The sequence below is a fragment of the Bombina bombina genome, chromosome 5 (genome assembly GCF_027579735.1).
Source record: "Bombina bombina isolate aBomBom1 chromosome 5, aBomBom1.pri, whole genome shotgun sequence".
Classification (NCBI taxonomy): Eukaryota; Metazoa; Chordata; class Amphibia; order Anura; family Bombinatoridae; genus Bombina; species Bombina bombina.
Window position 1 is genome coordinate 15503134 of NC_069503.1, and position 144179 is coordinate 15647312.

At 41.2% G+C, this 144179-nt stretch overlaps 1 pseudogene; it reads left to right on the forward strand.

Moving 5' to 3' along the window:
- Positions 1-46192: 46192 nt before the first annotated feature.
- On the forward strand, positions 46193-106332 carry LOC128661235 (uncharacterized; annotated as a pseudogene).
- The last annotated feature ends 37847 nt before the right edge of the window (positions 106333-144179 follow it).

A 144179-nucleotide genomic window follows, 5' to 3' on the forward strand; every position in this document is an offset into this window, starting at 1 on the left:
CTCAAAGAGAAGCCCCAGACAATGTAAGAAAGATCATAGACTTGATAAATTTTGCAACAAATAAAGGAATGCCTTCTCTGCTCCTTACTCTGGATGCGGAGAAGGCATTTGACAGGATCAATTGGGATTACATGCTAGCAGTCCTAAATAAGGTAGGAATCAAGGGTCCATTTTATATGGGGTTAAAAAAGTTGTACTCTACGCCGGATGCGTTTATCAGACTCTCGGGATATCAATCAAAGCAAATCAAGATCAGGAATGGGACCAGACAGGGCTGCCCACTATCACCGTTGTTGTTTGCATTATGTATTGAACCACTAGCACAGAAAATTAGAGACAACCCCAATATAACAGGAATCAAAGTAGGTGAAAATGAATACAAAATATCACTGTTTGCGGATGATGTCATCCTCGCAGTCACTAAGCCCCTACTTTCCCTACCAGTAATATACTCAGAGATAGGTAAGTTTGGTTCATTATCAGGATACAAGGTGAATGAAGGTAAATGTGAGGCCTTAGATATTCATTTACCTAATCACACGAAAAAATTACTGGAGATTAATTTTACCTTCTCTTGGGCAAAGACATCCATCAAGTATCTGGGTATTTTCCTTTCACGAAATGTGCATAATCTATACAAAGAAAATTACACAGGTATATTTAAACAGGTTAAAGCTTTGTTGACCAACTGGGCCAAATACAAACTCTCATTATATGGAAGGATTATGTCCATCAAAATGACGATACTGCCCAAGATCCTCTATCTATTTCGCTCTCTCCCAATAAATGTACCGATTTCAGAACTACAAAAAATGCAAAAGGAAATTCTTAAATTTATATGGCAAGGGAAAAGGGCAAGAATTAATAAGGACACGTTGACCAGACATAAATCAGGGGGGGGGGTGGGACTTCCAGACTTAATATCTTATTATTATGCAGCTAGAATGGCCCAAACCATCCAATGGCATAGAACGACTAAGACTCCACAATGGGTTCAGTTAGAATCTGATATCATGGAAATAGGCAGATTAGATAGATTACTATGGGCAGACAAACAAGACAGACCTCAAATCCTACGACAGTATGTAGCAATACACCACACCATTATTCTATGGGACAAACTGAACAGAACCTTTTCAATTATCAATAACCGCTCTCAAGCGACACCCTTGATACCCATCAAGTTCATAACAAATTCACAAATGCAGGGAAAATGGGAAAATAAAGGCCTATATCGCATAGCAGATACACTTATCAATGGTAGGATACTGTCTTTTAAACAATATGAAGAACTGGGGGAACCTGATAGAAATCTCTGGTTTCACTACCTACAACTCAAATCCAGGGTACAAGAGATATTAGGAAACACAAAGAAAGAACATAACACTATATACGAGTCACTGTGCTTAACTAAAGAATATAAGAGGGGTATGGTTACCTTACTATATCCACTTTTCAACATCAAAGAGAAGGATAAAAAAAACAATAGCATGATAAAATGGGAACAGGACTTAGGTAGATCTTGGTCAGTTGAAACCTAGGCATAGAATATCCAGAGAGGTCTTAAATTCTCCCCTAATGCTACATTAAAAGAAAATTACCTCAAGGTAATACATAGGTGGTACATTTATCCCAATAGGTGGGCTAAAGCTGAGGACCGTGAACACCGTAAATGCTACAGAGGGTGCGACGAAGCAGGGACATATCTACATATGTGGTGGCATTGTAGTAAGGTTAGGAGAGTATGGGATCGCACCTCACACTATTTAAGCTTAATACTTGAAACTGATATAGCCCTTTCTCCAGAGCAGGCCCTTCTACATTTTCCATTAGAAGGGCATCTAAAGAGGCACTCCAAGTTAGTTAACATGATATGTACTGTTACACGTATGTGCATAGCGAAGCTCTGGAAGATAGATGTTCCTACCTTTGAGTATATTGAAAAGAGAATAGAATACCACTATAATATGTCAAATGCCACGGCAGAACTCCTAAATACTAGGGACCGCTTCATTGAAATGTGGGAACCATATATTATGTATGTGGAAGGGACTAGAAGGGTAAGAAGGATTGACATGTAAAAAATCAACGTTGAAGGTGATAATATATAAGAGTGTTTCTTTCTGTTGTGGATAAGATATTATGTTTATTACGATGACAAAGTTATTCGGAGTAAAATACCGACAAATATATGATGAATGTGACTCTTGAACAGACTGAACCTGTAATGTTACTTGTTTGAAGTTTATTTGTAAAATGATATTTTGATTTGAAAATTAATAAAAATATTTAAACAAAAAAAATTAGCAAAACCCAAAAATCTCTGTAGAGCTTTACGATTAATCGGTGGAGCCCAGTCAGTGATAGCAGATACTTTAGTTTGATCCATTTTGATACCAGATGAAGAAATTACATAGCCAAGGAAGGTGATCTCCTCTTTATGGAATTCACACTTTTCCAGCTTGGCATATAAATTATGTGTCTTTAGATGAGAAAGAACCCATCTTACATGTTTAATATGTTCAGAGTAGGATGTGGAATAAACAAGAATATCATCTAGATAAATGACGACACATTTATCCAAGAGATCTCTAAAAATATAATTTACGAAATGCTGAAACGTAGCTGGAGAATTAGAAAGTCCAAATGGCATTACAAGGTATTCAAATAAACCATATCTCATTCGAAAAGCTGTCTTCCATTCATCTCCTTCTCTTATACGTACAAGATTATAGGCCCCTCTGAGATCTAACTTTGTGAAGTGTTTTGAACCTTTCAATCTTTCAATTAGGTCAGGAATGAGGGGTAAAGGGTAAATATTTTTTACTGTGATCTTAGTAAGACCTCTGTAATCAATAATTGGCCTCAGAGATTGGTCTTTGTTTCTTACAAAAAACATGGCTGCACCAGCAGGTGATGTGGAGTGACGAATGAATCCCTTCTTAAGATTTTCATCCAAATATTCTCTAAGATAAGTGAGCTCAGGTTCTGATAATGGATATATATGACCATGTGGTGTGGATGTGCCTGATATAAGGATCTGTGGGGCAATCATATGGTCTATGAGGTGGAAGATTTCCAGCATCCTTTTTGCTGAGAAATCATGATATTCAGCAGGTAACACTTCATTGAGAACAAAAATGGATGAGTGTGGGTAACAAGTTTTCTGACAATAATTGGATTATAATTTTATTGATAGAGGATCCCAGGAAAAATGAGGTTGGTTTAAAGTCAGCCAAGGAATTCCCAGAATTACTGGGAAAAGGGGAGATGGTAGAATATCAAAAGTTAAATATTCTGTATGCCCCTCAGGAGTAATAGTATGTAAAGGTACAGTGTGATGGGTTATGGGACCAGGGGATACTGGTGACCCATCTATAACTCGCACTGACACAGGATTGTTTTTTTATGATAGGTATTTTATTTTCCACAACAAATTTCTCATCCATAAAAAGTCCACATGCCCCTGTGTCAATTATAGCCTGAGTCTGTACTGTTGTTTGATCCCACTGTAAAAAGAGTGTTAGAATAAAGTAAGAATGCCTTTTATTGTTTAAAGATAACATCTCTTTTTGAATAGAGAGCTTACCCAATTTATTTCTGGGTAGTTTGGGACAGGAGCTGAGGTTGTGTTCATTTGCTGCACAATACATACACAGGTGAAAAGATCTTCTTCTGTTCTTTTCCTCAGGGGTTAAAGGACCTCTAAATACCCCAATATCTAAAGGTTCTGGGTTAGAGATAGGTTTGGGGGTAGTCTGAGAAGGCTGTTTTTTATAATCTTCAAGCTGAGATTTTTCAGCCCTTCGTTCACGTAACCTCCTGTCAATGTTTATACTTAATTTTATTAAATCTTCTAACGTGCTTGGAGAAGTTGTTCTAGACAATTTGTCCTTCACATGGTCTGAGAGACCTAATCTAAACTGATTTTTTAAGCTAACATCATTCCATCCAGAGTCAGTAACCCACCTTTTAAATTTAGCCACATAATCCCCCACTGGTCTACTACCTTGCTTTAGGGAGTGAATGGCAGACTCGGCTGTACTCTGCTTGTCATGATCATCATATAAAAGGGACATGGCATTGAAGAATGAGTCCAACGAATCTAGTATGTTGTCATCTGTCTCTACATATGTATTCGCCCATGCTCTTGGTTCATCTCTCAAAAAGGAAATGGTAGATAGAACTTTTAATTTATCATTGACATAAGTTTTTGGTTTAAGTTTAAAAAATAGTTTGCAGGAATTCATAAACTCCCTAAATTGGCTCCTATCACCTGAGAATTTTTCAGGAGGACTCACATAAGGCTCTGTAAATTCAGTAAACACAGTGGGAGCTGTAATTGGAGTAATGCTGTAATTCTTTAAGTCCCTGGGTCAGAAAATCCACCCTTTGAATAAATGATATAAGGTGATTTGCCATTTCACTTGGGTCCATGTTAGTGGCTTGATCAATCCGTAACATTCAGTCTTTTATGGATACTCAGCCACTGAAATGGTTAATTTAATAATGCTATGCACTGACACTCCCTAGGTATGTCCCTTTAAGAATAAGTGTGTAGCATGTTATTACTCCCAGTGCTTATAAAGCATGATAAGCAGGAGTTCACTTCACATGCATTTAATAGGGGAGTCTGGGCAGGAATAAAGATTACAGTTTGCTTAGAAAATAAATACAGATTGTAAGTAGAAAAAGCTCTTACTGGCCGTGATCTGATATGCAGCGTCGCCCGCAAAAGCCGGTGTCGCCAAATATTGCGCGGGTTTGGTATCCTATATATGGCGTAACCTAGAAGTTACGCTCGTATATTTCTGCCTTCCGCCGTGGTTTTTTGGCCCATAGACAGGTATACCAAACCCGCGCAGTTTGGTATCCAATATACAGGGTAAGGACTTACGTGGCGAAAATGGAGAAATCTTACTCCATTTTCACCTCGCCACAAATTGCAGCCGTAGTAAGCCTTACGCTAAGTATTGGAGCCCCGTAACTCCCTAAACTACCTGCAAAATAAAACCTAACACCTAACGCATGCGCAATGTCTATCTACCTGTCAACCGCAATCTCCCGCTGCAATCCCTAATAAAGTGTTTAACCCCTAAACCGCCGCTCCCGGACCCCACAGCCAGCTACATTAATAAATGTCTAACCCCCTAATCTGACCCCCCTACACCGCCGCCACCTACATTAAAATTATTAACCCTTAATCTAATCCCCCTACACCGCCGCCACCTACATTAAAATTATTAACCCCTAATCTAATCCCCCTACACTGCCGCCACCTACATTAAAATTATTAACCCCTAATCTGATCCCCCTACACCGCCGCCACCTATATTAAATTTATTACCCCCTAAAATATTAAAATTTCCCTACCCTAAACTAAATTACAAATAGCCCTTAAAAGGGCCTTTTGCGGGGCATTGCCCCAAAGTAATCAGCTCTTTTACCTGTAATCTGACCCCCCTACACCGCCGCCACCTATATTAAAATTATTAACCCCTAATCTAATCCCCCTACACCGCCGCCACCTACATTAAAATTATTAACCCCTAATCTAATCCCCCTACACTGCCGCCACCTACATTAAAATTATTAACCCCTAATCTGTTCCCCTACACCACCGCCACCTATATTAAATTTATTACCCCCTAAAATATTAAAATTTCCCTACCCTAAACTAAATTACAAATAGCCCTTAAAAGGGCCTTTTGCTGGGCATTGCCCCAAAGTAATCAGCTCTTTTACCTGTAATCTGACCCCCCTACACCGCCGCCACCTATATTAAATATATTAACCCCTAATCTAATCCCCCTACACCGCCGCCACCTATATTAAATATATTAACCCCTAATCTGACACCCCTACACCGCGGCCACCTATATTAACTATATTAACCCCTAATCTAATTCCCCTACACCGCCGCCATCTATATTAAACCCCCAAGTGCTCCTTACCTGTCCTGAAGACCAGCGGAGAAGGTCCTGTTCCAGGCGGAGAAGTCTTCTTCCAGGCGGCGACCTCTTCTTCTTCCAGGATCCAGCCGGCGCGGAGCGGAGGAGTTGAAAAACGATGACCGCGGAGCTGAAGACCGTCCATCTGGAACTGAAGACCGGCGATGCTGGAACTGAAGATCGGCGACGCTGGAACTGAAGACCGGAGCCGGAGCGTGGAGGATCCTCTTCATATGATCGCCGCCATACACTGAATAGGAATTCAAGGTACGCGATTAAAAATGGCGTCCCTTGAATTCCTATTGGCTGATTTGAGCCTTCAAATTCTAATCAGCCAATAGAATTACAGTAGCTCTTATTCTATTGGCTATTCAAATCAGCCAATAGAATTAAAGTAGCTTGCATCCGATTGGCTGATTTGAATTTGAAGGCTCAAATCAGCCAATAGGAATTCAAGGGACGCCATTTTTAATCGCATACCTTGAATTCCTATTCAGTGTACGGCGGCGATCGTATGAAGAGGATCCTTCACACTCCGGCTCTGAACTTCAGTTCTAGCGTTGTCGATCTTCAGTTCCAGTATCGCCGGTCTTCAGTTCCAGATGGACGGTCTTCAGCTCCGTGGTCATCGGTCTTCAACTCCTCTGCTCCACGCCAGCTGGATCCTGGAAGAAGAAGAGGTCGCCGCCTGGAAGAAGACTTCTCCGCCTGGAACAGGACCTTCTCCGCCGGTCTTCAGGACAGGTAAGGAGCACTTGGGGGTTAGACTTAGGTTTTTTTAAGGGGGGATTGGGTGGGTTAGAGTAGGGGTATGTGGGTGGTGGGTTGTAATGGGGGGATTGTTCTTTTTTTTACAGGTAAAAGAGCTGATTACTTTGGGGCAATGCCCCACAAAAGGCCCTTTTAAGGGCTGGTAACAGAGTTGATTACTTTCGTAATTTAGATTAGGGTAGGGAAATTTTATTATTTTGGGGGGCTTTGTTATTTTATTAGGGGGCTTAGATTAGGTGTAATTAGCTTAAAATTCTTGTAATCTTTTTTTATTTTTTGTATTTTAGTGTTTTGTTTTTTTTGTAATTTAGTTTAGTGTATTTAATTGTATTTTAGTTTAGATATTTGTAGTTTATTTAATTAATTTATTGATAGTGTAGGTGTATTTGTAACTTAGGTTAGGATTTATTTTACAGGTAATTTGGTAATTATTTTAACTAGGTAGCTATTAAATAGTTATTAACTATTTAATAGCTATTGCACCTATTTAAAATAAATACCAAGTTACCTGTAAAATAAATATAAACCCTAAAATAGCTACAATGTAATTATTAATTATATTGTAGCTATTTTAGGGTTTATTTTGTAGGTAAGTATTTAGATTTAAATAGGAATAATTTAGTTAATAATAATAATATTATTTAGATTTATTTTAATAATAATTAAGTAAGGGGGTGTTAGGGTTAGACTTAGGTTTAGTGGTTAATATATTTAATATAGATGGCGGCGGTGTAGGGGGATTAGATTAGGAGTTAATATAGGTGGCGGCGGTGTAGGGGGATTAGATTAGGGGTTAATAATTTTAATATAGGTACGGCGGTGTAAGGGGGTCAGATTAGAGGATAGTGCATGTAATATAGGTGGCGGCGGGGTAGGGGGCTCACATTAGGGGGTAATCATTTTAATGTAGCTGGCGGCAGTGTAGGGGGCTCAGATTAGGGGGTAATACAGTTAATATAGGTGGCGGCAGGGTCCGGCGGTTTAGGGGTTACTAATTAGGCTTATTGCGTTGTGGGGGGTTGTCGGTCTAGGAGTTAATACATTTATTGTTAGGAGTGAGAGGGGGGATTGCGGATAGAGGGGTATACGTGTTGGGCTATTTTTGGGAGGCGTGTTAGACAGTTACGGGGATTTTATATTTTAGTCAGTTTTTGTAGGCGCTGGCAGTTTCTAAAGAGCCGTAAGTCACTGGCGACTCCAGAAATTTGTAGTTACGCTTATTTCTGGACATCGCTAGTTTATCCGACTTACGGCACTTTAGCAACTGCCTGTGGGGTATATTGGATAGGTAGATTTGCGAGGTGAAACTACGGGCGGCGCGGGTTCCCTCGCTTGCGCCGCAAACTATGCCGTATATTGGATCGCGGCCACTGTGTTTAATATGTTATTTCTTTCTGTTGAATTCCTGTGCTGTGGAAAAGGCTGAGGCTGCAGTGATTCCTGTGTAGAGGGATCTGTTAGATGAGGTCAGCTGATACTTGACTACAACAGGTGTCACTGAATATGCAAAAGGTAAGCTCCTGGTTGCAAAGGATGATTGACAGCAAACAGTTGTCCAATGATAATGTGTAGAAAACAGGATAAAGAAAGTTGGTTGTTAGCAATGAATAAAAGTTTTTGTAGCAGTTTAATTCCTGGTTTGGATTTTTGTAATTATATTCTTGCAGATAGAAACAATTAAATTGTCTGCAGGTTAATAACAAAGGTATTTTGAAAATATAGCTCAAAATTATAGTGAGAGCTATTCTGACACAACCAGCTTGATTGACCAAGCAAAGTAGTGAAATGAGAGCAGGTTTAAGTAAGATGATGATGTCACTTAGGAGGTGGATCTGTATTAGTTAAGGTGGAATAATGTAGTTTGGAAACAGCATATGTTACAGTCTGCAAACTTTCTCAAAGCTACGCAGGAATATATCCACATCTTCATCTTTCTCCAGAGTGGGAAAATTCTCTGCACGCACTCTGGGAACAGGTGGGTCTCTAAGTTCACTAGCAACAGGTGAGACCATCCCTCTCTCCAACCGTACAAGCTGTAGCTGATACTTTCTCTCAGCCTGTCATTCAGCAGCCTGTCTTTCAGCTGCCAGAGACTCTCTCTCAGATTCCCTAGCCGCCTGTCTCTCAACTACAGCAGCCTGTCTCTCAGCTACAGCAGCCTGTTGTTCGTGAAATTTTGCAATCAGCTCCATGCGCAAACTTGCATCCGCTGAGCCCATATGTTTCAGAACAGTTTGTAAATAACAGTCCAATGGATCCCCAGATCCTGATGAATCACTGCCCACAGCTGCAGACACCTCTCCTGAGACTTCCGCTGGGGTGGCTTGGCTGTTATGATATTCAATAAGGAGTTGTATTAGTCCATCTTTGTTCTTTCCACGGTATGCGATATCTCGCTCCTGGCATAACAGTGCCAACATTTCCTTCGTTTGTTGCTGATATAACTCCATTATAAAAATAAAATAGAAAAGAAAAACAAAGAATAGGGAAGGGTACTGTTTGCAATGTGTGACTATATAATGCACTGAGTTTTAGCCTTTGGAAATTGTGAGTTACAATTTCTTTTTAGTACTGGGATTTTCACACTAGCAAATCCACAAGCACTAAAATCTAATAACAAAAATTATCTACACTGCTGCCCACCAATTTGTGACAACCAGGGTTATCCAACCCTGCGCCAGTCACTTATTTGGCACAGAAAGGGTTATCAGACCCCTTCTACTCTCACTAATATATCCCAATCTAGCCACACCAGGTCAGCTTGTGATTTAGTACAGTGGGTGCAAGGGTTAACAACACTTAATAAAGGAATTATTTATTATGCCAAAAATATTATGCACAATGCATTATTAATAAAAAGTTGTTACAAATACAATTACACACAGCAAACAGTTTTTTTTAAATAAAAAAGGAGAAAAACAGATTGAATACTTTACTAGTCTCAAGATCTGCGCCTGGGGACTGGCATGAAGCAATGGTCCTTACTCTGTAGAACAGCTCCCCTTGTAAGAAAGACAATTTAATTGTAAAAACACAAGACCCTTATACATTTTTTCCAATAGATCAGGTAGCCTGACCTCACCCACTCAGCAGGGGCTGGCCTGGGAAACCCCCTATATTTTACAACAGTCAATAAACTTTAAGTACCTTTGGCTGACTTTAGAGAACACAATATAATTTCTGCTAGATACATCCATTTTAATATAGACTGACAGGCACTCTCTTCCTTACATTGTGAGAAACGGTTTGATATCAAATATGACAGGGTTGTCATACTTCCCTTCATTAAATGTCATAACAGTTTTAAACACATATATACATTATACCCATGTCCCTTTATTGATCTTATCAGTTTCTGTGACTGAGGCCCTGTTTTGCATCATGCCCGCTGCTGACAGTCTGAGCCATAAAGGTCCCCCCTGTGTGAGCATTTATGAGGCTTCTGGCACTTCAAAGAAAACACAAACAGACAGTTCTTCTTGAAAAACAATTTTTTTTAGCTCACAGGCTGAACAGAATGAACCCCTTAGCAGCTAAATCCTGAGGTATTCGTGACACCTTGATACCTGTGTATGCTCACCTTGCTCCTTAGACCAAGCATACTTACCTTAATACCTGCGTATGCTCACCTGGCTCCTGAGACCAAGCATACTTACCTTGCTCTGGATGCTGAAAGTCAAGCAGAATAACTTGATACTAGTGTATGCTCACCCTGTTCCTGAAGCTGTACCTATCTGGTAATAGTATCCCGTGACAGTCTCACAAACAGTAGTCACTGGTTATCCTGTGCCTGCTGAGAGACCTGTGCCTTCTATACCAGTAACAGCCTTGTTCAGATCAGCTGTGTCTGATTTACCTAATAGTTATTCTGTGTTCAATTAACTTTTACTACTCTAATCAAGTCAAGTCAAGAATACTTTATTAGCATGACATTATTACATGTGTTGCCAAAGTAATATGTTGCAATAAAACAGATCAATAACAATTTATAAAGTAGGAGTATAGTGGGTAAATATGGTAACAGTTCATTTAATCTGATTGGGGGTTCTGGTCATGTGACAGTCTGCTACATATTTTGCTACTATCCTTGTAGCTTTGTTTTTTTCTCCTAAGAGTACACATAGGGGCATATGTATCAAGGTCTGGCGGACCTGATCCGACACATACGCTCGCCGTATTCAGCATTGCACCAGCAGCCCACAAGAGCTGCTGGTGCAACGCCGCCCCCTACAGACTCGCGGCCAATCGCCCGCCAGAAGGGGTGTCAATCAACCTGATCTTACTCGATCGGGTTGTATTGTGGCGAAGTCTGTCTGCCTGCTCAGAGCAGGCGGACAGGTTATGGAGCAGCGGTCTTTGTGACCGCTGCTTCATAACTGCTGTTTCTAGCGAGCCTGCAGGCTCACCAGAAACACGAGGCATCAAGCTCCATTCGGAGCTTGATACATATGCCCCATAGTCTTTCTTGTTCCGACATCTTTGGGAAGTCTGTTATATCTTTAGTTATTTCTGGGAAGTATTCATCCCTTAAGGGTTTGTATCTTGTACAGTACAAGAGAAAGTGCGCTTCAGTCTCTATTTCCCCAATGTCACACTGTGCACATTGTCTGGCTGCCCTGGGTCTCCATTTTGTCTGGTATCTGCCAGTCTCTATTTCCAGCTGGTGGTCATAAATTCTGTATTTAGTGAGTATTTGTCTGTGTTTTGGGTTGGTGACACTTGTGAGATACTCAGTCTATACTCTCTGTAGAGACCTGTAACACTCCCTCTTGTTCTGTTACCAAGTCTGTACCTCCCAGTGCCCAGTGTACCTCTCCTTCAGAGCTGTGTGTAAGGTGTTTAGTGACACACGTGAGATACTCAGCTAGTCTGTACTCTCTCTGTAGTGACCTGTAACACTCCATCTTGTTATGTTGCCCTATCTGTTCCTCCCAGTGCCCAGTGTACCTCTCCTTCAGAGCTGTGAGTAAGGTGTTTGGTGACACATGTGAGATACTCAGCTAGTCTGTACTCTCTCTGTAGTGACCTGTAACACTCCCTCTTGTTCTGTTACCCCGTCTGTACCTCCCAGTACCCAGTGTACCTTCCTTCAGAGCTGTGAGTAAGGTGTTTGGTGACACATGTGAGATACTCAGCTAGTCTGTACTCTCTCTGTAGTGACCTGTAACACTCCCTCTTGTTCTGTTACCCCGTCTGTACCTCCCAGTGCCCAGTGTACCTCTCCTTCAGAGCTGTGTGTAAGGTGTTTAGTAACACATGTGAGATACTCAGCTAGTCTGTACTCTGTAGTGACCTGTAACACTCCCTCTTGTTCTGTTACCCAGTCTGTACCTCCCAGTGCCCAGTGTACCTCTCCTTCAGAGCTGTGAGTAAGGTGTTTGGTGACACATGTGAGATACTCAGCTAGTCTGTACTCTCTCTGTAGTGACCTGTAACACTCCCTCTTGTTCTGTTACCCCGTCTGTACCTCCCAGTGCCCAGCGTACCTCTCCTTCAGAGCTGTGTGTAAGGTGTTTAGTGACACATGTGAGATACTCAGCTAGTCTGTACTCTCTCTGTAGTGACCTGTAACACTCCCTCTTGTTCTGTTACCAAGTCTGTACCTCCCAGTGCCCAGTGTACCTCTCCTTCAGAGCTGTTTGTAAGGTGTTTAGTGACACCTGTGAGATACTCAGCTAGTCTGTACTCTCTCTGTAGTGACCTGTAACACTCCCTCTTGTTCTGTTACCCAGTCTGTACCTCCCAGTGCCCAGTGTACCTCTCCTTCAGAGCTGTGTGTAAGGTGTTTAGTGACACATGTGAGATACTCAGCTAGTCTGTACTCTCTCTGTAGTGACCTGTAACACTCCCTCTTGTTCTGTTACCCTATCTGTACCTCCCAGTGCCCAGTGTACCTCTCCTTCAGAGCTGTGTGTAAGGTGTTTAGTGACACATGTGAGATACTCAGCTAGTCTGTACTCTCTCTGTAGTGACCTGTAACACTCCCTCTTGTTCTGTTACCCAGTCTGTACCTCCCAGTGCCCAGTGTACCTCTCCTTCAGAGCTGTGTGTAAGGTGTTTGGTGACACATGTGAGATACTCAGCTAGTCTGTACTCTCTCTGTAGTGACCTGTAACACTCCCTCTTGTTCTGTTACCCAGTCTGTACCTCCCAGTGCCCAGTGTACCTCTCCTTCAGAGCTGTGTGTAAGGTGTTTAGTGACACATGTGACATACTCAGCTAGTCTGTACTCTCTCTGTAGTGACCTGTAACACTCCAGCTTGTTATGTTGTCCCATCTGTTCCTCCCAGTACCCAGTGTACCTTCCTTCAGAGCTGTGTGTAAGGTGTTTGGTGACACATGTGAGATACTCAGCTAGTCTGTACTCTCTCTGTAGTGACCTGTAACACTCCCTCTTGTTCTGTTACCCAGTCTGTACCTCCCAGTGCCCAGTGTACCTCTCCTTCAGAGCTGTGTGTAAGGTGTTTAGTGACACATGTGACATACTCAGCTAGTCTGTACTCTCTCTGTAGTGACCTGTAACACTCCAGCTTGTTATGTTGTCCCATCTGTTCCTCCCAGTACCCAGTGTACCTTCCTTCAGAGCTGTGTGTAAGGTGTTTGGTGACACATGTGAGATACTCAGCTAGTCTGTACTCTCTCTGTAGTGACCTGTAACACTCCCTCTTGTTCTGTTACCCAGTCTGTACCTCCCAGTGCCCAGTGTACCTCTCCTTCAGAGCTGTTTGTTAGGTGTTTAGTGACACATGTGACATACTCAGCTAGTCTGTACTCTCTCTGTAGTGACCTGTAACACTCCCTCTTGTTCTGTTACCCAGTCTGTACATCCCAGTGCCCAGTGTACCTCTCCTTCAGAGCTGTGTGTAAGGTGTTTAGTGATACATGTGAGATACTCAGCTAGTCTGTACTCTCTCTGTAGTGACATGTAACACTCCCTCTTGTTCTGTTACCCAGTCTGTACCTCCCAGTGCCCAGTGTACCTCTCCTTCAGAGCTGTGTGTAAGGTGTTTAGTGACACATGTGAGATACTCAGCTAGTCTGTACTCTCTCTGTAGTGACCTGTAACACTCCCTCTTGTTCTGTTACCCAGTCTGTACCTCCCAGTGCCCAGTGTACCTCTCCTTCAGAGCTGTGTGTAAGGTGTTTAGTGACACACGTGAGATACTCAGCTAGTCTGTACTCTCTCTGTAGTGACCTGTAACACTCCCTCTTGTTCTGTTACCCAGTCTGTACCCCCCAGTGCCCAGTGTACCTCTCCTTCAGAGCTGTGTGTAAGGTGTTTGGTGACACACGTGAGATACTCAGCTAGTCTGTACTCTCTGTAGTGACCTGTAACACTTCCTCTTGTTCTGTTACCCTATCTGTACCTCCCAGTACCCAGTGTACCTCTCCTTCAGAGCTGTGTGTAAGGTGTTTAGTGACACATGTGAGATACTCAGCTAGTCTGTACTCTCTCTGTAGTGACCTGTAACACTTCCTCTTGTTCTGTTACCCAGTCTGTACCTCCCAGTGTACCTCTCCTTCAGAGCTGTGTGTAAAGTGTTTAGTGACACACGTGAGATACTCAGCTAGTCTGTGCTCTCCCTGTAGTGACCTGTAACACTCCCTCTTGTTCTGTTACCCAGTCTGTACCTCCCAGTGCCCAGTGTACCTCTCCTTCAGAGCTGTGTGTAAGGTGTTTGGTGACACATGTGAGATACTCAGCTAGTCTGTACTCTCTCTGTAGTGACCTGTAACACTCCCTCTTGTTCTGTTACCCAGTCTGTACCTCCCAGTGCCCAGTGTACCTCTCCTTCAGAGCTGTTTGTAAGGTGTTTGGTGACACTCTCTCATGGGCTGTGCTTTTGCTGATGTGGTTTTGCAGGTCTGATGTATATTCTCTAAATGCTTTTGATGCTGGGTCACAGAGTGCTTGGTGGTAAAGTGTGCTTGTGTCACTATTTGTGAGGTGACACCAGAATTTGTACACCCGTTTTTGCATTGGTAGCAACAATGGGAATCTTCCCAGCTCTGCTCTGCACCCATTGCTAGGGGCGCTTCTGTGTACCCGCAGTGCATATTTACAGAATTGGAGATGTGCAATTTCTGTGAGAGTTTTGTCCCATTCTCGGTAGTTCTGGGTCAGTGTTGGGCCCCAGACCTCACAGCCATACAGCAGGATTGGTACAATGGTGCTTTCAAATACCTTAAGTAACAGTTCTGTAGGAGGGTTTAGACTGTCCCTTTAAGTACTAGGTTCTGTAGGAGGGTTTACACTGACTAGCGGCTTCTTGAATGCATGGAAGGCTCTAAGGGCTTTTTCTTGCAGTGTTTTGATGCCCAGTTTAAAGCTTCCTGATGCACTCAGTGTAAGCCCAAGATAGGTATAATTTAATAAGTGCTCTACCTCTTTAGAGAACAATAGGAATTTTAGTTTTTGCTGGAGATTCTGGGTCTTTTTCTGGAAAATCATGACTTTAGTTTTTTCCATATTCACTTCCATTGCCCATGACATGCAGTATGTCTAGTTTTTCTTGCAAACCCACTGCTGACACCTCTCTTTTGTTCAAAGCTCTTTGTTTGTAGTTTGTTTATTTTTGCTTTACATTTGAGGGATGAATACATGGTCTTTATTATGTCATATATCTTCCCACCAATTCCACTTTGCAGCAGTTTCATATATAGTCCTGGTGCCAGATTGAGTCAAATCCTTTTTTGAAGTCCACAAAACATGCAAACACCTTCCCTGATGGTGAGCTTTTCACATACTTGTTAGTGATAGCTTGTAATGTGAAGATGTGGTCTGTGGTTCTTTGTTTAGGGAGGAAACCTATCTGACTCATGTGCAGGGTTCTGCTGTCTATTAGAAATTTTAATATTCTCTGGTTCAGGATTGTGCAGAAGAGTTTGCTCACATTGCTGTTTACACAGACTCCCCTGTAGTTATTTGGGTCAGTTAGATCCCCATGTTTGTGGATTGGGGTAACCAGACCTTCTGTCCATGTTTCTGGGAAGTGCCCTGATTGTAAGATGATATTAAACAGTTTTTTGAGAGCCTCTTGGAGCTGTGGGCTGCTGTGAATCAGCATCTCATTTAGTATTTGGTCAGATCCACAAGCTTTTCTTGGTTTTAATGCCCTTATGCCTTCTGCAACTTCCTGTAGTGTAAAGGGGAAGTCTAGAGGAGTTTACTAGTTCTTTATTACATCTTCTAAATTTAACAGTTTTTCACGAGTTTCTTTTTGTGACGTACTGAGCTTATTAGGTTTTAGATCTTTGTATAATGTTTGAAAATAATCTGTCCATAAGTCACCATCTTGGATTGGAATATGCCCAGTGGCTTTTGAGGTGAATTTTTTCCACAAACTCCAAAAGGAATTATTATCTGTTGATTCTTGAAGTTAGGAAAGTGTTTTTTTAGGTGGTTTATTTTCTTGCTTTTTAGGGTAGTTTTGTAGTCTTTTAGTTTACGGTTATATGTGCACCTCAGATCCTCTCGCAGTGGTTCTCTGTGTTTAAGGTTTGATAATGTTCTCACCTCAAGTCTTAAGGCTGCACATTCTTTATCAAACCAATCACTTTTATTGTTATTTTTCCTTTGTCTTTTGTCTGACAGTTTAAGGGATTTGTTTGCTGCTCTATGGAGAATAGTTGTTAAATCATTCGTTGCTTTATTTGTGTCATATGGAGTATAACTGTAGCTTCTATTAATGAAAGCATTAATTTGATTAGTTATCTCCTCAGTTCCCAAGCTGTACATAAAGATTTCCTTACTTTGTTGGGACCACAGGTAATTAGGGGGCATTCTGTACAGATATTTCCTGGCTTTCCACGTTGGGATTTTCTTTGAACTATTAATGTGTAGGACAATTTGGTTATGGTCTGATAGGTAGGACTGGGGTCTTACTATCAGGGAATTTATCTTTCTGATGTCCAGGTCTGTGATCACATAGTCAATGCCACTTTTACCTCTTGAAGAGTTAAATGTAAAACTTCCCAGCCTGTCTCCTGTTACCCTTCCATTTACAATGTACAGACCTAATCTTTTACAAACATCAAGGAGTTTTTTCCCATGTGTGTTTATTATTTTATCATAGCTGTTATAGTCCTTTGCATTGCTTGTGCGAGCATTCATGTCTCCGATTAGCATAATTTGTCCTTTTGTTTGAAAGTTTGAGATCTCCCCCTGCAGTGTATTGATGTATTCTGGGTCATAATATGGTGATTCCCGTGGTGAGATGTTCTTTGATATTTGTATCCACAGATGTGTTGCACCTCTCTTCACTGGGGTGATAAATGGTTTGAGACTCTCTTTGTACCACACTAATAACCCACCCGAGAGTCTCCCTCCTCTTTTATGTTTTGTTGTTGCAGGAATTATTAACTCTTTATAGTCCATAGGGCAAGATGATGCTGTGCTTTTATCTTGCCATGTCTCCTGTAACAAGATAATATCATGGTTTCTTATGTTTTGTTAAAAATCAGGATCTCTGATTTTGTCTCCAAAGGTGAAGGAAGTGAGTCCTCTGATTTTGTCTCCAAAGGTGAAGGAAGTGAGTCCTCTGATTTTGTCTCCAAAGGTGAAGGAAGTGAGTCCTTGTATATTCCAGATGATGATTGTGAGACTGTTCATCTTGTGTTCAGTATATAGTGTGCTAATTAAGCATTCAGGCTGTGAGAATTAAGGTGTTTTTTCTTTTTTTCTCTTACAGTTCATTTGTGATATTCTGGTTTGTTTCTAAAGCTTTTCATATAGTGCATGGAGTAGTTCTCGAATTTCCCTAAGTTCTGAGTCTGCCTGCGTATTTTGCCTTCTATTTCTCTGGAAGTCTCTGTAGTGGGCACTGTATTGGCTGTTGTTAGGGGCCTGTAGGTTCTCTCTGTACCGTCCATTGGAAGGTATCAAGGATATTTTACTTTTATTCCATGTATGTGAGTACCCACTCCAGTGTGTAGTTGTTCTATCCCTGTTATTATCCGGGGGGGGGGGGGGGGGGGGGGGTCTCTCTAAATGTGAAGTAAGTATGTTGCGCTCCAGTGTTGTATCTTTTAGATTTTTGGCAAACATACAGTACGTACCCCCCGTGTGATCAGATGTACTCGATCATATAAGTGTGTACAGTTAATGTTATGGTGTTGGGCCACCATTATCTTTGGGGTTTAAACAAAAGCATTTAGTTGCATATTGGCATTTTGGACACTATCACTATGTCACTCCTTGGTAATAGACTAAAAAGGATGATTTTTGTTAGTGGGAATTTATTTCTTGTGATAGTTATTAGGTCTTCCATTGCATTCATATATTTCCCTGGATCTTGCAGTTCATTTGAGCCAGTGTGGATGATTATATATTTTGGGTTATTAAAGCTTGAGTTTAGAATTCTCTCTTTTGTTTTTTCTGTGTTTACACATTTCTACTGGAGAACTCTCTTACCAGGGAAGAGGCACTTTCCATCTAGGTATTTGCCATTTTAATCCATTAAGATGAGAACATCTGTTTCAGGGGTTTGCCTTGTGTGCTCTTCTGGTTTATTTTTTGTAAGATTCTGTAGTGGTTTCTCAGGGATTTCCTTAGTGGCCCCCAGTACACTGGCCAGCTGCTTTGCTTGGTTTTCTGCTCTGCCCTGGGTTGTAGTCTGTTGTTGCTTGGCAGGGGGCTGTGTCTGGTCTTTGGGTGTTTTCGCTTGAGCAGACAGGGTCCCTGCTTGTGGTTCTTTCTGCCAACCAGGTCGAGTACGATTGGGTTGATTGACACCCCCCTGCTGGCGGCCAATTGGCCGCGAGTCTGCAGGGGGCGGCGTTGCACCAGCAGCTCTTGTGAGCTGCTGGTGTAATGCTGAATACGGAGAGCGTATTGCTCTCCCCATTCAGCAAGGTCTGGCGGACCTGATCCGCACTGTCGGATCAGGTCCGCCAGACTTTGTTAAATTTAGGCCAATATCTGATGAGGTTTTATTTAGTTCTTCTTCCCTATTAGCGAGTTCTCTATTCACCAAGCTTTTCTGTTTCAGTGTTTTGAACTGTGTTTCAAATAAATCCAGGCAGGATGCGCTTCCTTGTATCATTACTGTGCCGTTATTATATATATTTATTGTATAAAGCGTATTTTCACAGTCTTCTCCATCGTGTACAATGATCTGTCTTGCGTTCCCATTTCCCTTTTTTTGAATGTTAATAGTTTTCCCGTAAGGTTTGGTGCCAGGCATCTTTTTGCTCTGTATGAAATAATAAGTTGGTTTTGTGCTTTTTTTGGTCTCTATAAGAATAATCAGCGATAAGTAGTTCAGGGTTGTTGATAAGGATGTTTTCTTTAAATCCTTTTTGGGCTTCTCCAGTTTTGAGGTCCTCTGGGTATATAATTTCATAGCATTCCTGGTCACTTGGTAAAAGGTAATCCAGGGTCTTGCTGTTCCCAGGGAACATTTTCTGTGCAGCATTATTGTTTAGATATTCAAAATATATGTTTGTTTAATCCAAAGTAAAAGTGATATAAACCAGCTATGATATCCAAAAATATTGTATTCCGGTAATCTTTAGATCTTGTTAATATTTAATTTGGATTCTAAGTTGTAGAAGACTCGTTTCCATGCATTAAAAGGATGTGATATTTCTCTTGTCCCAGGGTATAGAGGTGGTAATAGTATTTAGTTGAGACTTTTACTCTCTATATGAGTAGATTCTAGGTTTTCCAAGTAGAAGTAGAATTGTATTGTATTATATCCAGTAAAAATTCAGAAAGTTACCTTAATTCTCAGCCTGTAGCTTAGAAGTTCAGCAGCATCTTGTTTTCATCGTCAAATTTATAATCCTGTATTATCTCCAAAAAGATTGTATTCCAGTAACCTTTAGATCAGCTCCCTCACACAGACTCACTGCCCTGATTAGGTTCATCAGGAAACACTCACTCCACTCGTAAGCTTACTGTCTATAGAGCACACTACAGACAGAAATACTGAGAGAGAGAGAGAGAGAGAGAGAGAGAGAGAGAGATGTCTGTGTCAGTTACACAGAGAGAGAGAGAGAGGTGTCTGTTTCAGTTACACAGAGAGAGAGAGAGAGAGAGAGAGAGAGAGAGAGGTGTGTCTGTGTCAGTTACACAGAGAGAGAGAGAGAGAGAGAGAGAGAGAGGTGTGTCTGTGTCAGTTACACAGAGAGAGAGAGAGAGAGAGAGAGAGAGAGAGAGAGGTGTCTGTGTCAGTTACACAGAGAGAGAGAGAGAGAGAGAGGGGTGTCTGTGTCAGTTACACAGAGAGAGAGAGAGAGAGAGAGAGAGAGAGAGAGGGGTGTCTGTGTCAGTTACACAGAGAGAGAGAGAGAGAGAGAGAGAGGTGTCTGTGTCAGTTACACAGAGAGAGAGAGAGAGAGAGAGAGAGAGAGAGGGGTGTCTGTGTCAGTTACACACAGAGAGAGAGAGAGAGAGAGAGAGAGGGGTGTCTGTGTCAGTTACACAGAGAGAGAGAGAGAGAGAGAGAGGTGTCTGTGTCAGTTACACACACACAGAGAGAGAGAGAGAGAGAGGTGTCTGTGTCAGTTACACAGAGAGAGAGAGAGAGAGAGGGGTGTCTGTGTCAGTTACAGAGAGAGAGAGAGAGAGAGAGAGAGAGAGGGGTGTCTGTGTCAGTTACACAGAGAGAGAGAGAGAGAGAGAGAGAGAGAGAGGGGTGTCTGTGTCAGTTACACAGAGAGAGAGAGAGAGAGAGAGAGAGAGAGAGAGAGGGGTGTCCGTGCCAGTTACACAGAGAGAGAGAGAGGGGTGTCCGTGTCAGTTACACAGAGAGAGAGAGAGGGGTGTCTGTGTCAGTTACACAGAGAGAGAGAGAGAGAGAGAGAGAGAGAGAGGGGTGTCTGTGTCAGTTACACAGAGAGAGAGAGAGAGAGAGAGAGAGGGGTGTCCATGTCAGTTACACAAAGAGAGAGAGAGGGGTGTCCATGTCAGTTACACAGAGAGAGAGAGAGAGAGAGAGAGAGAGGGGTGTCCGTGTCAGTTACACAGAGAGAGAGAGAGAGAGAGAGGGGTGTCTGTGTCAGTTACACAGAGAGAGAGAGAGAGAGAGAGAGAGAGGGGTGTCTGTGTCAGTTACACAGAGAGAGAGAGAGAGAGAGAGAGAGAGAGAGAGAGAGAGAGAGAGAGAGAGAGAGAGAGAGGGGTGTCTGTGTCAGTTACACAGAGAGAGAGAGAGAGAGAGGTGTCCGTGTCAGTTACACAGAGAGAGAGAGAGAGAGAGAGAGAGGGGTGTCTGTGTCAGTTACACAGAGAGAGAGAGAGAGAGAGAGAGAGAGAGAGGTGTCTGTGTCAGTTACAGTACCAGTGACTTTGTTTCTGCTACTCAGTAAATCTTTCATAAAAAGAGTTTAATTTGTTCTGTGTATCTGTTCCTGCATTCTAAATTCCACACATACCCTCAACCCTCACAATTACATTTTCCTTCTCTGATTAAAGGACTCCTTTCTTTAACTTATGTTTTAAATATGTGATTGCCTGGTAAGTTATGAGTTAGAAAAAGGCTTTTATGCCGGCAATGATACTTATTTTGCTCTTACACACCCATATATGGTTGTAACTAAAGGTTGCAATTCTAATTGAATCCTTAAAGGGACATTAAACACTTTGAGATGGTAATATAAAATGATAAACTGTATATAATAAAACAACTGTGCAATATACTTTCATTATTTATTTTGTCCTCTTTGCCTGTAATTCCATTCTGAAATTGTGAGCTTTTCAGTTCCTGTTAGAAATGGAAGTGCAGAACACTGTTAAATCCAGCACAACCATTGGCTGCACACTCTAGTGACCTATTTATAACTGATCCTAATTGGCCACAGCAGAGAAGGTAACACAAGTTACAACATGGCAGCTCCCAGTGTTTTATAGGCACTAAAACTTTACACTTATTTTGTCACTTTTTAAACAACTAATTAAACTTTAAAAAATGCATCTACATGTTAGTCATGGACTAATCTTTTCTTTGAATGCATCATTCTATCTAGCATGTATTTAGTGTTTAATGTCCCTTTAAATCTTAACAATTGTTTAAAAAGATATCTGTTGATTACCATATATGGTTTTAATCAATGGTTAATACAGTATTTGAATAATTAAGTCTTAACAATTGTTTAATACTGTTGGGCCTATCTATCGGCCCGTGTTTCTGGCGAGTCTGAAGTAGTTATGAAGCAGCGGTCACAAAGACCGCTATTCCATAACCCTCCCTGTCCGTCTGCTCTGATGAGGCGGACAGGAATCGAAAACAATTCAACCTGATCGAGTCCGATCGGGTTGATTGACACCCCCTGCTGGCGGCCAATTGGCCGTAAGTCTGCAGGGGGCGACGTTGCAGTGAACAATTATTGAGATGTAATGATTCAATAATTGAATTCCCCATTATTTATCACCATATATGGTTTAAAAACTATTGCTATTATATGTAATTGAACACTCATTAAGAGCATACAAGGCTCATTACTTGTATACAAGCTTATTTTAACCCCTTAAGGACAAGGCCATTTTTCAATTTCCTTCCCTTAAGGACAAGGGCTATTTTTAAATTTCTGCGGTGTTTGTGTTTAGCTGTAATTTTCCTCTTACTCATTTACTGTACCCACACATATTATATACCGTTTATATATTCATTTACTGTACCCGCACATATTATATACCGTTTATATACTCATTACTGTACTCACACATATTATATACCGTTTATATACTCATTTACTGTACCCACACATATTATATACCGTTTATATACTCATTACTGTACACACACATATTATATACTGTTTATATACTCATTTACTGTACCCACACATATTATATACCATTTATATACTCATTCACTGTACCCACACATATTATATACCGTCTATATACTCATTTACTGTACCCACACATATTATATACCGTTTATATACTCATTTACTGTACCCACACATATTATATACCGTTTATATACTCATTACTGTACACACACATATTATATACCGTTTATATACTCATTTACTGTACCCACACATATTATATACCGTTTATATACTCATTACTGTACCCACACATATTATATACCGTTTATATACTCATTTACTGTACCCACACATATTATATACCGTTTATATACTCATTACTGTACTCACACACATATTATATACCGTTTATATACTCATTACTGTACACACACATATTATATACCGTATATATACTCATTTACTGTACCCACACATATTATATACCGTTTATATACTCATTTACTGTACCTACACATATTATATACCGTTTATATACTAAATTACTGTACCCACACATATTATATACCGTTTATATACTCATTACTGTACTCACACATATTATATACCGTTTATATACTCATTTACTGTACCCACACATATTATATACCGTTTATATACTCATTTACTGTACCTACACATATTATATACTGCATACAAAGAGAGAAGCGCTCTACCAGGAACGAACAACAGCTCAGTGGCTTGTTCTATGGCGATTTACCACCCGGAAGCAGCCTCTTTTAGACCAGTGTGCTTTTCACAGAAGAAAACTTTCCTGAACTATATCAGTCTGATCCCGCCAAGTAAGGTCAGTCCAGCCCCGAAATACCAGGCAATTCTCCTCTGAACAAGGAACATGACAACCCCAGACGATCGTTTCGGCCTCCTATGGGCCTCGTCAGTGAGGTGCAGCCACATTCCTCTAAGCACACTGAGCAAGGAGTCCACGTCTGGTTTCCCCCATCACCCATAGGGAGACTTCCCCAGGGTCATAATAATTTGCATACAAAGAGAGAAGCGCTCTACCAGGAACGAACAACAGCTCAGTGGCTTGTTCTATGGCGATTTACCACCCGGAAGCAGCCTCTTTTAGACCAGTGTGCTTTTCACAGAAGAAAACTTTCCTGAAGTATATCAGTCTGATCCCGCCAAGTAAGGTCAGTCCAGCCCCGAAATACCAGGCAATTCTCCTCTGAACAAGGAACATGACAACCCCAGACGATCGTTTCGGCCTCCTATGGGCCTGGTCAGTGAGGTGCAGCCACATTCCTCTAAGCACACTGAGCAAGGAGTCCACGTCTGGTTTCCCCATCACCCATAGGGAGACTTCCCCAGGGTCATAATAATTTGCATACAAAGAGAGAAGCGCTCTACCAGGAACGAACAACAGCTCAGTGGCTTGTTCTATGGCGATTTACCACCCGGAAGCAGCCTCTTTTAGACCAGTGTGCTTTTCACAGAAGAAAACTTTCCTGAAGTATATCAGTCTGATCCCGCCAAGTAAGGTCAGTCCAGCCCCGAAATACCAGGCAATTCTCCTCTGAACAAGGAACATGACAACCCCAGACGATCGTTTCGGCCTCCTATGGGCCTCGTCAGTGAGGTGCAGCCACATTCCTCTAAGCACACTGAGCAAGGAGTCCACGTCTGGTTTCCCCCATCACCCATAGGGAGACTTCCCCAGGGTCATAATAATTTGCATACAAAGAGAGAAGCGCTCTACCAGGAACGAACAACAGCTCAGTGGCTTGTTCTATGGCGATTTACCACCCGGAAGCAGCCTCTTTTAGACCAGTGTGCTTTTCACAGAAGAAAACATTCCTGAAGTATATCAGTCTGATCCCGCCAAGTAAGGTCAGTCCAGCCCCGAAATACCAGGCAATTCTCCTCTGAACAAGGAACATGACAACCCCAGACGATCGTTTCGGCCTCCTATGGGCCTCGTCAGTGAGGTGCAGCCACATTCCTCTAAGCACACTGAGCAAGGAGTCCACGTCTGGTTTCCCCCATCACCCATAGGGAGACTTCCCCAGGGTCATAATAATTTGCATACAAAGAGAGAAGCGCTCTACCAGGAACGAACAACAGCTCAGTGGCTTGTTCTATGGCAATTTACCACCCGGAAGCAGCCTCTTTTAGACCAGTGTGCTTTTCACAGAAGAAAACTTTCCTGAAGTATATCAGTCTGATCCCGCCAAGTAAGGTCAGTCCAGCCCCGAAATACCAGGCAATTCTCCTCTGAACAAGGAACATGACAACCCCAGACGATCGTTTCGGCCTCCTATGGGCCTCGTCAGTGAGGTGCAGCCACATTCCTCTAAGCACACTGAGCAAGGAGTCCACGTCTGGTTTCCCCCATCACCCATAGGGAGACTTCCCCAGGGTCATAATAATTTGCATACAAAGAGAGAAGCGCTCTACCAGGAACGAACAACAGCTCAGTGGCTTGTTCTATGGCGATTTACCACCCGGAAGCAGCCTCTTTTAGACCAGTGTGCTTTTCACAGAAGAAAACTTTCCTGAAGTATATCAGTCTGATCCCGCCAAGTAAGGTCAGTCCAGCCCCGAAATACCAGGCAATTCTCCTCTGAACAAGGAACATGACAACCCCAGACGATCGTTTCGGCCTCCTATGGGCCTCGTCAGTGAGGTGCAGCCACATTCCTCTAAGCACACTGAGCAAGGAGTCCACGTTTGGTTTCCCCCATCACCCATAGGGAGACTTCCCCAGGGTCATAATAATTTGCATACAAAGAGAGAAGCGCTCTACCAGGAACGAACAACAGCTCAGTGGCTTGTTCTATGGCGATTTACCACCCGGAAGCAGCCTCTTTTAGACCAGTGTGCTTTTCACAGAAGAAAACTTTCCTGAAGTATATCAGTCTGATCCCGCCAAGTAAGGTCAGTCCAGCCCCGAAATACCAGGCAATTCTCCTCTGAACAAGGAACATGACAACCCCAGATGATCGTTTCGGCCTCCTATGGGCCTCGTCAGTGAGGTGCAGCCACATTCCTCTAAGCACACTGAGCAAGGAGTCCACGTCTGGTTTCCCCCATCACCCATAGGGAGACTTCCCCAGGGTCATAATAATTTGCATACAAAGAGAGAAGCGCTCTACCAGGAACGAACAACAGCTCAGTGGCTTGTTCTATGGCGATTTACCACCCGGAAGCAGCCTCTTTTAGACCAGTGTGCTTTTCACAGAAGAAAACTTTCCTGAAGTATATCAGTCTGATCCCGCCAAGTAAGGTCAGTCCAGCCCCGAAATACCAGGCAATTCTCCTCTGAACAAGGAACATGACAACCCCAGACAATCGTTTCGGCCTCCTATGGGCCTCGTCAGTGAGGTGCAGCCACATTCCTCTAAGCACACTGAGCAAGGAGTCCACGTCTGGTTTCCCCCATCACCCATAGGGAGACTTCCCCAGGGTCATAATAATTTGCATACAAAGAGAGAAGCGCTCTACCAGGAACGAACAACAGCTCAGTGGCTTGTTCTATGGCGATTTACCACCCGGAAGCAGCCTCTTTTAGACCAGTGTGCTTTTCACAGAAGAAAACTTTCCTGAAGTATATCAGTCTGATCCCGCCAAGTAAGGTCAGTCCAGCCCCGAAATACCAGGCAATTCTCCTCTGAACAAGGAACATGACAACCCCAGACGATCGTTTCGGCCTCCTATGGGCCTCGTCAGTGAGGTGCAGCCACATTCCTCTAAGCACACTGAGCAAGGAGTCCACGTCTGGTTTCCCCCATCACCCATAGGGAGACTTCCCCAGGGTCATAATAATTTGCATACAAAGAGAGAAGCGCTCTACCAGGAACGAACAACAGCTCAGTGGCTTGTTCTATGGCGATTTACCACCCGGAAGCAGCCTCTTTTAGACCAGTGTGCTTTTCACAGAAGAAAACTTTCCTGAAGTATATCAGTCTGATCCCGCCAAGTAAGGTCAGTCCAGCCCCGAAATACCAGGCAATTCTCCTCTGAACAAGGAACATGACAACCCCAGACGATCGTTTCGGCCTCCTATGGGCCTCGTCAGTGAGGTGCAGCCACATTCCTCTAAGCACACTGAGCAAGGAGTCCACGTCTGGTTTCCCCCATCACCCATAGGGAGACTTCCCCAGGGTCATAATAATTTGCATACAAAGAGAGAAGCGCTCTACCAGGAACGAACAACAGCTCAGTGGCTTGTTCTATGGCGATTTACCACCCGGAAGCAGCCTCTTTTAGACCAGTGTGCTTTTCACAGAAGAAAACTTTCCTGAAGTATATCAGTCTGATCCCGCCAAGTAAGGTCAGTCCAGCCCCGAAATACCAGGCAATTCTCCTCTGAACAAGGAACATGACAACCCCAGATGATCGTTTCGGCCTCCTATGGGCCTCGTCAGTGAGGTGCAGCCACATTCCTCTAAGCACACTGAGCAAGGAGTCCACGTCTGGTTTCCCCCATCACCCATAGGGAGACTTCCCCAGGGTCATAATAATTTGCATACAAAGAGAGAAGCGCTCTACCAGGAACGAACAACAGCTCAGTGGCTTGTTCTATGGCGATTTACCACCCGGAAGCAGCCTCTTTTAGACCAGTGTGCTTTTCACAGAAGAAAACTTTCCTGAAGTATATCAGTCTGATCCCGCCAAGTAAGGTCAGTCCAGCCCCGAAATACCAGGCAATTCTCCTCTGAACAAGGAACATGACAACCCCAGACAATCGTTTCGGCCTCCTATGGGCCTCGTCAGTGAGGTGCAGCCACATTCCTCTAAGCACACTGAGCAAGGAGTCCACGTCTGGTTTCCCCCATCACCCATAGGGAGACTTCCCCAGGGTCATAATAATTTGCATACAAAGAGAGAAGCGCTCTACCAGGAACGAACAACAGCTCAGTGGCTTGTTCTATGGCGATTTACCACCCGGAAGCAGCCTCTTTTAGACCAGTGTGCTTTTCACAGAAGAAAACTTTCCTGAAGTATATCAGTCTGATCCCGCCAAGTAAGGTCAGTCCAGCCCCGAAATACCAGGCAATTCTCCTCTGAACAAGGAACATGACAACCCCAGACGATCGTTTCGGCCTCCTATGGGCCTCGTCAGTGAGGTGCAGCCACATTCCTCTAAGCACACTGAGCAAGGAGTCCACGTCTGGTTTCCCCCATCACCCATAGGGAGACTTCCCCAGGGTCATAATAATTTGCATACAAAGAGAGAAGCGCTCTACCAGGAACGAACAACAGCTCAGTGGCTTGTTCTATGGCGATTTACCACCCGGAAGCAGCCTCTTTTAGACCAGTGTGCTTTTCACAGAAGAAAACTTTCCTGAACTATATCAGTCTGATCCCGCCAAGTAAGGTCAGTCCAGCCCCGAAATACCAGGCAATTCTCCTCTGAACAAGGAACATGACAACCCCAGACGATCGTTTCGGCCTCCTATGGGCCTCGTCAGTGAGGTGCAGCCACATTCCTCTAAGCACACTGAGCAAGGAGTCCACGTCTGGTTTCCCCCATCACCCATAGGGAGACTTCCCCAGGGTCATAATAATTTGCATACAAAGAGAGAAGCGCTCTACCAGGAACGAACAACAGCTCAGTGGCTTGTTCTATGGCGATTTACCACCCGGAAGCAGCCTCTTTTAGACCAGTGTGCTTTTCACAGAAGAAAACTTTCCTGAAGTATATCAGTCTGATCCCGCCAAGTAAGGTCAGTCCAGCCCCGAAATACCAGGCAATTCTCCTCTGAACAAGGAACATGACAACCCCAGATGATCGTTTCGGCCTCCTATGGGCCTCGTCAGTGAGGTGCAGCCACATTCCTCTAAGCACACTGAGCAAGGAGTCCACGTCTGGTTTCCCCCATCACCCATAGGGAGACTTCCCCAGGGTCATAATAATTTGCATACAAAGAGAGAAGCGCTCTACCAGGAACGAACAACAGCTCAGTGTTTTATATACTCATTTACTATTATATACCGTTTATATACTCATTTACTGTACCCACACATATTATATACTGTTTATATACTCATTTACTGTACCCACACATATTATATACAGTTTATATACTCATTACTGTACCCACACATATTATATACCGTTTATATACTCATTTACTGTACCCACGCATATTATATACCGTTTATATACTCATTTACTGTACCCACACATATTATATACCATTTATATACTCATTACTGTACCCACACATATTATATACCGTTTATATACTCATTTACTGTACCCACACATATTATATACTGTTTATATACTCATTACTGTACCCACACACATTATATACCGTTTATATACTCATTTACTGTACCCACACATATTATATACTGTTTATATACTCATTACTGTACCCACACATATTATATACCGTTTATATACTCATTTACTGTACCCACACATATTATATACAGTTTATATACTCATTTACTGTACCCACACATATTATATACCGTTTATATACTTATTTACTGTACCCACACATATTATATACCGTTTATATACTCATTTACTGTACCCACACATATTATATACCGTTTATATACTCATTACTGTACACACACATATTATATACCGTTTATATACTCATTTACTGTACACACACATATTATATACAGTTTATATACTCATTTACTGTACCCACACATATTATATACAGTTTATATACTCATTTACTGTATGCAAACATATTATATACCGTTTATATACTCATTACTGTACCCACACATATTATATACTGTTTATATACTCATTTACTGTACCCACACATATTATATACCGTTTATATACTCATTACTGTACCCACACATATTATATACCGTTTATATACTCATTTACTGTACCCACACATATTATATACCGTTTATATACTCATTTACTGTACTCACACATATTATATACTGTTTATATACTCATTACTGTACTCACACATATTATATACCGTTTATATACTCATTACTGTACTCACACATATTATATACCGTTTATATACTCATTACTGTACACACACATATTATATACTGTTTATATACTTATTTACTGTACCCACACATATTATATACCGTTTATATAATCATTACTGTACTCACACATATTATATACCGTTTATATACTCATTTACTGTACCCACACATATTATATACAGTTTATATACTCATTACTGTACCCACACATATTATATACCGTTTATATACTCATTACTGTACCCACACATATTATATACCGTTTATATACTCATTTACTGTACCCACACATTATATACCGTTTATATACTCATTACTGTACACACACATATTATATACTGTTTATATACTCATTTACTGTACCCACACATATTATATACCGTTTATATACTCATTACTGTACCCACACATATTATATACCGTTTATATACTCATTTACTGTACCGACACATATTATATACCGTTAATATACTCATTTACTGTACCCACACATATTATATACCGTTTATATACTCATTTACTGTACACACACATATTATATACCGTTTATATACTCATTACTGTACCCACACATATTATATACCGTTTATATACTCATTTACTGTACCCACAAATATTATATACAGTTTATATACTCATTACTGTACCCACACATATTATATACCGTTTATATACTCATTTACTGTACTCACACATATTATATACCATTTATATACTCATTTACTGTACACACGCATATTATATGCCGTTTATATACTCATTACTGTACCCACACATATTATATACCGTTTATATACTCATTACTGTACCCACACATATTATATACCGTTTATATACTCATTACTGTACACACACATATTATATACCGTTTATATACTCATTTACTGTACCCACACATATTATATACCGTTTATATACTCATTACTGTACCCACACATATTATATACCGTTTATTTACTCATTACTGTACCCACACATATTATATACAGTTTATTTACTCATTTACTGTACCCACACATATTATATACCGTTTATATACTCATTTACTGTACCCACACATATTATATACCGTTTATATACTTATTTACTGTACCCACACATATTATATACCGTTTATTTACTCATTACTGTACCCACACATATTATATACAGTTTATTTACTCATTTACTGTACCCACACATATTATATACCGTTTATATACTCATTTACTGTACCCACACATATTATATACCGTTTATATACTCATGTACTGTACACACACATATTATATACTCATTACTGTACCCACACATATTATATACCGTTTATATACTCATTACTGTACCCACACATATTATATACCGTTTATTTACTCATTTACTGTACCCACACATATTATATACCGTTTATTTACTCATTTACTGTACACACACATATTATATACCGTTTATATACTCATTTACTGTACCTACACATATTATATACCGTTTATATACTAAATTACTGTACCCACACATATTATATACTGTTTATATACTCATTACTGTACCCACACATATTATATACCGTTTATATACTCATTACTGTACCCACACATATTATATACCGTTTATATACTCATTACTGTACCCACACATATTATATACCGTTTATTTACTCATTTACTGTACCCACACATATTATATACCGTTTATTTACTCATTTACTGTACCCACACATATTATATACCGTTTATATACTCATTTACTGTACCTACACATATTATATACCGTTTATATACTAAATTACTGTACCCACACATATTATATACTGTTTATATACTCATTACTGTACCCACACATATTATATACCGTTTATATACTCATTACTGTACCCACACATATTATATACCGTTTATTTACTCATTTACTGTACCCACACATATTATATACCGTTTATTTACTCATTTACTGTACCCACACATATTATATACCGTTTATATACTCATTTACTGTACCTACACATATTATATACCGTTTATATACTAAATTACTGTACCCACACATATTATATACTGTTTATATACTCATTACTGTACTCACACATATTATATACTCATTACTGTACCCACACATATTATATACTCATTACTGTACCCACACATATTATATACCGTTTATATACTCATTTACTGTACCCACACATATTATATACCGTTTATATACTCATGTACTGTACACACACATATTATATACTCATTACTGTACCCACACATATTATATACCGTTTATATACTCATTACTGTACCCACACATATTATATACCGTTTATTTACTCATTTACTGTACCCACACATATTATATACTGTTTATATACTCATTTACTGTACCCACACATATTATATACCGTTTATATACTTATTTACTGTACCCACACATATTATATACCGTTTATTTACTCATTACTGTACCCACACATATTATATACAGTTTATTTACTCATTTACTGTACCCACACATATTATATACCGTTTATATACTCATTTACTGTACCCACACATATTATATAACGTTTATATACTCGTTTACTGTACCCACACATATTATATACTCATTACTGTACCCACACATATTATATACTCATTACTGTACCCACACATATTATATACCGTTTATATACTCATTACAGTACCCACACATATTATATACCGTTTATATACTCATTTACTGTACCCACACATATTGTATACCGTTTATATACTCATTACTGTACCCACACATATTATATACCATTTATATACTCATTTACTGTACCCCACACATATTATATACCGTTTATATACTCATTACTGTACTCACACATATTATATACTGTTTATATACTCATTTACTGTGCCCACACATATTATATACCGTTTATATACTCATTGCTGTACCCACACATATTATATACCGTTTATATACTCATTTACTGTACCCACACATATTATATACCGTTTATATACTCATTTACTGTACCCACACATATTATATACCGTTTATATACTCATTACTGTACCCACACATATTATATACTGTTTATATACTTATTTACTGTACCCACACATATTATATACCGTTTATATACTCATTATTGTACACACACATATTATATACAGTTTATATACTCATTACTGTACCCACACATATTATATACTGTTTATATACTCATTACTGTACCCACACATATTATATACCGTTTATATACTCATTTACTGTACCCGCACATATTATATACCGTTTATATACTCATTTACTGTACACACACATATTATATACCGTTTATATACTCATTTACTGTACCCACACATATTATATACCGTTTATATACTCATTTACTGTACCCACACATATTATATACCGTTTATATACTCATTACTGTACCCACACATATTATATACCGTTTATATACTCATTACTGTACCCACACATATTATATACTGTTTATATACTCATTACTGTACCCACACATATTATATACCGTTTGTATACTCATTACTGTACACACATATTATATATAGTTTTTCTTGCCGTTAAATGGACTTTCTAAAGATACCATCATTTCATCATCCTATAATATAAAAGGCCAAGTGTGTTTGTCCAAAGCTGTCATGCTGGCCTTTGAGTCCCTAGCAGCAGCTGATCTGCGGCAGAAGTGGGCGTGACCGGGCGTGAGCGGTAGGGCGTGACCCACGTGAAGGGGGGGGTGGTCGGACGTGAATGGCCATGAAGGGGCGTGGGAGAGAGAGCGCAAAAGAGAGGGGGGAGAGAGAGCGCAAAAGAGAGGGGGGAGAGAGAGCACAAAAGAGAGGGGGGGATAGAAAGCGCAAAAGAGAGGGGGAGAGAGAGCGCAAAAGAGAGGGGGGAGAGAGAGCGCAAAAGAGAGGGGGGAGAGTGCAAAAGAGAGTGGGGGAGAGAGCGCAAAAGAGAGGGGAGAGAGAGAGAGCGCAAAAGAGAGAGGGAGAGAGAGAATGCAAAAGAGAGGGGAGAAATGGGGGAGAGAGCGCAAAAGAGAGGGGAGAGAGAGAGCACAAAAGAGATGGGGGAGAGAGAGCGCAAAAGATATGGAGGAGAGAGGGAGCGCAAAAGAGAGGGGGTGAGAGAGAGAGAGTGCAAAAGAGGGGGGGAGAGAGAGCGCAAAAGAGGGGGAGAGAGAGCACAAAAGAGAGAGAGAGGGAGGAGAGAGCACAAAAGAGATGGGGGGGAGAGAGCGCAAAAGAGATGGGGGAGAGAGAGAGTGCAAAAGAGAGGAGGAAGAGAGAGAGCGCAAAAGAGGGGGGGGGGAGAGAGAGCACAAAAGAGGGGGGAGAGAGAGAGCACAAAAGAGATGGGGGAGAGAGAGCGCAAAAGATATGGAGGAGAGAGGGAGCGCAAAAGAGAGGGGGAGAGAGAGCGCAAAAGAGGGGGAGAGAGAGCACAAAAGAGAGAGAGAGGGAGGAGAGAGCACAAAAGAGATGGGGGGGAGAGAGCGCAAAAGAGATGGGGGAGAGAGAGAGCGCAAAAGAGAGGAGGAAGAGAGAGAGCGCAAAAGAGGGGGGGGGAGAGAGAGCACAAAAGAGGGGGGAGAGAGAGAGCGCAAAAGAGAGGGGGAAGAGGGCAAAAGAGAGGGGGAGAGAGCACAAAAGAGAGGGGGAGAGAGCACAAAAGAGAGGGGGGAGAGAGAGTGCAAAAGAGAGGGGGGGAGAGAGCGCAAAAGAGATGGGGGAGAGAGCGCAAAAGAGATGCGGGGAGAGAGCACAAAAGAGAGGGGGGAGAGAGAGCGCAAAAGAGAGGGGAGAGAGCGCAAAAGAGAGGGGGAGAGAGAGAGCACAAAAGAGAGGGGAGAGAGAGAGCACAAAAGAGAGGGGAGAGAGAGAGGGGGAGAGAGCACAAAAGAGATGGGGAAGAGAGAGCGCAAAAGAGATGGAGGAGAGAGAGAGCGCAAAAGAGAGGGGGAGAGAGAGAGCGCAAAAGAGAGGGGGAGAGAGAGAGCGCAAAAGAGAGGGGGGAGAGAGAGAGCTCAAAAGAGAGGGGGGAGAGAGCTCAAAAGAGAGGGGGGGAGAGAGAGAGAGCAAAAGAGAGGGGGGAGAGATAGAGAGCAAAAGAGAGGGGGAGGGAGAGAGCAAGGGGTGGGAACACTGTACTGCAAAAAATGGCCCGTGTGAACGGGCTTTAGGACTAGTATCTTATAATTTACTATTAAAAAAAATATAAAATATGATAAAAAATTTAAAAAAAAACACACTTTTTCTAAATTTGACCCCCAAAATCTGTTACACATCTACAACCAGCAAAAAACATCCATGCTAAATAGTTTAAACATTTTGTCCTGAGTTTAGAAATACCCAATGTTTACACGTTCTTTGCTTTTTTGAAAGTTATAGGACAATAAATACAAGTAGCACTTTGCTATTTCCAAACCATTTTTTTTCCTCAAAATTAGCGCTAGTTACATTGGGACACTGATATCTTTCAGGAATCCTTGAATATCCCTTGATATGTATATATATTTTTAATAGACAACCCAAAGTATTGATCTAGGCCCATTATGGTATATTTCATGCCACCATTTCACTGCCAAATGAGATCATTCAAATAAAAAAATAGTTAATTTTTTCACAAACTTTAGGTTTCTCCCTGAAAATATTTACAGACAGCTTGTGCAATTATGGCACAAATGGTTGTAAATGCTTCTTTGGGATCTCCCTTGTTCAGAAATAGCAGACATATATGGATTTGGCTTTGCTTCTTGGTAATTAGAATACCGCTAAATGCAGCTGCGCACCACACGTGCATTATGCCCAGCAGTGAAGGGGTTAATGAGGGAGCTTGTAGGGTTAATTTTAGCTTTAGTGTAGTAGACAACCCAAAGTATTGATCTAGGCCCATTTTGGTATATTTCATGCCACCATTTCACTGCCAAATGCGATCAAATAAAAAAAGTTGTTAACTTTTTCACAAACTTTAGGTTTCTCACTAAAATTATTACCAAACAGCTTGTGCAATCATGGCACAAATGGTTGTAAATGCTTCTCTGGGATCCCCTTTGTTCAGAAATAGCAGACATATATGGCTTTGGCATTGCTTTTTGGTAATTAGAAGGCTGCTAAATGCCACTGTGCACCACACGTGCAATATGCCCAGCAGTAAAGGGGTTAAGTAGGGAGCTTGTAGAGAGCTTGTGGGGTTAATTTTAGCTTTAGTGTAGAGATCAGCCTCCCACCTGACACATCACACCCCCTGATCCCTCCCAAACAGCTCTCTTCCCTCCTCCCACCCCACAATTGTCCCGCCATCTTAAAGGGACAGTCAACACTCGAGATAACATTATCCGATATTTAAAAATAAAAAATGAAGATCCGCCTGCACCATACCCCTTTTGTCTTGCATACTTGCTTCTCCTAGTAATCATCGTCAATAACTTCTATAATATGATGTAAATATGGCAGCCTAACTCCCCCCACTGTTACGTAGCTACCTTCTTCTTCAAATGATCAGCCAATCAGAATCCAATCCAAGGTCAGAAATTGCAAGCGCTGGCCGATGCAGAGAGGGCCAAAAAGTGGCACATCTATTTCTAGATTGCGGCAGAGAGAAGCCCAGGACTGCAGCGACGTACAGGGTACATCGCTGGTCCTTAAGGGCATAACGACTAATGTCATACAGGGTACGACGTTGGTCATTAAGGGGTTAAAGTGATACCTCACTAAACAATTATAATAGCACGTGTTAAATGTATTTATGAACAGAAAACATTTTTTCACACTCATGAGTGTTGCATTTTTTTAATATCATTACATATACTGTTTATTTTATATAATACACATTTACCAGTAGGTATATTTTACAGACTGTATTAAAAACAGATGATTTAGTAAATAATTTATTATTATGGAATGTGCACATTTGCTTTTCACATTTTAATCATTTTATTTTTTAATATTCATTAATTTTCCAAATATGGCTTAAATTCCATTGAGGTGGTAAAGTTTGTAAACTGTCGGTAACATAAAAAATCCCCATAGACTTTAGTGGAGATAGATAATTTTATCACCAGTTCCACATTTTCCCACATCAATGGAAACTAGGCCTAGGTTTGCAGGAAAATGTATTACTGTTTAGCAACATACACAGATATGCTGGTGTGTACAACTATAACCACACCCCACACATTGCTAGACAGCTTCTATTGGCTTCTGTAATGAAAACAGAATAACACTATTACATCTCTAAGGAGTTGTGTTTGAAATCAGAGGGTGTGCACAGAATACTTGTGTATGCCTCTGATACAGCTTTTATTACAGTCATTGCTAACAATACAAACTTTGACACTTGCACACATTTAATATTTAGAAACATGTTTAATTTTAATTATGTTTTAAAGAGGACTACAAAAAAGAATGCATTGCAAACCCAAATATCAAACAATCCTCATTTTGTCAAAATTGTGAGTGAACAAAAATGATCAGTAGGATAAACAGATAACACAAAGCAAGAAGACTGTATACACTGTACATAAGTATGTTAATCCTTCTAAAGCCCTTATGGGGCCTACCATGGACCTCTCCATAAATAAATTATAACTCAAATTGTACTGGTAAACCAAGCCACATTTGTTACATGAAAGGCATTAATGTCCCTAGGATCCAAGTCCAAACTATTTTGGGCTAGATTAAAGGGGCAAATGTGTCCATTTAAGGGCGCACGTTAAATCACCAGCCATTACAAGTGACTGCTTAATGCTACCGCAAGCTCGCTGTAGCACTTTGTACTCAAATTTATTAACCAGAGGTCAGACCACTGGTTAATAAAATAAATGTCCCCCAATTTCATCAAAATAAAGCGTTGTGTTCCCCTTTTTAAAATGAAAAATTATGACCATCTTTATTTATTTTTAAATAACTGCACAAAGCAGTTATAAGAGGTTAAAGTGAGCAGGTGTGGGTGTTACCAAAAAACAGCGCTGAAAAGTACTTTACATAGCAGTCTATAGGGACCGTGTTTAAACTGTAAATATATATGTATATGCTTATATATATATGTGTGTGTGTGTGTTACTGTGTGTATATACATATATATATATTTATGTGTTAGTATGTGTATATACATATATATTTATTTATGTGTTACTATGTGTATATACATATATATTTATGTGTTATTATGTGTATATACAGATATATTTATGTGTTACTATGTGTATATACATATATATTTATGTGTTACTGTGTGTATATACATATATATTTATGTGTTACTGTGTGTATATACATATATATTTATGTGTTACTGTGTGTATATACATATATATTTATGTGTTACTATGTGTATATACATATATATTTATGTGTTATTATGTGTATATACATATATATTTATGTGTTACTATGTGTATATACATATATATTTATGTGTTATTATGTGTATATACATATATATTTATTTGTTACTATGTGTATATACATATATATTTATGTGTTATTATGTGTATATACATATATATTTATGTGTTACTGTGTGTATATACATATATATTTATGTGTTACTGTGTGTATATACATATATATTTATGTGTTACTGTGTGTATATACATATATATTTATGTGTTACTGTGTGTATATACATATATATTTATGTGTTACTATGTGTATATACATATATATTTATGTGTTATTATGTGTATATACATATATATTTATGTGTTACTATGTGTATATACATATATATTTATGTGTTACTATGTGTATATACATATATATTTATGTGTTATTATGTGTATATACATATATATTTATGTGTTAGTATGTGTATATACATATATATTTATGTGTTAGTATGTGTATATACATATATATTTATGTGTTAGTATGTGTATATACATATATATTTATGTGTTACTATGTGTATATACATATATATTTATGTGTTAGTATGTGTATATACATATATATTTATGTGTTACTATGTGTATATACATATATATTTATGTGTTAGTATGTGTATATACATATATATTTATGTGTTAGTATGTGTATATACATATATATTTATGTGTTAGTATGTGTATATACATATATATTTATGTGTTAGTATGTGTATATACATATATATTTATGTGTTACTATGTGTATATACATATATATTTATGTGTTAGTATGTGTATATACAGATATATTTATGTGTTACTATGTGTATATACATATATATTTATGTGTTACTATGTGTATATACATATATATTTATGTGTTACTATGTGTATATACAGATATATTTATGTGTTACTATGTGTATATACAGATATATTTATGTGTTATTATGTGTATATACAGATATATTTATGTGTTATTATGTGTATATACAGTAGTGACGTGCACTCATAGGAGTCAGGTGAGGCACTGCCGCACCTGCCATTTGGGGCAAATGAAAAAAATATATATAGTTTTATTAAAAAAAAAAAAGTTAAATGTTTTTTTTTTTTTACATTTCTAACTCTATAATATTGCGCAATAGAGAGGCACTGGGTTCTGTTTTTTCTCTATTCTGCAATATTTTACATGTATTTTTATAACTAGCCGCTCTGCAGCACCAAGTGGTGACTTGCAGCTGCAGCGCGGCTGAAAAAAGTGTTAAAGAGGCATCTATAATGAGGCCTCGTATTTTCCCTGGGAGACTGGCTCAGCCAATCAACACCGGTCTTGACTCCCTGGCCCTGCTGTACTGTGCACTGCACATGCGCAACAAAGGAGAAGTCTGGCGGCACGGGAACAACAGTCAGTGCCACTCACTCCTGCCTGTTTGGGACTGACTGTTACGTCACTGAGCCAAGTAGCGAGTGTAGCCTGCCTGGCCCTGAGCTAATCGTGTGATGATTTATTGTGAGCAGTAAATATTATAAGGCAGAGATGAGTAGTGGCCGCCCCCCCCTCTGCTCTGATGTTAAACTTTAAGTGTCTGTGTGTGAGTGAGTGACCGTCAATGTTGCGACTCTGACATCATCTTCTCTGCTTAATAAATTTATTTTAGAGAATGAGCAGCCGGCATCTTGTGATTTTGTGCACACTGCAGTGCACAGTAATATATTATAAGGCAGAGTAGTGGCCGCCCCCTCTGATGTTAAACTTTGTGTCTGACCCGGTCAGTGTTGTAACTTGCTATGCTATCTTCTCTGCTTACTAAATACATTTTACAGAATGAGCAGCCATCTTGTGATTTTGTGCACAGTAATATATTACAGGCAGAGTAGTGGCCGCCTCCTCTGATGTTAAACTTTGTGTCTGACCCGGTCAGTGTTGTAACTTGCTATGCTATCTTCTCTGCTTACTAAATACATTTTACAGAATGAGCAGCCATCTTGTGATTTTGTGCACAGTAATATATTATAGGCAGAGTAGTGGCCGCCCCCTCTGATGTTAAACTTTAAGTGTCAGACGGTCAGACACTTAAAGCTTAACATCAGAGGGGGCGGCCAGTACTCTGATTTATAATATATTTACTGTGCACAAAATCACAAGATGGCTGCTCATTCTGTAAAATTTATTTAGTAAGCAGAGAAGATGTCAGTAGCAAGTTACAACACTGACCGACACTGACCGGGTCAGACACAAAGTTTAACATCAGAGGGGGCGGCCACTACTCTGCCTTATAATATATAAAACATTTACTGTGCACAAAATCACAAGATGGCTGCTCATTCTGTAAAATTAATTTAGTAAGCAGAGAAGATTTCAGTAGCAAAATTGAATTTGCAAGCAAATAAATAAATAATTAACGTGAAACGCGTTGCTGTTGTTTTTAACTTTTGTATTAAATTTTTATACTCTCATTTTGCTGCCTTTCCATTTTTTTTGGATATTTTCATCATTTTATTTACTTTTTGGATCTCTGGACTCTCCTGGGTGAGATGAGGATTCCATTGGCTGACCACTCTAACACAGAGCTGAACGGACCTGCATCTTACCTTGGCATCTATGGACTCTCCCTGGTGAGACGAGGATTCCATTGGTCGAATTTATGTTGTGTCTACCGGATGACTGGTTGGTTCCAGACCACTTATATTGCACATCAGTGCTTTATACCTTTTGAGTAAGATTCTTAATATCTGCTGTTATCTTCTGTGGAGTCAATTGATCTGCATTATGTGGCGCCCTCTATCTCCTTTGTTATAAATTTTGATAATAGAAGTAAACAGGAAAGTAGCTTAAAATTGTATGTTCTACTGAAATCCTGAAGGAGAAGTTTTATTTTTCATGTCCCTTTAAGGTAAAACTCAATCATTTGTGTTAGGTATTTTTGTAATGAACAGCTTCTGTTTGGACGTTATTTGCTGTTATGGATATTATTTGGTTGTGTTTGTTTGTGCTAGCTTGTTTTTGGACTACATCACTAGAATAAAGGACAAAATATGTAATATTCCTATTTATTAAAATTTTAATTAACTAGATTTTCTATAGGGCTAGGTAAATTATTTGTTTTGAATAATATATGTTTCATGGTCTAACAACAAGATGTGCTGTGTTGGTCATTCTGACAGTGTTTGCTGGTTGATGTTAGGAATTATATTTGAGGTACCACAGCATTCTTTTTGCAATTATTAAGTCATGTTTTTGTCTATTGAATTCAAATATGGATTAGGCAATGACCTGGGTGATAATAAAGCTGTGTGTTCTTAGAAGCTCCATAAATGAACAAGCTGTGTTCCAACTTCCATAGTATCCATACTGTCCCTTTAAACATGTTATTGTAGAATTGTTTAATGTCCATAAAAAAAGGAAGATGTGAATACAAAACAGTACACTGACTATTACAGCATGCAACATAAATATTATAGCCATTGTTTTGGATCCATAACATGCAACATAAAAATAGGCAGTGTTTTATGATATAGTAAAAGCCTTAGGCCTCTAGTTATCAAGCCGTCAACCGCAAATACGCTGGAATTCCGCAGTGTATTTGTGGCGAGGCTGATTCGCTGTAGTTATCAAGCCCTACACACCAGCAAAAGTAGAATCTAGTGACGTAAGCTACGATCCGCCGGACTCAGTCCGACACAGATCGATTCTTACGTCACTCCAGATGTGCCGAACGCAAGTTCTGCACAATCTGACTACTTTTGTAAGTTATCAAAGAACAACCAGGTACGCTCGGCACTTTTACGGCCCAGCGTACCTGGTTTTCTATCCGCCGCCCTGGAGGTGGCAGATCCCATAGGAATCAATGGGAGTCTGACCATAGCGAAAGCTCATGTTCGCTGCTGCCCGATATCCCATTGATTCCTATGGGAGATGTCTGCACCTAACACCCTAACATTTACCCCGAGTCTAAACACCCCTAATCTGCCCCCCCTACACCTTTGCCACCAATATAATACTTATTAACCCCTAAACCACTGCTCCCGGACCCCGCTGCAACAAAAAAAAGGTATTAACCCCTAAACTGCCGCTCCCGGACCCCGCCGCAACTAAATAAAGGTATTAACCCCTAAACCACCGCTCCCGGAACCCGCCGCAACTAAATAAAGGTATTAACCCCTAAACCGCCGATCCTGGACCCCGCCACAACTATAATAAATATATTAACCCCTAAACCGCCGCTCCCGGACCCCACCACCACCTACATAATACCTATTAACCCCTAATCTGCCCCCCCATACCGCCGCCACCTATATTAAATTTATTAACCCCTATCCTGCCCCCCCATACCGCCACCACCTATATTAAATTTATTAACCCCTATCCTGCCCTCCCTACACCGCCGCCACCTATATTAAACTTATTAACCCCTAAACCTAAGTTTAACCCCAACACCCCCCTAACTTAAATATTATTTAAATAAATCTAAATAAAAATTACTTTTATTAACTAAATTATTCCTATTTAAAACTAAATACTTACCTATAAAATAAACCCTAAGATAGCTACAATATAACTAATAGTTACATTGTAGCTAGCTTAGGGTTTATTTTTATTTCACAGGCAAGCTTGTATTTATTTTAACTAGGTACAATAGTTATTAAAGAGTTATTAACTATTTAATAACTACCTAGCTAAAATACTTACAAAATTACCTGTAAAATAAATCCTAACCTAAGTTACAATTAAACCTAACACTACACTATCATTAAATAAATTAAATAAATTACCTACAATTGCTTAAAATTAATTACAATTAAATAAACTAAACTATAGTATAAAAAACCCTCACTAAATTACAGAAAATAAAAAAAGAATTACAAGAAGTTTAAACTAATTACACCTAATCTAAGCCCCCTAATACAATAATAAAGCCCCCCAAAATAATAAAATTCCCTACCCTATCCTAAATTACAAAGTAATCAGCTCTTTTACCAGCCCTTAAAAGGGCTTTTTGCGGGGCATTGCCCCAAAGTAATCAGCTCTTTTACCTGTAAAACAAAATACAACCCCCCCAACATTAAAACCCACCACCCACATACCCCTACTCTAACCCACCCAAACCCCCCTTAAAAAACCTAACACTAACCCCCTGAAGATCACCCTACCTTGAGTCGTCTTCACCCAACCGGTCCGAAATCTTCATCCAAGCGGGGCAGAAGAGGTCCTCCATCCGATAGAAGTCTTCATCCAAGTGGCGCAGAAGAGGTCCTCCATCCGATAGAAGTCTTCATCCAAGTGGCGCAGAAGAGGTCCTTCATCCGGTAGAAGTCTTCATCCAAGCGGCGTCTTCAATCTTCATCTGGAGCAGAGAGGAGCCATCTTCCAAGGAGCCGACGCGGAGCCATCCTCTTCAACCGATGGACTAACCACGAATGACGGTTCCTTTAAATGACGTCATCCAAGATGGCGTCCCTCGAATTCCGATTGGCTGATAGGATTCTATCAGCCAATCGGAAATAAGGTAGGAAAAATCTGATTGGTTGATTCAATCAGCCAATCAGATTGAAGTTCAATCCGATTGGCTGATCCAATCAGCCAATCGGATTGAGCTCGCATTCTATTGGCTGATCAGAACAAATCGGAATTTGAGGGACGCCATCTTGGATGACGTCATTTAAAGGAACCGTCATTCGTCGTTAGTCCATCGGTTGAAGAGGATGGCTCCGCATCGGCTTCTTGGAAGATGGCTCCGCTCCGCTCCGGATGGATGAAGATTGAAGACGCCGCTTGGATGAAGACTTCTACTGGATGAAGGACCTCTTCTGCGCCACTTGGATGAAGACTTCTATCGGATGGAGGACCTCTTCTGCCCTGCTTGGATGAAGATTTCGACCCGGTTAGGTGAAGATGACTCAAGGTAGGGTGATCTTCAGGGGGTTAGTGTTAGGTTTTTTTAAGGTGGGTTTGGGTGGGTTAGAGTAGGGGTATGTGGGTGGTGGGTTTTAATGCTGGGGGGGTTGTATTTTTTTTTTACAGGTAAAAGAGCTGATTACTTTGGGGCAATGCCCCACAAAAAGCCCTTTTAAGGGCTGGTAAAAGAGCTGATTACTTTGTAATTTACGATAGGATAGGGAATTTTATTATTTGGGGGGGCTTTATTATTTTATTAGGGGGCTTAGATTAGGTGTAATTAGTTTAAACTTCTTGCAATACTTTTTTATTTTCTGTAATTTAGTGTTTGTTTGTTTTTGTACTATAGTTTAGTTTGTTTAATTGTAATTAATTTTAGGTAATTGTTGGTAATTTATTTAATTTATTTAATGATAGTGTAGTGTTAGGTTTAATTGTAACTTAGGTTAGGATTTATTTTACAGGTAATTTTGTAAGTATTTTAGCTAGGTAGTTATTAAATAGTTAATAACTCTTTAATAACTATTGTACCTAGTTAAAAAAATACAAAGTTGCCTGTAAAATAAAAATAAATCCTAAAATAGCTACAATGTCATTATTAATTATATTGTAGCTATATTAGGGTTTATTTTACAGGTAAGTATTTAGTTTTAAATAGGAATAATTTAGTTAATAATAGTAATTTTTATTTAGATTTATTTAAATAATATTTAAGTTAGGGGGGTGTTAGGGTTAGGGTTAGACTTAGGTTTAGTGGTTAATATGTTTAATATAGTGGCGGAGGTGTAGGGGGGGCAGGATAGGTGTTAATACATTTAATATAGGTGGCGGCGGTGTAGGGGGGGGCAGGATAGGGGTTAATAAATTTAATATAGGTGGCGGTATAGGGGGGGCAGGATAGGGGTTAATTAGTTTAATATAGATGGCGGCGGTATAGGGGGGGCAGGATAGGGGTTAATAAGTTTAATGTAGGTGGTGGCAGGCTCCGGGAGCGGCGGTTTAGGGGTTAAATAATTTAATTAGTTGTGGCGGGGTCTGGGAGCGGCGGTTTAGCGGTTAAACAATTTATTTAGTTGCGGCGGGGTCCGGGAGCGGCAGGATAGGGGTTAATAAGTTTATGTAGGTGGCGGCGGTATAGGGGGCAGCAGATTAGGGGTTAATAGGTATAATGTAGGTGGCGGCGGGGTCCGGGAGCGGCGGTTTAGGGGGTAATAACTTTATTATAGTTGCGGCGGGGTCCGGGAGCGGCGGTTTAGGGGGTAATAACTTTATTATAGTCGCAGCGAGGTCCGGGTGCGGCGGTTTAGGGGGTAATAACTTTATTATAGTTGCGGGGGGCTCCGGGAGTGGCGGTTTAGGGGGTATAACAGTATAGTATAGTGTGAGTGCTTAGTGACAGCGAGATCGATGACTGTTAGTTAACAACAGTCCGCTGCTCATCGCTCTGTACTTGGTGCGCGGCTTTTTGACAGCTTTATTGATAAATTTGGAGAGCATATTCAGGTCTGCGGCAGCGAGGTTAGGCGAACTTAGCCGGGCATATTGGGGCCAGCGAATGCAGGTAAGTACGGAGCTTAATAACTAGAGCCTGGTAACGATGAAGGTGCAAGCTCTTGGAATCGTGGCAACTATGTGGAGGTAGTATATTTTATAGCAGAGATCCATGACAAGTTAGCTATGCATTTGGAAACAGCCACAGTTTTTATTGCATTATCTAACAGAATGCAAAATGATTTAATAGAATCAGTTGCTGATGTCATTAGAGATGACATAAAAAAGGAGATTGATGCAGCCCCATTTGTTGCTATTGAAGTAGATGAAACAACTGATGTCACTAACAAATCCCAGATATCTGTAGTTTTCCGTTATGTGACGAACAATGAGTTGTTTTGTGAGGTTAAGGAGGCGTTCTTAGGATTTGATGAAGTGATTGACAGACGAGCAACAGCTATTGCTAATTATTTATTTGGAGTGTTGGAGATATACAATTGTTTGGAAAAGCTGGTAAGTCAGACTTTTGATGGAGCAGCTGTGATGGCATCAGATCTTAATGGGGTTCAGGCCAAGATTAAAGAAAAAGGTCGAGAAGCAACATTTTTCCATTGTTATGCCCACAAATTGAACCTGGTGCTTTTGCATTCAGCAAAATGTATGCCTGAGTGTAAACTATTTTTTTCAAAACTGGAGCATCTTGTCTCTTTTTTCAATCACTCAACCAAGCGCACCCACCTACTGGACGATGTTGTAAAGAAACGTTTACCAAGAGCGGCACCCACCAGATGGAGTACAAACTCCAGACTAGTGCAGACAGTCAACATGTACCTACCTGATCTGCGTGCTATGTTCGGGATTATAGTTGATGATGAAGAGAAATGGGAGGGTGACACCGCGTTGCTTGCTTCTGGATTTCTACAATGGCTGAATAAAGCATCAACCTGCTTCTTACTTATGACATAAGAGGACATTTTCTTAAAAACTGACGGACTCTTTCTTATACTACAGAATAGAGTCATGGATGTTGCATTCTGCTGTGCGTCAATTCGTGAAGTAATGGCATTTCTGGAACACTAGAGACAAGACTTTGACGCATTCTATAAGCGATTTGAGGACAGATGTGTCAGATTTGAGCTCACAGAGAATGATAGAGGCAATCATCCTATAAGAGATGTAAGGAGAAGGATGTTTTATAATATTCTGGACAATGTGAAAACCTCTGTACTATACATCAATTTACCCTCTTACACACCTCATGTCACCTCTGTACTATACATCACTTTACCCTCTTACACACCCTATGTAACCTTTGTCCTATGCTTATATAACCTCCCTACGGATTATGGATTCAGGCATTATGTTAAGTCACCCTGTGCCCATTATAGGTACAGGGTGCAAATCCAACAGTACTGGAGGGGTTAACTTCAGTTTTGAGTAACTGTTGTTGGAGGGGTTAACTTCAGTTATTATTATTATTATTATCGGTTATTTGTAGAGCGCCAACAGATTCCGCAGCGAGTAACTGTTTTGTCTAAGACAGTTGGAGTTGTTTTTAAACCAGAAGTAAGCAGGAGAAGGACTATAAACAAGTATCTGAGCAAAAGGACCTGATTTTAAACAAAACACAGAGCTCTGAGAGTTGAAGGAGAGTGTCAACCAGGTGGGAGACCTGCATAAATACCGGGCATATAGCCCTCAATAAAGTAGTTTCTGTTTTACCCTCAAGACGGAGCTTGGTCTCATGTTTGTGGGGAAATTAACTGGATTTGTGTGTTGCTGATCCCGTATTCAGGGCATCTCATCTGATATTAACCCTCGATAACAGGGTTATACCATAACAATTGGTGGCAAGCGACGGGGTGGTCCTCATCGCCCAGAAGAGCAACGACACATCCGGACCTAATGGAATACCGTATGAAAGGCTGAAAAGAGCCACCCTTAAAGACCTGCTAGAACAATGAGGCCGACAGTCCAGTAACCTCAGGAAGAGGGAGATTATTACAATACTGTCCGAGATGGACGGAGTACCAGGGCCCGAAGGAACCAATGAGCCCAGCATATCAGACAGAACCCCCGAAGAAGCAAGCTTTGACTGGGCGGTTAAAATAAGACTGGCACATTATGGCCCCAACCCGTCTGCCGAAATTATCGGTCATAGCAGCCGTAGAGGCCAACCTACTTCGCCAAAGAGGCGCTGCAGCAGCCCAAGTCACAGCAACCCCAGTGGGAAACAGAAAAATAAATTTTGCAGCTTTTAAAAACTTCATTGAAACAGAAGGAGAGATTGATGGGTACCTTGCGGATTTTGAGAGGCAATGTGCACTACACAAGGTACCCACAGAGGACTGGGTTACGATATTATCCGGAACATTATCCGGCCGGGCTAGCGAGGCTTTTCGGGCCATTCCAGATGAGGAAGTCAGGGATTATAATGCTGTAAAAGAGGCTCTGCTCTCCAGGTATGCGATTACACCGGAGGCATACAGGAGACGGTTCAGAGACACTGTTAAACTAGCTGGAGATTCCTACGTTGAGTGGGCATGTAAGGTGCACCGCAGAGCAGGTCACTGGATGGTGGGGTGCCAAGCCGTATCTGGGGAAGAGGTGCTGCAGCTATTCCTGTTGGTAGATTACTTCGACAAGTTATCCGCAGGAGTTAGAGAGTGGGTTCGGGACCGTAAACCCTCCACCCTGCATGAAGCTGCTCACCTGGCAGATGAGTATACGGATGCCCGCAAACTGGACACTGCTACCAGTAAGAGCCCTGCCAGAGTGGAGTACAGACCCCCAGTCACCCCAGCAGCTACCAGTTACCAACCCCCGGCGTACCGCTCTACCACATGGCCTCCAGCCACAAACTATCCTCAGACAGCCCAGTTCAACTCACGGGACTACTCACAGCCTATTCTGTGCTTTGGATGTAAGCAACTAGGGCACAAAAGACCAGAGTGTCCCCTAAACACAGCAAACTAAGCACAGTCCTGGAGAAGACCCGCTGGTGGAAACCCATGTAACCCTTAGCCTGCTGCCCACTGCGTAGAGGAGGAAGAATGCTGGGGCATCCTACATGAAGCAGACCCCGTGCAAGCTGCCCACCGGGATAAAAGGCAACAGCACCGGCAACTGGTTAAAGTGAATGGGAAGGAGGTCAGTGGTCTATGGGATACTGGTGCTACCATGACCAAGCTCCAAAAGAACTTGGTGTCTGAGAACCAGCACACCAGAGACACTGTGGCTGTGAGGGTAGCAGGGGGCGCTGTGTTCCGCCTACCTGTTGCCCGGTTACATTTGGATTGGGGAGTGGGCTCTAGACATGTGAATGTGGGTGTCATGAAGGACTTACCAGCTGATGTTCTCCTTGGAAATGACTTGGCCCCCCTTGTTTCTGCCTACGCTCCCATGGGTCCCGCCGATGTTAACTCTGTGACTACCCGTGCCCAGATCCGTGCCGCAGAGACTGACCCACCTGCTGCTGAGCCCCAGGACGCTGAGCTCAGTAAATCTATGTCCGCTATTGATATGTGGAAGTCCCGTTACAATGCACTGATGAAGGAGAAAAGTCAAGTAGAGGATGAAATGGTCACGTTAAACAATCACGCAACAGTGCTAGCGGGAGAAAAGAGGAGCGCAGAGGAAAAAGCGCGTTTAGAACGGGAATCTCTGCTAGACAAGCTTCACCGACAGACCGCAGAAAACACCAGCTTCAGAATGGAACATGAAACATTAAAGACAAACTTAGCGACACTGGAGGAGAAGCTGATGCTGGCTCATAGTGAGGTGCAGCAACTCAAGGGCACCCTACGTCAGTATGAAGGACTTGTGGATACCTATAAAGAGCAGGTACAAAAAACTTGTAAAGAAGCCGATGAGATTTGTCTCCAACTGGAAAGAAGCGTCTCTGAAAACAAAAACTTGAAGGAATGTTTAGCCCTGGTCTGGGCACTGAAGAAGTTGAACCCTTATTTATACGGACAGGAATTCTCTCTCATAACAGGAATGCAGATGGATTGTCCCGGCAAACTGACATTCCTACCACCTCCTAGTCCGGTCATCCCTAAGTTGACCCGCCAAAGGGTCAAGCCGGGTCTGCCGGAGTGTCCCACCAGGAGGGGGCCATGTGACAGACCTCTCTGTCAACCTCCCTATGGATTATGGATTCAGGCATTATGTTAAGTCATCCTGTGCCCATTATAGGTACAGGGTGCAAATCCATCAGTACTGGAGGGGTTAACTTCAGTTTTGAGTAACTGTTGTTGGAGGGGTTAACTTCAGTTTTGAGTAACTGTTGTTGGAGGGGTTAACTTCAGTTTTGAGTAACTGTTTTGTCTGAGACAGTTGGAGTTGTTTTTAAAACAGAAGTAAGCAGGAGAAGGACTATAAACAAGTATCTGAGCAAAAGGACCTGATTTTAAACAAAACACAGAGCTCTGAGAGTTGAAGGAGAGTGTCAACCAGGTGGGAGACCTGCATAAATACCGGGCATATAGCCCTCAATAAAGTAGATTCTGTTTTACCCTCAAGACGGAGCTTGGTCTCGTGTTTGTGGGGAAATTAACTGGATTCGTGTGTTGCTGATCCCGTATTCAGGGCATCTTTCATCTGATATTAACCCTCGATAACAGGGTTATACCATAACACCCTCTTACACACCTCATGTAAGCTCTGTACTATACATCACTTTACTCTCTTACACACCTCATGTAAGCTCTGTACTATACATCACTTTACCCTCTTACACACCCTATGTAACCTTTGTCCTATGCTTATATATGAAGCAAGGTTTATAAATATAAGAATACGGTTACAGTTTTCAGTCGCTGAGTTCCTGTATTCCTCTGCTGTTTATTGCCATTCGGTGTCCCTGAAATCAAAGAACACGTATGTTTTACTTGCAGAGAATGTCTCAGCTTGTCTTTGTATGTTTATTTTAACTTATATCTAAATCCTTTTTCTTTTTGTCTTTATTTTATTACATCAGAAAAAACAACAGCGAGGTAAGTAAAAATATGCTAAATGTTTCTAAAATCAAAGAATTTGGTAAACGCATGAGAAATTGATTGATTTAGAAACGTGATACATAGATGAGATGCATAGATATACAAAAAATAGATAGATGGATAGGTAGGTAGTAATGTATTGATAACAAGTAGTAACAATTTGTAACCACTCGACAAGGCAATATATGCTAAGGAATAGTTAATGCATTTACAAAATGGTAATAAAACAATTCAATGTGATTATCTATGTCTATCTATCTCTCTATCTATTTATCTATCTATCTATCTATCTATATCTATCTATCTATCTATTCAGTGGCGGCTGGTGAATTTTTAAGATGCTGGTGCACAAGACCCTGCCAATTTAAGTAAACCCCACCACTTAAAAGGCCCCACCCATTTCAACCAAATTTCTAAACTCTATAATCTGATATATATACACACACACACTAAACAAAAATGCACAAAAAACATAGCAATAGTTCCCTTTTCAGACTCAATTAAAGGGATGGTCTAGTCAAACAAACTTTCATGATTCAGGGGTTTTGTCATCATATTTGCTTTCTGATTACAGTTTGTAATTAATACAAAAATAACCCAATAAAAGCAAATCTAATAAGAGATATATCCCTTATCTCTTAATAATATAGTGCATAAACAGCCCAGATCTAAATATTCTAAAGAAAAAATATTAACCACAGTACTAGTTACATCAAAGTATCTCTATGCAATTCATATAAATAATAAAATCAATTGATAAAATATATAGTTTAATAATAGTATGTAATGGTAGTCATAAACTTAAAATGTTTAAAGTAAAATTATTTTACGCTAAAATCCTCAAAAAGAACTAAATTCTATATTTATCACTTCATAGCATTAACCCCTTAATGACCACAGCACTTTTCCATTTTCTGTCCGTTTGGGACCAAGGCTATTTTTACATTTCTGTAGTGTTTGTGTTTAGCTGTAATTTTCCTCTTGCTGATTTACTGTACCCACACATATTATATACCGTTTTTCTCGCCATTAAATGGACTTTCTAAAGATACCATTATTTTCATCATATCTTATAATTTACTATAAAAAAAATTATAAAATATGAGAAAAAATGGAAAAAAAAAACACTTTTTCTAACTTTGACCCCCAAAATCTGTTACACATCCCCAAAAACACCCATGCTAAATATTTTCTAAATTTTGTCCTGAGTTTAGAAATACCCAATGTTTACATGTTCTTTGCTTTTTTTGCAAGTTATAGGGCCATAAATACAAGTAGCACTTTGCTATTTCCAAACCATTTTTTTCAAGATTAGCGCTAGTTTCATTGGGACACTGATATCTGTCAGGAATCCCTGAATATCCCTTGACATGTATAAAAAATTTTTTTGTAGACAACCCAAAGTATTGATCTAGGCCCATTTTGGTATATTTCATGCCACCATTTCACCGCCAAATGCAATCAAATAAAAAAAATCGTTCACTTTTTCACAAATTTTTTCACAAACTTTCGGTTTCTCACTGAAATTATTTACAAACAGCTTGTGCAATTATGGCATAAATGGTTGTAAATGCTTCTCTGGGATCCCCTTTGTTCAGAAATAGCAGACATATATGGCTTTGGCATTGCTTTTTGGTAATTAGAAGGCCGCTAAATGCCGCTGCGCACCACACGTGTATTATGCCCAGCAGTGCAGGGGTTAATTAGGGAGCTTGTAGGGAGCTTGTAGGGTTAATTTTAGCTTTAGTGTAGTGTAGCAGACAACCCAAAGTATTGATCTAGGCCCATTTTGGTATATTTCATGCCACCATTTCACCGCCAAATGCGATCAAATAAAAAAAAAACGTTCCCTTTTTCACAAACTTTTTGTTTCTCACTGAAATTATTTACAAACAGCTTGTGCAATTATGGCATAAATGGTTGTAAATTTTTCTCTGGGATCCCCTTTGTTCAGAAATAGCAGACTTATATTGCTTTGGCGTTGCTTTTTGGTACTTAGAAGGCCGCTAAATGCGCATCACACGTATTATGGCTAGCAGTGAAGGGGTTAATTAGGTAGCTTGTAGGGAGCTTGCAGGGTTAATTTTAGTTTTAGTGTAGAGATCAGCCTCCCACCTGACACATCAGACCCCCTGATCCCTCCCAAACAGCTCTCTTCCCTCCCCCACCCCACAATTGTCCCCGCCATCTTAAGTACTGGCAGACTTTCTGCCAGTACTAAAATAAAAGCTATATTTGGGCTTTTTTTTAAAAGAAAAGGCATATTTACATATGCTGCTCTGTAGGACCCCCCTTAGCCCCCAACCGGACTGATCCCCCACCAAACAGCTCTCTAACTCTCCCCCTCTGCCTTAATGGCCGCCATCTTGGGTACTGGCAGCTGTCTGCCAGTACGCAGTTTAGAATAAAATTGCTGATATTTTTTAATTTTTTCCCCTTTTCTGTAGTGTAGCTCCCTGCCCCACCAAAGACCAACCCCCCACCCCCTCCTAGATACCTTTGATTAATATATTTTTTTAATTAAAATACCCCTTTCTCAAACTTTTCAAAGTTATATTTTCTGTAGTGTAGCGGTTCCCACCCGCTCCCGCCCCATGCACGCACCCGCCTGCCGCCCCCCGTGCACGCGCGCCCGTGCGCTCCCCCATCGGCCCTGCCCCGATCCCGCCCCCCTCTACATTACCCGGCCCATCGATGGCCGCCCACCCGCCTCCCAAGTCGGCTCCCACCCACCAACGATACCGGCTATCGATGTTCGGTGCAGAGAGGGCCACAGAGTGGCTCTCTCTGCATCGGATGGCCATCTAGAGTTATTGCAGGATGCCTCCATATCAAGGCATCACTGCAATAACCCGAAAGCAGCTGGAAGCGAGCAGGATCGCTTCCAGCTGCTTTCCACACCGAGGACGTGCAGGGTACGTCCTCAGGCGTTAACTGCCTTTTTTTTGAGGACGTACCCTGCACGTCCTCGGTCGTTAAGGGGTTAAACATAAGGGATTTGCACTTTGGGAAGTAGAAAAAAGTATATTTCAAAAGTCATTGACTGCCCCTTTAAGTGCAATTTTTAACTTTCGGGTAGATTACGAGTTTTGTCGGTAAGGCTGCACTTTATTCTCACCGCTCACCTACAGACAGCGCTGGTATTATGGGTTTTTACAAACCCGGCGTTAGCCGCAGAAAAGTGAGCAGAGAGCAAGATTTTGCTCCACATCTCACCCCAATACCAGCGCTGCTTACGGTAGCGGTGAGCTGGCTGAACGTGCTCGTGCACGATTTTCCCATAGGAATCAATGGGGGAGAGCCGGCTGAAAAAAAACCTAACACCTGAAAAAAAGGAGCGTAAAGCTCCTAACGCAGCCCCATTGATTCCTATGGGGAAATAAATTTTATGTCTACACCTAACACCCTAACATGAACCCCGAGTCTAAACACCCCTAATCTTACATTTATTAACCCCTAATCTGTCGCCCCCGACATCGGCGACACCAGCATTATATTATTAACCCCTAATCTTACATTTATTAATCCCTAATCTGCCTGGACCGACATCGCCGACACCAGCATTATATTATTAACCCCTAATCTGCCACTCCGGACACCGCCGCCACCTACATTATACTTATGAACTCCTAATCTGCTGACCCCAACATCGCCGACACCTACATTATATTTATTAACCCCTAATCTGCCGCCCCCAATGTCGCCACAACCTACCTACAATTATTAACCCCTAATCTGCCGCCCCCAACGTCGCCGCCACTATATTAAAGTTATTAACCCTTAAATCTAAGTCTAACCCTAACCATACCCCCCCAACTTAAATATAATTTAAATAAATCTAAATAAAATAACTACAATTATTATCTAAATTATTCCTATTTAAAACTAAATACTTACCTATAAAATAAACCCTAAGATAGCTACAATATAACTAATAGTTACATTGTATCTATCTTAGGGTTTATTTTTATTTTACAGGCAACTTTGTATTTATTTTAAGTAGGTACAATAGTTATTAAATAGTTATTAACTATTTAATAGCTACCTAGTTAAAATAAAGACATTATTTTATTTTAACTAGGTAGCTATTAAATAGTTAATAACTATTTAATAACTATTGTACTTAGTTAAAATAAATACAAAGTTGCCTGTAAAATAAAAATAAACCCTGAGATAGCTACAATGTAACTATTAGTTATATTGTAGCAAGCTAAGGGTTTATTTTATAGGTAAGTATTTAGTTTTAAATATAAATAATTTAGTTAATTGTATTAATTTTATTTAGATGTATTTAAATTATAGTTAAGTTAGGGGGGGTTAGGTTTAGGGGTTAGACTTAGATTTAGGGGTTAATAACTTTAATATAGTGGCGGCAACGTTGTGGGCGGCAGATTAGGGGTTAATAAATGTAGGTAGGTGTCAGCGATGTTAGGGACGGCAGATTAGGGGTTAATAAAATGTAACTAGTGTTTGCGAGGCGGGAGTGCGGCGGTTTAGGGGTTAATATATGTATTATAGTGGTGGCGATGTCCGGTTCGGCAGATTAGGGGTTAAAAATTTTATTTAAGTGTTTGCGATGTGGGGGGGCCTGGGTTTAGGGGTTAATAGGTAGTTTATGGGTGTTAGTGTACTTTTTAGCACTTTAGTTAAGAGTTTTATACTACGGCGTTAGCCCATAAAACCCTTAACTACTGACTTTCAAATGCGGTACCAGGCTTGACAGGAGAGGGTGTGCCGCTCACTTTTAGGAAGACTCGTAATACCGGCGTTAGGCAAATCCAATTGAAAATATAGGATACGCAATTGACATAAGTGGATTTGCGGCATTTTCAAATCTGGACGAAAAAGTGAGCGGTGCACCTGTACCTGCAAGACTCGTAATACCAGCGGGCGTTAAAAAGCAGTGTTGGGACCTCTCAACGCTGCTTTTTAACCCTAACGCAAGACTCGTAATCTAGCCGTTTGTTAGCTAGCTCAGCCTTTGTATGAGCAGATATATGTGTAATAATCTATGTAACATAGGCAAAGTCCATCTCACAGTTTGCTGTTTTTGGTTTTTTATTCCTTCATATAGATTTGCAAAGTTTTAAAAAAGTGCTAAGATCTAACATAGCCACTATATGCAGCAGCGTTAAGTGAAAGCAGTTTGTCTCCTCACACAGTGCAATAGTTCAAATTCCTGCTTCTCTCTCAAGAATGCAGACTTTGGGCTATTAATAGTTATGTCTATGACTCACCAGAATCTGAAGCCTCTATTTCAGGTTTCTCTGTCAAGTCTTTGGAGCAGTCTGTTTAGCTGTCCGTGAACTTCAGCGTGCATCCAAAGCACTCTGCCCTTCAGTGCTAGGCATGTGACTTGATCCTCCAATTAGAATTGCAGATTCCTGGTGTTTTAGAACTGTAAATCATCTGTGTACTGGTACGCTGTGTATTCCAAACTAGTGCCTGTTTAGCCTTTAGCAGATTCAGTCTTTTTCACACTCAATCACCCAGAGTGCTCATGGGAGTAAATATAGGAAAATACTGTTTATCTTTTTTGAAAAAAGTGCACAATTAAAAGTTATTTTTATTGATTCATTGACTTGTTCTTATATTCTGAATATAAGTCAATGAATCAATCAAAATAACTTTTAATTGTGCACTTTTTTCAAAAAGATAAACAGTATTTTCCTATATTTACTCCCATGAGCGATCTGTGAGATTCATAAGACACAAACACTGCACAGGTCGAATCACATCAACGCATTCAGCTAGTAATCTGCCTGCTCTGTCATATGCACTGCCGGGGCTTTTAGATCCAGCCTATACCGTAATATATGTCACAGCATGCAGCAAGCTCTCCTACGCAAACTTACATGAAAACCTCTCACACAATAGCAGCATGTAAAAAATAAATCATTTTGCTGTAGGGACTGGAAAACAAGCCTGGCATTCTAGAATGAGAAAACAAAAAAGTGTGATCCACAAAGAGCTGTGTTAGTGTTTCGTCAACTTCTGTTTTAAAATGCCCACGCCACCAACTTCCACCTGGTCAGGTCACTGTCACTGACTAACTACCAAATGAGCTCCTCTCCGCTCAACGGCTATCTCCACAATGAGATTTTCATGCCGACCACCGTTGAGGGGAAGGAGCCATAACGTATGAGGCGGTGTGGTCTGGTACAGCGTATCAGACAGAGGCAGAGCACAGGCTGAAGTCCCACTCGCACAGTTCAGCCTGTGCGATTAAAGCCTCTATAGGAAAGAGCTGGGAGCGACTAGTGCAGTGCTGCACAATAGATCACTGACTGACAGGCATAGGGCTCTCTACCGCACATGCGGATGAGAAAAAAAAACACAATAATTGTTTTTTCTTTTATCTTTTTTTAAAAAAAGCCTGGATATCAATTTTTGGGGGTAAAAATAAAATATAACTTTTTAAATAGGGGGCTATTTGAAAAATTATATTTAATTCAGCAAAAAGTTTTTTTCCTTTTCTGCCTGCTTGGGGGTTCACATGAGGGAGTGCACAAATGGAGGAGCCTCCACTGTATCTATTTATCTATCCTCTATCTATATGTATGTGTCTGTCTATCTATCTATCTATCTATCTATCTATAGACTATCCATATCTATCTATCAATCCATTTATCTATTTATCTATATGTCTATCAATATTTATCTATTCATCCATCTATCCATTTATCTATCTATATCTGTCTGTCTGACTTTCTCTATCTTTCTGTCTATTATGCACAAGAAAATTTAATTTATAATATTTAACCTCTCTTACACACCCAATGTCACCTCTGTACTATACATCACTTTACCCTCTTACACACCTCATGTCACCTCTGTCCTATACATCACTTTACCCTCTTACACACCCCATGTCACCTCTGTCCTATACTTCACTTTACCCTCTTACACACCCCATGTAACCTCTGTTACCCTCTTACACTGAGGGCACCACAGCCTGCAGAACCTTTCTCCCAAAAGCTGCTTCTGCCGAAGTAAAAATGTAAAATTTGTAAAATTTTGCAAAAGTATGTAAGGAGGAACAGGTGGCCACCTTACAAATCTGCTCCATAGAAGCCTCATTCTTAAAGGCCCAACAAGAGGCCACAGCTCTAGTCGAGTGAGCCGTAATCCTCTGAGGAGGCTTGTGTCCCGCTGTCTCATAAGCCAGACGGATCATACTCCTCAACCAAAAAGATAGAGAAGTTGCAGAGACCCTCTGTCCCCTGTGCCTTCCAGAGTACACAACGAATAAAGACGACATCTGTCTGAACTCCTTCGTGGCTTGAAGATAAAACTTCAAGGCCCAAACCACATCGAGATTATGAAGAAACCTCTCCTTCGAAGAGGAAGGGTTAGAACACAAAGAAGGAACCACTATTTCCTGGTTAATGTTACAACTCGACACTACCTTGGGAAGGAATCCCAAAACAGTTCACAGAACGGCTTTGTCAGCATGAAAAACTACGTAAGGAGGCTCAAATTTTAAGGCCACCAACTCAGAGACTCTGCGTGCCTATGAAATAGCCAATACCAACAGGACCTTCCATGAGAGAATCTTAATGTCCAGGGCATGCATAGGTTCAAACAGAGCCCTCTACAAAACCTTAAGAACCAAGTTTAAGCTCCAGGGAGGAGCCAGATTCCTGAAGACCAGTCTAATCCTAACCAGAGCCTGAACAAAGGACTGAAAGTCAGGAAGCTCCACAAGCTTCTTATGCAACAGTACCGATAAAGTCAAGATCTGTCCCCTTAGGGAATTGGGGTCAAGACCCGTATCCAGACCATCCTGGAGAAAGGCCAAAATCATGGATACCTTGTGCCATGGGTATCCTTATTCCTCACACTAGGACAAGTAGGTCCTCCACACCTTGTGGTAGATACGTCTAGTGACCGGCTTCCTGGCCTGGATGAGAGTGTCGATCACTCTCTCCGAAAAACCTCTTTTGGCTAAGACTAGGCATTCAATCTCCACACAGTCATCCTCAGAGAATCGAGATTTTGATGTAGAAAAGGACCTTGAACTACCAGATCCTTGCGAAAGGTAACTTCCACGGCGGATATGATGACATTGCCACTAGATCTGCAAACCACATCCTCAGCAGCCATGACAGAGCAATCAGAATAGCTAAAGCTTGCTCCTGCTTGATGTGGGCCACTACTCAAGGTAGAAGAGGCAATGGTGAAAATATGTAGATTAGGTTAAAGTCCCAGGGTACCACCAAGGTGTCTATCAGTTCCACCTGGGGATCCCTTGATCTCAACCTTTATCTGGGTAGCTTGCAATTGAGTCTGGACGCCATGAGATCTATTTCCGGCATCCTCCATCTGCTGCAGATCTCCGCAAATGTCTTGGGCTGGAGAGACCATTCCCCTGAATGAAACATCTGTCTGCTCAGAAAATCCGCTTCCCAGTTGTCCACACCCTAGTTGTGGATCGCTGAGAGTGAACAATTATGAGTCTCTGCCCATTCCAAAATCCGAGATACTTCCCTCATTGCTAGGGAGCTTCTCGTCCCCCCCTGGTGGTTTATGTAAGCCACCGAGGTAATGTTGTCCGATTGGAATCTGATGAATTGGGATTACCCTAGAGGGGGCCAAGCCTTCAGAACATTGAATATTGCTTGAAGTTCCAGAATATTTATAGGTAGACTTGATTCCTCTCGAGTCCATCTGCCTTGTGACTTTCTGGCACCCCAAACAGCTCCCCATCCTGATAGACTCGCATCCGTGGTTACAATATCCCAGGAGGGTCTCAGGAAGGAAGTCCCCTGAGACAACTGGCCCCATCGGGTCCACCAAGACAGGGCCTCCCTCATTGGTCTGTCCAGAGATATCTGTTGGGACAAATCAGAATGACTAGACAGTTGGACACAAACTTGCACAGTCTCTGGTCTGTCAGAAATATCTTCATTGCAGAAGAATCTTGTATCGTACCCAGGAACTCCACCCTGTTTCTAGGGACCAATGAACTCTTTTCTTCATTCGTCTTCCACCCGTGGGACCGAAGTAGAAGGAGGATAGCTCTTGAATGATCCTCCGCCAGACTGTAGGATGGAGCCTGGACCAGGAAATCATCCAGATACGGAGCCACTGCAATCCCTCTGGCTCGTGCTACTCCGAGAAGAGCTCCCAGAATGTAAAGACTCTTGGAGCCATCGCCAGACCAAATGGATGGGCCACAAACTGGAAGTGCTGGTCCAGGAAGGTGAACCTTAGAAACTTGAAGTACTCCTTGTGGATTGGAACATGAAGGTCCAAGGACGGGTTGGGGGCCGTCTCTTCATGCCGACTTTGACTCAGCAGGCCTCTTCTTCTGCTTGTACTTATTCCAAGAGTTTACTTGCTTCTAAGATCCCTTGGACTGCTCGGATTTTGAGGAAGGCTGTTGGCGCTGAGACTTGTCCGCACAAAAGGGACGAAAAGTAGATCCCTTAGGTTTGGCTTTCTTATCCTGAGGTAAGAAGGCACCCTTTCCACCCGTGACTGAAGATATAATAGAATCCAGGCCCGAGCCAAACAAAACCTTCCCCTTGAATGGTAGGGAAAGCAAGTGAGACTTAGATGTCATGTCAGCAGACCACAATTTTAGCCACAGAGCCCTGCGAGTTAAAATAGAAAACCCTGACGTCTTGGCATTCAGGCAAATAATCTGCATTTTAGCATCACAAATGTACGAATGTGCTGGTTGGGAAACGAACCCTGTCAGTTGGAACATCTTCCGCAAAATTGACTTTTTATCTATTGGTTCCTTAATAGAGGAGCTATCCTCAAGCGGAATGGTCGTTCTCTTAGCTAGTGTGGAGATAGCACCATCCACCTTAGGGACAGTTCAAGCTGCGTGTCCGGAATGGGGAAAAGCTTCTTAATAGAAGATGAGGGAGAAAAGGGTGAACCCAGTTTCTCCCATTCATTCTTAGTAATGTTCGCCATTTTGATAGGAACTGGGAAGGCCTGGGGCACTACCCTGTCCTTGTAAACCCTATCCAGTTTAGGGATTGAAGGTTCCTTTGGGAGTTTCGGAGCAAGCAGTTCCTTCAGCAGGAAATGAAAATGCTCCATCTTAAATTTTAAATCTGGTTCCTCCGCGGACGGAGGCCTAGAAGTAGCTGATTCCGACCCAGAAGCGACATCCTCCTATAAGTCAGAGTTGTCCTCCTCAGGGGATAATCTGTCTGAGATATCCAGCGAAGTCAAAGACCCATGAGACAGATAGTAGTGCCGTACCTTTCCCTTGCGCTTAGTAGGACAAGGCATCACAATTATGGCCGCAGAAACCGCCATCTGCAACTGATCGGAGAAGTCTGGAGACCAAAGGGCCCCTCCCACGGGAGGATTAGTAGTGTCCTGGGGAACTGCTTGTGTAAGCAGAGATGCTTGTAGGGAATGCACCTCGCAAGGCGGAGAACCCTCAGAGGTGGATGGCTCAGTCGTACTAAATACTTTATTCTTTTTTGAAGTAGTAAAATTGTCATAACATGTGGAACAGAGCTGTAACAGTGGTTCCCCTGGAACCTCCTCACAGTATACACAGTTAGTAGGTTTAGATAAAGAAGGAGTATCCTCCAACATATCAGAGTCCTCCATAGCTTGCGCATTGATTGATTATTGATTAAATGGCACATTTATATCCCAATGGCTGGGGCACTCACCACCTCCTATGACCCAGACTACAAGAAACAGCTTTTGTCTCCTCCGAACCCAAGTCGAGAAAGAGGAAGTTACTAAGGCCACATGAAGTGCCACGCAGGACCACCCCTGCACTGAGCGAGAGACGAGCCAAAAAAGGCCGCCTCAATCTCTCTCTAACTGTTCCACACTGACAGAGCCTCATCTCACACAAGTGCAGCAAAAAACACAATAAACATTATTATGTATATTAAAATCCCCCATGTTCCATAACCCCCTTCTGAGGGTATTACCCTAGATTCTATACAGATAAAAGGAGTCACACTATGACCCTGTCTTCTTGCGTTATTACATATATATATATATATATATATATATATATATATATATATATAATGAAACAATGTTACCAGAATCAACACCGTCGAACAGGAACATGGCCCTTCAAGGGTTAGTAGCGTCGCTCCTGACATGGACTTGAGAGAATAAAAGCAGGCAGTGAAACTCGTCAACGCTGATTGCTTAAGGAGCTGTTAACATGAGTCGTAATGGTTTTGCAGAAGAACTCCCCCTGCATCTCCAGACTCTTTCACCCATGCTATCACTGAGAGGCTGACAGGACTACTTAAAACTCCAGTCCCATTGCAAAGAGTACTACCCTCCATTAGAGAGACTACTCCGAATCTTCCAACCCTTCTCTGCCAACCTCCTGTGACGAAAGGCAAAGAATGACTGGGGGATGAGGGAAGTGGGGGAGGTATTTAAGACTTTGGCTGGGGTGTCTTTGCCTCCTCCTGGTGGCCAGGTTCTTATTTCCCACAAGTGATGAATGAAGCAGTGGACTCTCCTCCCCTTTAGATGGAAACATACATAAATACACACACACATACAAAAATTATTTGCACATATAAACACATACATACATTCACGCACGCACAAACACATATACATACATAAACGCACATATACACACATACACACACACACATACACACATATATACATATATACACACACATAAAACATTCACACATACACACGCACATATACATATGTACACACATACATAAATATACATACATACATAAATACAGAAACACATACACACATAAATACAAACATACATACATACACACACACATACATGCACATATACATAAATACACATACATATACACACACACACACACACACACACAAACATAAATACACATATACATACATAAATACAAAAACACATACACACATACATACAAACATACATGCACAAACATACATACATACTCGTACACACATATACATACAGTGGATATAAAAAGTCTACACACCCCTGTTAAAATGTCATGTTTCTTTGATATAAAAAAATGAGACAAAGATAAATCATTTCAGAACTTTTTCCACCTTTAATTTGACCTATAAACTGTACAACTCAATTGCAAAACAAACTAAAATCTTTTGGGTGGAGGGAAAGTAGAAATAAAAAACTAAAATAATATGGTTGCACAAGTGTGCACACCCTTAAACGAATACTTTGTTGAAGCACCTTTTGATTTTATTACAGCACTCAGTCTTTTTGAGTATGAGTTTCTCAGCATGGCACATCTTGACTTGGCAAGATTTGCCCACTCTTCTTTACAAAAACACTCCAAATCTGTCAGATTGTGAGGGCATCTCTTGTGCACAGTCCACTTAAGATCACCCCACAGATTTTCGATTGGATTCAGGTCTGGGCTCTGATTGGGCCATTCCAAAACTTTAATCTTCTTCTGGTGAAGCCATTCCTTTGTTGATTTGGATGTATGCTTTGGGGCGTTGTCATGCTGAAAGACGAAGTTCCTCTTCATGTTCAGCTTACTAGCAGATGCCTGAAGGTTTTGTGCCAATATTGTCATTTATTTGGAACTGTTCATAATTCCCTCTACCTTGACTAAGGCCCCAGTTCCAGCTGAAGAAAAACAGATCCAAAGCATGATGCTGCCACCAAAATGCTTCACTGTGGGTATGGTGTTCTTTTGGTTATATGCAGTGTTGTTTTTGCGCCGAACATATCTTTTGGAATTATGGCGAATAAGTTTAATCTTGGTTTCATCAAACCAGAACACCTTTTGCAACATGCTTTTTGGAGACTTCAGATGTGTTTTTGCAAAATTTAGCTGGGCTTGGATGTTCTTTTTTCGCAAGCAAAGGCTTCCGTCTTGCCACTCTACCCCATAGCCCAGACATATGAAGAATACAGGCGATTGTTGTCACATGCACCACACAGCCAGTACTTGCCAGATATTCCTGCAGCTCCTTTAATGGTGCTGTAGGCCTCTTGGTATCCTCCCAGACCAGTTTTCTTCTCGTCTTTTCATCAATTTTGGAGGGACGTCCAGTTCTTGGTAATGTCATTGTTGTGCCATACGTTCTCCACTTGATGATAACTGTCTTCACTGTGTTCCATGGTATATCTAATGCCTTGGAAATTCCTTTGTACCCTTCTCCTGACTGATACCTTTTAACAATGAGATCCCTCTGATGCTTTGGAAGCTCTCTGCGAACCATGGCTTTTGCTGTAGTATGCGACTAACAAAATGTCAGGAAAGACTGACTAGAACAGCTTGAACTTTATTTGGGGTTAATCAGAGGCACTTTAAATGATGGCAGGTGTGTGCTGACTCCTATTTAGCATGATTTTGAATGTGATTGCTCAATTCTAAACACAGCTACATCCCCAGTTATCCCCACTTATGCAACCATATTATTTTATTTTATTTTTATTTCCCTTTACCTAGAAGTTTCAGTTTGTTTTTCAATCAAGTTGTACAGTTTATAGATCACATTAAAGGTGGAAAAAGTTCTGAAATTATTTATCCTTTGTCTCATTTTTTTACATCACAGAAACCTGACATTTGGGTGTGTAGACTTTTTATATATACTGTACATAAATACATAAACACACATATACACACACACATACAGTATATATATATATATATATATATATATATACACAGATACACATATTCCCATTCTGTGCACACACACAAAGATACGTACATACACATACATAAATAAATGAGCACACAAACACATGCAAATATGCATGCATATCTACACATGCACAAATGCCAATATAAACACACAAATAACCACAGCCTCTCATTCATATATGTGCCCATTGTTTTTGCTCACTCCTGTAACTCTGGATTGTAAGTTTTTTTTATTTCTGACTATTGTTACAGATCATGGATCTCTCAGCAAGCAAGACAACAATAGAAATGCCGGCACTAGGGCTCCCATTCTCCCTAGGGATGCTGTATGACTGCCGGGATGAAGAACTTATACCAGGTAATAGGTTGATAGGAAATAATAGATTAGTACAATGCAGCACATCAGCCTATAACATCTCTTAATGACAATGATCTATGCACGCACCTCCAGGCTATAACATCTCTTAATGACAATGATCTATGCACGCACCTCCCAGGCTATAACATCTCTTAATGACAATGATCTATGCACGCACCTCCCAGGCCTATAACATCTCTTAATGACAATGATCTATGCACGCACCTCCAGGCCCTATAACATCTCTTAATGACAATGATCTATGCACGCACCTCCCAGGCCTATCTCTCTTAATGACAATGATCTATGCACGCACCTCCCAGGCCTATAACATCTCTTAATGACAATGATCTATGCACGCACCTCCCAGGCCTATAACATCTCTTAATGACAATGATCTATGCACGCACCTCCCAGGCCTATAACATCTCTTAATGACAATGATCTATGCACGCACCTCCCAGGCCTATAACATCTCTTAATGACAATGATCTATGCACGCACCTCCCAGGCCTATAACATCTCTTAATGGACAATGATCTATGCACGCACCTCCCAGGCCTATAACATCTCTTAATGACAATGATCTATGCACGCACCTCCCAGGCCTATAACATCTCTTAATGACAATGATCTATGCACGCACCTCCCAGGCCTATAACATCTCTTAATGACAATGATCTATGTCACGCACCTCCCAGACTATAGCATCTCTTAATGACAATGATCTATGCACGCACCTCCCAGGTCCTAAAACATCTGCTTAATGACAATGATCTATGCACGCACCTCCCAGGCCTATACATCTCTTAATGACAATGATCTATGCACGCACCTCCCAGGTCTATAACATCTCTTAATGACAATGATCTATGCACGCACCTCCCAGGCCTATAACATCTCTTAATGACAATGATCTATGCACGCACCTCCCAGGACTATAACATCTCTTAATGACAATGATCTATGCACGCACCTCCCAGGCCTATAACATCTCTTAATGACAATGATCTATGCACGCACCTCCCAGACCTACAACATCTCTTAATGACAATGATCTATGCACGCATCTCCCAGACCTATAGCATCTCTCTAATGACACTGATCTATGCACGCACCTCCCAGAGCCTATAACATCTCTTAATGACAATGATCTATGCACGCACCTCCCAGAGCCTATAACATCTCTTAATGACAATGATCTATGCACACACCCTCCCAGGCCTATAACATCTCTTAATGACAATGATCTAATGCACGCACTCTCAGACCTAAAACATCTCTTAATGGACAATGATCTATGCACGCATCTCCAGACCTTTAACATCTTCTTAATGACAATGAATCTATGCACGCACCCTCCCAGCCCTATAACATCTCTTAATGACAATGATCTATGCACACACTCCCAGGACCCTATAACATCTCTTAATGACAATGATCTATGCACGCACCTCCCAGGCCTAAAACATCTCTTAAGACAATGATCTATGCACGCACCTCCCAGGCCTATAACATCTCTTAATGACAATGATCTATGCACGCACCTCCCAGACCAAATAGCCTCTCTTAATGACAATGATCTATGCACGCACCTCCCCAGGCCTATAACATCTCTTATTGACAATGATCTATGCACGCACCTCCCAGGCCTATAACATCTCTTAATGACAATGATCTATGCACGCATCCTCCCCAGGCCTATAACATCTCTTAATGACAATGATCTATGCACGCACCTCCCAGGTCTATAACATCTCTTAATGACAATGATCTATGCACCGATCCTCCGAGACCTATAACATCTCTTAATGACAATGATCTAGGCACGCATCTCCCAGGCCCTATAACATCTCATAATGACAATGATCTATGCACGCACCTCCCAGGTCTATAACATCTCTTAATGACACTGATCTATGCACGCACCTCCCATGTCTATAACACTCTGTTAATGACAATGATCTATGCACGCACCTCCCAGGCCTATAACATCTCTTAATGACAATGATCTATGCACGCACCTCTCAGACCTACAACATCTCTTAGATGACAATGATCTATGCACGCATCTCCCAGACCTATAGCATCTCTTAATGACAATGATCTATACACGCACCTCTCAGACCTACAACATCTCTTAATGACAATGATCTATGCATGCACCTCCCAGGCCTATAAAATATCTTAATGACAATGATTTATGCACGCAACTTCTCAGGCCTAAACATCTCTTAATGACAATGATCTATACACGGCACCTCTCAGGCCTATAACATCTCTTAATGACAATGATCTATGCACGCACCTCCCAGGTCTATAACATCTGTTAATGACAATGATCTATGCACGCACCTCCCAGGCCTATAGCATCTCTTAATGACAATGATCTATGCATGCACCTCCCAGTTCTATAGCATCTCTTAATAACAATGATCTATGCATGCACCTCCCAGGCCTATAGCATCTCTTAATGACAATGATCTATGCACGCACCTCCCAGGGCCTAGAACATCTCTTAATGACAATGATCTATGCACGCACCTCCCAGACCTACACATCTCTTAATGACAATGATCTATGCACGCACCTCCCAGGCCTATAACATCTCTTAATGACAATGATCTATGCACGCACCTCCCAGGTCTATAACATCTCTTAATGACAATGATCTATGCACGCACCTCCCAGGTCTATAACATCTCTTAATGACAATGATCTATGCACGCACCTCCCAGGCCTAAAACATCTCTTAATGACAATGATCTATGCACGCACCTCCCAGGCCTATAACATCTCTTAATGACAATGATCTATGCATGCACCTCCCAGGTCTATAACATCTCTTAATGACAATGATCTATGCACCCACCTCCCAGGCCTATAACATCTCTTAATGACAATGATCTATGCACGTACCTCCCAGGCCTATAACATCTCTTAATGACAACGATCTATGCATGCACCTCCCAGGCTTATAACATCTCTTAATGACAATGAACCTATGCACGCACCTCCCAGGCCTATAACATCTCTTAATGACAATGATCTATAGCACGCACCTCCCAGGCTTATAACATCTCTTAATGACAATGATCTATGCACGCACCTCCCAGGCATATAACATCTCTTAATGACAATGATCTATGCACGCATCCTCCCAGGCCTATAACATCTCTTAATGACAATGATCTATGCACGCACCTCCCAGGGCTATAACATCTCTTAATGACAATGATCTATGCACGCACCTCCCAGGCCTATAACATCTCTTAATGACCATGATCTATGCAAGCACCTCCCAGGTCCTTATAACATGCTCTTAATGACAATGATCTAGTGCACGCACCTCCCAGGCCTATAACATCTCTTAATGACAATGATCTATGCACGCACCTCCCAGGCCTATAACATCTCTTAATGACAATGATCTATGGCATGCACCTCCCAGGTCTATAAACATCTCTTAATGACAATGATCTATGCACGCACCTCCCAGGGTCTATAACATCTCTTATTGACAATGATCTATACACGCACCTCCCAGGTCTATAGACATCTCTTAATGACAATGATCTATGCACGCACCTCCCAGACCTATAGCATCTCTTAATGACAATGATCTATGCATTCACCTCCCAGGTCTATAACATCTCTTAATGACAATAATCTATGCACGCACCTCCCAGACCTATAACATCTCTTAATGACAATGAATCTATGCACGCACTCCCAGACCTATAGGCATCTCTTAAGGACAATGAATCTATGCACGCACCTCCCAGGTCTATAACATCAGTTAATGACAATGATCTATGCACGCACCTCCCAGGCCTATAACATCTCTTAATGACAATGATCTATGCATGCACCTCCCAGGTTTATAACATCTCTTAATGACAATGATCTATGCACGCACCTCCCAGGTCTATAGCATCTCTTAATGACAATGATCTATGCACTGCACCTTCCAGGCCTATAACATCTCTTAATGACAATTATCTATGCACGCACCTCCCAGACCTATAGCCTCTCTTAATGACAATGATCTATGCACGCACCTCCCAGGCCTATAACATCTCTTAATGACAATGATCTATGCACGCACCTCCCAGGCCTATAACATCTCTTAATGACAATGATCTATGCACGCACCTCCCAGGTCTATAACATCTCTTAATGACAATGATCTATACACGCACCTCCCAGGTCTATAGCATCTCTTAATGACAATGATCTATGCACGCACCTCCCAGGCCTATAACATCTCTTAATGACAATGATCTATGCACGCACCTCCCAGGCCTATAACATCTCTTAATGACAATGATCTATGCACGCACCTCCCAGGTCTATAACATCTCTTAATGACAATGATCTATGCACGCACCTCCCAGGCCTATAACATCTCTTAATGACAATGATCTATGCACGCACCTCCCAGGCCTATAACATCTCTTAATGACAATGATCTATGCACGCACCTCCCAGGCCTATAACATCTCTTAATGACAATGATTTGTGCACGCACCTCCCAGGTCTATAGCATCTCTTAATGACAATGATCTATGCACGCACCTCCCAGGCCTATAACATATCTTAATGACAATGATCTATGCACGCACCTCCCAGGCCTATAACATCTCTTAATGACAATGATCTATGCACGCACCTCCCAGGTCTATAGCATCTCTTAATGACAATGATCTATGCACGCACCTCCCAGGTCTATAACATCTCTTAATGACAATGATCTATGCACGCATCTCCCAGGTCTATAACATCTCTTAATGACAATGATCTATGCACGCACCTCCCAGACCTATAACATCTCTTAATGACAATAACCTATGCACGCACCTCCGAGACCTATAACATCTATTAACGACAATGATCTATGCACGCACCTCCCAGACCAATAGCATCTCTAAATGACAATGATCTATGCACGCACCTCCCAGTTCTATAACATCTCTTAATGACAATGATCTATGCACACACCTCCCAGGCCTATAATATCTTTTAATGACAATGATCTATGCACGCACCTCCAAGGTCTATAACATCTCTTAATGACAATGATCTATGCACGCACCTCCCAGGCTTATAACATCTCTTAATGACAATGATCTATGCACGCACCTCCCAGGCCTATAGCATCTCTTAATGACAATGATCTATGCATTCACCTCCCAGGCCTATAACATCTCTTAATGAGAATGATCTATGCACACACCTCCCAGGCCTATAACATCTCTTAATGACAATGATCTATGCACGCACCTCCCAGGCCTATAACATCTCTTAATGACAATGATCGATGCACGCACCTCCCAGGCCTATAACATCTCTTAATGACAATGATCTATGCACGCAACTCCCAGGTCTATAACATCTCTTAATGACAATGATCTATGCACACACCTTCCAGGCCTATAACATCTCTTAATGACAATGATCTATGCACGCACCTCCCAGGCCTATAACATCTCTTAATGACAATGATCTATGCACGCACCTCCCAGACCTATAGCATCTCTTAATGGCAATGATCTATGCACGCACCTCCCAGTTCTATAACATCTCTTAATGACAATGATCTATGCACACACCTCCCAGGCCTATAACATCTTTTAATGACAATGATCTATGCACGCACCTCCAAGGTCTATAACATCTCTTAATGACAATGATCTATGCACGCACCTCCCAGGCCTATAACATCTCTTAATGACAATGATCTATGCACGCACCTCCCAGGCCTATAGCATCTCTTAATGACAATGATCTATGCATGCACCTCCCAGGCCTATAACATCTCTTAATGAGAATGATCTATGCATGCACCTCCCAGGCCTATAACATCTCTTAATGACAATGATCTATGCACGCACCTCCCAGGCCTATAACATCTCTTAATGACAATGATCTATGCACGCACCTCCCAGGCCTATAACATCTCTTAATGACAATGATCTATGCACGCACCTCCCAGGTCTATAAAATCTCTTAATGACAATGATCTATGCACACACCTCCCAGGCCTATAACATCTCTTAATGACAATGATCTATGCACGCACCTCCCAGGCCTATAACGTCTCTTAATGACAATGATCTATGCACGCACCTCCCAGGCCTATAACATCTCTTAATGACAATGATCTATGCACGCACCTCCCAGGTCTATAACATCTCTTAATGACAATGATCTATGCACGCACCTCCAGGGTCTATAACATATCTTAATGAGAATGATCTATGCACGCACCTCCCAGGTCTATAACATCTGTTAATGACAATGATCTATGCACACACCTCCAGGCCTATAACATCTCTTAATGACAATGATCTATGCACGCACCTCCCAGACCTATAGCATCTCTTAATGACAATGATCTATGCACGCACCTCCCAGGCCTATAACATCTCTTAATGACAATGATCTATGCACACACCTCCCAGGCATATAACATCTCTTAATGACAATGATCTATGCACGCACCTCCCAGACCTATAGCATCTCTTAATGACAATGATCTATGCACGCACCTCCCAGGCCTATAACATCTCTTAATGACAATGATCTATGCACACACCTCCCAGGCATATAACATCTCTTAATGACAATGATCTATGCACGCACCTCCCAGGTCTATAACATCTCTTAATGACAATGATCTATGCACGCATCTCCCAGGCCTATAACATCTCTTAATTACAATGATCTATGCACACACCTCCCAGGCCTATAACATCTCTTAATGACAATGATCTATGCACGCACCTCCAGGCCTATAACATCTCTTAATGACAATGATCTATGCACGCACCTCCCAGGTCTATAACATCTCTTAATGACAATGATCTAAACACGCACCTCCCAGGCATATAACATCTCTTAATGACAATGATCTATGCACGCACCTCCCAGGCCTATAACATCTCTTAATGACAATGATCTATGCAAGCACCTCCCAGGTCTATAACATGTCTTAATGACAATGATCTGTGCACGCACCTCCCAGGCCTATAACATCTCTTAATGACAATGATCTATGCACGCACCTCCCAGACCTACAACATCTCTTAATGACAATGATCTTTACACGCACCTCCCAGGCCTATAACATCTCTTAATGACAATGATCTATGCACGCACCTCCCAGGCCTATAACATCTCTTAATGACAATGATCTATGCATGCACCTCCCAGGTCTATAACATCTCTTAATGACAATGATCTATGCACGCACCTCCCAGGTCTATAACCATCTCTTAATGACAATGATCTATACACGCACCTCCCAGGTCTATAACATCTCTTAATGACAATGATCTATGCACGCACCTCCCAGACCTATAGCATCTCTTAATGACAATGATCTATGCATTCACCTCCCAGGTCTATAACATCTGTTAATGACAATAATCTATGCACGCACCTCCCAGACCTATAACATCTCTTAATGACAATGATCTATGCACGCACCTCCCAGACCTATAGCATCTCTTAAGGACAATGATCTATGCACGCACCTCCCAGGTCTATAACATCTGTTAATGACAATGATCTATGCACGCACCTCCCAGGCCTATAACATCTCTTAATGACAATGATCTATGCATGCACCTCCCAGGTTTATAACATATCTTAATGACAATGATCTATGCACGCACCTCCCAGGCCTATAACATCTCTTAATGACAATGATCTATGCACGCACCTCCCAGGTCTATAACATCTCTTAATGACAATGATCTATGCACACACCTCCCAGGCCTATAACATCTCTTAATGACAATGATCTATGCACGCACCTCCCAGGCCTATAACATCTCTTAATGACAATGATCTATGCACGCACCTCCCAGACCTATAGCATCTCTTAATGGCAATGATCTATGCACGCACCTCCCAGTTCTATAACATCTCTTAATGACAATGATCTATGCACACACCTCCCAGGCCTATAACATCTTTTAATGACAATGATCTATGCACGCACCTCCAAGGTCTATAACATCTCTTAATGACAATGATCTATGCACGCACCTCCCAGGCCTATAACATCTCTTAATGACAATGATCTATGCACGCACCTCCCAGGCCTATAGCATCTCTTAATGACAATGATCTATGCATGCACCTCCCAGGCCTATAACATCTCTTAATGACAATGATCTATGCACGCACCTCCCAGGCCTATAACATCTCTTAATGACAATGATCTATGCACGCACCTCCCAGACCTATAGCATCTCTTAATGACAATGATCTATGCACGCACCTCCCAGGCCTATAACATCTCTTAATGACAATGATCTATGCACGCACCTCCCAGGTCTATAACATCTCTTAATGACAATGATCTATGCACACACCTCCCAGGCCTATAACATCTCTTAATGACAATGATCTATGCACGCACCTCCCAGGCCTATAACGTCTCTTAATGACAATGATCTATGCACGCACCTCCCAGGCCTATAACATCTCTTAATGACAATGATCTATGCACGCACCTCCCAGGTCTATAACATCTCTTAATGACAATGATCTATGCACGCACCTCCAGGGTCTATAACATATCTTAATGAGAATGATCTATGCACGCACCTCCCAGACCTATAGCATCTCTTAATGACAATGATCTATGCACGCACCTCCCAGGCCTATAACATCTCTTAATGACAATGATCTATGCACACACCTCCCAGGCATATAACATCTCTTAATGACAATGATCTATGCACGCACCTCCCAGGTCTATAACATCTCTTAATGACAATGATCTATGCACGCATCTCCCAGGCCTATAACATCTCTTAATTACAATGATCTATGCACACACCTCCCAGGCCTATAACATCTCTTAATGACAATGATCTATGCACGCACCTCCCAGGCCTATAACATCTCTTAATGACAATGATCTATGCACGCACCTCCCAGGTCTATAACATCTCTTAATGACAATGATCTAAACACGCACCTCCCAGGCATATAACATCTCTTAATGACAATGATCTATGCACGCACCTCCCAGGCCTATAACATCTCTTAATGACAATGATCTATGCAAGCACCTCCCAGGTCTATAAAATGTCTTAATGACAATGATCTGTGCACGCACCTCCCAGGCCTATAACATCTCTTAATGACAATGATCTATGCACGCACCTCCCAGACCTACAACATCTCTTAATGACAATGATCTTTACACGCACCTCCCAGGCCTATAACATCTCTTAATGACAATGATCTATGCACGCACCTCCCAGGCCTATAACATCTCTTAATGACAATGATCTATGCACGCACCTCCCAGGCCTATAACATCTCTTAATGACAATGATCTATGCACGCACCTCCCAGGCCTATAACATCTCTTAATGACAATGATCTATGCACGCACCTCCCAGACCTACAACATCTCTTAATGACAATGATCTTTACACGCACCTCCCAGGTCTATAACATCTCTTAATGACATTGATCTATGCATGCACCTCCCAGGTCTATAACATCTCTTAATGACAATGATCTATGCACGCACCTCCCAGGTCTATAACATCTCTTAATGACAATGATCTATACACGCACCTCCCAGGTCTATAACATCTCTTAATGACAATGATCTATGCACGCACCTCCCAGACCTATAGCATCTCTTAATGACAATGATCTATGCATTCACCTCCCAGGTCTATAACATCTGTTAATGACAATAATCTATGCACGCACCTCCCAGACCTATAACATCTCTTAATGACAATGATCTATGCACGCACCTCCCAGACCTATAGCATCTCTTAAGGACAATGATCTATGCACGCACTTCCCAGGTCTATAACATCTGTTAATGACAATGATCTATGCACGCACCTCCCAGGCCTATAACATCTCTTAATGACAATGATCTATGCATGCACCTCCCAGGTTTATAACATCTCTTAATGACAATGATCTATGCACGCACCTCCCAGGTCTATAGCATCTCTTAATGACAATGATCTATGCACGCACCTTCCAGGCCTATAACATCTCTTAATGACAATGATCTATGCACGCACCTCCCAGACCTATAGCCTCTCTTAATGACAATGATCTATGCACGCACCTCCCAGGCCTATAACATCTCTTAAGGACAATGATCTATGCACGCACCTCCCAGGCCTATAACATCTCTTAATGACAATGATCTATGCACGCACCTCCCAGGTCTATAACATCTCTTAATGACAATGATCTATACACGCACCTCCCAGGTCTATAGCATCTCTTAATGACAATGATCTATGCACGCACCTCCCAGGCCTATAACATCTCTTAATGACAATGATCTATGCACGCACCTCCCAGGCCTATAACATCTCTTAATGACAATGATCTATGCACGCACCTCCCAGGTCTATAACATCTCTTAATGACAATGATCTATGGACGCACCTCCCAGGCCTATAACATCTCTTAATGACAATGATCTATGAACGCACCTCCCAGGCCTATAACATCTCTTAATGACAATGATCTATGCACGCACCTCCCAGGTCTATAACATCTCTTAATGACAATGATCTATACACGCACCTCCCAGGTCTATAACATTTCTTAATGACAATGATCTATGCACGCACCTCCCAGGCCTATAACATCTCTTAATGACAATGATCTATGCACGCACCTCCCAGGCCTATAACATCTCTTAATGACAATGATCTATGCACGCACCTCCCAGGTCTATAACATCTCTTAATGACAATGATCTATGCACGCACCTCCCAGGACTATAACATCTCTTAATGACAATGATCTATGAACGCACCTCCCAGGCCTATAACATCTCTTAATGACAATGATCTATGCACGCACCTCCCAGGTCTATAACATCTCTTAATGACAATGATCTATACACGCACCTCCCAGGTCTATAACATTTCTTAATGACAATGATCTATGCACGCACCTCCCAGGCCTATAACATCTCTTAATGACAATGATCTATGCACGCACCTCCCAGGCCTATAACATCTCTTAATGCCCAATGATCTATAGCTCTCTAGGCTTGTTACAGTCTGTAAGAAATCTTGTTAGTACTATAAAGCCCTTTAATTAAATATAAGCAGTTGTTACCTTGAGAACAGTTTGTGTCGTATAGGGGTGTTCGCTGCGTACCTGAAGGCGATGCATACCTTACAATAAGGTAGAGTAAAAAATGTGTAAAGAGCACCAAAAGATGTGATGTGTTAAAAAAGGGAATTTTATCAAGACTGAAGTATTGGTAATGCCTTGTGGCCTTATATAGTGTCTGTGATGATGTATTGAATCTTTGCTTTCTGTAGTGTTTAGGCGCCAAAATTTACACCTTCCTGTGTAACGTTAATCTAGTCCCCCTCCTATGGGTTTGTGTTGACTACCGGAAGTGACGTCGTATATCGGCATCGCTTCCATGTATACGTGACGAATTAACAAACCGTTTGGTTTATATATAACTAATGAATGTATAGCTGCTGTTAAATATATTAGATGGTCATTCTCAGAGGAGTACTTTATCTTTAATTCCTTTTGTTTATACGGAGTATATGGCCCAAGTCCACGTTAATGTTGGAGCAAACTGGAAGTGATTTTTATCTCAACGTCACTTCCGTGTAGATATATCTAATATCGCTGTGCCATAAATAAATCTGTTTCTGCGCAATATTGGTAAATCCAAAATTCAATAAGGCTTTGTGTGTATTAAATATATTGGAGGGTCATTCTCAGAGAAGTACTTCTTCTTTAATTCTGTTTTGTTTATACGGAGTATATGACCCAAATCCAAGTTAATGTTGGAGCAAACCGGAAGTGATGTTTATCTCAACGTCACTTCCGTGTAGATACATCTAATATCGCTGTGCCATAAATAAATCTGTTTCTGCGCAATATTGGTAAATCCAAAATTCAATAAGGCTTTGTGTATATTAAATATTGTGCTATTTTGTATGTCAGATGGACTTTCCTATTTTGTACATCCATTTCGTTAATTATTATGTTGCCATAGAAACATGACACACAGTTCTTCATTCGGTTTATGTATGTGTTGCCAGTGATTGAATACCACTATTAACATCTTAAACTCATAAAGGATATAAAAAGAACATATGAATATTCAGTGGTACCTGCTATATATATTGTCACATTTGGTGAAATGGACAAATATAAAGGCTAATATTAAACAACATTTTGAGCTTGTTGGTATCGTTTTGTATTATTCCAATTTTTTTAATTTTAGTTTGCCCCGGGGATATTGGATTTCTCTGGCATATATTTCTTTATTTGCGTACATCATCAAGGTTATGTGTGGTACATAGCATTAAGAACATTAATAACCAAGATTACCATATGTAGATAAGTCTACAACTTATAATATTATCCAAGTCAATAAGTAATATAACTTATTTCTATATAGAATGCACCTGATAATACTTATGGAATCTAGTAGAATTAGTGTGAACACACATATAAAACTAGATATATAGATATAATCATATAGAAAGATGGATATATATGTAGATGAATAAAAGTAAAGACATTAAGATCACTTATATGATGTTAGTGATGGTTTATCAATAGTGACACCTTCTATAACGCATATTATTTCCTTGGCATGTGCATATCCGAAATTATATAGATTACCTAACTAAAATTACATAATTCATTCCTAAATGAGTGAAGTTTAGGTTATGAATATGTAGTGGTGGAACCTCAAAGAGTTTTATTATATTTCATATGTATATATTATATATACTTGGTCATACAGCTTCGGAGGACTATTTGATTCGATCGATAACTTCCCACATCTTAGAAAATATGTTGTTAGTCTAACACCTTTATTTGGTCGCTGCATGGATTGTCCAGAATTGACGTGTAAAGAGCAAGAAGAGAGATATAGAGAGATATAGACGTTATGTGGTTCGGTATATGGTCTTAGTGGAAACATACATCAAGCCTCAAACAGTGTTATGTTTGTCACTCACTAGTGAGCAGGCTATATGTAAATATAGTGTTTACACTATTGAGGAGGTACAGTGCAAATAGATCTAAAAATAGATCTACCAAAAAGCATGTCTGTCTATGTGTATAGCATTATATACACTTTTAGAATTATGGTTTGCCGTTAATGGTTTTAGTCAGATGTTGATATTTAGAAGGTGTGCTAGATCTTCCTTATGATTTAGACCTTTAGGATAAAGACAGTCTAGATTAAATATCCATTTTGGTTCAGCAACAAGGAGTCTTTTTTCGTGCTCACCTCATCTCCAGTTATTTTTTATTTTCTGTATTCCTAAAAACTTGAGACTTTTCACATTGCCTTGGTGTTTAAGTGTGAAGTGCTTATAAAGTGGTGTTTTTACATTGTTTTGTCAATTATAAGTAGGTGTTTGCCTCAATGTTTGCCCGATGTATTTGTCAGGGTTTTTTCCCTTTTGTGTTTGCCATGTGCTGCTGGCAGCCATTTTACTCACCTCTCTTCCTGACTATGGTGCATTGTGGGGGATGCTGCTCCATTCCTGCACTTTTATGGCCAGACTGGTGTGCATCATCCATGTGAGACAGGATGCAGTCTCAGAATTGTGATGTCATCACTTATTATTTAAAGGGCCTCTGTTCAGTATGCTTTGCCTTTGCACTGTCTCAGACCTGTTTGTGAGAGCTCCTGTGTATTACCTGGCTGCCTGACATCCTTCCTGGTTCCTGATCACTGGCTTGTTCCTGACTCTGCTGTTTTCCTTGTTCCTGATTCCGGCTCGTCTGACTATTCGCTTTGGCTCCTGATTCGGCTCGTCTGACTACCAGCTCTGGTTTTGACTCCTGGCTTGTTATTTGACTTGTGGACTTTTTATTATTTTTTGCTATTAATAAAGGTGTGATTATTTTTGCACTTCTCGTCCCAGTCTGATTCCTGGCACCCTGACATTACGCAAAGGCCATGAATCCTGATGGTGCTAATAATCCACCTTTACCTGCCATCATTTCCAGGATGGATGAACAGGATCCCCACTTGGATCAATTTGCACTAGCCCTGCAAACCCTGCTGACTCGCACTGCACATTTGGACCAAAGTGTTCCGCAAGTTATGGCTGCTCCTGTTTCCGCTGCTGCACCTATGCCTACCAGGAGCATGTCCGGTTCTGCACCTCTACCTCAGCGATATGGAGGCGATCCTATTCAGTGAAGAGGGTTTTTGAACCAGGTGGGCATTTACTTAGAGATGTTACCTCAGGCGTTTCCCTCTGACAGAGCTAAGGTGGGATTTCTAATCTTGTTACTCTCTGACACAGCTCTTGCCTGGGCTAATCCCTTGTGGGAGACTAATAAACCTGTGATTTCAAATTACCCTGAATTTGTGGCCTCCTTTCGAAGGTTATTTGATGTTCCTGCTCGCTCCTCCTCTGCTGCTAAACGACTCATGTCGTTTCAGCAAGGTACAAGATCTGTTGCTCAGTATGCTATTGAGTTCCGTATGCTTGCCGCAGAGGTAGGTTGGAACAATGAAGCCCTTGTTGCCGCCTTCTTTCATGGGCTCTCTGATGTGATTAAAGACGAAGTTGCTGCCAGAGATTTACCAGAGGATCTTGAGGCATTGGTGTCTTTTTTGATCCTAATTGACATCAGACTCAGAGAGAGGCCTTCTTTCAAGGAGCGCTTGTGTAAGCCTCCTGTTACGTTGTCACGCGTCTCTCCGCGGCGGTGAGGGCCTTTAGGAGGAGTAAGGGGCTCTGCCTCTATTGTGGGTTACAGGGTCACCTTTTGAAGTCTTGTCCTACACGGCCAGGAAACGCTCACACCTAAGGTCCTGTTGGGGGCAGACCTTGGGTGGTTTATCCTCATCCCCGGAACCACTTAAGGAGAAACCTTTGGTCATGGTTGTCCTTTCCTGGGTGGACTCCTCCATAGTTACTCAGGCTCTTGTTGACTCCGGTGCTGCGGGCTATTTCATTGACAGTGCTTTTGTATCAAAGCACTCCATTCCTGTTTTGCCTCGGTCCATACCACTTGCTATTGAGGCCATTGATGGCAGGCCCCTTCAGCCCGCACTCGTTACTCACGAAACTGCTCCATTGTCCATGGCTGTTGGGGCTCTCCATTTTGAATCTCTCCAGTTCCAGGTGATAAACTCTCCACATTTACCAGTTCTTCTGGGTTATCCCTGGCTCCAAAAGCACAATCCCAGTCTCGACTGGCGCAGGTCCGAAATTTTGTCGTGGTCCCCGCAATGTATTTCCACTTGTCTTCGGAAACCAGTTAAAGTCTTGTGCACTTCTTTGGTATCTCAATTGCCAGAGGAGTACCGAGAATTCCTAGACGTGTTTGACAAGGTGTGTGCCAGTACGTTGCCTCCTCACCGGTCTTACGATTGTGCCATAGACCTGCAACCCGGAGCCATTCCTCCTCGGGGCCGGGTGCACCCTCTGTCTGTTGCAGAGAATTGTGCTATGGAGGAGTATGTTGCCGATGCTCTGTCGCGGGGGATCATCCACAAATCCTACTTTCCTGCAGGGGCTGGCTTCTTCTTTGTGAAGAAAAAGGGTGTTAAGACCATGTATCGATTATAGAAGTCTTTATCGTCTTACCATTAAGAATGCTTACCCTATTCCGCTTATTACGGAACTCTTTGACCGCCTCAAGGGAGCTACGGTCTTTACTAAACTTGATTTGAGAGGAGCGTACAATCACGTTAGGATTAAGGAGGGCCATGAATGGAAAACAGCATTTAACACCAGGAGCGGGCATTATGATTATCTTGTAAGGCCCTTTGGCCTATGTAATGCTCCTGCTGTTTTTCCGGAATTTATTAAATGATGTCCTACGCGATATGTTGCAACTGTGTGTTGTGGTGTACTTAGACGACATCCTCATACACTCACCCACACTTGAGGCTCATCGTTATGATGTTACACGGGTTCTTCAGAGACTATGTGAGAATGGTCTGTTTTGTAAACTCGAGAAATGTGAGTTCCACCAGACTCAAGTAACCTTCCTAGGTTATGTTATCTACGTTGCAGGGTTCTCCATGGATCCTCCTGACAAGTTATCTGCAGTTCTGCAGTGGCCTCGCCCAGTTGGTCTTCGGTCTATTCAACGTTTTTTGGGGTTCGCCAATTACTATAGTAAGTTTATTAAAAACTTTTCTTCCTTGGTCAAACCTATTACAGACATGACCCGTAAAGAGAATGATCCACTCCATTGGTCATCTACTGCCATTAAGGCCTTTGATAGTCTTAAGACTGCCTTTGCTGCCGCTCCAGTTCTGGCTCATCCTAACCCTGTCCTGCCTTTTATTCTTGTCTCAACGTCCCACGCCTGACAGTTCCTTGCATCCGTGTGGTTTCCTCTCTAAGAAATTGTCTCCAGCGGAGTGCAATTATGAAATTGGCGACAGGGAATTACTGGCCATAATTTTGGCACTTAAGGAATGGAGGCATCTTCTCGAGGGTACTAGCGTGCCAGTGCTCATTCTTACTGACCACAAGAATTTAACTTATCTATCTGAAGCAAAACGTTTGTCGCCCCGACAGGCCAGATGGGCGCTATATTTGTCTCGCTTTAATTTTGTGGTCTCCTACCTGCCTGGTAGTAAGAATGTTAGGGCTGATGCCCTCTCTCGACAATTTTCGCCTCTGTCCAAGGAGGAGTCTGTACCTACTCCTGTTATACCTCCTGACCATATTTTGACTACCATATGTACTAATTTGACTTCTCCCTTGGGGGAGGAGATCCTGGCTGCACAAACCAATGCACCTCCTGAGAAACCTAGTGGTAAGTGTTTTGTTCCTGAGAATATTCAAACTAAACTTTTGCACACTTACCACTATCCTAAAGCCGCAGGTCACCCAGGCAAGAACCAAATGATTTGGTCTGTCACTCGACAATTCTGGTGGCCAGGTCTTCGTTCTGATGTTGCTGCGTATGTTGCCTCCTGCTCAGTTTGTGCACAGAATAAGACTCCTCGACGTCTTCCTGTGGGTCTTCTTCAACATATTGTGAATGGTGAGCATCTTTGGACACATCTTTCCATGGACTTTATTGTCGAACTCCATGTTTCCAGTGGCAATACTTTTATCCTTATGGTGGTTGACCATTTTTCTAAAATGTCACATTGCATTCCCTTGATGAAGCTGCCTACCGCTCAGGAGCTTGCTTCAATTTTTGCCCAGGAGGTCTTCCGTTTACATAGATTACCCAAGGAGATAGTGTCGGACCGGGGTAGCCAGTTTGTCTCCAGATTTTGGCATTCCTTTTGTGCTCCAATGGGGATCCAGCTTTTCTTCTCCTCGGCATATCACCCTCAATCCAATGGGGCTGCAGAACGGTCTAATCAAGCTCTGGAACAGTTCCTCCATTGCTATGTCTCAGATCACCACAATAATTGGTCTGAACTGTTACCTTGGGCAGAGTTTGCTCGTAATAACATAATTTATGCTTACCTGATAAATTTATTTCTCTTGTAGTGTATTCAGTCCACGGGTCATCCATTACTTATGGGATATTCTCCTTCCCAACAGGAAGTTGCAAGAGGATCACCCAAGCAGAGCTGCTATATAGCTCCTCCCCTCACATGTCATAGCCAGTCATTCGACCGAAACAAGACGAGAAAGGAGAAACCATAGGGTGCAGTGGTGACTGAAGTTTTAATTAAAATTTAGATCTGCCTTAAAAAAGACAGGGCGGGCCGTGGACTGAATACACTACAAGAGAAATAAATTAATCAGGTAAGCATAAATTATGTTTTCTCTTGTTAAGTGTATTCAGTCCACGGGTCATCCATTACTTATGGGATACCAATACCAAAGCTAAGTACACGGATGATGGGAGGGACATGGCAGGAACTTAAACGGAAGGAACCACTGCCTGTAAAACCTTTCTCCCAAAAACAGCCTCCGAAGAAGCAAAAGTGTCGAATTTGTAAAATTTTGAAAAAGTGTGAAGCGAAGACCAAGTCGCAGCCTTGCAAATCTGTTCAACAGAGGCCTCATTCTTAAAGGCCCAGGTGGAAGCCACAGCTCTAGTGGAATGAGCTGTAATTCTTTCAGGGGGCTGCTGTCCAGCAGTCTCATAGGCTAAGCGTATTATGCTACGAAGCCAAAAGGAGAGAGAGGTTGCCGAAGCTTTTTGACCTCTCCTCTGCCCAGAGTAAACGACAAACAGTGAAGAAGTTTGACGAAAATCCTTAGTTGCCTGTAAATAGAATTTCAGGGCACGGACTACGTCCAGATTGTGCAAAAGTCGTTCCTTCTTTGAAGAAGGATTAGGACATAATGACGGAACAACAATCTCCTGATTGATATTCCTGTTAGAGACTACCTTAGGTAAAAACCCAGGTTTTGTACGCAGAACTACCTTGTCTGAATGGAAAATCAGATAAGGAGAATCACAATGTAAGGCGGATAACTCCGAGACTCTTTGAGCCGAGGAAATAGCCATCAAAAACAGAACTTTCCAAGATAAAAGTTTAATATCAACGGAATGAAGGGGTTCAAACGGAACTCCTTGAAGAACTTTAAGAACCAAGTTTAAGCTCCACGGAGGAGCAACAGTTTTAAACACAGGCTTAATCCTAGCTAAGGCTTGACAAAAGGCCTGGACGTCTGGAACTTCTGCTAGACGCTTGTGCAAAAGAATAGACAGAGCAGAAATCTGTCCCTTTAAAGAACTAGCTGATAAGCCTTTTTCCAAACCCTCTTGGAGAAAGGACAATATCCTTGGAATCCTAACCTTACTGCATGAGTAACTCTTGGATTCGCACCAATACAGGTATTTACGCCATATCTTATGGTAGATTTTTCTGGTAACAGGCTTTCGTGCTTGTATCAAGGTATCAATAACTGACTCGGAGAAGCCACGCTTTGATAGGATCAAGCGTTCAATCTCCACGCAGTCAGTCTCAGAGAAATTAGATTTGGATGATTGAAAGGACCTTGTATTAGAAGGTCTTGCCTCAAAGGTAGAGTCCATGGTGGACAGGACGACATGTCCACTAGGTCTGCATACCAGGTCCTGCATGGCCACGCAGGCGCTATCAGAATCACCGATGCTCTCTCCTGTTTGATCTTGGCAATCAGTCGAGGGAGCAGAGGAAACGGTGGAAACACATAAGCCATGTTGAAGAACCAAGGAGCTGCTAGAGCATCTATCAGCGTCGCTCCCGGGTCCCTGGACCTGGATCCGTAATGAGGAAGTTTGGCGTTCTGGCGAGACGCCATGAGGTCCAGTTCTGGTTTGCCCCAACGATGGACCAGTTGAGCAAATACCTCCGGATGGAGTTCCCACTCCCCCGGATGAAAAGTCTGACGACTTAGAAAGTCCGCCTCCCAGTTCTCCACGCCTGGGATGTGGATCGCTGACAAGTGGCAAGAGTGAGACTCTGCCCAGCGAATTATCTTTGAGACTTCTAACATCGCTAGGGAGCTCCTGGTTCCCCCTTGATGGTTGATATAAGCCACAGTCGTGATGTTGTCCGACTGAAATCTGATGAACCTCAGTGTTGCTAACTGAGGCCAAGCTAGAAGAGCATTGAATATTGCTCTTAACTCCAGAATATTTATTGGGAGGAGTTTCTCCTCATGAGTCCATGATCCCTGAGCCTTCAGGGAGTTCCAGACTGCGCCCCAGCCTAGAAGGCTGGCATCTGTTGTTACAATCGTCCAATCTGGCCTGCGAAAGGTCATACCCTTGGACAGATGGACCCGAGATAGCCACCAGAGAAGAGAATCTCTGGTCTCTTGATCCAGATTTAGTAGAGGGGACAAATCTGAGTAATCCCCATTCCACTGACCTAGCATGCACAATTGCAGCGGTCTGAGATGCAGGCGCGCAAATGGCACTATGTCCATTGCCGCTACCATTAAGCCGATTACTTCCATGCACTGAGCCACTGACGGGCATGGAATGGAATGAAGGACACGGCAAGCATTTAAAAGTTTTGATAACCTGGACTCCGTCAGGTAAATTTTCATTTCTACAGAATCTATCAGAGTTCCTAGGAAGGAGACTCTTGTGAGTGGCAATAGAGAACTCTTTTCCACGTTCACTTTCCACCCATGCGACCTCAGAAATGCCAGAACTATCTCTGTATGAGACTTGGCAATTTGAAAGCTTGACGCCTGTATCAGGATGTCGTCTAGATACGGAGCCACCGCTATCCCTCGCGGTCTTAGAACCGCCAGAAGTGAGCCCAGAACCTTTGTAAAGATTCTCGGGGCCGTAGCCAACCCGAAGGGGAGAGCTACAAATTGGTAATGCCTGTCTAGAAAGGCAAATCTTAGGAACCGATGATGATCTTTGTGATTCGGTATGTGAAGGTAGGCATCCTTTAAGTCCACTGTGGTCATGTACTGACCCTCTTGGATCATGGGTAGGATGGTCCGAATAGTTTCCATTTTGAATGATGGAACTCTTAGGAATTTGTTTAAGATCTTTAGGTCCAAAATTGGTCTGAAGGTACCCTCTTTCTTGGGAACCACGAACAGATTTGAATAAAACCCCTGTCCTTGTTCCGTCCACGGAACTGGGTGGGTCACCCCCATTACTAGGAGGTCTTGTACGCAACGTAGGAATGCCTCTTTCTTTATCTGGTTTTCTGATAACCTTGAAAGATGAAATCTCCCTTGAGGGGGAGAAGCCTTGAAGTCCAGAAGATATCCCTGAGATATGATCTCCAACGCCCAGGGATCCTGGACATCTCTTGCCCACGCCTGGGCGAAGAGAGAAAGTCTGCCCCCCACTAGATCCGTTTCCGGATAGGGGGCCATCCCTTCATGCTGTCTTAGGGGCAGTAGCAGGTTTTCTGGCCTGCTTGCCCTTGTTCCAGGACTGGTTAGTTTTCCAGGCCTGTCTGTAACGAGCAATGGCTCCTTCCTGTTTTGGGGCGGAGGAAGTTGACGTTGCTCCTGCCTTGAAGTTTCGAAAGGCACGAAAATTAGACTGTTTGGCCTTTGATTTGGCCCTGTCCTGAGGAAGAGTATGACCCTTACCTCCAGTAATGTCAGCGATAATTTCTTTCAAGCCGGGCCCGAATAAGGTTTGCCCCTTGAAAGGAATATTAAGCAATTTAGATTTAGAAGTCACATCAGCTGACCAGGATTTAAGCCATAACGCTCTGCGCGCCTGGATGGCAAATCCGGAGTTCTTAGCCGTTAGTTTAGTTAAATGTACAATGGCATCAGAAACAAATGCATTAGCTAGCTTAAGTGCTTTAAGCTTGTCCATAATTTCATCCAATGGAGCTGAGTGAATGGCCTCTTCTAGAGACTCAAACCAGAATTCCGCAGCAGCAGTGACAGGCGCAATGCATGCAAGGGGCTGTAAGATAAAACCTTGTTGAACAAACATTTTCTTAAGGTAACCTTCCAATTTTTTATCCATTGGATCCGAAAAAGCACAACTATCCTCCTCCGGGATAGTGGTACGCTTAGCTAAAGTAGAAACTGCTCCCTCCACGTTAGGGACCGTCTGCCATAAGTCCCGTGTAGTGGCGTCTATTGGAAACATTTTTCTAAATATAGGAGGTGGGGAAAAGGGCACACCAGGTCTATCCCACTCCTTGCTAATAATTTCTGTAAGCCTTTTAGGTATAGGAAAAACATCAGTACACACCGGTACTGCATAGTATCTATCCAGCCTACATAATTTCTCTGGAATTGCAACTGTGTTACAGTCATTCAGAGCCGCTAAAACCTCCCCTAGCAATACACGGAGGTTCTCAAGCTTAAATTTAAAATTAGAGATCTCTGAATCCGGTTTCCCTGGATCAGATCCGTCACCTACAGAATGAAGCTCTCCGTCCTCATGTTCTGCAAACTGTGACGCAGTATCGGACATGGCTCTTGTAGCACCAGCGCGCTCTATTCTTACCCCAGAGCAATCGCGCTTGCCTCTTAATTCTGGCAATTTAGATAATACTTCTGTCAGGGTATTATTCATAATAGTAGCCATGTCTTGTAAAGTGATTTGTATGGACGTCCCTGCTGCACTTGGCGCCACAATATCACGCGCCTCCTGAGCGGGAGGCGAAGGTACTGACACGTGAGGAGAGTTAGTCGGCATAACTTCCCCCTCGTTGTCTGGTGATAATTCCTTTATAGATAAAGACTGACCTTTATTATTTAAAGTGAAATCAATACATTTAGTACACATATTTCTATGGGGCTCCACACCGGCCTTTAAACATAGTGAACAAACAGATTCATCTGTGTCAGACATGTTTAAACAGACTAGCAATAAAACTAGCAGACTTGGAAAACACTGTAAATAATTTTACAAGCAATAAAGAAAAACGCTACTGTGCCTTTAAGAAGCACAAAAAAACTGTCACAGTTGAAATAACAATGAACCAAATCAGTTATAGCAATCAAATTTTCACAGTAAATGTATTAAGTTAGCAGAGCATTACCCCTGCAAATGGATGATTAACCCCTTAATACCCAAAACGGTTTTCTTTATAAGCAGTAAAGAAAAAAACGTTTTTTAATACAGTCAAAACCACTGTCACAGGTCTGCTGTGACTGATTACCTCCCTCAAAATGACTTTTGAAGTCCCTTAAGCTCTCTGGAGACGACCTGGGTCATGCAGGAAGAAGCAGGAAGACTGAGCCTTAATTTTTACTGCGTCAAAAAGGCGCTAAAATAGGCCCCTCCTACTCAAAATTACAACATTGGGAGTTTCAGTTAACTGTTTCTATGCAGAAATACCGGTCAGCCATGTGGAAAAAATTTATGCCCCAATAAGTTTTATCACCAATGTACCTCACATAACGATTAAACATACCAGCAAAATCGTTTTAAACATCCTATTTTTTAAGGAGTATGTATCTCTATTGATAAGCCTGATACCAGTCTTCCTACTGCATTTAAGGCTTATAACATCACTTCAGTATTAATAGCATTTTCTCAGTCAAATTCCATTCCTTAGAAAATTACTTTACTGTATATATTTAAATCAGCCTGCTAACAGTCGCTCTCACTGTATTAAAGGCTTTACTTACATTACATCGGTATCAGCAGCATTTTCTTAGTCAATTCCATTCCTTAGAAAATAATTTACTGCACATACCTTGTTTGCAGGATTCCCCGCATGCTATTCCCTTTCTGAAAGTTACCCCACTCCTCAGAATGTGCGAGAACAGCCAGTGGATCTTAGTTACTTCTGCTAAGATCATAGAAAACGCAGGCAGATTCTTCTTCCAAATACTGCCTGAGAGAAAAAAACAGCACACTCCGGTGCCATTTAAAATAACAAACTCTTGATTGAAGAAATAAACTAAGTATAAAACACCACAGACCTCTCACAACATCCTATCTAGTTGAGGTTTGCAAGAGAATGACTGGCTATGACATGTGAGGGGAGGAGCTATATAGCAGCTCTGCTTGGGTGATCCTCTTGCAACTTCCTGTTGGGAAGGAGAATATCCCATAAGTAATGGATGACCCGTGGACTGAATACACTTAACAAGAGAAAGTGCTATTAATGCTTCTTCCAAGTTATCCCCATGGCGAATTATGGGTTTCAACCATCCTTGTACCCGATTCATTCGTCTCCGGGTATTCCGGCTTTGGAGGAGCATCTCCGGCAACTCCGTTCCACGTGGGTGCAGATTCAGGATTGCCTTCATCGTTCTATGCAGCGCCAAAAGTTCCAGGCTGATAGTAGGCGTCTGCCCGCACCTTCCTACCAGGTTGGTGAGAGAGTTTGGCTGTCCTCCCGCAACTTGAACCTTCATGTGCCTTCCAATAAATTGGCTCCCTGTTATGTTGGTCCTTTTCGAATACTCCGACGGGTTAATCCTGTGGCCTACACTCTTGACTTACCTCCTGCTATGAGCATCTCCAATGTTTTTCATGTCTCCCTCTTGAAACCATTGGTTTGTAATCGGTTTACCACTGTGTTGCCTCGTCCCCGTCCTATCTTTGTTGACAACCATGAGGTCAGCAGCATTATTGACTCTCGTATGTCCAGGGGCCATGTACAGTATTTGGTTCACTGGAGGGGCTACGGTCCGGAGGAGCATTCTTGGGTTCCCTCCTCTGATGTTCATGCTCCCGCCCTCCTCCGTGCCTTCCATGCCCATTTCCCCAATAAGAGGGTTGTGGGTTTAAGGAGTGAGTGGCGCAATTCAATGCTTATACCCTTATGTTTTTGATTGAACACAGATGATTACAGAATAGAATTTAGTAAAATGACCAGGTTATATGACAAAAGAAACTTTTTAGTTGCTATTTTATTTTATCAAAAAATATATACATATACATTTAAAATACACATTAAAACCATATATATGTCTTTACTTCAAAAATGTGGAGTATACGAAAGGCCCTGTATATAGTGTGTAATTATGTTTAGTGGTTGGGTCTTTATGCAGTTTCAATGGTTGTACTATTTGTTTCCAGGTTGATATATTTGGCTAATATATTCTGCTCCGTTGTGCGGGGAATCTAAGTGTAAACAGCTAATTTAAGAGTTTGTACCTAGTACATAGAATACCTAGTTCAATTTCCTAAGATAGTCTAGAAACACGAAAGATAATTATGTTAATGCTTGCATTGGGAACGTGTGCGTGGTTTTTCAAAAAAAAAAATCCTGAACATTTTAATCATAAATATCCACCGGTGGTTTTTCAAAAAAAAATTCTAAGTTTGGGAAAAATACTTTTAAATATACCTTTTTGTAAAGTGTCGGCCGACCAGTATAAGGAGTATATTTTTTAACCTCCAACTATATTCCTGCATAATATTATCATTATAGCATTTTTTAGCATTTTTTATCTATTTTATGCTTAATTATCTACCTTTCATTTTAATTTGCATTTCCATCGCTTTATTGCATGAAATATATTTGTCTTTTTATCCTCTGATTTACTCCCAAAAGCTCTTCATAGCTCTTCAGAGCACACTTACAACACAAAATTCTGCTAGACAAACGCACACGTTCCCAATGCAAGCATTAACATAATTATCTTTCGTAATAATCTTTCTTAAATTAGCTGTTTACACTTAGATTCCCCGCACAACGGAGCAGAATATATTAGCCAAATATATCAACCTGGAAACAAATAGTACAACCATTGAAACTGCATAAAGACCCAACCACTAAACATAATTACACACTATATACAGGGCCTTTCGTATACCCCACATTTTTGAAGTAAAGACATATATATGGTTTTAATGTGTATTTTAAATGTATATGTATATATTTTTTGATAAAATAAAATAGCAACTAAAAAGTTTCTTTTGTCATATAACCTGGTCATTTTACTAAATTCTATTCTGTAATCATCTGTGTTCAATCAAAAACATAAGGGTATAAGCATTGAATTGCGCCACTCACTCCTTAAACCCACAACCCTCCTGTACACCACAACCAGATATTTTTTGGGGAAAATATCTTAGGAGTTAGGGCATACCCGCAACAAGGCAGCGCAAAAAAGTTTTAAAACTATTCCTACCAAGAATTACCATTTCCCCAATAAGCCTTTTGTCCTCCCGCGGGGGGGGGGGGGGGGTCGTTGAGGGGAGGGTACTGTCAGGGTTTTTTCCCTGTTGTGTTTGCCATGTGCTGCTGGCAGCCATTTTACTCACCTCTCTTCCTGACTATGGTGCATTGTGGGGGATGCTGCTCACTTCCTGCACTTCCCTTTTATGGCCAGACTGGTGTGCATCATCCATGTGAGACAGGGTGCAGTCTCAGAATTGTGATGTCATCACTTACTATTTAAAGGGCCTCTGTTCAGTATGCTTTGCCTTTGCGTTGTCTCAGACCTGTTTGTGAGAGTTCCTGTGTATTACCTGGCTGCTTGACATCCTTCCTGGTTCCTGATCCCTGGCTTGTTACTGACTCTGCTGTTTTCCTTGTTCCTGATTCCGGCTCGTCTGACTATTCGCTTTGGCTCCTGACTCGGCTCGTCAGACTACCAGCTCTGGTTTTGACTCCTGGCTTGTTATTTGACTTGTGGACTTTTTATTATTTTTTGCTATTAATAAAGGTCTGATTATTTTTGCACTTCTCGTCTCAGTCTGATCCCTGGCACCCTGACAGTATTGTAGCTCACATGGGCATTGTATAAGGTATATTACCCCCTTATCTTGACACCTAATAAGATCTTTGATTGCAAATTTAACCTTTGTGTTACTAGAAATAAAGTGACTGACTTTTGTCCCGCACCTACAAGCTTTACAGCTTGGGCACATTTACACATTTTTTACTCGATTATTTCTATTTAAGGTGAGCTAGGACACCTGTGTTTTAGAGCGACATAAGTATTTTCCCTAAGCGCTTTCTCGCACAAAATATAAATCACTGCATACATTACAATAAGGCTCACAAAAATCATAACGTACAAATCATAGAAAATGATTAAATGTGATACTAAAATAAAAAAATGTGCAGTAAAAATGCGTATTGCTTAGTCATATTTACCGCTATAGTGAAAATGTTATTTTATGGAAACATTCAAATTTCTATTGAAATAAGGCAGAAAAAAACAAAAAATACAAGAAAGTGCACAGGAAGTACACTGCTCATCCAAAAAATGATGTGAAATTTGTATTTGTAAAATGTGAAGCGTATTGTCTCCTTTATTGTAAAACGAGTTTCCCTTCTTCTGCAAGTGGGCATGAACAAGGACGCTCTATGGAAGTAGCTTAACTCTCTCAACAACATCTGGCGCAATCTTTAAGCGTTTTTCTCTTGCACTTCTCTCTATTTTTCTCAGAAACTAAAAGGAGGAAAAATTCTGTCAAAATGCTTAAAACACTTATTACTTTCATAGAAATGCACATGCATTAATAAATAGAAGTGATTTAACATACATAGCGCTAGATTACAAGTGGCAAATTTGTGCAACCTAAACGGATTTTATTAATTTAACGGCATATCACCTCATAAAGGGACAAATTAATCACCAGGATACCAAGTATAAAAGGCAATGCCACTTTTAATAGCTGATTTACCAGTGTTGTACAATAACATCAGTAATGTTTAAAGTAAATGTCTAGAGTTTCAAAATCTTTTACTATCAAGCTGCAATACACGGGCAAACTCGACTGCTCTAGTCTTTTACTTTCAAGCTGCAATAGACGGGCGAACTCGACTGCTCTAGTCTTTTACTTTCCAGCTGCAATACACGGGCAAACTCGACTGCTCTAGTCTATTACTTTCAATCTGCAATACACAGGCAAACTCGACTGCTCTACTCTTTTACTTTCAATCTGCAATACACGGGCAAACTCGACTGCTCTAGTCTTTTACTTTCAATCTGCAATACACGGGCAAACTCGACTGCTCTAGTCTTTTACTTTCAATCTGCAATACACGGGCAAACTCGACTGCTCTAGTCTTTTACTTTCAATCTGCAATACACGGGCAAACTCGACTGCTCTAGTCTTTCACTTTCAATCTGCAATACACGGGCAAACTCGACTGCTCTAGTCTTTTACTTTCAAGCTGCAATACACGGGCAAACTCGACTGCTCTAGTCTTTAACTCTCAAGCTGCAATACACGGGCAAACTCGACTGCTCTAGTCTTTTACTCTCAAGCTGCAATACACGGGCAAACTCGACTGCTCTAGTCTTTTACTTTCCAGCTGCAATACACGGGCAAACTCGACTGCTCTAGTCTTTTACTTTTCAGTTGCAATACACGGGCAAACTCGACTGCTCTAGTCTTTTACTTTCAAGCTGCCATACACAGGCAAACTAAACTGATCTAGTCTTTTACTTTCCAGTTGCAATACACGGGCAAACTCGACTGCTCTACTCTTTTACTCTCAAGCTGCAATACACGGGCAAACTCGACTGCTCTAGTCTTTTACTCTCAAGCTGCAATACACGAGCAAACTCGACTGCTCTTGTCTTTTACTCTCAAGCTTCAATACACGGGCAAACTCGACTGCTCTAGTCTTCTACTCTCAAGCTGCAATACACAGGCAAACTCGACTGCTCTAGTCTTCTACTTTCCAGCTGCAATACACGGGCAAACTCGACTGCTCTAGTCTTTTATTCTCAAGCTGCAATACACGGGTAAACTCGACTGCTCTAGTCTTTTACTCTCAAGCTGCAATACACGGGCAAACTCGACTGCTCTAGTCTTTTACTTTCCAGCTGCAATACACGGGCAAACTCGACTGCTCTAGTCTTTTACTTTCCAGCTGCAATACACGGGCAAACTCGACTGCTCTAGTCTTTTACTCTCAAGCTGCAATACACGGGCAAACTCGACTGCTCTAGTCTTTTACTTTCAAGCTGCAATACACGGGCAAACTCGACTGCTCTAGTCTTTTACTCTCGAGCTGCAATACACAGGCAAACTCGACTGTTCTAGTCTTTTACTTTCCAGCTGCTATACACGGGCAAACTCGACTGCTCTAGTCTTTTACTCTCAAGCTGCAATACACGGGCAAACTCGACTGCTCTAGTCTTTTACTCTCAAGCTGCAATACATGGGCAAACTCGACTGCTCTAGTCTTTTACTTTCCAGCTGCAATACACAGGCAAACTCGACTGCTCTAGTCTTTTACTTTTAAGCTGCAATACACTGGCAAACTCGACAGCTCTAGTCTTTTACTTTCAAGCTGCTATACACGGGCAAACTCGACTGCTCTAGACTTTTACTTTCCAGCTGCAATGCACGAGCAAACTCGACTGCTCTAGTCTTTTACTTTCAAGCTGCAATACATGGGCAAACTCAACTGCTCTAGTCTTTTACTTTCCAGCAGCAATACACGGGCAAACTCGACTGCTCTAGTCTTTTACTTTCCAGCTGCTATATACGGGCAAACTCGACTGCTCTAGTCTTTTACTTTCCAGCTGCTATACACGGGCACACTCGACTGCTCTAGTCTTTTACTTTCCAGCTGCTATACACGGGCAAACTCGACTGCTCTAGTCTTTTACTCTCAAGCTGCAATACACGGGCACACTCACTGCTCTAGTCTTTTACATTCAAGCTGCAATACACGAGCAAACTCACTGCTCTAGTCTTTTACTTTCCAGCTGCAATACACGGGCAAACTCGACTGCTCTAGTCTTTTACTTTCCAGCTGCAATACACGGGCAAACTCGACTGCTCTAGTCTTTAACTTTCAAGCTGCAATACACGGGCAAACTCAACTGCTCTAGTCTTTTACTTTCAAGCTGCTATACACGGCAAACTCGACTGCTCTAGTCTTTTACTTTCCAGTTGCAATACACGGGCAAACTCGACTGCTCTAGTCTTTTACTTTCCAGTTGCAATACAAGGGCAAACTCGACTGCTCTAGTCTTTTACTTTCCAGCTGCTATACACGGGCAAACTCGACTGCTCTAGTCTTTTAATTTCCAGCTGCTATACACGGGCAAACTCGACTGCTCTAGTCTTTTACTCTCAAGCTGCAATACACGGCAAACTCGACTGTTCTAGTCTTTTACTTTCAAGCTGCAATACACAGGCAAACTCGACTGCTCTAGTCTTTTACTTTCAAGCTGCAATACACAGAGAAACTCGATTGCTCTAGTCTTTTACTTTCAAGCTGCAATACACGGGCAAACTCGACTGCTCTAGTCTTTTATTTTCAAGCTGCAATAAACGGGCAAACTCGACTGCTCTAGTCTTTTACTTTCAAGCTGCAATACACAGGCAAACTCTACTGCTCTAGTCTTTTACTTTTCAGCTGCAATACACGGGCAAACTCGACTGCTCTAATCTTTTATTTTCAAGCTGCAATAAACGGGCAAACTCGACTGCTCTAGTCTTTTACTTTCAATCTGCAATACACGGGCAAACTCAACTGCTCTAATCATTTACTTTCAATCTGCAATGCACGGGCAAACTCGACTGCTCTAGTCTTTTACTTTCAAGCTGCAATACACGGACAAACTCAACTGCTCTAGTCTTTTACTATCAAGCTGCAATACACGGGCAAACTCGACTGCTCTAGTCTTTTACTTTCATGCTGAAATAAACGGGCAAACTCGACTGCTCTAGTCTTTAACTCTCAAGCTGCAATACACGGGCAAACTCGACTGCTCTAGTCTTTTACTCTCAAGCTGCAATACACGGGCAAACTCGACTGCTCTAGTCTTTTACTTTCAAGCTGCAAGACACGGGCAAACTCGACTGCTCTAGTCTTTTACTTTCAAGCTGCAATACACGGGCAAACTCGACTGCTCTAGTCTTTTACTTTTTAGCTGCAATACACGGGCAAACTCGACTGCTCTAGTCTTTTACTTTCAAGCTGCAATACATGGACAAACTCGACTGCTCTAGTCTTTTACTTTCAAGCTGCAATACACAGGCAAACTCGACTGCTCTAGTCTTTTACTTTCCAGCTGCAATACACGGGCAAACTCGACTGCTCTAGTCTTTTACTTTCCAGCTGCAATACACGGGCAAACTCGACTGCTCTAGTCTTTTACTTTCAAGCTGCAATACACGGGCAAACTCGACTGCTCTAGTCTTTTACTTTCAAGCTGCAATACACGGGCAAACTCGACTGCTCTAGTCTTTTACTTTCAAGCTGCAATACACGGGAAAACTCAACTGCTCTAGTCTTTTATTCTCAAGCTGCAATACACGGGCAAACTCGACTGCTCTAGTCTTTTACTTTCAAGCTGCAATACACGGGCAAACTCGACTGCTCTAGTCTTTTACTCTCAAGCTGCAATACACGGGCAAACTCGACTGCTCTTGTCTTTTACTCTCAAGCTTCAATACACGGGCAAACTCGACTGCTCTAGTCTTCTACTCTCAAGCTGCAATACACAGGCAAACTCGACTGCTCTAGTCTTCTACTTTCCAGCTGCAATACACGGGCAAACTCGACTGCTCTAGTCTTTTATTCTCAAGCTGCAATACACGGGTAAACTCGACTGCTCTAGTCTTTTACTCTCAAGCTGCAATACACGGGCAAACTCGACTGCTCTAGTCTTTTTCTTTCCAGCTGCAATACACGGGCAAACTCGACTGCTCTAGTCTTTTACTTTCCAGCTGCAATACACGGGCAAACTCGACTGCTCTAGTCTTTTACTCTCAAGCTGCAATACACGGGCAAACTCGACTGCTCTAGTCTTTTACTTTCAAGCTACAATACACGGACAAACTCGACTGCTCTAGTCTTTTACTCTCGAGCTGCAATACACAGGCAAACTCGACTGTTCTAGTCTTTTACTTTCCAGCTGCTATACACGGGCAAACTTGACTGCTCTAGTCTTTTACTCACAAGCTGCAATACACGGGCAAACTCGACTGCTCTAGTCTTTTACTCTCAAGCTGCAATACATGGGCAAACTCGACTGCTCTAGTCTTTTACTTTCCAGCTGCAATACACAGGCAAACTCGACTGCTCTAGTCTTTTACTTTTAAGCTGCAATACACTGGCAAACTCGACTGCTCTAGTCTTTTACTTTCAAGCTGCTATACACGGGCAAACTTGACTGCTCTAGTCTTTTACTTTCCAGCTGCAATGCACGGGCAAACTCGACTGCTCTAGTCTTTTACTTTCAAGCTGCAATACATGGGCAAACTCAACTGCTCTAGTCTTTTACTTTCCAGCTGCAATACACGGGCAAACTCGACTGCTCTAGTCTTTTACTTTCCAGCTGCAATACACGGCCAAACTCGACTGCTCTAGTCTTTTACTTTCAAGCTGCAATACACGGGCAAACTCAACTGCTCTAGTCTTTTACTTTCAAGCTGCTATACACGGCAAACTCGATTGCTCTAGTCTTTTACTTTCCAGTTGCAATACACGGGCAAACTCGACTGCTCTAGTCTTTTACTTTCCAGTTGCAATACAAGGGCAAACTCGACTGCTCTAGTCTTTTACTTTCAAGTTGCTATACACGGGCAAACTCGACTGCTCTAGTCTTTTACTTTCCAGCTGCTATACACGGGCAAACTCGACTGCTCTAGTCTTTTAATTTCCAGCTGCTATACACGGGCAAACTCGACTGCTCTAGTCTTTTACTCTCAAGCTGCAATACACGGCAAACTCGACTGCTCTAGTCTTTTACTTTCAAGCTGCAATACACAGGCAAACTCGACTGCTCTAGTCTTTTACTTTCAAGCTGCAATACACAGACAAACTCGATTGCTCTAGTCTTTTACTTTCAAGCTGCAATACACGGGCAAACTCGACTGCTCTAGTCTTTTATTTTCAAGCTGCAACAAACGGGCAAACTCGACTGCTCTAGTCTTTTACTTTCAAGCTGCAATACACGGCCAAACTCGACTGCTCTAATCTTTTATTTTCAAGCTGCAATAAACGGGCAAACTCGAATGCTCTAGTCTTTTACTTTCAAGCTGCAATAAACGTGCAAACTCGACTGCTCTAGTCTTTTACTTTCAATCTGCAATACACGGGCAAACTCGACTGCTCTAATCATTTACTTTCAATCTGCAATGCACGGGCAAACTCGACTGCTCTAGTCTTTTACTTTCAAGCTGCAATACACGGACAAACTCAACTGCTCTAGTCTTTTACTATCAAGCTGCAATACACGGGCAAACTCGACTGCTCTAGTCTTTTACTTTCAAGCTGCAATAAACGGGCAAACTCGACTGCTCTAGTCTTTAACTCTCAAGCTGCAATACACGGGCAAACTCGACTGCTCTAGTCTTTTACTCTCAAGCTGCAATACACGGGCAAACTCGACTGCTCTAGTCTTTTACTTTCAAACTGCAATACACGGGCAAACTCGACTGCTCTAGTCTTTTACTTTCAAGCTGCAATACACGGGCAAACTCGACTGCTCTAGTCTTTTACTTTCAAGCTGCAATACACGGCAAACTCGACTGCTCTAGTCTTTTACTTTCAAGCTACAATACACGGGCAAACTCGACTGCTCTAGTCTTTTACTTTCAAGCTGCAATACATGGACAAACTCGACTGCTCTAGTCTTTTACTTTCAAGCTGCAATACACAGGCAAACTCGACTGCTCTAGTCTTTTACTTTCCAGCTGCAATACACGGGCAAACTCGACTGCTCTAGTCTTTTACTTTCCAGCTGCAATACACGGGCAAACTCGACTGCTCTAGTCATTTACTTTCAAGCTGCAATACACGGGCAAACTCGACTGCTCTAGACTTTTACTTTCAAGCTGCAATACACGGGCAAACTCGACTGCTCTAGTCTTTTACTTTCAAGCTGCAATACACGGGAAAACTCAACTGCTCTAGTCTTTTACTCTCAAGCTGCAATACACGGGCAAACTCGACTGCTCTAGTCTTTTACTTTCAAGCTGCAATACACGGGCAAACTCGACTGCTCTAGTCTTTTACTCTCAAGCTGCAATACATGGGCAAACTCGACTGCTCTAGTCTTCTACTCTCAAGCTGCAATACTCGGGCAAACTCGACTGCTCTAGTCTTTTACTTTCCAGCTGCAATACACGGGCAAACTCGACTGCTCTAGTCTTTTACTTTCCAGTTGCAATACACGGGCAAACTCGACTGCTCTAGTCTTTTACTTTCAAGCTGCAATACACGGGCAAACTCGACTGCTCTAGTCTTTTACTTTCAAGCTGCAATACACGGGCAGACTCGACTGCTCTAGTCTTTTACTTTCAAGCTGCAATACACGGGCAAACTCGACTGCTCTAGTCTTTTACTCTCAAGCTGCAATACACGGGCAAACTCGACTGCTCTAGTCTTTTACTTTCATAAATAAAAAGAGAGATGCGCTCAACCTGGGAACGAACAATAGCATAATAGCTTGTTCTATGGCTCGTTACCACCCTAGAAGCAGCCTCTTTTTGCTCAATATGTGCCTTTCACAGAGAAGAACTTTCCTGTAGCATATCAGTCTGATCCTGACTTAACAGTGCAGTCCAGCCCCGAAATACCAGGCAATCCCTCTTTGAACAAGAGAAACGGCAAAACCCCAGACGTACGTTTCGGCCTATTGTGGGCCTCGTCAGTGAGGTGCAGCCATATCCCTCTAGGCACACTGAGCAACGGGTCCACGTCTGGATTCCCGCATCACACTTAGGGAGACTTCCCCAAATGTCATAATTTGCATAAATAAAAAGAGAGAAGCGCTCAACCTGGGAACGAACAATAGCATAATAGCTTGTTCTATGGCTCGTTACCACCCTAGAAGCAGCCTCTTTTTGCTCAATATGTGCCTTTCACAGAGAAGAACTTTCCTGTAGCATATCAGTCTGATCCTGACTTAACAGTGCAGTCCAGCCCCGAAATACCAGGCAATCCCTCTCTGAACAAGAGAAACGGCAAAACCCCAGACGTACGTTTCGGCCTATTGTGGGCCTCGTCAGTGAGGTGCAGCCATATCTCTCTAGGCACACTGAGCAACGGGTCCACGTCTGGATTCCCGCATTCCCTAAGAGTCATTATTTGCATAAATAAAAAGAGAGAAGCGCTCAACCTGGGAACGAACAATAGCATAATAGCTTGTTCTATGGCTCGTTACCACCCTAGAAGCAGCCTCTTTTTGCTCAATATGTGCCTTTAGAGAGATACAACTGCACCTCACTGACGACGCCCACAAAGGCCGAAACGATCGTCTGGGGTCGTTGCTTCCCTTGTTCAGAGAAGAATTGCCTGGTATTTCGGCGCTGGACTGTCATTGGGCAGGATCAGACTGATATGCTACAGGATATTTTTTCTCTGTGAAGGGGCATAGTGTGCTAAAAGAACCTGCACCCTGAGTTGTAAATATAAATGAACAGGCATGGAAGTTATTCTAGCTTTTGTTCTATCTCAGGAGTGCAATACACGGGCAAACTCAACTGCTGTAGTATTTTACTTTCAAGCTACAATACACGGGCAAACTCGACTGCTCTAGTCTTTTATTTTCAAGCTGCAATACACGGGCAAACTCGACTACTCTAGTCTTTTACTTTCCAGCTACAATACACGGGCAAACTCGACTGCTCTAGTCTTATACTTTCAAGCTGCAATACACGGGCAAACTCGAATGCTCTAGTCTTTTACTCTCAAGCTGCAATACACAGGCAAACTCGACTGCTCTAGTATTTTACTTTCCAGTTGCAATACACGGGCAAACTCGACTGCTTTAGTCTTTTACTTTCCAGCTGCAATACACGGGCAAACTCGACTGCTCTAGTATTTTACTTTCCAGCAGCAATACACGGGCAAACTCGACTGCTCTAGTCTTTTACTTTCAAGCTGCAATACACGGGCAAACTCGACTGTTCTAGTCTTTTACTTTCAAGCTGCAATACACGGGCAAACTCGACTGCTCTAGCATTTTACTTTCTAGCTGAAATACACGGGCAAACTCGACTGCTCTAGTCTTTTACTTTCAAGCTGCAATACACGGGCAAACTGCAATAAACAGGCAAACTCGAATGCTCTAGCATTTTACTTTACAGCTGCAATACACGGGCAAACTCGACTGCTCTAGTCTTTAACTTTCAAGCTGCAATACACGGGCAAACTCGACTGCTCTAGTCTTTTACTTTCAAGCTGCAATACACAGGCAAACTCGACTGCTCTAGCATTTTACTTTCCAGCTGCAATACACGGGCAAACTCGACTGCTCTAGTCTTTTACTTTCAAGCTGCAATACACAGGCAAACTCGACTGCTCTAGTCTTTTACTTTCCAGCAGCAATACACGGGCAAATTCGACTGCTCTAGTCTTTTACTTTCCAGCTGCAATACACGGGCAAACTCGACTGCTCTTGTCTTTTACTTTCAAGCTGGAATACACAGGAAAACTCAACTGCTCTAGTCTTTTACTTTCAAGCTGTAATACACGGGTAAACTCGACTGCTCTAGTCTTTTACTTTCAAGCTGCAATACACTGGCAAACTCGACTGCTCTAGTCTTACTTTCAAGCTGCAATACACGGACAAACTCGACTGCTCTAGTCTTTTACTTTCAAGCTGCAATACACGGGCAAACTCGACTGCTCTAGTCTTTTTTTTTTCAAAGGTGCAATACACGGGTAAACTCGACTGCTCTAGTCTTTTACTTTTCAGCTGCAATACACAGGCAAACTCTACTGCTCTAGTCTTTTACTTTTCAGCTGCAATACACAGGCAATCTCAACTGCTCTAGTCTTCTACTTTCAAGCTACAATACACGGGCAAACTCGACTGTTCTAGTCTTTTACTTTTCAGCTGCAATACACGGGTAAACTCGACTGCTCTAGTCTTTTACTTTCCAGCTGCAATACATGGGCAAACTCGACTGCTCTAGTCTTTTACTTTCATGCTGCAATACACGGGCAAACTCGACTACTCTAGTCTTTTACTTTCCAGCTACAATACACGGGCAAACTCGACTGCTCTTGTCTTTTACTTTGAAGCTGCAATACACGGGCAAACTCGACTGCTCTAGTCTTTTACTTTCCAGCTACAATACACGGGCAAACTCACTGCTCTAGTCTTTTACTTTCCAGCTGCAATATAAGGGCAAACTCGACTGCTCTAGTCTTTTACTTTCAAGCTGCAATACACGGGTAAACTCGACTGCTCTAGTCTTTTACTCTCAAGCTGCAATACACGGGCAAACTCGACTGCTCTAGTCTTTTACTTTCCAGCTGCAATACACAGGCAAACTCGAATGCTCTAGTCTTTTACTCTTAAGCTGCTATACACAGGAAAACTTGATTGCTCTAGTCTTTTACTTTCCAGCTGCAATAGACGGGTAAACTCGACTGCTCTAGTCTTTTACTTTCCAGCTGCAATACACGGGTAAACTCGACTGCTCTATTCTTTTACTTTCAAGCTGCAATACACGGGCAAACTCGACTGCTCTAGTCTTTTACTCTCAAGCTGCAATACACGGGCAAACTCGACTGCTCTAGTCTTTTACTTTCCAGCTGCAATACACGGGCAAACTCGACTGCTCTAGTCTTTTACTTTCAAGCTGCAATACACGGGCAAACTCGACTACTCTAGTCTTTTACTTTCCAGCTACAATACACGGGCAAACTCGACTGCTCTTGTCTTTTACTTTCAAGCTGCAATACACGGGCAAACTCGACTGCTCTAGTCTTTTACTTTCCAGCTGCAATACATGGGCAAACTCGACTGCTCTAGTCTTTTACTCTCAAGCTGCAATACACGGGCAAACTCGAATGCTCTAGTCTTTTACTTTCCAGCTGCAATACACAGGCAAACTCGACTGCTCTAGTCTTTTACTTTCAAGCTGCAATACACGGGCAAACTCGACTGCTCTAGTCTCTTACTTTCAAGCTGCAATACAGGGCAAACTCGACTACTCTAGTCTTTTACTTTCCAGCTATAATACACGGGCAAACTCGACTGCTCTTGTCTTTTACTTTCAAGCTGCAATAAACGGGCAAACTCGACTGCTCTAGTCTTTTACTCTTAAGCTGCCATACACGGGCAAACTTGACTGCTCTAGTCTTTTTCTTTCCAGCAACAATACACGGGCAAACTCGACTGCTCTAGTCTTTTACTTTCAAGCTGCAATACACAGGCAAACTCGACTGCTCTAGTCTTTTACTTTCCATCTACAATACACGGGCAAACTCACTGCTCTGGTCTTTTACGCTCAAGCTGCAATACACGGGCAAACTCGACTGCTCTAGTCTTTTACTTTGCAGCTGCAATACACAGGCAAACTCGACTGCTCTAGTATTTTACTCTTAAGCTGCCATACACGGGAAAACTTGACTGCTCTAGTCTTTTACTTTCAAGCTGCAATACACGGGCAAACTCGACTGCTCTAGTCTTTTACTCTCAAGTTGCAATACACGGGCAAACACGACTGCTCTAATCTTTTACTTTCAAGCTGCAATACACAGCAAACTCGACTGCTCTAGTCTTTTACTTTCAAGCTGCAATACACGGGCAAACTTGATTGCTCTAGTCTTTAACTTTCAAGCTGCAATACACGGGCAAACTTGACTGCTCTAGTCTTTTACTTTCAAACTGCAATACACGGGCAAACTCGACTGCTCTAGTCTTTTACTTTCAAGCTGCAATTAACAGGGCAAACTAGACTGCTTTAGTCTTTTACTTTCAAGCTGCAATACTCGGGCAAACTCGACTGCTCTAGTCTTTTACTTTCCAGTTGTAATACACGGGCAAACTCGACTGCTCTAGTCTTTTACTCTCAAGCTGCAATACACGGGCAAACTCGACTGCTCTAGTCTTTTACTTTTAAGCTGCAATACACGGGCAAACTCGACTGCTCTAGTCTTTTACATTCAAGCTGCAATACACGGGCAATCTCGACTGCTCTAGTCTTTTACATTCAAGCTACAATACACGGGCAAACTCGACTGCTTTAGTCTTTTACTTTGAAGCTGCAATACACGGCAAACTCAACTGCTCTAGTCTTTTACTTTCCAGCTGCAATACACAGGCAAACTCGACTGCTCTAGTCTTTTACTTTGAGTGCTAGTAGCTTGCAAACAGGGAAAAAAGGAGCACACCACTTGTAATGTGGTTCCTTGTGTGTAATAATGTGTTATATTTCTATTAGTTCTATGCATTTCCATTCAATTTCTCAGTTGTTTAATACAGGATCACTGCATATTGACCATGTTCATGTTTTTTTTTTTTCAGGTATCACTTTATGGAACCATGAAGCCCTGAGAGAAGATGTAGCATCGAAATCCCAAGAGCAAACATCATTTGAAATCATAACATCTGATACTGTTTCTGACAAATCATCTGCTATAAATATTAATGCATCATTGGAGGCCAGTTTCCTTTGTGGTCTGGTAAAAGTTTCTGGATCAGCTACTTACATGAACAATACAAAGAAATCTAGAAACCAGGCCAGAGTCACTCTAAAATACTCAAGAACCACAAAGTTTGAGCAGCTGACTATGAACCATTTAGGTACCAAGAACATGACTTACCATGATGTGTTTGACAAAGGGACAGCCACTCATGTAGTCACTGGTATATTATATGGTGCACATGCTTTCTTTATATTTGATTGAGATGTGTCCACATCAGAAAACACTCAGGATATAAAGGGAAATCTACAGATAATGATTAAAAAAATACCTTTAATTTCAGTTGACGGGCAGGGATCTCTGACAATGAATGATCAAGAGAGAGAACAGGTTAGCAAGTTTTCTTGTAAGTTTCATGGTGACTTTGCACTTGACAGGAACCCGGTAACATATGAAGATGCCATTAGAATCTATACCAGCCTCCCAAAGTTACTGGGATAGAATGGGGAAAAGGCTGTACCTGTGAGAGTCTGGTTGTATCCCCTGAATAAACTGGACAACAAAGCTGCCCAGTTAGTTAGAGATATCAGTAAGAATCTTGTTTTAAAAGCTGAAAGTATTATCCAGCAAATGGCAGACGTGAACATGCAATGTAATGATCTGATGAGACATCCGGCTGCAGAAACCTTCCCAGATATGAAGAAGAAAATCAGACAATTTATAGAGCTGTGTGAGCAGTTTACGCTCTTCTTTCAAAAGCAACTTGCACAAACCTTACCCTCAATCCGTGGTGGTGGATCTGAGGAAGTGGAACTAGTGAATATATTAACTAGTGTAGAACAATCTCCATTTGGAAAGGTCCATAGTGAAGATTTTTTAAGCCGTATAGAACAGGAGCTGAATGTTGTGAAAATGTATATGGAAGCATTACCAAATATCCAAGTTTCATCATCAGAAAGCACCATAAACAAAGTAGTGCTTGATCCAAGAATTCAGCATGTAGTGTGCTACAATTTTTCTTCCTTAAATGAACAGGATCCATATCTAAGTGACTTGTATCATTGGCTCTCACATCAAAAGCAAAAATCAGAAAGTAATGTATATGAACAAAAGAACGTTATACCTTGGTTCAAGATTACAGATGTATCCAAAAAGGCAAGGAAATATATGAAAGTCTATCAACAATTTGCCAAGGTGAATGCATCTATTGATGACATTAAATTTATTATCTCCTCAGTTCCAGACCAAAGCAACCCCGGAGTCTCTATTTTCCTATATGATAGTGGAGAATTAGTGAGTTCTCAGTTTGAGCCTCCAGCTAAACCTCATCTGCCTACTCTCAAAAGTAAGACCCATGATAGTATGGAACTCACTCTCATGCCAGCAGATTTTGGAAAAAGTTTATAGAAAGTTACAATATACAATATAGATGTACTGAAAATGAGAGATGGAGCACTGTGAGAACAAAAGATGCTAATGAGACAGTCACAATCAGAGACCTGAAACCTAACTCAATATACCAAATTAGATACTCTGCTGTGTGCATTCCAGGACTTAGTGAAATTAATGATGATCTAAAAGATGAGAAGACCTGTCCAACAAGCCCACCTGCAGCAATAGAAGTTTTTCCTGAATCCTCCACACTTATCTTACATTGGAGGGAACCTACCATCATTGGTGATGGAGTAACAATAACAGAATATACAGTTGAATATAAAAAGGATGTTGACAATGGAAATCAGGGTTGGGTTGAAATAAAAACAGGAAAGAAAGAAGAGAAATGTACTATTGAAGGACTTAAATCAATGACACCTTACATAATCCGTGTGTCAGCTGTATGTGGGGATGATGGACTCAGCACTCCAAGTCATGAGATTAAAATTTCAACACAAAACAAAGAGGAATCTAACATTAAATATGAGGTTCTTAAGGAAAGCATTTCACTGTCACAAGGAAAACCTTCAGTATATGTGCTATCAACTGATATAATTGAATCTGGGTATCGGCAATACAGTTTAGGAAAAGTAAACAATGCTATGACAAATAAAGTGATATTGTTAGTAGGAGCCACAGGTACAGGAAAGACAACACTAATCAATGGAATGGCCAACTACATCCTGGGAGTAGATTGGAAAGACAACGTTAGATTTAAACTTGTACATGAGGTAACAAATAAGTCTGAAGCTCATAGCCAAACTTCTCTTGTCACAGCGTATCAGATGAATTATAAGAAAGGGTATAAAATTCCCTACAACCTCACTGTGATAGACACTCCAGGTTTTGGAGACACTCGTGGTATAGACCAGGACAAAAAGATCACAGAAGCCATCCATGCATTCTTTACAACTGACAGCAACATTGACCAGATTGATGCAGTGTGCTTTGTAGTTCAAGCTTCTTTGGCTCGTTTAACACACAGCCAAAAATATATTTTTAATTCAGTCTTTTCTATCTTTGGAAAGGATATCAAGGACAATATACTGATTCTTATAAACTTCTCAGATGGAGAGAGACCCCCAGTACTGGAGGCTATAAAAACTGCTGACATCCCCTACTCTCAGGACAGCAATGGAGACCCGGTTCACTTCAAGTTTAATAATTCAGCTCTGTTTGCTAATAATCAGACAAGTAACATGAGTTTTAATCAGATGTTCTGGGACATGGGCACACACAGTATGAAAACATTCTTTACATCATTAAATCAAATGCAGACTAAAAGTCTTAAACTGACTAAGGAAGTTCTTAAAGAAAGGAAGGAGCTTGAGGTCACCCTACAGGCTTTACACCCACAGATCAAGGCTGGGCTTGTAAAACTGGATGAAGTCAGGAAAATAAAGGTAGCCTTACAGCAGAACAGAGATCTAATGGAAGCCAATAAGAATTTTGAGTTTGAGGTAACAGTAACTATACCAGTACAGGAAGCCATAAGTGATCATTTTATAACTAACTGCCAGCAATGTCACTTCACCTGTCACTATCCTTGTATGATTGCTGATGACAGCCAGAAACATGGATGTGCAGCTATAACCAATGGGTATTGTACAGTTTGCCCTAATAAATGTGTCTGGTCTGTTCATTACAACCAAAAGTACAAGTGGAAATATGAGGAGAAAAAGGAGAAAAGAAATTATGAAGCCATAAAAAAGAATTATGAAAAAGCTTCTGGAGAGGTCATGACAGCAGAAAATGTATTTAAAGAGCTACATAATGACTATTGTGGTGTGAGACAAGCGGTGCTGAATCTGATAGAGAAATCCTCACAGAGTCTGAAAAGACTTCGTGATATTGCTTTAAGACCAGATCCAATGAAAACCACAGAATATATTGACCTGATGATAGAGTCTGAGAAGCAGGAAACTAAACCAGGATATCAGGAGAGGATCAAGTCACTGAGTGATGTCAGAGAGACAGCCAAGATAATAGAGAAGATTGAGATGGGTGAATCATTACTACCAGAGGAACAGGAACATCACAATAAAAGTAAATTGCAAGGGGTTGTCAAGTATTGCAAAAAGGCGGTTAATTTTTTTAGCCGTTAGATTACCTGTGATTGCCCCTTGTATGTAAAGGAAGAAACTGACATAATAGAGAACTGACTGCGTATAATAGAGATGTGTATCTGTTTAAACAAAACAAAATCCAAATCAATGCGCAAAGACATTTAATGAAATCATCAGTATTCATTTGTTTCCTTAAGAGTTTAATACTTACCTTAACGTGATCTGAAGAGCGCGCTAACCCGATCCTCTTCTTGCCAGAGCACCGGCCGTGCTAACAGGAGGCTTAGCGCGCTCAGCTATTAGTGCAGGTCCTGGGAACCGAGAGCGCTACTCCTGCTGTTAGTGCACCCGGGGCTCTGGCAAGAAGAGGATCGGGTTAGCGTGCTCTCCAGATCACGTTAAGGTAAGTATTGTAGCTACAGGTGAAACAAAAACAATCAAATATCCCTGAATATTCGGAGCGAAAATTTTATTTGAAATGAAAATATCTTGGCTGCACACCTCTAATGAATGAATTACATTTCTAGTAACACACATATTGCAAATATCCTTTGCTTCTTGAAGATAAATATTCTAGTGCTAGTTACTCTATAACGCTACAGCACATTTCTAATCCAACATTTCTAACTTTAATCTCATTAACATGTCTGAAACAGTATAAATTATTTTAAGCTTCATAAAAGCCTCTCTCCCCTCCAATCCATCCTAAATGCATCTGCCAGGCTAATCCACCTCTCTCGATGCTCTGTTTCTGCTGTACCTCTCTGTGAGTCCCTTCACTAGCTCCCCATTCACAACAGAGTTAAATTCTCACCCTGACCTACAAAGCCCTCACCACTGCTGCCCCACCCTACCTGTCCTCACTCATCAACAGATATACTCCTGCCCGTCCCCTAAGATCCAACAACGACCTGCTTCTTGCGTCCTCTATCATCACCTCCTCTCATTCTAGACTACAGGACTTCTCTCGTGCGGCACCAACCCTCTGGAACGCACTTCCTCGAGATGTCAGACTTTCCCCTAACCTCTCCTCCTTTAAACGTTCCCTAAAGACCTTTCTGTTCAGGGAAGCTTATCACCCAACTTATCAACAAACTAACTTAACTAACAGTTGCCCTCTATGTCCTCACTAATATCATTCTCACCTCTGCAGTCCCCACCTCCTGTTTCCAATCCTCCCACCCGTCTAGATTGTGAGTTCCCACGGGAATAGGGCCCTCAATTCCCCCTGCATTTGTCTGTAAAATGTTGTGTCTTATCGTATTGTTTCTCCACTGTACTGTTATCCTTGTACTCATGGGCAGCGCTGCGGAATCTGTCAGTGCTTTATAAATAAAGAAGAAGAAGAATAATAATAATAATAAAAGGACATTTAAAAGGACATGAAAGTCAAAATGTCTCTTTGGTGATTCAGACAGAGCATAGATTATTAAATAAAAGTTTCCAATTTACTTCTACTATCAAATAGAGATACCTAGGTAGGTGTTTGGAGCACTACATTGCAGGATATAGTACTTACACCAACACCCCAGGAATGTGTCTGGATCTGGTGCTTGAGTGTCACCCTGCAGTAATATTAATTTAAATCCCTGAAATAAACTGGCTTCTAGCCACAGATGTATTAAATAGCTGGCCAAGAAATAGCTTCACTGGGGACCCAATGTTCACTGTAATCACGGCATTACTATCAATAATACATATAACTAGAAATGAACAACTATATATAAGCAATTTCTATATCTTGGCCTATATCCCTGGGTAATACTGACCAGTGAAGAACCTCTCCCCAAAGGGCGTTGACAGAACCACCACTCCCCTAATTTACAGATAAAGGTAATCCTCAGGCACCTCCTAATTTACAGATAAAGGTAATCCTCAGGCACCTCCTAATTTACAGATAAAGGTAATCCTCAGGCACCTCCCTTTCCTCTTCCTAGAGATGTCCATTTCAAAAAAGGTGGACTAAGAAAAATGGAGTCTGGTAAGTATTACCCAGGGATATAGGCCAAAATATAGAAATGGCTTATATGAGAGTATATAAACAGCGCTGTATACAGCAAATATAAACTAGAAAAAAACACTTTATTTCTCTTGTTAAGTGTATCCAGTCCACGGATCATCCATTACTTATGGGATATATTCTCCTTCCCAACAGGAAGCTGCAAGAGTCCACCCACAGCAAAGCTGCTATATAGCTCCTCCCCTAACTGCCATTACCAGTCATTCTCTTGCAAGTCTCAACATAGATAGGAGGTCGTGAGAGTCTGTGGTTTTTTATACTTAGTTTATTTCTTCAATCAAAAGTTTGTTATTTTTAAATGGCACCGGAGTGTGCTGTTTATCTCAGGCAGTATTTGGAAGAAGAATCTGCCTGCGTTTTTTCTATGATCTTAGCAGACGTAACTAAGATCCAGTTGCTGTTCTCACACATTCTGAGGAGTAAGGTACTTCAGAGGGGGAATGGCGTGCAGGTTTTCCTGCAAATAAGGTATGTGCAGTAAAATATTTTTCTAAGGAATGGAATTGACTAAGAAAATACTGCTGATACCGAAGTAATGTAAGTACAGCCTTTAAATGCAGTGAAAGCGACTGGTACCAGGCTGATTGATAGAGATATATGCTAAGGTATGTGCAGTAATATATTTTTCTAAGGAATGGAATTGACTAAGAAAATACTGCTGATACCGAAGTAATGTAAGTAAAGCCTTAAATGCAGTGATAGCGACTGGATCAGGCTTATTAATAGACATACATACTCTTATAAGAATGTGTTTTAAAACGTTTGCTGGCATGTTTAATCGTTTTTTAACATATGTTTGGTGATAAAACTTATTGGGGCCTAATTTTTCCACATGGCTGGCTTAAATTTTGCATAGAAACAGTTATAGGGAAGGTAATCCACAGCTCAGCTGTGGCAGTTTTGTTGTGTCTGTTTAAAAAAATGTCGTTTTTTTTTTTTTTTTTATCTGTTTTTTGCATTAAGGGGTTAATCATCCATTTGCAAGTGGGTGCAATGCTCTGTTAACTTATTACATGTACTGTAAAAATTTCGTTTGATTTACTGCCTTTTTTCACTGTTTTTCAAATTTTGACAAAATTTGTTTCTCTTAAAGGCACAGTAACGTTTGTTATATTTGCTTGTTAACTTGATTTAAAGTGTTTTCCAAGCTTACTAGTCTCTTTATTAGTTCTAACATGTCTAACATAGAGGAGGCTCTGTGTTTATTATGTTTAAAGCCATGGTGGAACCCCATTTTAGAATGTGTACCAGATGTACTGATTTCATGTTAAACAATAAAGATCATTTTTTGTATTTAAAAACATTATCACCAGAGGATTCTGTCGAGGGGGAAGTTATGCCGACTAACTCTCCCCACGTGTCAGACCCTTTGACTCCCGCTTTAGGGACTCACGCTCAAATGGCGCCAAGTACATCAAGGGCACCCATAGCGTTTATTTTACCAGAGGATTCTGTCGAGGGGGAAGTTATGCCGACTAACTCTCCCCACGTGTCAGACCCTTTGACTCCCGCTCCAGGGACTCACGCTCAAATGGCGCCAAGTATATCAATGGCGCCCATAGCGTTTATTTTACAAGACATGGCAAAGGTTGTGTATAATACACTGGCAGCAGTATTAGTCAGACTACCTGAAATTAAAGGAAAGCAAAACAGCTCTGGGGGTAGATACAGAGCATACAGACGCTTTAAGAACCATGTCTGATACTACCTCACAATATGCTTAGTCTGTGGGTGATATTTGTGACTCAGGGAAGATGATTTAACCTGATTCTGATATTTCTACATTTAAAATTTATGCTTGAGAACCTCCACTTGTTGCTCAGGGAGGCTTTAGCTGCTCTGAATGAATGTGTACAATCGCAGTGCCAGAGAAATTGTGTAGACTGGATAAATAATATGCAGTGCCGGTGTGTACTTATCTTTTTCCAATACCTAAAGAGGTTTACTAAAATTTTTCATAAGGAATGGGATAGACCAGGTGTGCCGTTCTCTTCCCCTCCTATTTTTTAGAAGAATGTTTTCTAATAGTTGCCACCACACGGGACTTATGGCAGACAGTTCCTAAGGTGGAGAGAAGAGTTTCTACTCTAGCTAAGCGTACCACTACCTCTGGCGAGGACTGTTGTGCTTTTTTAGATCCAATGGATAAAAAATGTTTATTCAACAAGGTTTTATCCTGCAGCCCCTTGCACGCATTGCTCCTGTCACTGCTGCTGCGGCGTTCTGGTTTGAGTCTCTTGATGAGGCTTTACAGGCTCCATTGGATGAATATATTTGACAAGCTTAGAGCACTTAAGCTAGCCAATTCCTTTGTTTTCTGATGCCTTTGTTCCTTTGACTAGACTAACGGCTAAGAATTCTGTTTTTTACTATACTGGCGCGCAGAGCGCTATGGCTTATATCATGGTCAGCTGTCGTGACTTTAATAAATAAGCTACTTAACTTCCCTTCAAGGGGCAGACCCTATTCAGGCCTAGTTTGAAGGAGATTATTACTTATATCACTGGAGGAAAAGATCATGCCCTTCCTCAGGACAGGTCCAAATCAAGGGACAAAAAAGGCCTAATTTTCGTGCCTTTCGAAAATTCAAGGCAGGTGTGGCATCAACTTCCTCTAAGGCAAAATAAGAGGGAACTTTTGCTCAGTCCAAGGCGGTCTGGAGACAACCGGACCTGGAACAAAGATAAGCAGGTCAAGGAGCCTGCTGCTGCCTCTAAAACAGCATGAGGAACGGACCCCTATCTGGTAACGGATCCTATAGGGGGCAGACTTCATTCTTCGCCCAGGCGTGGGCAAGAGATGCCCAGGATCCCTGGGCATTGGAAATTATACCCCAGAGATATCTTCTGGATTTCAAAGCTTTCCCCCCCAAAAAAGGGGAGTTTTTGCCTTTCACATTTATCTGCAAACCAGATAAAGGAAGAGACATTCTTGCATTGTGTACGTGACCCATTCAGTTCCAATAGAGGAACAGGGACACAGTTTTCCTCAAATCGGTTTGTGGTTCCCAAGGAAAGGAAACCTTCAGACCTATTTTGGATCTAAAAGATCTTAAACAAATTCTTTAGAATTCTATCATTTAAGATGGAAACTATTCGTACCATCTTAACTATGATCCAGGAGAGTCAATAGAGGACTACAATGGATTTGAAGGATGCTTATCCTCACATTACGATGCATAAAGATCACCATCGGTTTTTCAGGTTTGCCTTTCTAGACAGGCATTACCAGTTTGTAGCTCTTTCCTTTGGGTTAACTACAGCCCCTAGAATCTTTATGGAGGTTCTGGGGTCACTTTGGCGGTCCTTAGGCCGCGGGGCATAGAAGTGGCCCCTTATTTAGACGACATCCTGATACAGGCGTCAAACATCCAAGTTGCCAAGTCTCATACGGACGTAGTACTGGCATTTCTGAGATCGCATGGGTGGAAAGTGAACAAGGAAAGAGTTCTCTATCCCCAATATCAAGGGTTTCCCTCCTAGGGATTCTGATAGATTTTGTAGAAATTAAAATTTACCTGACGGAGTCCAGGTTGTCAAAGTTTCTAAATTTCTGCCGTGTTCTTCATTCCATCCGCGCCCTTTGGTGGCTCAGTACATGAATGTAATCGGCTTAATGGTAGCGGCAAGGGACATAGTACCATTTGCACGCCTACATTTCAGACCACTGCAACTATGCATGCTCAGCCAGAGGAACGGGGATTACACAGATTTGTTCTCCTGTTAAATCCGGACCAAGAAACCAGAGATTCTCTTCTCTGGTGACTATCTCGGGTCCATCTGTCCAAGGGTATGACCTTCCGCAGGTCAGATGGGACAATTGTTACAACAGATGCCAGCCTTTTAGGTTGGGATACAGTCTGGAACTCCCTGAAGGCTCAGGGATAGTGGACTCAGGAGGAGACCCTCCTTCTAATGAATATTCTGGAACTGGGAGCGATATTCCATGCTCTTCAGACTTGGCCTCAGTTAGCAACTCTGAGGTACATCATATTTCAGTCGGACAATATCACGACTGTGGCTTACATCAACCATCAAGGGGGAACAGAAGTTCCCTAGCAATGTTAGAAGTCTTAAAATAATTCACTGGACAGAGACTCACTCTTGTCTAAAAGCTATCCCTATCCCAGGTGTTGAGAACTGGGAGGCAGATTTTCTAAGTCGTCAGACTTTTCATCCGGGGGAGTGGGAATTCCCTCCGGAGGGGTTTGCACAAGATCAAGCAGGAGAGTGCTTTGGTGCTTTTGACAGCGCCTGCGTGGCCACGCAGGACCTGGTATGCAGATCTGGTGGACATGTCATCCTTTCCACCACGGTCTCTGCTTCTGAGACAGGACCCTCTACCTCAGGGTCTTTTCAACCATCTAAATATAACTAATCTGAGATGGACTGCCTGGAGACAGAACGCTTGATGTTATCAAAGCATGGCTTCTCCGAGTCAGTAATTGATACCTTAATACAGGCATAAAAGCCTGTCTCTAGGAAAATTTAACATAAGATATGGTGTAAATATCTTATTGTTATGAATCCAAGGGTTACTCATGGAGTAAAGTCTGGATTCCCAGGATATTATCTTTTCTCCAAGATGATTTTGAGAAAAGGGTTGTCAGCTAGTTCTTTAAAAGGACAGATTTCTACTCTGTCTATTCTTTTGCACAAGCGTCTGGCAGGTATTCTAGACGTTCAGGCATTTGGTCAGGCTTTGGTTAGAACCAAGCCTGTGGTTAAAAATGTTGCTCCGCCATGGAGCTTAAAGCTGGTTCTTAAGGTTCTTCAAGGAGTTCCATTTGAACCTTTTCATTCCATAGATATCAAACTTCTATCTTGGAAAGTTCCTTTTTGGTGGCTATTTCCTCGGCTCATAGAGTCTCCGAGTTATCTGCGTTGCAATGTGATTCTCCTTATCTGGTTCTCCGTACGGATAAGGTAGTCCTGTGTACCAACCTGGGTTTTTACCTAAGGTGGTATCTAACAAGAATATCACTCAAGAGATTGTTGTTCCATTCTTGTATCCTAATCCTTCTTCAAAGAAGGAACGTCTATTACACAATTTGGACGTGGTTCGTGTTTTAAAGTTTTACTTACAAGCTACTACAGATTTTCATCAAACATTCACCTTGTTTGTTGTCTATTCTGGACAGAGGAGAGGTCAAAGGACTTCAGCAACCTCTCTGTCTTTTTGGTTAAAAAGCATAATTCATTTAGCTTATGAGACTGCTGGACAGCAGCCTCCTGAAGGGATTACAGCTCATTCTACTAGAGCTGTGGTTTTCACTTGGGCCTTTTTTAAATGTGGCTTCTGTTGAACAGATTACAAGACGGAGTCTTGGTCTGCGTTTCATACTTTTTCAAATTTAACAAATTTGATACCTTGCTTCTTCGGAGGCTATTTTTGGGAGAAAGGGTTTTTTACAGGCAGTGGTAACTTCCGTTTAAGTACCTGCCTTGTCCCTCCCATCATCCGTGTACTTTAGCTTTGGTATTGGTATCCCATAAGTAATGGATGATCCGTGGACTGGATACACTTAACAAGAGAAAACATAATTTATGCTTACCTGATAAATTTATTTCTCTTGTAGTGTATCCAGTCCACCGCCCGCCCTGTCACTTTAAGGCAGGTAATTTTTCCATTAAACTACAGTCACCACTGCACCCTATGGTTTTCCTTTCTCTGCATGTTTTCGGTCGAATGACTGGTAATGGCAGTTAGGGGAGGAGCTATATAGCAGCTTTGCTGTGGGTGGACTCTTGCAGCTTCCTGTTGGGAAGGAGAATATATCCCATAAGTAATGGATGATCCGTGGACTGGATACACTACAAGAGAAATAAATTTATCAGGTAAGCATAAATTATGTTTTTACTGACAGACCATGTCTTAAAACATTTAAAAAGATATAACATTTACCTACTCACAATTGTATATAGTCCTAACACATAGGTTAAAAAACTATTTGCACAATGGAGGGCAAATTAAAGTTTTTGAGATGAAATGGAGCACTGTTGTCCCCACTTTCATACAATATACAAATTTACAACATACAAATATGCAGTATTAAATCACAAGTATAAAAACCTTTTAAAAAACTAAAAATCATATAGTACTCTGATAAATGAAGAGAGAGAGAAACTGCAAACACTTGCCTGGCCAGACTCTGTGTATACGTTACCACTACTGGCCAGACTCTGTGTATACGTTACCGTTACTGGCCAGACTCTGTGTATACGTTACCACTACTGGCCAGACTCTGTGTATACGTTACCACTACTAGCCAGACTCTGTGTATACGTTACCACTACTATCCAGACTCTGTGTATATGGTACCACTACTGGCCAGACTCTGTGTATACGTTACCACTACTGGCCAGACTCTGTGTATACGTTACCACTACTGGCCAGACTCTGTGTATACGTTACCACTACTGGCCAGACTCTGTGTATACGTTACCACTACTATCCAGACTCTGTGTATATGGTACCACTACTGGCCAGACTCTGTGTATACGTTACCACTACTGGCCAGACTCTGTGTATACGTTACCACTACTGGCCAGACTCTGTGTATACGTTACCACTACTGGCCAGACTCTGTGTATACCTTACCACTACTGGCCAGACTCTGTGTATATGTTACCACTACTGGCCAGACTCTGTGTATACGTTACCCCTACTGGCCAGACTCTGTGTATACGTTACCACTACTGGCCAGACTCTGTGTATACGTTACCACTACTGGCCAGACTCTGTGTATACGTTACCACTACTAGCCAGACTCTGTGTATACGTTACCACTACTGGCCAAACTCTGTGTATAGGTTACCGCTACTGGCCAGACTCTGTGTATACGTTACCACTACTGGCCAGACTCTGTGTATACGTTACCACTACTGGCCAGACTCTGTGTATACGTTACCACTACTGGCAAGACTCTGTGTATACGTTACCACTACTGGCCAGACTCTGTGTATACGTTACCACTACTGGCCAGACTCTGTGTATACGTTACCACTACTGGCCAGACTCTGTGTATACGTTACCACTACTAGCCAGACTCTGTGTATACGTTAACACTACTGGCCAGACTCTGTGTATACGTTACCACTACTGGCCAGACTCTGTGTATACGTTACCACTACTAGCCAGACTCTGTGTATATGTTACCACTACTATCCAGACTCTGTGTATATGGTACCACTACTGGCCAGACTCTGTGTATACGTTACCACTACTGGCCAGACTCTGTGTATACGTTACCACTACTGGCCAGACTCTGTGTATACGTTACCACTACTGGCCAGACTCTGTGTATACGTTACCACTACTGGCCAGACTCTGTGTATACGTTACCACTACTAGCCAGACTCTGTGTATACGTTACCACTACTATCCAGACTCTGTGTATACGTTACCACTACTGGCCAGACTCTGTGTATACGTTACCACTACTGGCCAGACTCTGTGTATAAGTTACCACTACTGGCCAGACTCTGTGTATATATTACCACTACTGGGCAGACTCTGTGTATACATTACCACTACTGGCCAGACTCTGTGTATACGTTACCGCTACTGGCCAGACTCTGTGTATACGTTACCGCTACTGGCCAGACTCTGTGTATACGTTACCACTACTGGCCAGACTCTGTGTATACGTTACCGCTACTGGCCAGACTCTGTGTATACGTTACCACTACAGGCCAGACTCTGTGTATACGTTACCGCTACTGGCCAGACTCTGTGTATACGTTACCGCTACTGGCCAGACTCTGTGTATACGTTATCGCTACTGGCCAGACTCTGTGTATACGTTACCGCTACTGGCCAGATTCTGTGTATACGTTACCAGTACCACTACTGGCCAGACTCTGTGTATACGTTACCGCTACTGGCCAGACTCTGTGTATACGTTACCACTACTGGCCAGACGCTGTGTATACGTTACCGCTACTGGCCAGACTCTGTGTATACGTTACCGCTACTGGCCAGACTCTGTGTATACGTTAACACTACTGGCCAGACTCTGTGTATAAGTTACCACTAATGGCCAGACTAGGTGTATACGTTACCGCTACTGGCCAGATTCGGTGTATACGTTACCGCTACTGGCCAGACTCTGTGTATACGTTACCGCTACTGGCCAGACTCTGTGTATACGTTACCACTACTGGCCAGACTCTGTGTACACGTTACCACTACTAGCCAGACTCTGTGTATACGTTACCACTACTATCCAGACTCTGTGTATACGTTACCACTACTGGCCAGACTCTGTGTATACGTTACCACTACTAGCCAGACTCTGTGTATATGGTACCACTACTGGCCAGACTCTGTGTATACGTTACCACTACTGGCCAGACTCTGTGTATACGTTACCAGTACCACTACTGGCCAGACTCTGTGTATACGTTATCGCTACTGGCCAGACTCTGTGTATACGTTACCACTACTGGCCAGACTCTGTGTATACAGTACCGCTACTGGCCAGACTCTGTGTATACAATACCACTACTGATCAGACTCTGTGTATACCTTACCACTACTGGCCAGACTCTGTGTATACGTTACCGCTACTGGCCAGACTCTGTGTATACGTTACCGCTACTGGCCAGATTCTGTGTATACGTTAACACTACTGGCCAGACTCTGTGTATAAGTTACCACTAATGGCCAGACTAGGTGTATACGTTACCGCTACTGGCCAGATTCGGTGTATACGTTACCGCTACTGGCCAGACTCTGTGTATACGTTACCGCTACTGGCCAGACTCTGTGTATACGTTACCACTACTGGCCAGACTCTGTGTATACATTACCACTACTGGCCAGACTCTGTGTATACGTTACCACTACTGGCCAGACTCTGTGTATACGGTACCGCTACTGGCCAGACTCTGTGTATACAATACCACTACTGGTCAGACTCTGTGTATACGTTACCGCTACTTGCCAGACTCTGTGTATACATTATCACTACTGGCCAGATTCTGTGTATATATTACCACTACTGGCCAGACTCTGTGTATACGTTACCACTACTAGCCAGACTCTGTGTATACGTTACCACTACTATCCAGACTCTGTGTATACGTTACCACTACTGGCCAGACTCTGTGTATACGTTACCACTACTAGCCAGACTCTGTGTATATGGTACTACTACTGGCCAGACTCTGTGTATACGTTACCACTACTGGCCAGACTCTGTGTATACGTTACCGCTACTGGCCAGACTCTGTGTATACGTTACCAGTACCACTACTGGCCAGACTCTGTGTATACGTTATCGCTACTGGCCAGACTCTGTGTATACGTTACCACTACTGGCCAGACTCTGTGTATACGTTACCACTACTGGCCAGACTCTGTGTATACGTTACCACTACTGGCCAGACTCTGTGTATATATTACCACTACTGGCCAGACTCTGTGTATACATTACCACTACTGGCCAGACTCTGTGTATACGTTACCGCTACTGGCCAGACTCTGTGTATACGTTACCGCTACTGGCCAGACTCTGTGTATACGTTACCACTACTGGCCAGACTCTGTGTATATGTTACCGCTACTGGCCAGACTCTGTGTATACGTTACCACTACAGGCCAGACTCTGTGTATACGTTACCGCTACTGGCCAGACTCTGTGTATACGTTATCGCTACTGGCCAGACTCTCTTTATATGTTACCGCTACTGGCCAGATTCTTTGTATACGTTACCAGTACCACTACTGGCCAGACTCTGTGTATACGTTACCGCTACTGGCCAGACTCTGTGTATACGTTACCACTACTGGCCAGACTCTGTATATACGTTACCGCTACTGGCCAGACTCTGTGTATACGTTACCGCTACTGGCCAGACTCTGTGTATACGTTAACACTACTGGCCAGACTCTGTGTATAAGTTACCACTAATGGCCAGACTAGGTGTATACGTTACCGCTACTGGCCAGATTCGGTGTATACGTTACCGCTACTGGCCAGACTCTGTGTATACGTTACCGCTACTGGCCAGACTCTGTGTATACGTTACCTCTACTGGCCAGACTCTGTGTATACATTACCACTACTGGCCAGACTCTGTGTATACGTTACCACTACTGGCCAGACTCTGTGTATACGGTACCGCTACTGGCCAGACTCTGTGTATACATTACCACTACTGGCCAGACTCTGTGTATACGTTACCACTACTAGCCAGACTCTGTGTATACGGTACCGCTACTGGCCAGACTCTGTGTATACGTTACCACTACTGGTCAGACTCTGTGTATACTTTAACACTACTGGCCAGACTCTGTGTATACGTTACCACTACTGGCCAGGCTCTGTGTATACGTTACCACTACTGGCCAGAATTTGTGTATACATTACTACTACTGGCCAGACACTGTGTATATATTACCACTACTGGCCAGACAGGACCGGTGCTAGGATTTTTGACCACACAGGCGAGGATACATTTTGCCGTCCCCCTTCCCGATTACAAACCATTCAATTTCTAGTCTTTAACAAACTGTTACAGAGATGCGCTAACAAAACCTACAGATAACTATTTTATCTATAATTATAGAGATTATATATTCCCCATTTGAATGTATATTTGTGTGTGTACCAGTGTGTGAGTAGTGTATGTATGTATGTGTGTGTGCAGACATCCCTGTATGTGTGTGTCTGTATTTATGTGTGTATGTCTGTCCATCTGTGCATGTGTGTGAATGTATGTGTTTGTATGTAAGTGTGTGTGTGTAATGGTGCGTAATGCGTATGTGCATGAGTGGTATATGTACAGTATGTATGTATGTATGTATGAATCTATGTGAGTATGTTTGTAGTGTGTGAATGTGTATGTATGTGTGTATATATTTGTATTTGTTTGTGTGTGTGAGTAATGTATGTATGTATGTCAGTGTATGTGTGTATGTATTTGCAGTGTGTGAATGTGTATGTATGTGTGTGTATGTATTTGTATGTAAGTTTGTGTGTGTAGTGGTGCGTATGTGTGCGAGTAGTATATGTGAGTGCATGAGTGTATGTTTGTAGTGTGTGAATAAGCATATGTATGTGTATGTGTTTATATGTAAGTGTATGTATGTGTGTGGGCGTGGGTGGGTGCATCAGGACAAGCACATTGAACTAATGTAAGCCATATTTAATATTTATACACCTGGGGCATTTACAGAACATACTAGACAAACGCATATTAAAAACTATTAACCACAGGGACACAGCTAGTACTGACCAATTTGTACGGTATAACAGAAAGCACAAGGCAGGTAGCCACTTGCCAAACTTCAGTTCAAAATAATCAGCAGTCAATCACAGTGCCACTCCCGGGCCACACCGAAATCACTCTGCCGCTGTTGGCCAGGGTTGCCAGGTGTCCTCCACAAAAATACTGAACATTAAAGCTAAGAACTGGAGGGATGTGGTGGTGGGGGCGGGTATTAAAAGCATTAAATACACACACATGGGGGATTAATATATTTTTAAGTTATTAAAAACAATAGATGCACAAACACTCACACATATGAAAAACTTTTGCCATTTAAGGGGAAACACTAGCCCAAAATTGTACTAAAATATTTAGATAAATATATTAATTTTACTAAAAAAAAACAAAAAATAGAAAACATTAAAATATTAACCCTCCTTTTCAGGATGCATAGACCATTTAACATTTTTAATGCATTAAATAATTAAAGGTGTTTGCATAAAATTAAAAAATAAAATTATTACATTATTAATAGTATACGTAAACTTTTAAATCAAATTATTTAAGCACTTGACTGCCTTAGAGGGCTGCACATCTACTACTAACATAAGGTATGAGAGCCCTCTATGGTGAGCAAGGGGTTAAATACTTTGATTTCCTAGACTAAAGTAATGAAAAAAATTCACAAACTGTAGTAAGGTTCACAACTCTGGCTCTTACATATAGCAGGGCCGGAAGGTGAAGGTCCGTTGCAGCTCATATATCAGAGGTAGGGAGCAAAGAAGCTTTAAAAAAAAAAAAGAAATGAGCAGACATTCCAGCTGCTGGCCTGGCTTCCTACTCTTCCTTCCCCCGTTAATTTATTGTCTCTCTCTACAACTTTAGAAGACGTCCCTCCTCCGCATGACCCCCCCGAGTCGTCGATTGCCGTCCCCTTTTAATAAACTTAAGTTACCTTAACTCATCCAACAATTAAAGAATACACAGACACTTGTTGCTTGGTAAAATACTGGCCACAGCCTGTTTATTAAATACCAAATTTAAAACATCAAATCAATAAATCTTTGAACCATATAAAATCCATTAACTCTGAAGATGCTAGCTCCCAAACTTAATTCATTAAGCTCCCTTTTCTTGTTGACCAGGCCGTGTATAAATTCACCTGAACTTAAATAAGTCCGTTATTTCTTTAAAACCACCAAGCTCCAAGGAACCCCATGTCCAAGAAGCTACTTAACCTGCTCTCCCACCCCATGGGGAGATTAACCCATTCACTTATGGCCATAGTCCAATTGCAGAAGTGAGGGAACTAGCACCCGCCAAAGACTGGACTGACTGCCAGGCAGACCAGCCCGCCACCCCTCACGCCATAGATACCAAAATCTCTTGGAGCCCCAAGAGAAACCACCTGAAACCTAAAACATTAAGGTGTACACCAACCAGCAAATAAAAATTCACCATTACTCGCATCCTCCAATCACTGATGCCCAAACATTGTATCCCACGCATAAGACTGCGACCAGCTTGTTCACCTACTTCCACCTGTTAATTTCCCAATGGAGCCAAGCCACCCTCCAACCAATTCTGTAACCATGGCATACCATAAGACCGTTAAACCCTGTACAAGCCCACAAAACCTCTCCAAACCTCCTTAATCTCATTCACCAGGCTTCTCTTGAGGCAAGAAAACCAAATCCTTACCTCGGCCCGGGCCACTAGCACCCCCAAGACCGGAACAGTTGACCATAATCCACCCCCAGTGGCAACATGCAAACCAATCTGGGGGCCCCGTACTCAACCATCCAATAGCCTTTTTTTTTTTTTTTTTTTTTTTTTTATCATCAAAAACCCTGGCTGGAGGCCCTCCTCCTCAACCTCAGCGGCACGCCGGGACCAATAATTCGGCCCACTACCCACATGTGTACCAGACCTACCACCATATGAACGGCCAACCATAAACAAATTAAACACCCAAATTTCAAACACCCCCAACCAGAAAGGCTATAAGAACCTCAACCTACCCTCACCTCTAATAAAGCCACCAAAAACCCCAGACAGCAGGTTCAGAGGCTGCCCAAATCCTCGAGGCAAATACACTTGTGATACCGTGAAAAAACACCTCCCCATAACCCAGCCCCCCCATGGGGCCATATATTACAGATGACCACCCGCAGGAGTACCATCCTCCACAACCCTTTAAGCAACCCCAACACATGCAATGCGCCGTCTCTAATGCCCTGAACTGAAATCAATCCTTCCCATTCCACTCAAACTTTATGCACATGCAGACCCCGTTTATCCACTATGGAAGACCACACCAAGATGGCGGTCACTTAAGGCATTGGCCCATTAGTAATGAACCCCAGAAATGTTTATGGCTCCCACCAACACATGGCAACACAGGCATTGCAACCCAAAGGCCCTCAATTCCCTGACCGTGGGATTATGAGTGGGGCAGATAACATGACAATTACTGACACCGCCACCTTGTTGGCAGCGTGGGCAACACTGACCCGTTCCCAAACAAATCTGCCCACAAAACATGGCCACCAGCACTGTAATAGCTCAAGAAATAAGTCATTACCAATTCCACCTCCTTCCCTTTTTGCTGGTCAGTGAGGCGTGCACTAAGAACCGTACCAACACCTACCCTTCCAGCCGGTCAGTCCCCACGCCTCCCAAGAAATCTGGGCACCTGAATCATTGCGGACTCGCTAAAATAAAGACAAATTACCCAAATTAGGTCACCGTTTGGCACCCTTTAAAGACTAATAAATTAAGAGGCTGCTTCACCTCGGCCGCTGCCAAACTGTAAAATCTCCCATCGTGGATAATGCGGCAGAAAATTTTGGTTTCCCCTGCAAGATTGCAAAGTCCCGAGCGCGACCCTAGCAGACTCCCTGGAGGACCTTATCTCCTTCTTCAAGACCACCTATGATCACAATGCTCTGCACTCCATTCCCACAGCCACAGTAGTAATAATAAGGAAATAATCACTGACAGCAAGCCGTCCGAATTATCAGATGCTAGGTACCTCCACAATCCTCAGCCCTACAATAAAATTATCCCTGATGCATAAGCAGGCCAGGGTATTAGCAGGCCAGGCAAACAGAAAGCCGTACAGTATAAAAACATTACATTTGCTCCTTTAAGGGCTTAATTATGTACCTGAACCAGCTGATACCATGTATTAAAGCCACAACCTAACAAACTGGATTGAGCCTGTATGTATCAGCAGATCTCTTTAGCTTATCACCATATGTACATAGACATGCTTCTTTATTTTATATCTGTCATAAACCAATCACCCATACTTGTAAAGAACAATATGAAGTTAACATTTTATTACCTTATCTCTTCCATACCCCATGGGGAACGTAATGTCCACTACAAGCTATGTTAACACAGCTTGACCTCAATGCCAAAACTTTAAAGATGGATTTGGCTACCACAGGGTAAATACCCCTTTACATCTGCTGATATGCTGGTCATGTGACTACTTGGAAAACAATTCAATACATTACACTAGGCAGAGAGGATCATCGGGAAGAAATCATAAGTGGGAAAAACCTTGCGTAAACCGTCCCTGCAAGATAAAACTTATGTAAAACACCACCAATAGGATCGGACACAGACCCGGAAATCCCCAAACCAGAAAGGATACACAATCAAATTAGTGATCTCAAAACCGTTCGATCATATCAGTTGCAATGCAAGATCTGAGTTCCCCCTGAAATAGGGCGATATAAACTTATCACACACCTATATAATATTATCAACATTATCAGGTATATGCAAAGCACCAACAGAGTTTAGCAGCGCTATAACTCTAGGCTGTAAACAAGGTAACCTGTATAGAGATCCAACGGGTAGAGGGCCCGTCCAAATTTTCACTGCAGCAGTCCGCTCCTAAGAAGGTGTACTACAAACAGACAGGCTCATAAGATATAACCGTACCCTATCAGTGCCCCCTGGATACTACATAACATAAGGGATGTCGCCGCTGACAGCGATGTGACTCTCTTTGTCATTAAAGAAATTGTAACTGGATATCCCCCACATCATGATATTAACGCTTCAGAGGAATAAAAGTGGAAAGAACTTAGAGAAAGATAATTTTTCCCACATATCCAGTAAATAGAATTAGATACTATAATTATAGCAATATATTTATATGCCATCATATACCTATGACTATGTCCTTCATAGGCCACAAAACATGAAGACTTAAAGGAACAGACTACACCGGAATTTTCATAATTTAAAAGACTAGAAAATCCCTTACTCGCTCCCCAGATTAGCATAACCAACAGTTATATGAAAAGGTGTTACCACTGTGATTACTTTGTATCTGACCTCCTATCTCCTCTTAATCCTTAACACATTGCTGTGACAGACATGCAATTCAGTCAATCAGTGCCGACCCCTAAACGACTCCACGGGAGAGAGCACAATGTTATTCATATAACCGGATGGACTATCACTGTCCAACTGTGAAAACATTTCCAACATGCTCTGAGCTAAGAGGCGGTTACCAATAGCTCAGAAATCAGTTTGAGCCTACCTAGGTTTAGCATTTCACAAATACCCACGAGGTACCAAGCCAATTTAATAATAAAAATCAATTAAAAGTTGTCAAAATATTTCATGCCCCATGAATCATGGAATTTAATATTGACTAGCCTGTACTGTACCTCAAAGAAAATTAAATGTAAAATACAGTTAACTGCCACTAGATGGCAGGCAAAACAAGGGATCCCAGGAAATAAGATCAACCACCCTCTCCAAGCTCTTAAGGCAGAGCATAGAGTGTAAACCAATACAGCAGAAGATTAGCATTAACAAGCAGACATAATATGAATATCCTCTATGGCACCAAACTGTACATAAGGAGAGAAAACACCTTCTGACAAGAGAAAAAACTTCAAATAGTTTAGTGATCTCCAAGAAGGAATATCCTCTGTGTGTATACATATATATATATATATATATATATATACACACACATACACACACACACACATATATATATATATACATATACACACACACTGCTACACAATAAGGAATATACTCCACATTCCCTTATTCAGCAAAGATACACCAATGTTTTGCAACTACCTAACTGACTCTGCAAATGTTATGCCCTAGGCTCGCCACTGATCTGGCAGAGAGCTAGATTGCGCCCAACATTAAACGGCGGGAAAGTTAACCCCACCCAAACCGGATCTAACATAGAGTCCCCCCTCAAAGCAAAGCCGGAACTAACATAGAGTCCCCCATTAGGGTAAAATGATATAACTCAGAAATTTATTAAGGTGAAGCCACAATATAAACACTGTATTGCCCGTGACAAGTCTGCATGACACTGAGAAAGTAAGAGACATGTACCCAAAGCGCCGCCCTAAAGTCCAAAGAACCGAGCACTCTAAGGGAAAAGCGTTAAGCAAACCAGTAATGTCATCACCGAAACTGCAGGAAATAACTAATGAGCTGCTGCCTCATTTCAAAATGCGCAGTAGCACCAAATAGGCTTTATAGCCTGCGCATCCATAATACACCCCGGATGTGTTTCCGCAGATATTGGCTGTAATACCCCATAACTCAAGCCCCAAAAAACTTCATACTGCCCATAAACAAACATATTCAAATTTGCTAATGTGTGTTAACAATCGTACTTGTTCAATGCTGTTAAAAGAGAAATCACCACGTACATACATTAAGTATATTTCATCATAAAATACAACCGACTGGCATAAAAGTAAACTATGCATATATAGTAGCACCGCGACCTACATTCTAACAGTGAACTACATTACCCGCTTGATTCTAATGTGCAGGACATCTGACAAAAGTCCAACCGCACGGTCCGCCGCAGCAGCTGTAGCCCCATCTCCCTTGGGACTTGTAACTGTAGCGCAAGACATCCATGAACAGCAATCATAGGCAGCTGTTAGTGGAACTGATCCTCCTGTAAGGAACCGGCTCCCAAAGCATACAACTGAGGAAAGAGAGACCCGCAACTAATATTCTCTACTCACAAGTCACTAAGGGGGGGGGCCACAATAGACCCCGGGTGTCTGACGGACAGTGCAAACACGCACACGGCAATACCAGACAGCAGCACGACGATCCAGGAAAAAACAGCCCAAAGTCACAGAGAACACAACTGTCACACCGACACAGGGCTGCAGGGAAAGAGAAGACAAACTACTAGACTACCCTATGCAGAAAAGTTACAATCTGCATCAAACTCAACCATGCTCCGCATATACCGGCAACTAGAATTAGATGTGTTAATAGGGCTCCAATATATTTATATATATATCTATAAGTAGGAGGGGAGCGACCCCAAATGTGCCTAACCCTCTACAAGAAGTAATAAACAATTATTTAAGGAGCTCCTACTGCGGGGCAGGTAAAAAAATTTCAGGCAAGACAGAAGAATAAAAAACTTCTTGCTGCCATGAAATTATTTTCTGAAGATGGCCGTCTCACCACTTCCTTATATGGCCTTCTCCTGTAACCCACCCCACTCCAGCAAATATGGGACTACTCCTCCCATGGGTCAAAAGACCCCTCCCCCTACGTTCCTTCGTGTCCAGGGGCTGGCTGCACGGACAGACCTGTTAGCTTTGATGTCTCTGACAAGGCAGTTCCCTATTAACCCCATGCACTCTCCCTTAACAAATTAAAGGTGGAAGATAGGCAGAATTGCAGAGAGCTAAAACAATTGTGCACTTAAACTGTCCGGTCAAATCTCACACACAACACTGTCTTCTCATGCAGCCCTGTGCATTCTAATTTCCCCCCGCCCCCAAACCAGACCCCTGCCCTCAGATCCCTGCCATCCTACCTCCCTTCAGTACCGATCTGGCCATCTGGATGTCACTCGTGGGCCGTGGCTCAAGAATTTTTTCACTTAAAGGGGTGACTGTCAGTGAGTCACGCAGCACAAGGCATGCATGATGCAAAGCATGATTTCCCTCTCAGACTCCACACTGACTGCTTAGGCAGCGTAAGCGTGCTCCATACGGCACACGCCACATAACAATGTAGCCATGTAGGAAGCTGCAGCCAGGGGCGCAGCCGCAGATAGATGAATGTTGATTGAGCTGTGTCTTGACTCCTCCGTTCTCCTATGTGTGCGCACCCTACAGGCAGCTCAGCTGCAGCGCATGGCAACATAAACATTTTTACTCATGCTTTCAGGCAGATCCACTTCGGCATCTCCCGCTCTTGGCGCCCACCTGCTGGAGGCGCCCTAAGGCGATTGCCTATGCTGCCTTGCACAAGCGCCGGCCCTGTGGCTAGACTCTGTGTATACATTACCACTACTGGCCAGACTCTGTGTATACGTTACCACTACTGGCCAGACTCTGTGTATACGTTACCGCTACTGGCCAGACTCTGTGTATACGTTACCACTACAGGCCAGACTCTGTGTATACGTTACCGCTACTGGCCAGACTCTGTGTATACATTACCGCTACTGGCCAGACTCTGTGTATACGTTACAGCTACTGGACAGATTCTGTGTATACGTTACCAGTACCACTACTGGCCAGACTCTGTGTATACGTTACCGCTACTGGCCAGACTCTGTGTATACGTTAAGAAAAAACGTGTAAATGCGCTATACATCACAGGGATGATTATAAACAGGAAAAAAATGACAATACCATGTATGTGCTTGCCTTAACTTTTGGATAATACTGATTCTGTTTTATGGATGGGGAGTTGCATACTATGTATGATTGAATGGTGATATAATCCCCTATTTCAAAGAATCTACCAACCCCTAATAGGAGTATGCAGAATATAATAAAAAAGAAATTGCTTGAATACTATAAGGTATTGGAGACTGATTGGAGGTTATGCGTACTTTCTTTCTTGTAGATATACAGGTTGCATACTATATATGAATAAAATGTTGACAAGATATAGAAAAAACAACAAATGTTCCACTATGACCCTAGATACAGATAAACATACTATGTATGAAATATTATGTATATTAGATATAAATGACAATGTTGGGTTATCCCCAATGTAAATATATATTGATTAGGAAATGAATACCCAGGTGCATTCAATAAAAATAACAGACATATACTAAAAATAAAGATAAACTAAAATGTAATACATTTTAACTGGTTTATTAAATTGGCATAGAGTCTAAAAAACACATATATAGATCCTAGGTGACCGGTCACTATGATTATTGGCAGTATTAAAAAATTCCTTAAAAATATTAAAAATATATATTATCTAAAAAGTGTGAAAAAAGTTATTGGAGAATGTGCGTCTAATTTTGATGAACCTTATATGTATATTCCACCATAAACTAATGGTACTTTTCGATTCCCAATAGTATAGTATTAGGATTGGGAATCGAAAAGTACCATTAGTTTATGGTGGAATATACATATATAGACTCTGTGTATACGTTACCGTTACTGGCCAGACTCTGTGTATACGTTACCGCTACTGGCCAGACTCTGTGTATACGTTACCGCTAATGGCCAGACTCTGTGTATACGTTAACACTACTGGCCAGACTCTGTTTATAAGTTACCACTAATGGCCAGACTCGGTGTCTACGTTACCGCTACTGGCCAGATTCTGTGTATATGTTACCAGTACCACTACTGGCCAGACTCTGTGTATACGTTACCGCTACTGGCCAGATTCTGTGTATACGTTACCCCTACTGGCCAGACTCTGTGTATACATTACCACTACTGGCCAGACTCTGTGTATACGTTACCACTACTGGCCAGACTCTGTATATACGTTACCACTACTGGCCAGACTCTGTGTATACGTTACCGCTACTGGCCAGACTCTGTGTATACGTTACCACTACTGGCCAGACTCTGTGTATACGTTACCGCTACTGGCCAGACTCTTTGTATACGTTACCAGTACCACTACTGGCCAGACTCTGTGTATACGTTACCGCTACTGGCCAGACTCTGTATATATGTTACCCCTACTGGCCAGACTCTGTGTATACATTACCGCTACTGGCCAGACTCTGTGTATACGTTACCGCTACTGGCCAGACTCTGTGTATACATTACCGCTACTGGCCAGACTCTGTTTATACGTTACCCCTACTGGCCAGACTCTGTGTATACATTACCACTACTGGCCAGACTCTGTGTATACGTTACCACTACTGGCCAGACTCTGTGTATATGTTACCACTACTGGCCAGACTCTGTGTATACGTTACCGCTACTGGCCAGACTCTGTGTATACGTTACCACTACAGGCCAGACTCTGTGTATACGTTACCGCTACTGGCCAGACTCTGTGTATAAGTTACCGCTACTGGCCAGATTCTGTGTATACGTTACCAGTACCACTACTGGCCAGACTCTGTGTATACGTTACCGCTACTGGCCAGACTCTGTGTATATGTTACCCCTACTGGCCAGACTCTGTGTATAAATTACCGCTACTGGCCAGACTCTGTGTATACGTTACCGCTACTGGCCAGACTCTGTGTATACGTTACCGCTGCTGGCCAGACTCTGTGTATACGTTAACACTACTTGCCAGACTCTGTGTATACGTTACCACTAATGGCCAGACTCGGTGTATACGTTACCGCTACTGGCCAGACTCGGTGTATACGTTACCGCTACTGGCCAGACTCTGTGTATACGTTACAGCTACTGGCCAGACTCTGTGTATACGTTACCACTACTGGCCAGACTCTGTGTATACGTTACCACTACTGGCCAGACTCTGTGTATACATTACCACTACTGGCCAGACTCTGTGTATACGTTACCACTACTGGCCAGACTCTGTGTATACGGTACTGCTACTGGCCAGACTCTGTGTATACGTTACCACTACTGGTCAGACTCTGTGTATACCTTACCGCTACTGGCCAGACTCTGTGTATACGTTACCACTACTGGCCAGACTCTGTGTATACGTTACCACTACTGGCCAGTCTCTGTGTATACATTACCACTATGGCCAGACTCTGTGTATATATTACCCCTACTGGCCAGACTTTGTGTATACATTACCACTACTGGCCAGACTCTGTGTATACGTTACCTCTACTGCCAGACTCTGTGTATACATTACCACTACTGGCCAGACTCTGTGTATACGTTACCACTACTGGCCAGACTCTGTGTATACGTTACCACTACTGGCCAGACTCTGTGTATATGTTACCACTACTGGCCAGACTCTGTGTATACGTTACCGCTACTGGCCAGACTCTGTGTATACGTTACCACTACTGGCCAGACTCTGTGTATACGTTTCCACTACTGGCCAGACTCTGTGTATACGTTACCACTACTGGCCAGACTCTGGGGAGTAGTTATCAACGTGTCAAATTTCCTGCCTTCGCCGGCCCAATATGCCCGCCTAAGCTCGCCTACCATCGCCGCCGCGGACCTGAAAAAATTTGCCTAAGTTATCAATAAATCTGTCAAAAAGCCGCGCACCAAGTATGGGGCGATGAGCAGCGGACTGTGAGAGTTATCACTCATCCGATCTCGCTGCTCTTCGGCTTTTTGACAGCTTTATTGCTAGCCTGTCACTAAGCACCCACACTAAACTACACTGTTCTACCCCCTATACCGGCGCCTCCGGAGCCCCCCGCAACTCAATAAAGTTACTAACCCCTAAACCGCCGCTCCTAGACCCCGCTGCAACTCTTATAAATGTATTAACCCCTAAACCGCAGCTCACGGACACCGCCGCAACCTACATTATACCTAGTAACCCCTATCCTGCCACCCCTATACCGTTGCCCTCTATAATAAAGTTATTAACCCCTATCCTGCTGATCCTACACCTCGCCGCAACTAAATAAATAGTTTAACCCCTAAACCGCCGCTCCAGGACCCCGCCGCAACCTATATTAAACTTATTAACCCCTATCCTGCCCCCCACTACACCGCCGCCACTGTAATAAAATTATTAACCCCTAAACCTAAGTCTAACACTAACCCTAACACCCCCTAAATAAATATTAATTAAATAAATCTAAATAATATTTATATTATGAACTAAATTAATCCTATTTAAAACTAAATAATTACCTATAAAATAAACCCTAATATAGCTACAATATAAATAATAATTATATTGTAGCTATTTTAGGATTTATTTTTATTTTACAGGCAAATTTCAATTTATTTTAACTAGGTACAATAGCTATTAAATAGTTATTAACTATTTAATAGCTTACCTAGCTAAAATAAAGAGAAATTAACCTGTAAAATAAAAACTAACCTAAGTTACAATTACACCTAACACTACACTATACTTTAATATATTATTCCTATTTAAAACTAAATACTTACCTGTAAAATAAACCCTAAGATAGCTACAATGTAATTAATAATTACATTGTAGCTATTTTAGGATTTATATTTATTTTACAGGTAACTTTGTATTTATTTTAGCTAGTTAGAATAGTTATTAAATAGTTATTAACTATTTAATAACTACCTAGCTAAAAGAAATACAAAATTACCTGTAAAATAAATCCTAACCTAAGTTACAATTAAACCTAACACTACACTATCATTACATTAATTAAAAAAATTAACTACAAATAACTACAATTAAATACAATTAAATAAACTAACTAAAGTACAAAAAATAAAAAAAGCTAAGTTACAAAAAATAAAAAAAATAAGTTACAAACATTTAAAAAATATTACAAAAATTTTAAGCTACTTACACCCTCTTCTGGACCGATCGCTGAACCCGGTGAGGTGAAGACAAGGTAGGGAGATCTTCAGGGGCTTAGTGTTAGGTTTATTTAAGGGGGGTTTGGGTTAGATTAGGGGTATGTGGGTGGTGGGTTGTAATGTTGGGGGGGGGGTATTGTATGTTTTTTTTTTACAGGCAAAAGAGCTGAATTCTTTGGGGCATGCCCCGCAAAGGGCCCTTTTCAGGGCTGGTAAGGTAAAAGAGCTTTGAACTTTTTTAATTTAGAATAGGGTAGGGCATTTTTTTATTTTGGGGGGCTTTGTTATTTTATTAGGGGGCTTAGAGTAGGTGTAATTAGTTTAAAATTGTTGTAATATTTTTCTAATGTTTGTAAATATTTTTTTATTTTTTGTAACTTAGTTCTTTTTTATTTTTTGTACTTTAGTTAGTTTATTTAATTGTATTTATTTGTAAGTATTATATTTAATTAATTTATTGATAGTGTAGTGTTAGGTTTAATTGTAGATAATTGTAGGTATTTTATTTAATTAATTTATTGATAGTGTAGTGTTAGGTTTAATTGTAGATAATTGTAGGTATTTTATTTAATTTATTTATTGCTAGTGTAGTGTTAGGTTTAATTGTAACTTAGGTTAGGATTTATTTTACAGGTAATTTTGTAATTATTTTAACTAGGTAACTATTAGATAGTTATGAACTATTTAATAGCTATTGTACCTGGTTAAAATAAATACAAAGTTGCCTGTAAAATAAATATTAATCCTAAAATAGCTACAATATAATTATAATGTATATTGTAGCTATATTAGGGTTTATTGTACAGGTAAGTATTTAGTTTTAAATAGGAATAATTTATTTAATAAGAGTTAATTTATTTCGTTAGATTTAAATTATATTTAATTTAGGGGGGTGTTAGTGTTAGGATTAGACTTAGCTTTAGGGGTTAAAATATTTATTATAGTAGCGGTGAGCTCCGGTCGGCAGATTAGGGGTTAATGCTTGAAGTTAGGTGTCGGCGATGTTAGGGAGGGCAGATTAGGGGTTAATACTATTTATTATAGGGTTATTGAGGCGGGAGTGAGGCGGATTAGGGGTTAATAACTTTATTATAATAGCGGTGCGGTCCGGTCAGCAGATTAGGGGTTAATAAGTGTAGGCAGGTGGAGGCGACGTTGAGGGGGGCAGATTAGGGGTTAATAAATATAATATAGGGGTCGGCGGTGTTAGGGGCAGCAGATTAGGGGTACATAAGTATAACGTAGCTTGCGGCGGCGTGCGGACGGCAGATTAGGGGTTAAAAAATTTAATTAGAGTGGCGGCGATGTGGGGGGACCTCGGTTTAGGGGTACATAGGTAGGTTATGGGTGTTAGTGTACTTTAGAGCACAGTAGTTAAGAGCTTTATAAACCGGCGTTAGCCCAGAAAGCTCTTAACTACTGACTTTTTTCTGCGGCTGGAGTTTTGTCGTTAGATTTCTAACGCTCACTTCAGCCAAGACTCTAAATACCGGCGTTAGAAAGATCCCATTGAAAAGATAGGATACGCAAATGGCGTAGGGGGATCTGCGGTATGGAAAAGTCGCGGCTGCAAAGTGAGGGTTAGACCCTTTCCTGACTGACTCCAAATACCAGAGGGCGGTAAAAACCAGCGTTAGGAGCCTCTAACGTTGGTTTTGACGGCTACCGCCCAACTCTAAATCTAGCCGTTAGGTTTTATTTTAAAGGTAAGTATTTAGTTTTAAATAGGATTAATTTAGTTAATAAGAATAATATTATTTAGATTTATTTAATTAATATTTAAGTTAGGGGGGTGTTAGGGTTAGTGTTAGACTTAGGTTTAGGGGTTAATAATTTTATTACAGTGGCGGCGGTGTAGTGGGGGGCAGGATAGGGGGTTAATAAATTTATTACAGTGGCGACGGTGTAGGGGGGGCAGGATAGGGATTAATAAATTTAATATAGGTTGCGGCGGGGTACGGGAGCGGCGGTTTAGGGGTTAATACATATATTATAGTTGCGGCGGGGTCAGGGAGCCACGGTTTAGGGGTTAACATGTTTATTATAGCTTGCGGTGGGCTCTGGGAGCGGCGGTTTAGGGGGTAAACACTTTATTTAGTTGCGGCGGTGTAGGGAGGGGGTGTCAGCACTAACCATTTCACTGTGCCTTTAAGACAAGTTCTCCTCCCCTCAGGTATACTATTTAAACACACTTTACCCATAAGACATTGCTTGATTATTAAAGAGTGTTTTGAGACAGCATCTTGTCTCTTTATCATCTTAAGAATAATTAGCCTTGAGCATTCTTGTATATTGGAGGAACTTATCAAACTCTCTCTCTAAATCTATGCTCACTTTTAAGCCTTTATCCAGATGGTTTAAACCTTAAGCTAATACTTAATTATCTAAGTTGAAGGGGAGATCAATTTCTCTTTAACTCATCCACCTGTGATTAGCTGCAGCTCTCTTCGTTACCACTTCACAACAGACGCTCAGACTACTGCTGACGTCACCTCCGACTCTCTGAATTCACTGCGCAGCACGCCGGAGTTGCTCACACGCTGCAGGCATCAGACGCTGCTCTCCTGTCTCCTTAGACTTTGAACTGTTCACCATATCCAAGTAAGACACGCTGTATCTGTATATAATATCACTTATTCAAGGTATGTGCACCACCGATAATGTATATAAGCATGCTAGGACAACTTTATAAAGGGTAATGCATTACTGAAATCCTTGAGTTTATATATTTGAAAATCGATTGCTTTCTCTGCTCATTTTCTATCAAGAGACTTGTTATGTTCATTACTTATATTGAATCTCCTATTCTTAACCTTACAATCTGAGAAAATTGTTCATAACATAAAAACCTCAATATAAAATTTATCTTTGTTTATAACTAAACATATGAGTCAGACACAACTAGAGAGAATCATAGTTGTGTCAATAAATATTAATTCACCATTAATACTGAATACACACAGGAACCTTATATCTAAGTAATGATATTAAGGAGATTGTGTATTCATACAAAACCTTTTCAGGTAAAATTCAATTGTTTACTGATATTATTATTGAAATCAGACCTGTATCCTCACAGAATAATCAAGCCTTAAAAAAAAAAAAAAAAAAAAAAAAACATTTTAAAATTCACACACATTTTTCTAGGAACAACATTGATCCTATTGAAATGGCTAACCAGATCACCACACTAAATCAAAAGGTGGAAATATTGGCACAAGGACTAACTGAATTGAAAAATGAAAATAGTAGTCTTAAGCAAGTAATAAATGAATTTATAAGCCAAAAAACTAATGAGACACCTGAACCACAGGTTAATCCCCCAACTCCTTTTTCTGGTGATCGCACGAAATTTCGTGAATATAAAAATGCATGTATATTACTTTTCACCTTAAAACCATGAACCTACCGATCTGACAAGATTAAAGTATTCACAGCAATCTCCTACCTAACTGGAGAACCCAGAGCATGGGCAGATAGATTCCTAGAATCAGAAGATCCCATTTTAAATTCTCTTGAGAATTTCTTCCAAACTATGGCAATACTATACGACGATATTAATAAACAACAAACCGCAGAAAATAGATTAAGATCCCTTAAACAGGGAAAAAGGCCCGTGGAGGATTACATTTCAGATTTTCAACTATGGGCGACAGACTCAGAGTGGAATTCAGTAAGTCTGAAAAATCAATTTCGCCTAGGTTTGTCAGAACACTTGAAGGATGAACTGTCTAGAGTGGATTTTCCTGAAAGTTTGGATGCTTTAATTAAATTATGTATAGCTATGGATAGAAGGTACCGAGAAAGGAAGACTGAAAAACATTTCTTTGAAAGCACTCCCAAAAGAAATTTCCAAACTTATCAAGAAAAAACTCAAATAAATCCCATACCAATGGAAATAGGTACCATACGCGGTCCTCTAACTTTAGAAGAAAAACAAAGAAGAAGGTTAGGCAATCTCTGCCTTTACTGCGGAAATAAAGACCATGATGTTGCCACTTGTCCAATTCTTTCCCGTCAAAAGAAGGGTAAGTTATTAAATAATTGTTCATGTGAAAAATCTAAAAATACACCCTACCTGTCACTAATATTGTCTTTACAGTGGGACAGCCAACAACTACAGAACGAAGCCATTATTGATTCTGGAGCTGAAGGCTTATTTCTTGTTGAATCATTAGTTTAACAAAATAAAATACCAATACTGCAGAAATCTTCTCCTGTTTTTGTTAGGGTAATTGATGGTTCTCAAATTTTAAAGGGACCTATCACTCACCACACAATTCCCCTATTAACCATCACACCTGATGGGCACAAAGAGTTTCTTACATTTGACATTATTCCTAGTTCAATTCACCCTATAGTACTTGGTATACCCTGGTTACAAAAACATAATCCAACCATAGACTGGACACAAAATAAAATCACTTTCACATCACAATATTGTCAAAAAACATGTTTCCCATATGTCAAAATCGCACATATAAGTTCCACATTACCTCAAGAATATCAAGATTTCAATTATGTTTTTAATCTTAAGAATGCTGAAACTCTCCCACCTCACAGGCATTTTGATTGTCCAATTGACACTAAACCAGGGATAGAGATACCATCAGGAAAAATATTTCCCCTTTCACAAAAAGAATTAATACATCTAAGAGAATATCTAGATGAAAACCTAAGAAAGGGTTTTATAACCCCATCTTCATCACCAGTTGCATCATCCATTTTTTTTGTTACAAACAAAGATGGTACACTTAGACCCATAATTGATTATCGTGCCTTAAACGCAGTCACGATAAAAAACAGATATCCATTACCACTCATCCCGGAAATAATTGAACGACTAACAGGTGCAAACATCTTCACCAAGTTAGATTTAAAAGGTGCGTACAATCTAATACGTATGAAATCCGGTGATGAGTGGAAGACAGCATTCAAAACAAGATATGGGCTATTCCAATATAATGTTATGCCTTTTGGTTTGACAAACGCCCCCGCCACATTCCAGTTCTTTATAAATGAGATCTTTAAAGAACTTATGGATGTGTGCGTAATAGTTTATCTAGATGATATCCTCATATATTCTAAAACTATAGAGGACCACAGAAAACATGTAAGATGGGTTCTCTCTACACTTCGTGAACATCAATTGTACGCCAAAATGGAAAAATGTCAGTTCCATAAAGACACTATTAAATTTTTGGGATATATAATTTCTCCCAATGGCATACAAATGGACCAAGAAAAGGTAACAGCCATAATCAATTGGCAAACTCCTACAAACCTGAAATCTTTACAAAGATTTTTAGGTTTCTCAAACTTCTATAGGAAGTTTATTAATAATTATTCTACCATTGTACAGCCCTTAACAAGATTGACAGGAAAACAAAGATTTGTTTGGGATTCCAATGCTGAATGTGCTTTTCACAATTTGAAACAACAATTCACTACAGCACCAATTTTGAGACTCCCTGATCCAGATTTGCCTTACACCTTGGAGGTGGATGCCTCAAATGTTGGTATTGGTGCAATATTAATGCAACCAGATAAACATGACAATCAACTATATCCTATCGCTTATTACTCTCGACGTTTAACTACTGCAGAAACTAATTATTCGATAGGCGATAAGGAATTATTAGCCATGAAATCCGCAATGGAACATTGGCGTCATCTCTTGGAGGGGACTGTAATTCCTTTTCAAGTTTTTACAGATCATAAAAATCTTCAATATTTGAAGAAAAATAAAACCTTATCATCGAGACAGGTGAGATGGGCCCTTTTCTTGGACAGGTTTAATTTTCTACTAACATATATTCCAGGAACAAAAAATGAAAAAGCAGATGCTTTATCACGTACTTTTGAGACTCCTGAAGAGTCCCAAACTAATACATATATAATTCCACCAACTAAAATCATTGCAGCAACAGTACTAGAGACATCTGACATTTATCAAGCACAAAACGTGGATAATCAAATTCCACCTATTTGTACTCCAGACACTGAATCTGGATTATATATGAAAGATGGGTTGATTTATGTTCCACCAACTTTAAGGAACCAGATTATCCACCAACACCATGATTCCCCTTTAGCCGGACATCCAGGCATTGAAAAAACCGCTGAACTAATAAGTAGGGAATACTGGTGGCCTCAGATGAGAACTTCCATTCATTCCTATGTGTTAAATTGTGACATTTGTGCTAAGAAAAAGAAAGAACATCATAAGCCCTATGGTCTCTTGACACCATTACCAATACCTATGAAACCATGGGATATGATTGGAATTGACTTTATTGTAGATTTACCAATTTCAAATGGTCATAATACCATAATGGTTGTAGTGGACCATTTAACCAAGATGGCCCATTTCATCCCATTAAAAAGAATACCAACTGCTTCTACCACTGCTAAATATTTCCATAGTCATGTGGTTAGATTACATGGTTTACCTGCTTCAATTGTAACTGATCGAGGAAGTCAGTTTACTTCCAAATTTTGGAGATATTTATGTAAAGCTTTACAAATTACACTCAGACTTACGACAGCCTTTCATCCCCAATCAAATGGTCAAACAGAACGTTTGAATCAGACACTTGAACAGTATTTGAGATGTTTTATTTCATCCCAACAGGATGACTGGTTAGAATGGTTGCCTAGTGCGGAATTTGCCTATAATAATTCAAACAATACTTCAACAAAAGTCTCACCCTTTTATGCAACTTATGGTTTCCATCCTCGTACATATCCTAACACTATAACTTCTTCTCATTCTCCATCAGTGTCCAATTACACTGACTCTTTGAAAGAAGTTATGGACACACTACAAGATCATTTGGCCTCTGCCAAAGAAGCCCAGAAGAAATACTATGATAGAAAGAGGATACCATCTCCGGTATATAAACCTCGAGATATGGTATGGTTATCAACTAAAAATATCAGGTTACCTGTACCCAGCAAAAAACTTGCTGATCAATATATAGGACCATTCCCTATACTCAGGGTAATAAATGACAATGCAGTGACTTTGAAATTACCGGCCACAATGAGAATACATCCCTCGTTCCATGTGTCCTTGGTGAAACCCTATCTGGGAACAACACCTCCGTCCACTGATGTTTCCATTCTCCCTATACCTGATCCACTGGATTATGAAGTAGATGGGATTTTGGACTCTAGGTATCGTAGAAGAACCCTTGAATACTTGGTACATTGGAAAGATTATGGGGATGATGAAAATTCCTGGGTTCCTCTCCGTGATTTAAATGCACCTGATTTGCTGAAGGACTTTCATGTTCGCTTTCCCTTTAAACCGGGTCCTCGGACTGCTGGGAGGCCCTCTTGAATGGGGGGATCTGTCAGCACTAACCATTTCACTGTGCCTTTAAGACAAGTTCTCCTCCCCTCAGGTATACTATTTAAACACACTTTACCCATAAGACATTGCTTGATTATTAAAGAGTGTTTTGAGACAGCATCTTGTCTCTTTATCATCTTAAGAATAATTAGCCTTGAGCATTCTTATATATTGGAGGAACTTATCAAACTCTCTCTCTAAATCTATGCTCACTTTTAAGCCTTTATCCAGATGGTTTAAACCTTAAGCTAATACTTAATTATCTAAGTTGAAGGGGAGATCAATTTCTCTTTAACTCATCCACCTGTGATTAGCTGCAGCTCTCTTCGTTACCACTTCACAACAGACGCTCAGACTACTGCTGACGTCACCTCCGACTCTCTGAATTCACTGCGCAGCACGCCGGAGTTGCTCACACGCTGCAGGCATCAGACGCTGCTCTCCTGTCTCCTTAGACTTTGAACTGTTCACCATATCCAAGTAAGACACGCTGTATCTGTATATAATATCACTTATTCAAGGTATGTGCACCACCGATAATGTATATAAGCATGCTAGGACAACTTTATAAAGGGTAATGCATTACTGAAATCCTTGAGTTTATATATTTGAAAATCGATTGCTTTCTCTGCTCATTTTCTATCAAGAGACTTGTCATGTTCATTACTTATATTGAATCTCCTATTCTTAACCTTACAATCTGAGAAAATTGTTCATAACATAAAAACCTCAATATAAAATTTATCTTTGTTTATAACTAAACATATGAGTCAGACACAACTAGAGAGAATCATAGTTGTGTCAATAAATATTAATTCACCATTAATACTGAATACACACAGGAACCTTATATCTAAGTAATGATATTAAGGAGATTGTGTATTCATACAAAACCTTTTCAGGTAAAATTCAATTGTTTACTGATATTATTATTGAAATCAGACCTGTATCCTCACAGAATAATCAAGCCTTAAAAAAAAAAAAAAAAAAAAAAAACATTTTAAAATTCACACACATTTTTCTAGGAACAACATTGATCCTATTGAAATGGCTAACCAGATCACCACACTAAATCAAAAGGTGGAAATATTGGCACAAGGACTAACTGAATTGAAAAATGAAAATAGTAGTCTTAAGCAAGTAATAAATGAATTTATAAGCCAAAAAACTAATGAGACACCTGAACCACAGGTTAATCCCCCAACTCCTTTTTCTGGTGATCGCACGAAATTTCGTGAATATAAAAATGCATGTATATTACTTTTCACCTTAAAACCATGAACCTACCGATCTGACAAGATTAAAGTATTCACAGCAATCTCCTACCTAACTGGAGAACCCAGAGCATGGGCAGATAGATTCCTAGAATCAGAAGATCCCATTTTAAATTCTCTTGAGAATTTCTTCCAAACTATGGCAATACTATACGACGATATTAATAAACAACAAACCGCAGAAAATAGATTAAGATCCCTTAAACAGGGAAAAAGGCCCGTGGAGGATTACATTTCAGATTTTCAACTATGGGCGACAGACTCAGAGTGGAATTCAGTAAGTCTGAAAAATCAATTTCGCCTAGGTTTGTCAGAACACTTGAAGGATGAACTGTCTAGAGTGGATTTTCCTGAAAGTTTGGATGCTTTAATTAAATTATGTATAGCTATGGATAGAAGGTACCGAGAAAGGAAGACTGAAAAACATTTCTTTGAAAGCACTCCCAAAAGAAATTTCCAAACTTATCAAGAAAAAACTCAAATAAATCCCATACCAATGGAAATAGGTACCATACGCGGTCCTCTAACTTTAGAAGAAAAACAAAGAAGAAGGTTAGGCAATCTCTGCCTTTACTGCGGAAATAAAGACCATGATGTTGCCACTTGTCCAATTCTTTCCCGTCAAAAGAAGGGTAAGTTATTAAATAATTGTTCATGTGAAAAATCTAAAAATACACCCTACCTGTCACTAATATTGTCTTTACAGTGGGACAGCCAACAACTACAGAACGAAGCCATTATTGATTCTGGAGCTGAAGGCTTATTTCTTGTTGAATCATTAGTTAAACAAAATAAAATACCAATACTGCAGAAATCTTCTCCTGTTTTTGTTAGGGTAATTGATGGTTCTCAAATTTTAAAGGGACCTATCACTCACCACACAATTCCCCTATTAACCATCACACCTGATGGGCACAAAGAGTTTCTTACATTTGACATTATTCCTAGTTCAATTCACCCTATAGTACTTGGTATACCCTGGTTACAAAAACATAATCCAACCATAGACTGGACACAAAATAAAATCACTTTCACATCACAATATTGTCAAAAAACATGTTTCCCATATGTCAAAATCGCACATATAAGTTCCACATTACCTCAAGAATATCAAGATTTCAATTATGTTTTTAATCTTAAGAATGCTGAAACTCTCCCACCTCACAGGCATTTTGATTGTCCAATTGACACTAAACCAGGGATAGAGATACCATCAGGAAAAATATTTCCCCTTTCACAAAAAGAATTAATACATCTAAGAGAATATCTAGATGAAAACCTAAGAAAGGGTTTTATAACCCCATCTTCATCACCAGTTGCATCATCCATTTTTTTTGTTACAAACAAAGATGGTACACTTAGACCCATAATTGATTATCGTGCCTTAAACGCAGTCACGATAAAAAACAGATATCCATTACCACTCATCCCGGAAATAATTGAACGACTAACAGGTGCAAACATCTTCACCAAGTTAGATTTAAAAGGTGCGTACAATCTAATACGTATGAAATCCGGTGATGAGTGGAAGACAGCATTCAAAACAAGATATGGGCTATTCCAATATAATGTTATGCCTTTTGGTTTGACAAACGCCCCCGCCACATTCCAGTTCTTTATAAATGAGATCTTTAAAGAACTTATGGATGTGTGCGTAATAGTTTATCTAGATGATATCCTCATATATTCTAAAACTATAGAGGACCACAGAAAACATGTAAGATGGGTTCTCTCTACACTTCGTGAACATCAATTGTACGCCAAAATGGAAAAATGTCAGTTCCATAAAGACACTATTAAATTTTTGGGATATATAATTTCTCCCAATGGCATACAAATGGACCAAGAAAAGGTAACAGCCATAATCAATTGGCAAACTCCTACAAACCTGAAATCTTTACAAAGATTTTTAGGTTTCTCAAACTTCTATAGGAAGTTTATTAATAATTATTCTACCATTGTACAGCCCTTAACAAGATTGACAGGAAAACAAAGATTTGTTTGGGATTCCAATGCTGAATGTGCTTTTCACAATTTGAAACAACAATTCACTACAGCACCAATTTTGAGACTCCCTGATCCAGATTTGCCTTACACCTTGGAGGTGGATGCCTCAAATGTTGGTATTGGTGCAATATTAATGCAACCAGATAAACATGACAATCAACTATATCCTATCGCTTATTACTCTCGACGTTTAACTACTGCAGAAACTAATTATTCGATAGGCGATAAGGAATTATTAGCCATGAAATCCGCAATGGAACATTGGCGTCATCTCTTGGAGGGGACTGTAATTCCTTTTCAAGTTTTTACAGATCATAAAAATCTTCAATATTTGAAGAAAAATAAAACCTTATCATCGAGACAGGTGAGATGGGCCCTTTTCTTGGACAGGTTTAATTTTCTACTAACATATATTCCAGGAACAAAAAATTAAAAAGCAGATGCTTTATCACGTACTTTTGAGACTCCTGAAGAGTCCCAAACTAATACATATATAATTCCACCAACTAAAATCATTGCAGCAACAGTACTAGAGACATCTGACATTTATCAAGCACAAAACGTGGATAATCAAATTCCACCTATTTGTACTCCAGACACTGAATCTGGATTATATATGAAAGATGGGTTGATTTATGTTCCACCAACTTTAAGGAACCAGATTATCCACCAACACCATGATTCCCCTTTAGCCGGACATCCAGGCATTGAAAAAACCGCTGAACTAATAAGTAGGGAATACTGGTGGCCTCAGATGAGAACTTCCATTCATTCCTATGTGTTAAATTGTGACATTTGTGCTAAGAAAAAGAAAGAACATCATAAGCCCTATGGTCTCTTGACACCATTACCAATACCTATGAAACCATGGGATATGATTGGAATTGACTTTATTGTAGATTTACCAATTTCAAATGGTCATAATACCATAATGGTTGTAGTGGACCATTTAACCAAGATGGCCCATTTCATCCCATTAAAAAGAATACCAACTGCTTCTACCACTGCTAAATATTTCCATAGTCATGTGGTTAGATTACATGGTTTACCTGCTTCAATTGTAACTGATCGAGGAAGTCAGTTTACTTCCAAATTTTGGAGATATTTATGTAAAGCTTTACAAATTACACTCAGACTTACGACAGCCTTTCATCCCCAATCAAATGGTCAAACAGAACGTTTGAATCAGACACTTGAACAGTATTTGAGATGTTTTATTTCATCCCAACAGGATGACTGGTTAGAATGGTTGCCTAGTGCGGAATTTGCCTATAATAATTCAAACAATACTTCAACAAAAGTCTCACCCTTTTATGCAACTTATGGTTTCCATCCTCGTACATATCCTAACACTATAACTTCTTCTCATTCTCCATCAGTGTCCAATTACACTGACTCTTTGAAAGAAGTTATGGACACACTACAAGATCATTTGGCCTCTGCCAAAGAAGCCCAGAAGAAATACTATGATAGAAAGAGGATACCATCTCCGGTATATAAACCTCGAGATATGGTATGGTTATCAACTAAAAATATCAGGTCACCTGTACCCAGCAAAAAACTTGCTGATCAATATATAGGACCATTCCCTATACTCAGGGTAATAAATGACAATGCAGTGACTTTGAAATTACCGGCCACAATGAGAATACATCCCTCGTTCCATGTGTCCTTGGTGAAACCCTATCTGGGAACAACACCTCCGTCCACTGATGTTTCCATTCTCCCTATACCTGATCCACTGGATTATGAAGTAGATGGGATTTTGGACTCTAGGTATCGTAGAAGAACCCTTGAATACTTGGTACATTGGAAAGATTATGGGGATGATGAAAATTCCTGGGTTCCTCTCCGTGATTTAAATGCACCTGATTTGCTGAAGGACTTTCATGTTCGCTTTCCCTTTAAACCGGGTCCTCGGACTGCTGGGAGGCCCTCTTGAATGGGGGGATCTGTCAGCACTAACCATTTCACTGTGCCTTTAAGACAAGTTCTCCTCCCCTCAGGTATACTATTTAAACACACTTTACCCATAAGACATTGCTTGATTATTAAAGAGTGTTTTGAGACAGCATCTTGTCTCTTTATCATCTTAAGAATAATTAGCCTTGAGCATTCTTATATATTGGAGGAACTTATCAAACTCTCTCTCTAAATCTATGCTCACTTTTAAGCCTTTATCCAGATGGTTTAAACCTTAAGCTAATACTTAATTATCTAAGTTGAAGGGGAGATCAATTTCTCTTTAACTCATCCACCTGTGATTAGCTG